Source organism: Osmerus mordax, chromosome 20 (assembly GCF_038355195.1).
Source record: "Osmerus mordax isolate fOsmMor3 chromosome 20, fOsmMor3.pri, whole genome shotgun sequence".
Lineage (NCBI taxonomy): Eukaryota > Metazoa > Chordata > Actinopteri > Osmeriformes > Osmeridae > Osmerus > Osmerus mordax.
In genome coordinates this window covers 6,767,196-6,911,374 of record NC_090069.1, presented here as the reverse complement: position 1 = coordinate 6,911,374, position 144,179 = coordinate 6,767,196, and the positions used below count along the sequence as shown (strand labels likewise).

The 144,179-nt window shown below is 40.7% G+C and overlaps 2 protein-coding genes across 4 annotated transcripts; both read left to right on the top strand.

Moving 5' to 3' along the window:
- Positions 1 to 38,293: 38,293 nt before the first annotated feature.
- On the top strand, positions 38,294 to 68,280 carry dcp2 (decapping mRNA 2). Of its 3 annotated transcripts, XM_067258524.1 has the most exons (12): positions 38,294 to 38,510; positions 38,933 to 39,084; positions 39,434 to 39,561; positions 39,668 to 39,766; positions 40,571 to 40,723; positions 40,860 to 40,972; positions 41,457 to 41,561; positions 41,849 to 41,975; positions 42,461 to 42,520; positions 42,884 to 42,973; positions 56,397 to 56,448; positions 65,313 to 68,280. In XM_067258524.1, the coding sequence occupies exons 1-12, from the start codon at positions 38,458 to 38,460 to the stop codon at positions 65,450 to 65,452; spliced, it is 1,272 nt and encodes a 423-aa protein (XP_067114625.1). In that variant the 5' UTR covers positions 38,294 to 38,457; the 3' UTR covers positions 65,453 to 68,280. The 3 variants fall into 3 exon arrangements, with proteins under 3 accessions (XP_067114625.1, XP_067114626.1, XP_067114627.1); XM_067258525.1 differs by lacking the exon at positions 42,461 to 42,520 and having other exon boundaries at positions 38,295 to 38,510; XM_067258526.1 differs by lacking the exons at positions 42,461 to 42,520; positions 42,884 to 42,973 and having other exon boundaries at positions 38,295 to 38,510.
- A 2,740-nt stretch (positions 68,281 to 71,020) lies between these two features.
- ca9 (carbonic anhydrase IX) lies at positions 71,021 to 91,538 on the top strand. The gene is made up of 8 exons (XM_067258717.1): positions 71,021 to 71,132; positions 87,920 to 87,949; positions 89,553 to 89,723; positions 90,048 to 90,190; positions 90,522 to 90,614; positions 90,756 to 90,822; positions 91,009 to 91,166; positions 91,359 to 91,538. The coding sequence occupies exons 1-8, from the start codon at positions 71,021 to 71,023 to the stop codon at positions 91,536 to 91,538; spliced, it is 954 nt and encodes a 317-aa protein (XP_067114818.1).
- Positions 91,539 to 144,179: the final 52,641 nt, after the last annotated feature.

Below are 144,179 nucleotides of genomic sequence, written 5' to 3'. Positions count from 1 at the left end.
CGCAGGAACAGCCTTTTCTAGTTATTGTTGGAATGCTGCTTCAGCATTCCAAGTATTGTTCTTTGAATCTTTATTCAAGTTATTGTTGGAATGCTGCTTCAGCATTCCAGGTATTGTTCTTTGAATCTTTATTCAACTTATTGGGTGTGCTTTGCCTTTGGCAAGGGCACAACCTTTGTTCTCTCACATATATATTATTATTATATATATATATATATTTTTTTTTTGCCCCCCTAAAACTCAGTCAATATTTGGCGTACATAGACAACCTAGGTGTCAAAAGTTTCGTCTTGGTAGCGAATGAGTTGCTTCTATTGGAATTTACGTTCCGTTGCATGGTTTAGGCTCAAGTTAAGTTTTTGTGGCGAAAAGTGAAGCTAACGGTGGCTAATTTGCTAGCCACAGTCACTGGCAGAACATTCGTTTCGCATCTGTTAACTTTGGGAATAGCTAGGCTAACTATAGCTTTACTGCAAGGCAGCTGCAGAAACGCCACAAGCAAAGAGGCCAGGGTGATAACTATTTACTCATTTTACTTTGTGATATGACACACAATTGTGATGTGTAACGTACAATATAAGCTGATATTATTAAGGAAGTACATCTACTTTCGGAAACAGTAGTCTACTATTTCACTGAAGTATTAGCATCATGGCATTAGCCTGTGTTGCCCGGGCAACACATACTACAGTGGTCTATGATGTATCTGTTTTCAATCGTTAAAATAAACATTCCTCACATATACATTTTCGTTGTAGGATTTATTCTGAAATTAGTAAACGATTTGTTGGTGAAATTACCATTACCTGTGGTTTCAAACCAGTGTAGCTCACTGCAACGCTGTAGCTTACGCGAGACACACTACAAAAACATCTACAGTACACAGCTGTTTAGGAATTCAAACGGCGACAGAACATGTTCGGCACTCCCCTTACTTAAATCAAAAGTCTATCTAACTACTAACCTGAACTTCATTGCCACAGCCTTAACTTTGTCAATCTGTTCATGAAAATAATTACTTTCAGCCTAAACCGTACAACGGAACGTTACATCGAATTCAACCAACGCAATCGCTACCAAGACGAACACAGCAGTAGTCTAGTACTGTACTCTAGTAGTACAATTTACCGGGGCAGCTTCTCCACACAGGGCTATATCGCATTTTGCGTTGTTACTGACAATGATCGCTACCAGTGAGCTTTTTATGAATGAGCGATTTTCCACTAAATAAATGTCATGCTCATTTAAGTTTTTGGGGGCATATTTTCAGTTAGCAGATGGTACTGTTTGAATCGCGATTCCATCTTCTACTGCCGGTAACGTCGTAGAATAATCTTCAAAGGGGGTTCTTTATTAATGAATGAATGCAATACGAGTAGGCTAAATGCCTGAAAATATCACAAGAAGGGAAAAACTTAAAAAAGGCAATGAGGTGGCCAAACTGGCCAAACTGGTAAAGCAGGTAAAATGAACAAAAAACATTTTAAACATCCTCAGAACAGGGTTCTGAGTAATTGCAGCTTTTAATCCATCAAAGATTTGCTGAGATACGACCCAACTTCCTGTTTGCCGGCTTTGCCGCAGATTTTGATTAGCTGTACCTATCAAACCGTTTCGAAACTCTAAAATAATTTTGATAATTTGTGAGAGGATTGCCATGACTATATACAGCTAGACTACAGGTAGCTAGCGACTGCGTTGTACAGGGATGAGTATTGATAAGATTTTAACAATTCTGATTCCTTACATTTACATTTACATTTAGTCATTTAGCAGACGCTCTTATCCAGAGCGACTTACAGTAAGTACAGGGACATTCCCCCGAGGCAAGTAGGGTGAAGTGCCTTGCCCAAGGACACAACGTCAGTTGGCATGACCGGGAATCGAACTGGCAACCTTTGGATTACTAGCCCGACTCCCTCACCGCTCAGCCAACTGACTCCCGCTTCCTTATCAATTCCTGCTTATCGATTCGATTCCTTATCGATTCTTATTGGGCAAGGGGGGGGGGGAAAGAGCACAAACGGGTTTATTAATTATTTTAAATATAATTTTCTAGAATGCTACACACCATATACAGTATGTATACATACACATTTATATTTTGTCGTTGCTCTTCTTCTACACTTCTATTTGACCTTGGCTGAAAATGGAAGATTCTATAGCTAAGCTATGTCAGTTATAGCTACGCTAGCTTAGCTATAGAATCTTCCATTTTCAGCCAAGGTCAAATCATATAATATGACAGTGTCGCTCAGTTTAATATTTGGTTAACACGACAACGAGAACGTTTGCTGATAACACACACCCTCCGATAATTAACGTGAATAAATAATGGGAGACGAATGTCGGAGCAAAAATGTATGCTTCAAACGACGGGACAGAAGATAACTTGATCGACTACACACAATAAAGGCAAATTGCTTCACACAGTGCAAGTGGTTGTGATCACTTTTGAGGAGTTTAGCTCTACCTTGGATAGTTAGAGATGAAGCGCGAACGTTAGCTGCGCTGCTGCGTGCATCGAACATATGACATTCCAGTAACTTGTTCTTGTTGTTGTGTAACTGTGTTCAAATGCTTCTTCATATTTGTGGCATTTCCTCCCTTCGACGAAATATACTTTTTACACGCGTTACAAGTGGCTTTAGAACGCTTCTGCCTAGTTGCCATGTTTGCTGCAGTCTGAATAAACTATAAAAGTTTGGCATGCGCAACGGCACAGAGAACCGTTAAATAATTTGGCTGATGATTCCAAGGAATCGGTTCACCGGTTCTCAATACCCATCCCTAGTTGTACCTGGCTTCCTTTGCAGTGGCTTACAGTCTAGCTAAACAGAAAACCAGTGACATGGCAGGCTCGTTGGCTTTGGCTGGATTTGAACTTCTTACGTTGCCCTTGCCAGGACACCAATTTATCCAAGTGAGCTATTCTCAGTGCTGGAAATTACTGTATTCAGTTACTGTGTAAAAATATAAGCAGTTTTTCAACTGGCAAGCGGTTGTCAGATTTGGCCCAAGTTTAAACAGCTGTAATTCAGTCCTATTTTGACATGTCAATGTGATTGTGGTCTGAAGATAATGTGTGCCAAATTTGGTGAATATTGGAACATTTTGTTGGAGGAATAGTTTTAAAATAGAATAAACTTTTTTTTATAAAACGTAAAATGGCGGCCGCATCAATTACATTTACATTTAGTAATTTAGTTAAGTCAATTCATCTGGTATCACAAGTTAACATGTGTCAGACAAGGGATCACCCCCTAGCGGTTAGATGACACAACCTTTTTTGGTCCTCTTTTGAACAGGGTCCCGAGCACCTGTACCAAGTTTGATGTCAATTCAGCAAACATTTCCTGAGATATGATCTCACTTCCTGTTTTGGCGGCTTCATCGCTGACTTTGATCAGCTTTACCGGAAAAACTGTTTTGAAAATCAAACACCATGTGAAAACGTTTGTGAGGCTTGATCTGAAGATAATTGGTGCAAAATTTTTGCTTATTGCAGCGCCACCTACAGGTGAAATGGCATGACCTATTGGACCTCTTTAGAACAGGGTCCCTAGTCCTTATACCAAATTTGGTGTCAATGCAGTAAAGAGGTGCTGAGATATGACCTCACTTCTTTTATGATGTCTTGGTTGACGACTTTGATTGGCTGTTCCAGTCAAAAGCTTTAGAAAATCAAAAAAACGTGATGTCTTTTGTGAGGCTTGGTCTGAAGAGGATCTGTGCCAAATTTGGTGAAGATTGGACAACTTTATAGGACGGGTAGCGAGAAAACGTTATATTCATTCGAAATGGCGGCCACATCAATTTGGCTCGTATCACAAGTTAACGTGTCAGACACAGGATCTACTAAGGTATCACGATGCATTGACTCCAAGTTTGGAGTCAATGCATCAAAGAATGACTAAGATAGGACGTCACTTCCCTTTTTCCGGATCAGTTGTTCAATTTGATTGGCTGTAACTAACAAACGATTTAGAAAATCAAAAATCCATATGATAACTTTTGTGGTGCTTGGTCTGAAGATGATCTGTGCCAAATTTGGTGAAGATTGGACAAACTTTTTAGGAGAGTTAGCAAAAAAACATATTCATTCAATAAAAATGGCGGCCACATCAATTCGGTCACATCAATTTGATCCACTTCAACCTTGACCCATTGGTGGCGCTAGAGGGTTTGCAATGGAGACATGAAACTTGGTGAAATTGATGAGGGGACTGGCCCCAAAGAGTGTGCCAAATTTCACAACTTCTGACAATACGGTTCTAGGGGCTGCCATATAGATAATAATAATAAATATAGCTGCAAGCAGCAATGGCGGATTCCCCCTAACATTGCGAACCATTGAAAAATGTATATTATTCACAAATTGTCACTGTACAGAAAAATCCATGTTGCAGACTTACCAATGGGATACCAAATCTGAAATGCAATACCATCAAGATCCACAAGGGCCTTTGCTTCAAGCCAAGGAATGAGTGGGGGCTTGGTCAGCCCACAATCTCTTGACATGTTGTGTGTTCCCTTGACACAAGCTTGCGCGTGTGTCAAGGGAAAGGCTGAGTTTGTGAGAATGTGGAGCGCGCGCACTGAGGAGCAAGGGGAGACATTACATTGGAAATATCCCTAGCAATTAGCCAAGCATGCATTTTTCAAATATTCACAATAAATCTATTTTTCATCTTACATTCAACTTTTTCTCAGATTTGTGTACTAAACATTCTCAAGTCTTCATATGAACTTGTGATTGAATCAGAGTATCAGTTTTTTAACGGCGGATGTGTAAAGCATTATTTTAGCGTAAGCGCTAAATTCAATTTGCTTTATATCAATAATTTTGGGAAATATGAAGTTGCCTCTATACATGGGAACATGTTGTAGTGTCTTCCACCGATATATCAAGTTTTGTGTTGATATCTCAAAGATTTGCTGAGATTTCATCCAACTTCCTTTTTGGTTGCTTTGTTGATGATTTTCATTGGCTGTACCGGACAAACGGTTTTGAAAATCGCTTTTGATAACTACAGTGAGGGTTGCTCTGACAATGATGTGTGCCAATTCTGGGGAAGATTAGACAACGTGTAGGAGGAGTAGAGAAAAAACTTTTTCAATTAATCAAAAATGGCGGCCGCATTCATTCGGCTATTATCACAAATAATCCCGAGTGACACACGGGATGTCCCAAGATATCATGAGACAAAGGAATCGCTTCTTAAAGGCAAACAAATCAATAGTTATTGGCCAAAACACATTTTTGCTTCCTGCAGCTACACCCAGTGATCACATGACACCAAATTGTGTGAACATCCTCAGAAGAGGGTTCCGAGTCATCATACTAAGTTTGGTGACAAAAATTGTATGAGGAGCAGGCTTTCAAAGGTTTTTGATAAAACCGGAAATGGCTGAAAATCTATATAACCGGAAATTTTGACAATCGGACATGCGGTTCAAAAGTTACTTGTGTAAACGCAACTCCAACTTTGACCCGTTGGTGGCGCTAGAGTGCCCAAGTATGAGACATGAAACTTTGTAAAATGGACCAGGGGACTGTCCCCAATGAGTGTGCCAAATTTCACAACCTTCAACCAAGCGCTTCTGGAGCCAAGTGCACCAGCTGGGCGTAAAAAAGTTGGTCTTAACTCCTACGTCGGTCTTAGTTACGTCCGACTTTGTGATTTGAATTTACACCGAGTGCACCAAGCTTGACAGGCCACGGTCGTAGCTACGCCTGGTTTTAAGATGCGCGTCCTTGTGAAAATGCGAAAGCGTCGATCGTTGCCAAGCAACACATTTAAGAGCCTATCCAAAGCGCACTTAGCTAGCCTATCACCCTTCAAGACAAGCCATGGATTTAAAAAAGAAAGAAAAGGAAAATAAATTTTACTGATAGAGAAATTAGAAAACTTCTAGAGTTGTTTACTCAGAATAGAAGCGTGCTCACGGGGAAATGTAATAATATCAACACAAACAAACAGAAACAATCAGCTTGGAAATCGATCACCAATAAAATTAACAGTGGATTTGTGCGATCACGGACAACTTTTTCTCGCCTTAATGTATTTTCCATATGTTGCCTATAAACAAGACGCGCTGCATGTGCGACCAAACTGTTTTACATTATAATTACCATGGATATTAGTCCGATTTTCCAACTTACGCCTGCTCCCCACTAGGCGTAAAATGTACACCCAGGTGCAGCACATAAAGGGCTTAAGTCTAACTGGTGCACTAGTCGTAACTTTAAGTTAGTCGTAACTTTCAGTTCTACGTCGGACGTAGCGTTACACCCAGGCGTACGCCCAGCTGGTGCGCTCGGCTCCTGGGGGCTACCATTGACACCCATGGCAGAAGAATAATAATAATAAATATAGCTGCAAGCAGCAATGAAGGGACAAAGCAGCATTCGATATGGAAGTTCAGTAGCTAAAGAAGCAAAGCAAAACTTTTAATAAAAAACATTAGCTTTTTAAAAATCGCATTATACTTTTCGGCAACGCGGTGGCGCTACCCCGAAACTTTCTATTACCTTCACGGTGTTGCGCAAAAGACGTACACCGAGTTTTGTAACGATAAGCGTTTGGTAAATTTGTCATTTTGAGACAAAATGCGCTGGCTAGATGAGCTATTCTCAATGCTGTGTTCGGTTACTTTATTAAAAAAAAGGAAGCCGTTTCTCCCGTGGCAAGCTTTGTCAGATTTGACCCAAGTATAAACAGCTGTAATTCAGTCATATTTTGACATATCAAAGTGATTGTGGTAGGAAGATGATTAAACTTTATCGTTACCATTCTGATTATACTGCTAGACAGCTACTGTGGTGTACCTGGCTTCGCTAAACAGATGATTCCGGTATCAAGACTTGCTTTATGACTGTGGCTGGATTCGATCCTACGACCATGCGTTTCAAAGGAGCCCATCTTATCCCAGTGAGATATTCTTGCTGCTGGGAAATGCTGTGTTCGGTTACTTTATAAAAAAAAGGAAGCCATTTCTCCCGTGGCGAGCTTTGTCGGATTTGACCCAAGTATAAACAGCTGTAATTCAGTCATATTTTGACATATCAAGGTGATTGTGGTAGGAAGATGATTAGATGACATGCTCGCAATGACATTTCCAAAGTTTCGTCTCCATACGGTAAACCGTCACAGAGACAAGGCCTCACATCCGCTATGGCGTGCTCTTTGTCAAAATCGTTTGCGCGTAACTCGTGAACGGTTTGACTTATCGATGCCATTTTGATAACCTTTTGTCTGCATGGTCTGAAGATGATCTCTTACAATTTTCATGAAAATCGGAGCAACGGCCTAGGAGGAGTTTGAAAAGGTTGGCATTTCTTAAAATGCAAATCATGGGAAAACCTTCGGGACGACAGTGACGCCATAGGGTTCAGTCGAATCGTCTGCGTCTAATGAATCCGATGAAATCTCAGGTAAGAAAAACGATCTCATGGTTCAAAAGTTATCGGCGTAAACGCACCTCCAACTTTGACACCTTGGTGGCGCTATAGTGCTTCATGGATCGACATGAAACTTTGTGATAAAGTCAGGAGACCGTTCCAAATTAGTGTGCCAAATTTCAAAACTTTGCACCAATCGCTATGCATAATAATAATAAATATAGCTGCAAGCAGCAATGAAGGGGCCAAGCAGAATTCGATATGGAAATGCAGTAGCTAAAAGCAAGTAAAAAAAGACTGTTTTTAAAAATTGCATTATAATTTGACAACCACTTGTCTCTAAACATTTAAAATACTTCCAAGGCTTTGTAATAATGCTGTTTTGTAAGTATATACAAATCTGTTGGTTTTTGTAGCTTAAATTTGGTGTAGGTGAAAAGTCTAAATGGTGGAAAATTGTGATTAGTTCAAAAATATATTGAACAGAAATTGTCTGTCAAGTTTTTCCAAATAACTCAATAACATTGACTAGTTGCTGGTAGTTATGTCATTCAATATCCACAACTGTCACTCACTGACGACTGGTAAATAAAGTAGCACTAAGTAAAACAGATCCAATTGTTACTGTCTCCATTCACAGTACATTTTTATTTGAAAGAAATGATGCATCTCCTTTACATCTCATAACAGCACTTTTGCATGTCATCACAACAAATTTGTACCCTTTTTTCTAATACTCACATTTTTAAAGATTTCTCTTCACACATTTTAATGAATATTTGTGACACCATTTAAAGTAGCAATATCTTTTGAACCATTTGTTCCAATGCTCAAAGAATTTGAGAGCATCTACAAAAAAAACAAAAAACATTGATTTCTCTTGACACATTTAAAGAACATTTGTCACATTTAAGATTTCTCTTCAAAGAATTTCTTTTCAAACATTTTAAAGAACATTCCCTGCCACATTTAATATTTCTCTTCACACATTTAAACAACATTTCTTGTCACATTTTTAAAGCTGTCTCTTCATCCATTTTAAAATATATACACATGAAAATATTTCTTGAACCATTTGTTCCAATACTCAAAGCATTCTCAAGAGCATTTACAAAAAAATAAAAAAACATCAATCATTTGCTATGTTCTCAGCAAATACAAGAAGTAAGTCACTGTCTGTGCATTCTGTCTCAGATATAGCTTTGTCTGTGAGAATTGAACTTGCAATGTTGTTTTCGGAAGTTGAAAGGCTGTCAGAATTGTTGTCTTTACCACCAGCATGTGGGGAAGTGCAAGAAGAGAGGTGTGCAATACTGGGTAGCTTTGAAGTGGTTTGCAAGGCAGATCCTACTGTTTGACAGTTGTCAATAACAGCAAACTGATTTGTGTGTATGACTTGAAATGGTCTATTTTGTAAGAAATGGTCTTCCAAAATGTCCGCATCTAAACTGAAATGTATGAGATTTTGTTTCTTCAGATATGTGGAAATTGTAGCATTGGAAACCGAAACTTTTGTGGTGTGATCCAGACACATCGTTGCCCTTGAAATTGTTTTGTAAAAGGATGATTTTTGTCGTAGTCTGCAGTTTCCACATCGATGTGTAGGATATTTACTGTGAAACTCGATTTGTGGTTTGCGACACATTGGACATTCCCATGTCTGTGAAATTTCAATGGCTGTTATTTGAGCATTGGTGGTCTGGTAGGTTTCCTCCTCATCAGATATTTCATTCAAGTCGTTAATGTCAACTTCTTCAATGTCAGCTATTTTTGTAATGACTGTGGTTTTGGTTGTATTCAGCCAAACTTTTCTGTTAGCATTTCTTGTGGTGAGATTTGTGAATTTGTATGTGGAGTTCACGTCGACAGCTGTGATGGTGTCATTCCACAGGTTGATCTTTACCATTCCTGTTGAATCACTGCCGTATGCTTTGCTCAACTCCATGTCCACTCCTCTTACATTGATAGTCTCTGTTGGCCTTACTGCAATGATTTTGACGTTGACAAACGGCACCTAAAATGAGAAAAGTAGTATAAGGAAATGCATCAGTATCAGCAAAGAACATGCATTACTTCAGCAAACAATGGACACTAAAATTAGAGATGCACAATATCAGAAAGGCATCTGAATTGGGGATAATATTAGCAATAAAGTTGGAGATAAAGTCATTGCAGAATATGGTGACAAGGTTTATTCATTCTCTTGCTTTAAAAACGTCAGCTTGTCAATTAGTTTAATTTGGCTTTATCCTTCAAGTTACAAATGTTGCAAACATGTACACACACACCTGTAGGCATGCCTAAATCTTAGACAGGTAGTTTCTTAATGTAGGTTAGTGAGGTGTCACTTTCTGTGGTTAATAGAAATTCTGAAAAAGCAAAGCAGGCACATGCTTAGATAAGATTTCTAGCTTGCTGTACACTCCAATCCAATCCTTTGAGGCTATGTCAATTTACAAGTATCATTCAAGAAATACTATACAATTTGAATTACGTAATCAAAATGTAAAGCATAATCACCACTTAGACATTGATTCTTGCAAAAATTACCAAAATTATTCAGATAACCCGTTAAGGAGTAGCTTCACAAATGTGATCGTTTGAATGTGGGTCCTACAGCCAACATCACATGTGATTTCAAACATTCCAATTGAATATTTGACAATAGACAAACTATGCGACAAACGCTTTAGTACGGCTTCAAAATGTACTAATGAGAAAGCTAACAAGTAACACTAGCATGGTAGTAGTATTGCTACGAGTATTATGTTAGGCATCTAAGCCCGGAAGCTAACTAAACCTAGCTAGCTACCAGTTCGGGAAAATGACTTGTGCTGTGGGGACCGTCGGAAATATTTAGAACCCACACATCTAAAAGGTTAAACATGGTACACGTGCATGTGTGCACATTAACGGGGTGTTACCACCTCTACCAAGTGTCAGCCACTTTGACGCTGGACCATTTACTATTATCCAGTTTGACGCTGGACACAATATGCAAATAGATAACACACAATTAGAAAAGTTATATGCACCATGTAAACAATTTGTCAAGTATCACCTGTTGTGCTGGTCCAAGATTTTTCAGTTCAGCAACAGAGCTCACTGTTGTTTCGTTGTTTGCATCGAAAGGGTAGTTCAGTCACCTGTAGAGTTGATCCTCTTGTTACCTTGATGTCAAAGCCATTTTTGTCCACAAAACCTATGAAGGAAACAATTTACTGTTAAATGTTTAGGCCACAGCTGCTTTACATATCAAGTTTGCATTCATAGAACTGCATAACACTGTCACGGAATCAGAATAAGATAGGAACATTAAATGAAATGAGTTTACAATGCAAACACAAAAGGATTTTGTAAATAGTTAGTGCATTAGGCTACTTACTTAAAACCTTTCTAACATGAGTCAGCTGAATCGGTGTTGCTTTCTCCGCGGCTTGAACAAAGGACACGTGCTTCTCTGCAGAAAACACAATAGGGGTTATGCAGAGCGCCCAGCGTTCGAACCGGAAAACAGATGTAATAGTTTCCGCTTCTAATTTCCGTACACATCTGCTGCGCTTGGTGATGCAAAGAACTTCAAGCATTTTATAAATTATATTACTCTCTACATTAGGCTAAGTGTGACAGGTAAGAATAAAGTGATGAGTTTATATAACGTTATAATAGCCTAACGTTAGACCGTTTCCCAGGAGGTACGCTAGCTCTACAGTACACATTACAACGTTAGCCTACAGTATACACAAATAAGTTATCAATGAAATATATGAATTCAGAAAATTAATTTAAGAAGCTCATTTTAATTTACTGTCATATCCATATAAATCATTATTCTGGTTTCTATGGCTAGGACCTGCAGGTCCTAGAAGGAATTAAGTTCACTAGCCTACTACTAGACAAAGTCAACGTTAAAGTTAGCAGGTGCATAAGATTACGCTACCGACAAAATTTACCTGTCAGGGTCTTTGGGAAAGCGATGAAAGGCATAAATACTGTCACATTGGTAGTTGTTGCATTTGATTACCGAACACTGCGTTCTTTGAGTCCACTAGGACTTTGTTGTCATATTGTGTCTCTTTCTGTGTAACTGTTATAACTAGCTAGTATGTAACTTTGTTACTATTAGTCCAGGCAAAGTAGCGTTTTACAACAGACTAATTGTAAAACATTTTTTTTGCAGCTTAGATCATTTCTATGAGGTGTTCAGAACAACATACTACATTTAGTCATTTAGTCATTTAGCAGACGCTCTTACTAAAAGTCCTAAGAAATCCTAGTTGAGGAAATATGTTAAATTCTCATCAATACGAGATGTGTGCCAATAAGGCCAGGCAACATTACACCCCAATGGGGCTATTTTTTTACTTTTTTACCTATTTTTTACCTTTACTCCTATCAAAATGAAACTTTACACAATGAAACTACCCATGACAAGTACAACATTTTGCATTACAAGTTTCTTTAAAAATGAATGTTAATATGCAAATGAGCTATACACTAATCGAATATGCCCAAAATACACCCAAATAGGCTTAATTTTTTCCTTTACTCCTACCACAATAAAACTTAACATAGTAAAAGTATAAATGAAAAGTAACTTTTTATTACAAGTTTATTTTGAAAGTAATTTGAATATGCACAGGAGCTCCACACTTATTGAATATGCTCTAATTTGAATAGGCAGAAACACCATTCATATGACAAATACATCGGCCCAATCTTCATCCAATCATCCTTCTGCCAATGACCTGATGGTCATTATTGGCATAAATCTCCCATCCAAAACATGCCACCCCCAGTCTTTTGGTCCATACGTTCACTTCCCCCTTTCCACTCCACCATTTGGTAAAAGACCCGAAGACTATGGAACTTTGCAGCTGTTGACGTTGGAGGGATAGTTACATTTATGCATTTAGCAGACGCTTTTATCCAAAGCGACTTCCAAGATAGAGCTTTACAAAAGTGCATAGGTCACTGATCATAACAACGAGATAGCCCCAAACATTGCGGGTAGCCAAAACATGAAGCATACATTGTGAAAAACCAAATAAGTCCCAAAGGGAAGAACCATAAGAGCATGTTTAGACAAGTTACAATTAAACAACATGAACTTCAGAAGTGTGTACCTGTAGAAAAAGCAAGCAACAATAATATAATTCACAGCGAGTACAATAACTTTAACCCTCGTGCTGCCTTCGGGTCACATGACCCAAAGGTTCATAACGAACCATCGTTGTGTTTACCCAATTTTACCCAATACAAAAACAAATAAAAATAATTTTCTTTTAACCTTCGCAATGTGGGGGGTCTGAGACAGCCCAACGGTTAAAAGAAAATGCTTCACTTTGTTTTTGTATGCGGTAAAGTTGTCGCAATACGACGGTGGGTCACAATGACTGATGGGTCAGAACGACCCGAAGATAACACAAGGGTTAAGTCAGTTACAACTAACCAACAAGAGCAACAAGTCTCTCAATAAGAGTCATTGTGATCCTGGAGGAAACTAACATCAGGTCCAGCCAATCATTCCTAAGTACCGGAACAAGTGCGTCTTGAGCCTTTTCTTGAACGTGGGGAGACAGTCAGTGTCTCTGATGGAGGTGGGGAATTGATTCCACCATTGGGGAGCCAGACAGGAGAAGAGCTTGTGTTGGGACCGGGCACTCTTGAGCGGTGGGACCACCAGACGGTTGTCAGAAGAAGACCGTAGTTGGCGGGTGGGGGTGTAAGGCTGGAGGAGAGACTTCGGGTGCAGTCCCATTTAGTCTCCACTATATTACGCTGCACCTCAAAATGCTTCTGACCTTAGATCACAATACTTTCTTTTAGCAATTTACCATTTTATTGCTGCATACATAGCCTAACTCTTACATACATATACAGTACATGTGCCTCAACCCTTACTGTAGTTTTGGGCTTGTGCTATTGTTGTTCAGTTTCTGTGCAGGCATGAACAGGGGGGACAACCTGGATATTGAGCTCTGAGTAATGAGCTGTCTGAAAGAGCAGTGCAGCAGTGTCATTACACACTGCTGTGCCAGCTTTGCACGAACACTGACTGGAGGTCATGACGACAGGTTCTGAATCACGTAGCACTATCTGTGTAAAATACACAAAGAGTCAATTAGACAAACATTGATACTGATGTATCCTTTGAAGTGTTTTTGAAGTGAATTTTGCTACTATTCAGATACCGCTGAATTAAGAATTGGCCTGGTAAAGTTGCTGGGGTACGTTTGTTGACAAGGGGTTTCCTACAAGTCTATTACAATACGAGGTGAGGTATACCATACCAAATATGTTGCAATAGAAAGATTTACTGTCAATCAACTTCGCCCCAATTACCTTACTTCTCCACTAACAGGTAGACTATAGCCATTTATCAAGTGTCTCAGAAGAATGTTTACATAGTCGAGAACATGCTCATGGTCAAATGAAAGCAGTTGTAATGTAAATATTTTCGTTCTGAGAGGCTTGATGAACGCATGCTATGCTGCAGTCATTGAACTGGAACAGACTGCAAAATTGAACAGAATACCCAAACCCATCCCTAAACATTAGCCTACTCTCAAGCTGTGTGGTTTTTCATTCTTCTGCATGGACCTGTGACAAGCTGCTCTGTCACTGATAGTACCGGTCAACCTGTCTTTGTTTGAAACTGGTGGAGAAGAAGATACAGCATTCATCCACTCCCCAGTACTTTTATCATTATTCTAACAATATTTTAGAAATCTGAAACACCTGCCAGAACAGCAGTCTACATTAGACCTACAGTCGACACATTAGACCTACAGTCAGATGGATTACATAACGGTTGACCAGCATAAACACACAGGACATCGTAGTAATTATACTGTTGGTACTATAACCCCATCGCTAAAATGCAGTCTTCGTTTGACTGTTTTAATCGTCTGCGAGCAAAAATAAAAGACTAAACTACTGATAGCATACAAGTATAAACTAACTACTGATAGTTAGCTAACACTATGGCTATATCCGATGCCATTAGCAAAAGCTACACATATTACATACCTTCATAATTATGAATAAATGAGGAGGCGTAAAACTTAAATACCTTGTCTAACAGAGTACTCGGGGCTCTGGACGTCCGTTTGGCAATACGGTGTACATCGGAAATTGTAATTAAGGGTAACGTTAGCTCCTGTAAACACCGAAGGTGGCCATTACTACGCTGTGTTTACATCAGTAGCGGACGGCCGGAAGTAGTTACATCTGTTTTGTAGAACCCGGAAGAATGTTGCGCATAACCCCTATTGTTCGGAGGTACTCGTCTTTGTCAGTTTGAAATGTAGCGTCGAATTATTTGCTGTTGTTTGTTGCTATTTTAATAGGTGAAACATTATGCACATATCCAGAAATATTTGTAAGCGTTTCTTCCTCCTGCTGCTGTTGTTTACACTTTTTATACGGCGGTCGAGAGCTCATCTTTGCGTTCTTTTTCGTCTTCTTGTTCTTGTTCGTCTATTCTTGTTTGTTTATTCTTGTTCGTCTTCTTCTTGTTCGTCTCCTTCTTGTTCGTCTCCTTCTTCTTCTTCTTCTAGTTCCGTAGTAAGTAAGACTTTATTTATATAGCACTTTTCATACAAGAATTGCAGCTCAAAGTGCTTTACATAAAATCAACAAAAACAATAATACAAGTGTTGATCTAAAACGTTTAACAAACTAGCCGCACTCTATCTGCGGTCTCTCGAATCCATCTTAGATCCGAGCTGCCACTTGCAGTTTCTAATACACAAACATGACAAGGGGGTAGACAGGACGAGACTAGAAAGTTACAGCATAACATGAGGAGAGAGTTGGAGAGAAAAAGGCAACACCCAGACAATGCTCCTAGAGGAGTACAGTGTGGGAACAGACAAAAAACCTCAGCACATAAGCACAACAACATTTACAAAAACACGTGACTTGCAACGGGGAGTGGGGGGGGGGGGGGGGGGGGGTAGACAAGCAGCATCTGGACCTGCAGCCATGGTAGGCGCTGGACACAGACCCGCCACCCACCCTGGGGAAACAAGCAGGCGAAGGCGTTGGATGGGGGTGGGGGGGTGGTGATATCTGTAGTAGGTGAAAGTTAATGTGTGAATAGGTCTGGGTTGGCGCCCTCGACCTAGGCCACAATCAGTCCGATTCTCCCTATGCAGATTGTGTTGGCCAGGAGACATCCTTGGTCATGACCCGGGCAGAGACCAAACCACAGATGTCGGGGGGGGGGGGGGGTCTCGCTTCAGCGCTCTCCAGGGGAGTTGTTTTCCAGCGACGGCCTTGGCCAAGGCCTGTGCTGGTTACGGGGCCGAAAGTGGATAAGATTGGGGTAGTTGTTTTGACGAGTAGCCGCAACTCAATTTTCACGTCCACCCTTCAGGAAGGTCTCCATGTCCTCCATCTTCCTTTGCAGAGCCGCAAACTTATCCCTGTTGTAATCAATGCTGCGTTGTAAGTTCACAGTCTGAGCTCCAACAACTCTGCCCACCGCATCAATCATATTGGGCAGCCTAACGGGGCTTTTGATGGATGCAGCCATTTCTTTAATTTTCTGATATACAAAGCCAGCGCCTATTCCAAACAGCAGAAAGCCTGTAATCATGGTTCCGAATATGAAGATGTCTTCAACGTCCTCCACGGAAAGCGCCGCTAGACACACGACACGCCAATTCTCCCACGCGTCCATCGTGTAGCCAGCTGCGAACGTCCCGTCCGGACAGTTGGGTTCCCCCGAACCCGAGCTTCTCTTCGAGAAGATGGTGTCAATAGCATTGAGAGACCAGCTAATTAATTCCATGCTTCTAGTTTCGGAGAGTGATGATGAGAGAGTATCTTGAGACAAGACACAGCCAAGCAGGGAAGGTCGGGAGGGGAGGATAAAATGCGACCGTCTACGTCGAGAGCCAAGAAAAATAAAAATAAAAACTGAGCCTTTATATAGCCTACAGGTGCATGTCCGGCGCCACCTGGACAGGAGGGTGACATGAAGTAGGCCTATAGGCTACTTTCCATCATAAGAATATGTTAGTTTTTTAATCGTTAATATTCTGTTCAATTTGTAGGCTACAACGTGCAATTTATATTAAATACATTTATCTACTAACGTGCATGGAGGATACCAGATTACAAATATGAGACGGATGCTGAGTTTCAACAATCTGTGCGCGAGTATTCAAAGAGCAAATATGAGACCGATACTGAGTTTCAACAATCTGTGCGCGAGTATTCAAAGAGCAAATATGAGACAGATGCTGAGTTTCAACAATCTGTGCGCGAGTATTCAAAGAGCAAATATGAGACCGATACTGAGTTTCAACAATCTGTGCGCGAGTATTCAAAAAGGAAATACCATGAAGACGAAATATTTCAAGCACATGTAAAACGCATAGCATGTCAAACGTATGTAGAAAGGAAAAAACAAAAGCATCAGATTGATTGTGCAATTAATGTTTTCCATCATCAAACCAATGTTGGCCCTGAGTATGTTTGTGCTGTGTGTCATCGGCTTCTGTTCAGAAAGCAAGTCATAAAATGTAAAAAAGATTGTTATCCGAAGAAAGGTGATGGTCCTTTTCATTTGGCTGAACAGTGCATTACATTATCCTATTTGCACACTTGTGTCAACCAGTGTAGAACTAATTGTCCAAAATCAACACTGTGGGTTTGTTAAACATGTCATCGGAAAATGCTTGCAGGCAAAATGCCAGAAGAAGCTGTCCTAAACAACCTACACTTAGATCCTATACCTCATGAGCTAAAATGTCTGAACTCTCTAGAGAATCATCTTATTGCTCGACACATTCCTTTCATGAAACTGCTCTGCCTGCCTCGCGGGAAACAAAATGGTTGCCATGGACCTGTTGTATGTACATACCAATAATGTTACAAACCTTCTTCCAAGAAATGAGTGAACAAGATGATGAAAATCAAACTGAAAAGAAAACTCACATACAAGAGTCATTATGAGTACCAATATGTTAAAACAGACCATGTTAGAAATGCTCTTACGTACCTGCTTAAGTTTAATAAGTGGTACAATGATGTGGAATTTAATGAAAAATGGGAAAACCCTCTGAATCAAACAGATGACACAGGAGATGATTCAGATGCCGTGCATGAGCATGATTCGACAAAGCAGAATGAAACAGATGAGGATGAAGTGCAAGAAACAGAGGGTGATTTGACGTACATCAAAGACCAAGGTGGCCTCTTTTCAGACACATCATTACAGCCTGTTGACATTGCCTCTGAAGTGCTGGATCAGCATTTTGATAGCATAATGTCTTTTGCTCCTGCTGAAGGTAACAGTCCTGTGAGATTGTTAAAGATCCTGTAAAGTAAATTCCATGTTTTGCTTCTAAGTACATTATATACGTGTGAAATGAGTTCCTGAAAGCATGTGCAAAGCGCTAAAACTTTGTCACACTGAAATGTGGAGTTAAACCGAAGAACAGTTTGTCTTCCGTTTTCAGATCAGGTTTTAATGGGCGGAGCCAAAAAATGCCTTATCTACGTCATTTCGCCCTATCTATGTCGGATCACTGAATGGCTCCTCCTGCTGTACTGTTATTGTAGCCTACATCAGCTAGCTAGCTAGCTTCTGGATGTCTCCCACCACCCGCAACTGCATCTTCCCTGGATGCAAGAACTCCAGCTGCGCTGCAACGCCATTTAAGTTCCCTGTTGATAATGAAAGGAAAAATAGGGGGATAGATTTTGTGAAGAGCCACACTCATGGAAAGCTTCGGATAAACTCAACAGCCGTCTCTGCACTGACCAGGAGACATCCTTGGTCATGACCCGGGCAGAGACCAAACCACAGATGTCGGGGGGGGGGGGTCTCGCTTCAGCGCTCTCCAGGGGAGTTGTTTTCCAGCGACGGCCTTGGCCAAGGCCTGTGCTGGTTACGGGGCCGAAAGTGGATAAGATTGGGGTAGTTGTTTTGACGAGTAGCCGCAACTCAATTTTCACGTCCACCCTTCAGGAAGGTCTCCATGTCCTCCATCTTCCTTTGCAGAGCCGCAAACTTATCCCTGTTGTAATCAATGCTGCGTTGTAAGTTCACAGTCTGAGCTCCAACAACTCTGCCCACCGCATCAATCATATTGGGCAGCCTAACGGGGCTTTTGATGGATGCAGCCGTTTCTTTAATTTTCTGATATACAAAGCCAGCGCCTATTCCAAACAGCAGAAAGCCTGTAATCATGGTTCCGAATATGAAGATGTCTTCAACATCCTCCACGGAAAGCGCCGCTAGACACACGACACGCCAATTCTCCCACGCGTCCATCGTGTAGCCAGCTGCGAACGTCCCGTCCGGACAGTTGGGTTCCCCCGAACCCGAGCTTCTCTTCGAGAAGATGGTGTCAATAGCATTGAGAGACCAGCTAATTAATTCCATGCTTCTAGTTTCGGAGAGTGATGATGAGAGAGTATCTTGAGACAAGACACAAGACAGTTTTAACAGCGGACAGTTTTAACATGGACCAGAGACAGACGGGGTTCACCAACACACGGCTTCTCTTGCAGCGCGGAGCCGTACCGAGCATCACCCCTCCGGCCGTTCATCCTCCGGTCGCACCTGGACCATCCACCGCCGCCAGCAGTTCATCACTCAGTTCTGTGTGCTTGTTATACTTGTTATACATGTACTAGATAACTTTTCCAGAGGTATCTCTGCTATGAGTTAGTGCAAACCGCTAAATTCATATTAGGCTACTCGGTGTAGAATGATGGTATTTTGGTGAAATGGTAGCTAATGTGTGAGAAGTAGCCTAGTTGGAGAGCTCACTGTCTGCTGTCTCTGGTGTCCATTTTTACTGTTACAGCTCACGGGAACATTTCATTTATATGCATCTGTATGTTTCACTCATTGAACAAATAAATTCTAATTCTATACGGTTTTGTTCGGCTTGACATAGCGTCCATTATCTGAGTCGGAGGTAGGCACTAGGCAGCGAGGGGCGGAGCTTCAGCTCCATCAGGCGACACGCCCCCCAGTCTCAAGCAGACTGGGGGGGCGTGAAGACTGCTGATTTTTTCACGATTTCAAAGCCTAAATTAACATACGTGTCGGTGTTATTTTTTCATTCGAATTTGGATGGGTAGTTAATAACACATTATTCTGTGGTGTGGCGAACTTAAAACTCGTTTCCAGGTCCACTTTACAGGATCTTTAATGGACAAAACAAATGAAGCAAAGTGTTTCCCAGTTTTGTATCCAACCGGAGGTCCGACTTTTCATGATGATCGAAAGGAAAAAATAACACTGTCTCGATATTTAAATACTAGGATACTTAATGCCAATGGACGATTTGCCAAAGGTACAGATTTTATATTTTATGCTCAGTATTTATCAGAACTTGATCAAATTGTGTCTAATGTTTCAATAGCACTGAGAAAAGGATCAGATAACAAGAGTACCCGCAACATGACACATAATATGTTAACAGACCTAGCATCTTTAAGAAACTTGCTGAACTTTGATGAGGGTTATAAGTTCTTAAAACCTATTCGTGGCACACCACCATTTTGGCAATGTGCTCAGAAAGATCTTTTTGCCATGATACGACAGTTATCTATACCAACATTTTTCTGTAGCTTTTCATCTGCTGACTTAAGATGGCCAGAAATGCTTAATTCAATTATCAGACATGAAGAGAAGAAAATCAATGTTGAAGACCTTGACTGGTCAGACAAATGTAGACTTTTGCAGCAAAACCCTGTTACAGCAGCAAGAATGTTCGACCACAGATGGCATTGCTTTCTGAAAGGTGTAATCATGTCTCCAGCAGCACCTACTGGTAAAATAAAAGATTACTTCTATCGTGTTGAATTTCAACAGAGAGGCTCTCCCCATGTTCATTGTCTCTTTTGGGTAGAGGATGCTCCTCAGATTGATAAAGACACAGATGAAGAAGTTACTGAATTCATTGATCGTTACATCACATGTGGAAAACCGTCTCAAGATGATGAAGAACTTAATGACATTGTTGATAGTGTACAAAAGCACAGTACAAGACATTCAAAGACATGCAGAAAGAAGAAAACTGTATGCAGATTCAATTTCCCACGTCCGGTTTCTTCTCAAACATTTATAACCAGATCAGTAGATAAAGAAGAATCGAAAGATGAAGGCGCCAATGAATTTGCAAAGCAAATTTTGGAAAAGGTCAAACAAACCATTTTAAATGGTGACATCAGTTTCAATTCAACGGATGAACTATTTTCTGCTATTGGAATAACTCAGAGTTTATTTGAATTTGCATACAAGGCATGTTGCAAAAAAACTACCATTGTTCTTAAATGGAATCCAAATGATGTTTGGCTCAACCAATATAATCCACACTTGTTGCGCGCATGGAATGCAAACATGGATATTCAGTTTGTGATTGATGCCTTCAGCTGTGTTGTTTACATTCTAAGTTATGTTACAAAAGCAGAGAGAAATGGGACTGTTGCTTGAACGAGCTCAGAAGGAGAGCTATAATGGTAACATGGATGCTAAAAAGGCAATGAAACAGCTCGGTAGTGTTTATCTACACAACAGAGAAATCTGTGCCCAAGAGGCTGTGTATCGGTTAACAAATATGCACTTGAAGGAATGCTCTCGAAAGGTACAGTTTATTCCTGTTGGACTAAATCCTATTAAAATGAGTTTGCCTTTGAATGTTCTCAAAAAGAAAGCTCAATATGAATCTGATGAAGACACACATTTGTGGATGATAAGTCTCGTGGACAGATATAAGAACAGGCCATGTACAGATGCATTTGAAAAGGTATGTCTGGCAAGCTTTTGTTCAGAATACATATTATTGTGCAAGTCAGAGATCCCTGCAACAAAAGGAGCAAAAGAAAGTGAAATAATTCAACTGAGAAACAATTTTGGATTTGTAAAACAGAGGACACGAACAAAACCTGCTGTGGTCAGATATCCACGGTTTTCACCCCAAAAAGATCCTGAGAAATACTTTCACTCCCTCTTACAACTTTTCTTGCCATACTTTCAGGACTGTCAGTTGAAACCACATCCCTTTCAGTCATTTGAGGATTTCTACAAGCACGGAGCTGTAACATGTGGTGGAGAGTTACAAACTGTAGACTCAATTGTTAAGGCCAATAACGCCATTTTTGAAAAGGAAATAACGCCATTTTTGAAAAGGAAAATAGATGAAGCTCAACAACTGATGACAGAAATTGGTGAACTGGATGATGCATGGGCTCTGATATGTCCTGAGACAGAAAAAGAACGTCTTGAGTGTCTTGAACTAAGAGATGAGATGATAATGGATGAACATGATGCTGATGAAAACATCCCTGATCTCACAGGAAAACCTCAAACTGCTTGCACTATTGAAAGTAATAATGCAACAATGTCAAGAGAAGATGCATTGCACTTACTGCAATCTTTAAATGAAGAGCAATCTAACATTTTCTATAAGATCCGTGAGTGGTGTCTGAAAAAAACTGGTGGAGCAGGTACAGGGAAAAGTCACTTAATTAAAGCAATACAATATGAATCAATCAGACTTTTGTCTCAAATGTCAGAAAACCCTGATGACATCACAGTGGCTTTAACAGCTCCAGTTGGTGTGGCTGCATATAACATTAGTGCTGCAACCATTCACAACACTTTTTCAATCGGTGCAAATACAAGATTGCCATACCAACCTCTTGGTGATGAGAAAATCAACTCTTTGCGGGCTAAATTCTCTAATTTACAGATCTTAATCATTGATGAAATGTCCATGGTGCACCATCACCTTTTAGCCTACATTCATGGGAGATTGCGTCAAATTAAACAGACTACTCCCTGTTTGGCAAAGTGAGCATTATTGCAGTCGGTGATTTTTATCAGTTGCCACCTGTGAAAGGAACTGCTCTGTATAGTGATGGAAAAACAGTTAACTTGTGGGGAAATCATTTTGAAATGGCCCTGTTAACAAAAATTGTCAGACAACAGAATGATGCAATCTTTGCAGAGATGTTGAATCGCCTTAGGGTACATAAAAAGAATGATAAACTAAGTGCCTGCTATGTCCTAATGCTGAGACGATGTGAAACTGGAGAGCCATCCACAGCACTTCACATATTTGCCACCAACAATGAGGTTGATCTATACAACATTGCGAGACTACATGAGTGTTGCCATGAGGTCATCACTATAGATGCTCAAGATTATAACAGAAATCCCAAAACTGGAAGGATGGAAAGGAAAGTTGGACATCATAAAAAGGTTTTCAATTCCTGTTTGTCAAAATCTCTTTCACTGGGTATTGGTGCTCAAGTTATGCTTCAGAAAAATATTGATGTCTCTGATTGTCTTGTTAATGGAGCATTTGGAACAGTTACACAGATATCAACTAAATCAAATTGTGATGTTGGCTACCCCTCTGCTATTCATGTGGTGTTTGATGATGCAGGGGTTGGAAAACTTCAACGGTCAAAAACACACCAAATGTCATCCCAAAATGCTACAGTAATAGAACTACAGGAAGATCAGGTGGAAAATGATGGTGGCATTAGACGTCAATTTCCACTTAAATTAGCATGGGCTTGCACAGTTCACAAAGTACAAGGGCTGACAGTAGACAAAGCTGTTGTTTCACTTGCAAAAATCTTTGCTGCAGGCCAAGCATATGTTGCATTGAGTAGGGTAAAAAGCCTCAGTGGACTAATAATTGAGGATTTCAAAGAGTCTGCCATATTTTCCAATGAAAAAATTGAAGAGGCTATTAACACCATGCCTGCAGTCATTTTGGAAGACACCATATTCACTAAGCCATCTAAATTCACTATTGTGCTTCACAATGTCCAGAGTCTAAATGCTCACTTTCTGGATCTTAAAGCACATAAACGGTTGATAAGTGCAGATTTCATTTGTTTAACAGAAACATGGTTAAGTTCTGACAGTGCAGACAATGCACCACAGTTGGCAGGTTTTTTGTTTAAGAACAACCCAAGCCATAATTGTTATGATAACAGTCAACCCATATTTGCCAAATTACAAGAACAGACGAAGAGGTGAAGAAAAGGTGGAGTTGGAATATATTATTCTGAAAAAAGTAAGGCTAATGTTTTGGTTCCAGGGACATGTAATGTAGAGTGTTTATTTCTTGCTGTACCACATGTTGGTTGTACTGCTGCTGTTTTGTACAGACCTAATTCTTACACAATTAATATTTTTCAACAACAGCTACTGAATATAATTTCAGAACTAAAGAAATATCCTGGTACACAAGTTATTATGGGAGACTTCAATGAGGATATCTTCACATCATCTACCATCGTAAATTTCATGGAACAAAATGGATACAGCCAGTGTGTACAGAAAGCCACAACTGAGAAAGGTACGTTAATTGATCATGTGTATGTGAAAGATGGAGATGATTTCACTGTTGAAGTGGTGCAGACATACTACAGCTTTCATGATGCAATCATTATTTCAATCAACTAAATTTGCACATTGTGTTATGATATTGACACTGTCCGTCCGCTAATGTGGGGGGTGGGGGGAAGCGGGGAGGTAGCATATAACTGGACGGCTCTATGCAGGGTAGCCGACAATCTCAACACAGGGTGAATTCGGGTAATCTGGGAAATTTTTTGCATGCATTTTCTCACCGGAGCTTCCTGATTAATAAGACTTTATTTATTTATATAGCACATTTCATACAAGAATTGCAGCTCAAGGTGCTTTACATAAAATCAATAAAAACAATAATACAAGTAATAAAAGTAATAATAAAAAAAATGTAATTTAACAAAATACAAGCCGCAGTCTTTGCGGGAATCCAAAACACACAAGCCGCAGTCTTTGCGGTATCTCAAGCCACAGTCTTTGTGGTTTCCCAATATAAATCTAAAACATATAACAAACCAGACTAGCCGCATTCTATCTGTGGTCTCTCGAATCCGTCTTAGACCCGAGCTGCCTCTGCAGTTTCCTAAACATATTAAGATGTGTGCCCTGACCCTTTCTGTGACACCACACCAATCAAGCTTTGTGATTTTGGTCACATAACATCCATGCTAAACCTAGAGTCAAAGTTCTGTGGACTAGACATTGTCATAGCAGAGAATAAAACGCTCTGGAGTTTAGGTGTCCCACATTACCCAATGTCCCAGATTACCCGAATTCACCCTAGGTAACAATACACATTAATTAAATATGTATATTTAAAGAGCATATGTAATTTACCTTGATCAATTAATTAATCATTTAGAATACTGATATTATATTATTCATTTATGTTGCCAGGTAAAATCTGTTTATTTGTTGGGGTTAACCACTTTGCCACCATGTTGTTTTTATTTATTTTAGAGCAGTTCACAAAATCTTGTAAATATCCACAATGCCTTTAAAACCAGCAATCTGTCTCTTTATGCCACAATTTCAAATCTGTTGTGAAATCATTTTTACATTTGCTAGCAGCAGGAATTACTATGGTTGCTGGTGCAAGGCTGTCTTCTTGTTTAATCTATTTATTAGGTAATCATTTAAATAAGCATTATTTTAATAGCTCACCCAAGATTGCTGACGAGGGGTATTTATGTTCATCTTCATGTATATGTATTTGTGTGTACTTGTCCAATTGTATTTATGTCTAGTGTATTTATTGATTAGACATTTATATGTTTGAGTGTATAGCCAGGTAGAGTCAGTTTATCTGTTTATTTGTTGTCATTAACATGAGACCAAACTTTTTGATATTTCTAAGCACAATCTGGAGAGAAGTGCACCAATCCTCAAAATTAAAACCAGTTACCTTCACACGTATATTATAGAGCAAATGCACAACAACATGTAAAATATAAAACAGCAGCTATGAAGCCTGCACCTACTTGTCAGCAGAAACAGAAGCTGAACTGCAGTCAGAATAAGATAATACATGGTTAGAATGCCACCAACCAAACTTGCTCTCAGCACAAAGTCAAATAAACCATTTACTGTAAGGATGGTTAAAGACACAGTAAGTAATTTCAAACTTAAACATGATATGTATCACCAAAAAATATACTAAATACATATTTGATGGATAAATGTTTTTTGCATTATTTCACAACAGGAGACCACATCATAGCCCCAGCTTTACATTTACATTTAGTAGACGCTCTTATCCAGAGCGACTTACAGTAAGTACAGGAACATTCCCCCGAGGCAAGTAGGGTGAAGTGACTTGCCCAAGGACACAACTTCATTTGGCACGGCTGGGAATCAAACTGGCAACCTTCAGATTACTAGCCCGACTCCCTCACCGCTCAGCCATCTGACTCCCTTTAGACAAGCTTTAGACAAGAGATTACTACAGAGTGCAGCAGAGTGGGTTATGTTAACCAAATCCAAGTTAACACCAGCAAGACCAAAGACTTGATCTTGGACTTCAGAAGGAATAAGTCTCTGCTGAACCCTGTTTCCATCCATGGTGAGGACAGAGGGGGTACAGTACTACCAGTACTTTACGAGATTATATTTATGCATTTAGCAGACACTTTTATCCAAAGCGACTTCCAAGAGAGAGCTTTACAAAAGTGCATAGATCACTGATCATAACAATGATGCGCTTATTTGCAATGATCCAAATATGTGCAGTAAATTAATTAAGAAGGCTGGCTCTGTGTTACAGCTGAGCCTTGACCCCCTGGAGGTGATGACTGAGAGAAGAATGCTGACCAGCCACGCCTCATCCACTTCATGGGACTGTTACTGGGCAGTGGAGCACTTCTAGCAAAAGACTGCTCCAGCTACAGTGTTCAAGGGAAAATTTCCGCAGGTCTTTTTTCCCGGCAGCTGTCAGGGTGTGTAATGCTGCCATAGACTAGGACTGGTAGCCCTTCATTTGCTCGTGTATGGACAGCATGTTGCTCCGTTGCTACTTTTTGGATCAATCTGTATAAACCTATTCACATTTTACACATATTTTTCACACCTATTTATTAATTTGTATCTATTAATTTTATATAACTTTTTGTCTATTCTGATGTGTGTTTTTGTCTGACTCCTTCATCCTCTGCCAGGAACCTCGGGGTTACCATGGATGACAAGCACACTCTCACGGCCCACATTACTGCAGTCTCCCGGTCATGTAGATTCACCCTCTACAACATCCGGAAGATCAGGAGATACCTGTCTGAGCATTCCACCCAGCTGCTAGTCCAAGCACTTGTCCTCTCCAAGTTGGACTACTGCAACACGCTTCTCGCCGGTCTCCCAGCATGTGCAACCCACCTTCTCCAGGGGATTCAGAACGCAACAGCCCGCCTGATCTTCAACCTGATCTTCAACTACATCCAGTCTCTCGTCCGGCCTTACACCCCCCACCCGGCACCTACTGTCTTCTTCTGATAACCGTCTGGAGGTCTCACCTCTCAAGAACGCCCGCTCCCAACCCAAGCTCTTCTCCTGTCTGGCCCCTCAATGGTGGAATCATCTCCCCACCTCCATCAGAGATACTGACTGTCTCTCCACCTTCAAGAAAAGGCTAAAGACACACTTGTTCCGGGAGTACAACAGTCTTTAGGAAAGATTTGTAGGTTTTTAGGGGTTTCAGGAGGGCTTGGATTGTTAACTCTGATTGGTCGTTATTTTTTTAAGCCCACTAGGATTGGCTGGTTACTCATCATGGAGGAAATCAGTGGTGAATACTGTAAATCTATTGATATGGAAAATATCTGTGATGGAAATACTTTGTGTCTGTGAAATTCTGTCTTGTGTGATTTAAAGGGATGCCATAGGCAGAAGAAGCTGGTTGTAATATAAAATTAGTTTATTTTCTCCAGAAACACAAGGACCCTTATTGAGGGACTTGTTGCACTTGTTGATTAGTTGTAACTGATTTAACTACTTGTACCCGCTGTGAATTATATTATTGTTACTTGCTTTCCTCCAGGTACACTCTGGGCACACACACACAGTCACACACCCACAGTCATAACATAATACATAACATGACATTGTGCACGTTATTATGTTATGTGTTATGTTATGACTGTGGGTGTGTGTTTGTTTATGGTACTGTTTTAGGTATATTTATTCTTATTTATTTTAGTAATTTTAGCATTTTAGTAATTTTATCCTTTTTATTGATTTTTAAGCCCTGACCGGAAGCACTTTAATTTTGTTGTACCTGTGTGACAATGACAAATAAAGATAATCTGAATCTGGGCACTTTCAAGGATCATGTTGTTTCATTGTAACTTGTTAACTACATGCTCTTATGTTCTACCCATTGGCTCTTATTTTATTTTCACAATATATGCTTCATGTTTTGGCTACCCACATTTTTGGGGGGCTATCTCGTTGTTTATGATCATTGACCTATGCACCTTTTGCTCTTTCTTGTAAGTCGCTTTGGATAAAAGTATCTGCTAAATGTAAATGTAATGTTTTTGCTTGTCTTGGGCCGGACTGCTGTAACATGTAAATTTCCCTATGGGATCAATGCCTTCCTGCCAGTCAGCCAAACAAAATGATCCACTATGTAACTTTGCATTAACAACTTGTATATTGTCAAACACTGTTGCTATTCAAGAACGTGTACCACTCACCACTTGAGTTGAAATAATATATTTTTCACGTCTGTAATGTAAAGTAAGATGATGATGATAATTGCTATTTAAGACTGTCAGGACCATTATGTTGTTGTAATATTGTGTTGTTTTTGTTGTATATCCATCCATCCATCATCTTCCGCTTGTCCAGGGGTCGGGTTGAGGGGGCAGCAACCTAAGCAGGGAGGCCCAGACTTTCCTCTCCCCGGCCACTTCCACCAGCTCTTCCTGGGGGACCCCGAGGCGTTCCCAGGCCAGCCGAGAGACATAGTCCCTCCAGCGTGTCCTGGGTCTTCCCCGGGGCCTCTTCCCAGTGGGACGTGCCCAGAACACCTCACCAGGGAGGCGTCCAGGAGGCATCCTTATCAGAGGCCCGAGCCACCTCAACTGGCCCCTCTCGACGCGGAGGAGCAGCGGTTCTACTCTGAGCCCCTCCCGGATGACCGAGCTGCCGTGTCTAGCACAGAAGTCCAACAACAAAACACCGCTCTGGTTCAGATTGGGTGGGCCGTTCCTCCCAATCACGCCCCTCCAGGTCTCACTGTCATTGCCCACATGAGCATTGAAGTCCCCCAGGAGGACGAGGGAATCTCCGGGAGGAGCGCTTTCCAGCACCCCTCCCAGAGACTCCAAAAAGCGTGGGTACTCTGCACTGCCAGTTGGTGCATAAGCACAAACAACAGTGAGGACCCGTCCCCCCACCCGAAGGCAGAGGGAGGCTACCCTCTCGTCCCCCGGGGTGAACCCCAACGTACAGGCGCCGAACCGAGGGGAAACAAGTATTCCAACCCCAGCTCGACGCCTCTCACCGAGGGCAACTCCAGAGTGGAAGAGAGTCCAGCCCCTCTCAAGGAGACTGGTTCCGGAGCCGATGCTGTGCGTCGAGGCGAGGCCGACTATATCTAGCCGGAACTTCTCTACCTCGCGCACCAGCTCCGGCTCCTTTCCCGCCAGCGAGGTGACGTTCCACGTCCCTAGAGCTAGCTTCTGCAGCCGAGGATCGGACCGCCAAGGCTCCCGCCTTCGGCCGCCGCCCGTCTCGCACTGCACCCGACCCCCATGACCCCTCCTGCGGATGGTGAGCCCACTGGAAGGGGGTCCCACGTTGTCTCTTCGGGCTGTGCCCGACCGGGCCCCATGGGAAAAGGCCCGGCCACCAGGCGCTCGCCATCGAGCCCCACCCCCGGGCCTGGCTCCAGGGGGGGGCCCCGGTGACCCGCTTCCGGGCAGGGGCAACTGAGAACCATTGTTAGTTTTTTTCATGGTAGTTTTTTGAGCCACGCTTTGTCTGATCCTTCGCCTGGAACCTGTTTGCCTTGGGTGACCCTACCAGGGGCATAAAGCCCCCAACAACATTAGGACACTTCCAGGATCATTAGGACACGCAAACCCCTCCACCGCGGTAAGGTGGTGACTCAAGGAGGGTCAAAAAAACTTGAACTTTGTTGTATAAATAAATGTTATATTTTGTATTAATACTATTATTATCATTAATGTAGTTTTAATCAAAATTTGTAAATACTTTTAACACTGTTAAATGTATCAAATAAATATATCAAATTGTAAAATGATTTTACAGATTATACAGTGGTGTATGTTTCACATCATGAACATTTTGTGTAATTGCAATATCATGTTCAATCACAATAAAGATAAACAGCTCATAGTCCATCCAGTAGCCTAGTCATCAAACAATTGATATGACTATAAATACAATTAATATTTGGTGGTCTCTCATGAGTGGATATTCAAAGTAGTTATAGAAATACTTTTAGATCTCTAAACCTTGTCTTATTTCTATCTTGTAGGCCTTATAATTTTTTTTGTCTCACAATTCAACAAGTTGCATTGGGTGATAGGATCCTATACACCCTTATACTGATCATGTTTGATAGGTGTCAAGCATTTCTAAGGCTTTTGATTTAACAAAACACTTACACACTTACCCTTTATTTGCTCTGCTTCCGTTTGGGCTAGGCTAATTCTAAGGCCTTTGATTCACAGCTTGAACATCACAAACGGTTAGCAAAATACAGTTATTTCTAATCGCTTTTGTGAGGCTTCAGGCCGTTTGCAGACCAAGTCCAACAAGCAAAAATGCCAAATATTGTGTAACAATATTATCATAATGAAACATTTCACACCGTTAATAAGAATTTAGATACAAAACATTCTCTCAGTTACTTGATCAGACCTTGATATCTCATTGAGTTAATACTTAATACAGGGAAACCAACGATAACTCATAAAAAAAAAAATGGTCATACAGTTTAAAAGTTACGTATGTAAACATTTACATTTAGTCATTTAGCAGACGCTCTTATCCAGAGCGACTTACAGTAAGTACAGGGACATTCCCCCTGAGGCAAGTAGGGTGAAGTGCCTTGCCCAAGGACACAACGTCATTTGACATGGCCTGGAATCAAACTGGCAACCTTCAGATTATTAGCCCGAGTCCCTAACCGCTCAGCCACCTGACTCCCATAAACACATTTCTAACTTTGACCCATTGGCACAACCAGTGGTCAATAAACTGGCATGAAACTTGGTGAGAAAAGCCACTGGACTGTTCCCAACCACTGTGCCATTTTTCACCATTGTTCTAAGCCTGCTTTAGACTCACATTGTAGAAGAATACAAACAAAAACACTAGGTAATTTGGCAACTTCACTGCTTGGCCCCTAGAAAGAGCTATTTGTTTCTGACAATAGGCAAAATGGTAAAAACAACTCATGAATACAATCAACTGTTATATGATTTCCATGCTGATCACTTTTCACCAATAGCTAGTGCTGTTACCAAATGTATGTGGTGTGGTCAGAAGCCTATGGGGTCACAATAAGAGACAAAAGGTTTGGTGTTTTAATGCCAAAACACAGCCTCAGAATCACTTACCTGGCTTCCTGTTTCACTAAACAGAAAACCCAGTATCACATGTTTGATGACTGGCTGGTTTCGATCCTACGACCTTGCATTTCAAAAGAGCCTATGTCATCCCTGTGATCTATCCTCACTGCTTGGAATTGCTGTGTTCAGTTACTGTATAAATAAAGTAAGCCGTTTCACCTGTGGCGAGCGTTGTCAGATTTGACCCAAGTACAATATTTTGACATATCAAGGTGATTGTGGTCTGAAGGTAATTTGATTACATGTTCATGAAGATAGGAGCAATGGCAAACGTGGAATTCGAAAAAGTAGGTTTTTATGAAAATTCGAAATGGCCGACGTGGGAAAGCGTAATATGTTATGACTCGGTGTGCCACAAAGAATCGGAAGAGTCTGATCTTGTGATTTGGGGCCAAACCGTGTAGAATTTATGATGCAAGAAATCCGATGTGCTGGCTATATGTAGCAGCGTTATATCTACAAAGCACAATGAATCCGCTTCTTCTTGACTATAAATCCCCTGACAATGAAACATTATCGTTACCATTGTGATTATACTGCTAGACAGCTACTGTGGTGTACCTTGCTTCGCTAAACAGATGATCCGGTATCAAGACTTGCTTGAAGACTGTAGCTGGATTCGATCCTACTACCTTGCATTTCAAAGGAGCCGCCTTATCCCAGTGAGCTATTCTCACTGCTGGGAAAAGTTGTGTTCGGTTACTTTATAAAAAAAAGGAAGCCGTTTCTCCCGTGGCGAGTTTTGTCAAATTTGACCCAAGTATAAACAGATGTAATTCAGCCATATTTTGACATATCAAGGTGATTGTGGTAGGAAGATGATTAGATGACATGCTCGCGATGACATTTCCAAAGATTCGTCTCCATACGGTAAACCGTCGCAGAGACAAGGCCTCACGTCCGCTATGGCGTGCTCTTTGTCAAAATCGTTTGCGCGTAACTCGTGAACGGTTTGACTTATCGATGCCATTTTGATAACTTTTTGTCTGCATCTCTTACAATTTTCATGAAAATCGGAGCAATGGCCTAGGAGGAGTTTGAAAAAGTTGGCATTTCTTAAAATGCAAATCACGGAAAAACCTTCGGGACGACAATGACGCCATAGGGTTCAGTCGAATCGTCTGCGTCTAAGGAATCCGATGAAACCTCACTTAAGAAAAACGGTCTCATGGTTCAAATGTTATGGCCGTAAACGCACCTCCAACTTTGACACCTTGGTGGCGCTATAGTGCTTCATGGATCGACATGAAACTTGGTGATCCTGATACATAGTCAGGAGACCGTTCCAAATCAGTGTACCAAATTTCAAAACTTTTCACCAATCGCTATGCATAATAATAATAATAATAAAACTAAAAAAAATAATTGGTGCCACTGCAGCTTCGCTGCTGCTTGGCCCCTAACTAGAGAGGGTACAATTTCTGGGGAAATTGTAGGGTGTGCTTGCTTTCGTCGGTTGCACAGGGGTCCGTTTTTTAATTACATTTTTACAACTGATATTTCTGTATATTTTATATAACAATGCCTAGGGCCTACTTATTATTTATAAAGATTACATAGATTTAAAAGCATATTTTTTTTGCTGCTCATTTACAACTCAAAATACAAGTGAAGTGTACAATGAAATATGATGTCTTCTCATTTCCCCTGCAAGAGGCAGCCTCATAGCTGAATCAAAACTAATACATTTGGAAGACCGGTGTAAAAATTGACGGAATCTCTATGACTTTTAAAAACGTCCTTTTAAGTTTTCCCTTCTCGTGATATTTTCAGGCATTTAGCCTACTCATATTGCATTCATTCATTAATAAAGAACCCCCTTTGAAGATTATTCTACGACGTTACCGGCAGTAGAAGATGGAATCGCGATTCAAACAGTACCATCTGCTAACTGAAAATTTGCCCCCAAAAACGTAAATAAGCTTGACATTTATTTAGTGGAAAATCGCTCATTCATAAAAACCTCACTGGTAGCGATCATTGTCAGTAACAACGCAAAATGCAATATAGCCCTGTGTGGAGAAGCTGCCCCGGTAAATTGTACTGCTACAGCACAGTACTAGACTACTGCTGTGTTCGTCTTGGTAGCAATTGCGTTGGTTGAATTCGATTTAACGTTCCGTTTTACGGTTTAGGCTGAAATTAATTATTAATTATTTTCATGAACAGATTGACAAAGTTTAGGCTGTGGTTTAGACTTTTGATTAAGTAAGGGGAGTGCCGAACGTGTTCTGTCGCCGTTTGACTTCCTAAACAGCTGTGTAGATGTTTTTGTAGTGTGTCTCGCGTAGGCTACAGCTACAGTGGTTTGAAACCACAATAGCTAATGATAATTTCACCAACAAATCGTTTACTTGTAATGTAATGTCATAATAAATCCTACAACGAAAATGTATTTGTGAGGAATGTTTATTTTAACGATTGAAAACACATGCATCATAGACCACTGTAGTATGTGTTGCCCGGGCAACAGAGGCTAATGTCATGATGCTTATGCTTCAGTGAAATAGTAGACTACCGTTTCCGAAAATAGATGTGGGCCTACTTCCTTAATAATATCAGCTAATATTGTACATTACATTTCACAATTGTGTTTCACTTCAAAAAGTAAAATGAGTAAATAGTTATCACCCTGGCCTCTTTGCTTGTGCCGTTTCTGCAGCTGCCTTACAGTAAAGCTATAGTTAGCCTAGCTATCCCCTTCTCAAAACTGTAAACACAACCTCATCTTCATCTTCGTTTTACCTATGCTCAAAATCTAACTTTAGCCTCAAAACAGATTTACCTGGGCTCAAAATCAAACACTACTCTCAAATCATAAACAAAGTGATCAAAATGATATACACTATCAAGCAGTCAGTAAACAATACACCAAAAAATAGAAAACACATTGTTCAAAACATATAATTCTCAGGGAAAAGTAATTTTTTTATCAAAAGTCAAAACAAATTTCATATTTATCCGTCATTGTCTTTTGATGAACGAAAACATGTTATATCATAGCAGCTCAAAATTGATCAGAAATTACTACTCTGCTTTGCTCTTTGCAATTATTTTTTTTCTTTCTCCTCCTTGTACCCCTATACAGTACTGTACCCTGCATCTCACTACTCACAACTCACTCTTGTTCTTTGTTGATATGAACCTGCAACCAGTCAAAATCTATTGAGCAGCACAATGTTCAGGGCCATACAATTTGTTCATTGTACAGTATACAGCCTACAATGCACTGTACTACATAAAGTACAGTACTATACAATAGGCCTACTAAAAGGGACAAAATTCAAAGGAGTAAACATGTGATCAATGTGCTTCTTCTTGTCTTTGGGCTGGGTCAGGCCAGAGCACTTTGTCGACATCACAAGCAACATTTTCCCACCTTCAACAACCTGTTTGCTCTCTGAACTGTCTTATATTGGTTGTGTCACATCATTTGAAACAAGTTAAATCAATTTTGAGTGGTTGTGTTTTGTCAATGACATGTTTTCTCTATTTGTATTTGATTTTTGCCATTTGTGTTTACCAGTATGGATGACATGTGCATTAGAATGCAATATGTGTATTGAGAATAAGAATGTGTTTAGAGTTTTGCTGAAAAGTCTAAGTCAGATCTGCAAATTGTGTTTTAAATGTATGTGTTTCATGTAAAATGGTTTAAGGTATTGACAACAGACTGCACAATTAGCTACATGAGTTCAGGCAACTGAGATTGTTCAGCCAATGGGTTTTAGTGTTTTAGCAATTGAGAAAAACTGTAAGTGTGGAATTCCTTTTTATCAAATCAAACCCAGAATACGTTGTTGGTTTGGGCTAAGCCCCTAATGTTTACAACGTATGGCTTCGCGCCTGATTAACACTCAGATCGATAAGCAGTCTCAAAAATGGTAGCAATATAAAAAATAATACGATCCCTTTCCACTTCTATTCTATTTTTTTTTTTTATAACATAATTATTCATAAGTATGCAGTGGCATAACAACATCTCTGACGTTGATAACAAACCAAACCGTAAAAAAATTGGTTGAAAATTGAGCAAGTTATGGTCATTTAAAAAGTACATGTAGCATCAACACAATGTTATGGGTGAGCGAGTTGACGGTAGCAAGATGGCCGCCATGTGCGGATGTTCTAGAATCCGCCGTAAGACATCTAGTCTTTATATATATCTATGGTCACGCGTGTTTTCGTCAGAGCCATAGCCGTCAGAGCCATAGCCATTTTTCTATGGCTCTGGTTTTCTTGACGTTAGTGACGTAGTGATGTCAGTAACGTCAGTGACTGTGGATAGCAAATTAGCCACCGTAAGCTTCAATTTTCACCACAAAAACGCAATTTCTACTTAAACCATGCAACGGAACGAACCAACGCAATCGCTACCAAGACGAAACTATTGACATCGACGTTGTCTATGTAGTCCAAATATTGACGAAGGCTTAGGGTTGGGAAAATAAACAATAAATAAATATATATGATAGAGAACAAAGGTTGTGCCCTTGCCGAAGGCAAAGCACACCCAATAATATATATGTGAGAGAACAATCGTTGTGCTCGCCGAAGGCGTAAGCACACCCAATAATAAGAATAGTTAGAAACACTTAAGGTGGCTTCGCGGCTTGGCCACCAATAACAGATTAAGGACCCCTTACAAAAAAGAAGTATACTTCAAGTTTAATTTGTAAGTATACTTAAGTATAAAAAGCATACTATTATCATGGTACCTAAAGTATACTAAGAGTGTACTTATTTATATACTATTTTTGTACTAAGTAAACTGAATTGGCCCACTTTTTAGGTCATTTAGTACACTTTAAAGTACACTTATAGTGTATTTGAAGTTCACTTTTGAATACTGTAAAGTAGCCTGTGTAGTGCACTTTTAGTTTATGAAGTATACTTCGTAAAGTGGAATACTTGGAATACATGAAATACTTTCAAGTGCACTTTCAATTAAGGTAAGTATTTCTTACCTTAATACTTTCAATTAAGAAGTAAACTTAATAAATGTCCATTGTGATTTACTATAATATTTATATGTTTAGGGGCCCCTCCAACGCCACCGATCTTGCATCACATGACGAGAACGGGGGCTCTCGCCAAGTAACACTTATTATTAGCTGAACGAAGATAATTACTACATATGATCATGGTTACAATGGTAAACCAGCACAACAATGACAATTACCATGCAACAAAACACTACATTCTAAGCAGACACAATAAAAAAATGAAATTCATGAAGTTACATTTGTATTTCGAACAAACAGCAAATTTATCAGCAAATTTTAACACTATTTACCGCCTTGCATCATGGGAATTGACCAGCCAATGAGCCACGCTATCTTTTTCACGTTGTTATTTCGTTCTTCAGTCAGTTTGACAGTGTAACCTTCAAATGCATAATGCAACCCTTCTGTCTGCTTCTTTCTCAAGTAGTTTTTTTGTTTTTTCCATTAAGACTCCAATTGATAATTATTAGTATCGTATAAGAGTATAGGGCTTCAAAATGTTTTGGCCGTAATTAAGGTTACAGCTTCAGTAACAAATAAGATTCAATGTGCAATGCATAATATATTTTCCTAGACATGAATAATTAGAATATACAAGATGGATCTAAAAAATGTAACTTGTAATGTACTTTAAAAGTATTTTGACTGTTTTTGCTGTATAATAAAAGAAAACGTAGCCTACATCCTACTCCAGAAGAAATGTATACCATTTTTTGTTTCTAAGTATACTTCTTAAAAGTATATCAAAAGTGAACTATTTTCTAAGTATACTTAAACGTATATCAAAAGTGAACTAAAAGTGTACTATCCATTTTTTAGTACACTTATAGTATACTTTAATATACTTTTATTTTGTAAGGGACACTCAGTCCTAACTGTCAGTGTCAGGACAGTTATCTTCCAGTTCCTCAGTTTATTTTGTGTTGGCACAATTACAACAACGACATAAGTCTGTGCAACACAGTCCTGCAGAAAAACATGAACATCTGCCTGTCTCACAGGCACTTTTGCAGCCGCAGTGTATCACATGCACCATAAATTCCAATTTGTAGATTTTTGCTAAGCGGATTTCTTCCTTTTATCCAGAATTTGCCTATTGGTTTCAGTGTGTGACAAGTAACTTGATCAGTTTTTTCCATTTGAACATCTGGGTTTACTAGATTTAATGGGATAATGTTACATGTTGCCCCACAATCTAGCCGTCCAAATTGGGCTCTCTTAGTAATCTTTCTTTTAAATTCAGGTTAATTTGTGTTGCACACTATTCTGTTATCCATTTAGGATAGGCAAGTTTTGTGAATCTAGCAATTTTATCTAGAGTTTGAAAGGATTCAAACCAAAATATCCCACCCCTCCCTTCAAAGCCACCCCTCCAAAACACACAAACACATAAATCCCAGTCTGGAGTCAGGTGGCTCAGCGGTAAGGGAGTCGGACTAGTAATCCAAAGGTTGCCAGTTCGATTCCCGGTCATTCCAACTGACGTTGTGTCCTTGGGCAAGGCACTTCACCCTACTTGCCTCGGGGGAATGTCCCTGTACTTACTGTAAGTCGCTCTGGATAAGAGCGTCTGCTAAAATGACTAAATGTAAATGTAAACACGCTGCCTGACTAGACAGACAAGAAGCAGCCCGTCCAATCATTGCATCCAGTCCGAATGCCATCCTAACATTAGTCAGACCCTAATGGTCGTGTTTATTAAAGTCCTGCGACTCCCAGATATTGGATTGATTTCATTTTACTGTCAAACCTTTAGATTTATTGGTTGTCCTGCTATCAGGATGTGAAGTTTATTTAAGCAAATATAACAAAAGTGCTTTTCAAGAACATTGCCTACACTGCCTTTAACTGCTTTCCCAGTATACAAGTGTGTATGTGTGTTTCCCAGCTGTATAGCTCTTTTCCACCCCAGACTCGAAAAAGACTCACTGTTTTCTGTAAATAAATTGAAATAGCTCGAGTCATTAGGTGCATTCGACTTCATGCAGCGCCGGCGTCGCCTGCAGCCGCCTGCAGCCCGGCTGACTTGAAGCAGCCAATAGCATTCTCAACTTCAAGGCAGCCGGCTGCAGCCGGCTGTCGGCGCCGCCGGTGCTGCATGAAGTCGAACACACCTATTGACAAGCGTCTGACATCCCATCAGAAACATCCATGTATAGGCTAGTATTATTGCGGTACTAACCGTTTTCATGATCTCTCAACCGAACCTAATTAGTGGCGTACGACTAGTTGCGCAATTTGATAGGACAGTGGATTTAGACAGACAGTACAAGGATCGAATTGTATTTCAAGTTTTCTACTTGGTCCGCTTTTCTCGATGTATGATTGGACGAATAACTTTTCTTCGTGCAAGTCCAGCCCTTATTTGCTATTGTGCCATCGTTGTTTGTTTTTAGTTAGCTAACTTGCTAGCTACATGTATTTATCAGTTTTTCTTATGATATATTTTATGAACCTGGTACTTTTACAGGGCCGGATCGATATGCAGATGTTTTAGCAACTTGAAAGAATCGTAGCCTGCTCGCTCTTGCGCTGTTTGTTTCTGCCAAACGTACTTTGCGTGTTCGGCATGTGTTTACACTCAACATGGAAACAAAAAGAGTGGAGATTCCAACAGGCGTCTTAGACGATCTCTGCAGGTAAACTGTTGAGCTTTCGTTTGTCATTATACTTAAACGGACACACGTTTTGGGAAATAAATGTATGTTAATGCTAACAGCGTTTGTGGTCCGTATGCCTGTCAGCATAACAAAGGTGAGCTACGCGTCATGTGGATGTTGTCTTCCTCGGCGCTCGCCAGCTAGGCTTTGTTTTATGTAGAACATTTCTTTACCGAAATTGTTATTTTGTTGTTGTTCTGCCAACTATGTAATTGTCTTTTTTGGTGTGCGCTGTTGTTGGTGTTAAATATATGTTTACAATAGTACCTCACTTTTAAGTAGACTGTTGCATTACAATTTGGGCCTAAAATCCATTTGGGGAACACCACTTATGCTTCATTGTTGACCAGAAGCTCATCTCCCTCCTTAATATCCCTCTCTTCTTCACGTTTATCCTCCAGTCGATTCATCCTCCACATCCCTAGTGAAGAGAGGGACAATGCCATTCGTGTGTGCTTCCAGATCGAGCTTGCACACTGGTTCTACCTGGACTTCTGTATGGAGAATGCACCAGGACTACCTCAGTGTGGGATAAGGGACTTTGCTAAGGCTGATATCCTTTTCTGGCAATAATAATGCCTAGCAAATAGTAATTTTTATCATATGTCAGCATGAAATACCTTGAGAGGAAATTTGATTGGCACGTCAAATTTCCAAGGTATTTTCCAGGTATTCTCAAGGTTTTCTTTAGGTATTCTCAAGGTATTTTATTCTGATTCATAATGATGTAATGGTCAGATATGCAGTGTTCCTCATAATTACCCAGTACATTCACACCTACATGTACCAAGGAAATTGTCAATAATATAGCACTTCTAGCTTCATGATATTTTGATAAAACTGCCCTCGTCACTTTTTTGTTGACCAAAGCGTATACAATATGCTCCTTGACCACAATATACTTTTTAATCATTGTCCATTCTTGCTTCCCCAAGGGGGGGATGTACAGAGAGTTTTAGAGCAATGGAAAGAGTATAAAATGGGTGTCCCGACCTACGGTGCAATTATTCTAGATGAGACGCTGGACAATGTAAGTATACTGGAGTTATATGTACTTTGAGCTACGGAATATGTTATTCTTTATCATTAACATGCTAATTAAATATATGGGCCATGCTATATATTTTATTCTGCAGGCATTACTTGTTCAGGGCTATTTGGCCAAGTCGGGGTGGGGTTTTCCAAAAGGAAAAGTCAATGAGGATGAGGCTCCCCATGACTGTGCAGTTCGAGAAGTGAGTAAATTGCTGAGTGTGAATAATTCCATATCAATCACCACAGTCTGTCATGTAATCAGGGCTCCAGACAAACATTTTTTACTAGGAGAACTGTAGCCACTAACTGAACACTTTAGGGGCACAGGTAGAACATCTAGGGGTGCACACCTGACATATATATATATTTTTTTTAAAGAATGTCAAGCTTTCCCATTTTAACTGTATTACTGATAGATGCTTTGGTAATAAATAAACTACAATTTTGTACTATTTTGTTCACAGTAGGGCTGTGCTACATATATAGATCCTTTCATATCCCATATTACATTTTTTATTATATACTAGACAAATAAAAAGTACTTACTCATATTACATTTTTCATTTTTTAAGGCTCGCATATGCACCCGAAATGTAATCTATGCGACCTCAAAATATATTTGGAAGTGTAGCAGACTACATAAATCCCTGACAGATTCAAGTGGACACTGAGTTCTGGGCTACGTTGTGGGTAGTTAGCTAAGTTTTATGTTGAAAAAGTATTGTCTTTGTAGGCCTTATGGACGATTAGTGTGATGCCATGAAAGCGAGACACATGAGTGTAGATGACGTATCCCACGCAGTTGACTAATCACTCAGCGACCCTCCCCCCTCACACACATTGGCCAACTCTGGCAGACTTTCTCCCTCCTCGTTTTTCAAAAACAACAAAAAAAAAGTATAATTTGCAGGTCGCACATGTGCGAGTAGTTGTCAAAAATACTTGCACGGTCTAAAAAACCGTGGTCGCAGTCTGGAGACCTGAGGTTTGTCTTTCCTGCAAAGGTTTTGGAGGAGACTGGTTTTGATATCAGAGATCGCATCTGCAAAGACACGTACATTGAGCAGAAAATCATGGATCAGTTGGCCAGATTGTACATAATACCAGGGGTATCTAAGGAGACCAAGTTCAACCCCAAAACAAGGAAGGAAATAAGGGTACAGTTGCTTCTCTATTTTCCCATCTCTTATTCCTGTTTGTGGTAGAATTTGTCTGTGTAACTTAACATTTAACTCAAAGTTATCATCAGTGAGATGATGACCAAAACGTATTTTTCTAACATTTTTTCTTCAGAATATTGAGTGGTTTCCTATTGAAAAACTACCTTGTCACAGGAGTGACATGACGCCGAAGTCTAAACTAGGTCTTGCCCCCAACAAGTTTTTCATGGCCATTCCTTTTGTAAGGTAGGTGCGTCCTGAAGAGTGGGGTCATCAACTCATATACATATGGGTATGTGGAAAATTATGGCCTAACCCATATTACCTTTATTTAAATAATGTACTGTTTGTCACAATATAATGGTATTATAATAACTCATCATGGAGCTCTTCGTAAAGTGGGAACCAGATGAATCTGCAAGGTCATGTTTCATTTGCTCTGGCTTGTTGGTGAGGCCATCCTCCCATCCACACAGATTTCCCTCTGGCATGGAAAGTGCCTGGCCAATCACAATAATTTATCTCATATGGAGTGGGTTTATTACGATGACTGTACATCGTCTGCGCCCGTTGATAATGTCACTTGGAAATCGAAAATTAACTGAAGTTCCAGACTAATACGCATGTGCGAATTGGTCTGGCAAGGCCAGGCTAACAGATTTCAAATCTCAATGAGCCTTTCCTGGTCAAATACATTTTACTATTATTCATTTCTCTCTATTACGTACAGACCACTCAGAGAATGGATCAACAAGCTCAAGGGAGAGTCCACAGACAGCGATGAGGATTTTGCATCCAATGGCAGTACTCCATGCAAACCTCTGGACAAAACATGGTAAATGTCAAGCCTTGATTGAAAGGATCTCTTATGGCAGTGGCTCTCTTTAGTTTTCCTTTTAAAACAATATGGAATGCCCAGTTAAGCACTTAAACACATTATTGGTACCCTAAGTTTGGTATGAAAGCTGAAGATACAGTTAAACTTCATTATAGTTAAATGTAAGCACTCAATGAAATGTACAGAGTTGTTTTCCGAACCAATGCTATGGTGGCTCTCCACACAAAACTAGAAAAATATTACGTATTGTCTTTTAATATTGATCACGGCTTCTCCCACTTAAGGTCCAAGCACAGACGGGCCCAGCCACTAACTGAAGCGTCTCCAGGAGATTCTTGGGGCAAGCACAAGCAAGCCAAGCCTCTCGGACAGCTGAGCCAGTATGAGCTGTCAGAACTCTTAACAGTCAAGGTTTGTCCCTTAACTTGCATTTATTATGTTGTATAATTAGCTTTCAGGGGATCAGACATGGACAGATAAAACACAGAACCTTTAGACTTTTTTGTGCTTGGATACCGTCATTTTATTTAACTAAGAAGTGTTATACTTGTGGTGGTAGGCAGGGGCGGAGCCGGACTTTGTAAAAATGTGGGCCTCAGCCCAAACCTATGTCCTGTATGTATGTTAGATGTAAGTATAGATGGGGACTTCAACGAGAAATGCGAGTGCGCGTTGCTGGCGAGAATTTATTTTGCATTAATTTGAGCGCAAAATAGTTTTTGGAGCTTTACGTAATATAAAGTTGGACTTATTGTTATATTTGCCGAATGTATTTAACTATGTATATTATAATATTTAATTTGAATGTATCCGTTTTGGACACATTTGTGCAGAGAATTATGATACTAACCGTTTGTAAACTCTGTATTGATTCTCCTGCCGATGCTCGGAAAAAGCCGCTCGTCCTGCGCATTGATTCAGAGCATGCACGGAGAGAAGGGGCTATTTTCAGACGGGTACGTTGTAGTGAGTGAGAGAGAACGCGAGCGGGGAAAGAAAGGGCTGAGCGAATCAATGTGCTGTGCGCAGCTCTACAATTATCTTTTTTTTTTGCCATGTTAAACTGTAAAATAAATTTTGGTGGGCCACCACAATTAAATCAATGTGTGGGAAACACTGCTTAGTAAAACAGTTGTGCATTTGAGCATTGGTTCACTCGAGAGTAATATGTTTTAGTTTATCAGCTTGACATGCTTGTCTGTGACCATCAGAGGGGGATGTGTACACACTTTCAGTGTATTCCTCAATAGTTGCACAATATGCCTGTAATGTAACCAGAATACCTGTTCCAAACCTCTCAAATATGTGTTTCATGACAGAATCCCAGTGTGAAAGGCAATGGAAAGAAACATCAGGACTCTGTTAACCTAAAGAAAAGGGCCAATGACAATGGAGTCAGCAGCCAGCAGGTGAAACTAGCTTCAATCAGTATCAATATCACCCTGGGTCCAAATTGAAATAACCACTTTAAAATGTGGTTTGAGTATCATTTAGTCAAATCAAACATCTGTTGATGGATGTGGGCATTATCAGGGTTATTTAACTTCCTTGGAACATAAATGCTTATATTGTTGATTATGCTTAGTAATTTTACTTAAGTTGTGGACGATATGTCTTAATGTTTACATATATGATTATGATTAAAATTAGGCAAAGTCAAGAACAAGGGCCACAAAAAAAGATTACATAATCATCAAGACATTATTTAATTCAGAAACATTAGTCTCACAATTATTGGTCTACCCCCTTTGCCAAGACAACATTTCTCAACAGAGAAAATATAATATTTGAAAATATAGAGGAACTAATAAGTAATGCATTTTAGCCTGGGTGGTCATAGATGACCAAATACTCCAATGAACTTAGAGTTCATAAAGTGACTAATGACTAAATGTAAAAGTAAAATCGTTTTCAATTTGAAGCAGTAAATCTAACACAGTAGGAATTCTCCCACGACATCCGCTCGCTCCGCTTTGACAAATGTTTTCTCAGTCCACCATACATTAGACAAGCTAATTTTCGAGCACTTTCAATACAAGATACAGGCCATGTTAGAGTTGATATATATACATAATTGTGTGGGCAATGTAGAACAGCAGACAGATTTGAAATATGATATCGTGGCCATTATAGTGACGAGTGCTTACAACTCTAGGTACGACTGTCATCATACAGTACTGTAGCTGCCATAGAACGGCGAAACTAGCTACGTCTATCGTTCGTTACCTACAAACAAATGCTTCGTAACAGTATTTACTTTTTATCGGCGATATTGACAACAGAGGTTAAGGAACTTGTCTTTAATCAAAAGATCGTCTCCGTTTTCAATTTGAAGCAGTATCTAGCTTACTGTAGGAAATCTCCCATTGCATCCTCTCTAGCTTCTTCGGCTAAAGATGGACGACAATGACGATGCATGCATTATTCACGCCTACGGTGTTAATACAGTCTGTAAAAATACCACTTTGACACACTTGCAAGAAATGATCCACTGGCTAGATGTAGCATGATCTTATTTACCACCCACATTAGTTCAGCTTTTTTTGCAGCAGCATTCTGAGTTAGAGTAGCTAGCTTTTCCAGTTGCACAACAAAGTCACATACATAATGTGACGAGATTGAATTTAAAAAACTCACCAGGGACAACGACAACATCGGCAACCCTGCACTATGGATTATTATTTTGATGTCATATTTAAATTAAGTGTCTGAACAGGACTGGTTGTGCAGGCACACATAATTAGTTTCTCCTTCATCTTGAACCTAAAACCTAGATTCTAGGTTAGAAATGTTGACAATGACCAACAGTTGCTACGTTACAAGAAACAAGGAACCAATCAGATTGGCTAACGCTCTTCACTGTTCCACTGTTCAAACTTTTTTCTGTTTCTACATCTTTCAATTATTAATACTTTTCAGAATGGGTTTTATTCGCCAAGAAACATCACACAGACAAGGAATTTACTGTGGCAGGAAGGTGCACACATTAAACATATAAGAATCTTAAATAAGAAGTGTACAAGTCTAACTAATACTAAGGGTTTAAAAATGTAAAAGGTTTAGAATGAAATAAAATATAAAATGGCTCTAACATAACGCTTTAACATTTATGAAATTAAATAAGATACCCTTTTCATCACTATTTTCTCTCCTTTTTCAACCGTGAGAAAATATTGCAATGCATAACAATGACAGATATACTTTTAACACTGTCTCACCATTTTGGTTTCAAAGCTCTGGATAAGAGCATCTGCTAAATGACTAAATGTAAAGCAACACTTTTTTTCACCTTCATACTGCTGACATACTTTTGTCTGCTATGATATTGATAACTGTTATGCAATATACTCTTCATAACTATATTTGCTCATTTTTCTAACTTCAAACTTTTTTCTGTTTCTCAATCTTTCATTCTTTAATACTTTTAATGCTTAAAAATGTATGAAAGTCAATAAGATACTCTTTTCATCACTGTTTTTTCTCAATTTTCAACAGTAAGAAAATATCGCAATGCATAACAATGACAGATATACTTTAACACTTTTTCTCACCATTTTGTTTTTAAAGCACATAACTCTTTTAAAATGTTTGTAAAACCTTCTTCACTATTCAAGCCATCAAAAAAATCGTTTCAACTGCTTTCAGCAAACACACACATTTTCTTCAGGAAATGTACCTTTCTAGTTTTAATTAAAAGCCTCTTATACTCTATATCGAGCCTCTTATACTCTATATCGAGCTACAGGGTTATTTTATACAGGGCCCTCGCATTGTCTGCTCCATCCTGAAACAAATAAAGAACATTGTCCCTTTGCAAGGCACACTTGGAGAAAGTTGAAGGTGTCCATTTGACTACTGTGTTTCAAGGTTCATTGCTTATAATTTGTGTCTTTGTCTTGGCCTTGAAGTGGAGGCCCTAGGCTCAGGGGGAGGAAGACGTTCCTCTTCCTGCTGAGTTTAACACCATAGGAATTTAATCACTTGAGTCATATTTGAAATGAGCACTGTAAGGACTTGTGTCTCATGTTCAGACCACCACCATTAGCAAGTCATTACAGACACTTCAATCACAGCCACACGTTCACACACTCACCATCTGTGTTGCAAGTGGTAAATAAAACTCAAAAGTGTACCCCCAAAATGCTCTCTGAGCAGGCAGACACAGTTTCCTGATCATCTAGGACCTCCACTTGAGAAAGTAAATGGCATATTTGATCAATATTCAGCAACCACATATGGCATACATACTGGCGTATGACTATTAGTTTCACTGTTACCTCTGTATGGCACAGTGGGACGACAGTGGGTGGTGGCAGCAACACCACCGTATTTCCTGTCACTGCAGAGAACAGTAATACATTTCACTCCTACAATATTCATAAATAATTGTTGAATGAACATGGTCACATAGATTACTTGAAACATACATACAGTTAGGTCCATAAGTATTTGGACATTGACACAATTTTCATCATTTTGGCTCTGTATACCACCACATTGGATTTGAAATGAAACAATCCAGATGTGCTTTAAGTGCAGACTTTCAGCTTTAATTTCAGGGTATTTACATCCAAATCAGGTGAACGGTGTAGGAATTACAACACATTTTATATGTGCCCCCCCCCTTTTTAAGGGACCAAAAATAATTGGACAAACTAACATAATCATAAATCTAATTGTCACTTTTAATACTTGGTTGCAAATCCTTTGCAGTCAATGACAGCCTGAAGTCTGGAACCCATAGACATCACCGGACGCTGGGTTTCGTTCCTGGTGATGCTCTGCCAGGCCTCTACTGCAACTGTCTTCAGTTCCTGCTTGTTCTTGGGGCATTTCCCTTCAGTTTTGTCTTTAGCAAGTGAAATGCATGCTCAATTGGATTTAGGTCAGGTGATTGACTTGGCCATTGCAGAACATTCCACTTCTTTGCCTTAAAAAACTCTTTGGTTGCTTTCGCAGTATGCTTCGGGTCATTGTCCATCTGCACTGTGAAGCGCCGTCCTATGAGTTCTGAAGCATTTGGCTGAATCTGAGCAGATAATATTGCCCGAAACACTTCAGAATTCATCCTACTTCTTTTGTCAGCAGTCACATCATCGATAAATACAAGGGAACCAGTTCCATTGGCAGCCGTACATGCCCACGCCATAACACTACCTCCACCATGCTTCACTGATGAGGTGGTATGCTTTGGATCATGAGCAGTTCCTTCCCTTCTCCATACTCTTCTCTTCCCATCATTCTGGTACAAGTTGATCTTGGTCTCATCTGTCCATAGGATGTTGTTCCAGAACTGTACAGGCTCTTTTAGATGTTTTTTGGCAAACTCTAATCTGGTCTTCCTGTTTTTGAGACTCACCAATGGTTTACATCTTGTGGTGAACCCTCTGTATTTACTCTGGTGAAGTCTTCTCTTAATTGTTGACTTTGACACAGATACGCCTACCTCCTGGAGAGTGTTCTTGATCTGGCCAACTGTTGTGAAGGGGTTTTTCTTCACCAGGGAAAGAATTCTTCTGTCATCCACCACAGTTGTTTTCCGTGGTCTTCCGGGTCTTTTGGTGTTGCTGAGCTCACCAGTGCGTTCTTTCTTTTTAAGAATGTACCAAACAGTTGATTTGGCCACACCTAATGTTTTTGCTATCTCTCTGATAGGTTTGTTTTGATTTTTCAGCCTAACGATGGCTTGCTTCACTGATGGTGACAGCTCTTTGGACTTCATATTGAGAGTTGACAGCAACAGATTCCAAACACAAATTCCATACTTGAAATGAACTCTAGACCTTTTATCTGCTCCTTGTCAATGAAATAACGTACTCCCTTTATGAGGGAATAACATACAATCCAATCAGTCCAATTACTTTTGGTCCCTTAAAAAGGGGGGGGGCCACATATAAAACGTATTGTAATTCCTACACCGTTCACCTGATTTGGATTCCCGCAAAGACTGCGGCTTGTATTTTATTGAGTTAAATTTTTATTTATATTGGGAAACCGCAAAGACTGTGTCTCGAGATATCGCAAAGACTGTGTCTCGAGTTACCGCAAAGACTGCGGCTTGTTTTGGGAGACCACAAAGACTGTGGCTCGAGATATCGCAAAGACTGTGTCTCGAGATACCGCAAAGACCGCGGCTTATGTGTATTGGATTCCCGCAAAGACTGCGGCTTGTATTTTGTTGAGTTACATTTATTTATTTTTATTATTACTTTTATCACTTGTATTATTGTTTTATTGATTTTATGTAAAGAACCTTGAGCTGAAATTATTGTATGAAAGGTGCTTTATAAACAGTGGCGGAGTTAGTGATTTGGGGGCCCCAGGCGAAGACAGGCATAGGGCCCCCTTAACTCCTATTCTCACTCATTGGGTGTGCTTTGCCTTCGGCAACGGCACAACCTTTGTTCTCTCACATATATATTATTATTATTATTATTTTTCTTCTTTTTGCCCCCCTAATGCTCAGTCAATATTTGGCCTACATAGACAACCTAGGTGTCAACGTTTTTGTGGCAAAAAGTGTCTTCTGTCAACGAAGGGTACCAGTGCTAGCCTACGTCACTACGTCAGCACACGTTAGCAACGACGCATGGATACAACGTGATAGAGACGTTCTAGCACGCAAATTGGAGCTTGGATTATGAGGGAAAAATGCCAACCCCCAAAATTACAAACAATTGGGTTTTGTTGAGAAAGCAATTTCGAGTGGAATTGCAATCTCAGATTTTTTATTTAGGTTGTGAGAGTCTTTGTAATTTGAGTGAGTGCGGGTCGCCCGTGAGACTGCCTAGGCGGCAGCCATGCAAGCGTCATAGTAGTTTAGTATTTTCGTAATTTTATAGTTCGGTCAATTCTACACCAAAAAAAACAGAAGGAGGGCAATGTTATGACAATATGACTATTGTGAAGACAGCCAGATAGTGAGATTTAATGTAGGTTGCTGTAAAAACTTTGATTGGTTTGCTACGTGAGAGCCCTGTCAGCCTCCGTTGACGATTGCTTCAGCTGTTGTCGATCTCTGATGAGTATTTTCTTAATTTCGTACCAGGGTCAATTCTACATCAAAAATCAGAAAGAGGGCAGTGTTTTAAAGATATGGCGATTGCGAAGACAGGGTCAGCATATTTTTGTCATTTGTGTAAAACTTGGAATTTGAGTGACACCGCGGCTTATTTTGACATTAGCCTCAGTCAGACTCGGCTCGCACTCACACTGGCAGTGTGTAGTACTGTCTTCAATGCCACAGCTAAACTTTATGTCAAAACAAACGTTCTCATTTCAGGTGTTGGACCGAATTCTCACTCCCCCGCAGAATCCCACTCCCCTACGCGTGAACGCGCACTGCCTTCATAGCGTATTGCAAGTTGTAGTTTGACGAACCGAGGCGATTTTTACAAGCCTAGGTTGGCGATTTTTACAAGCCTGGGTTCCCTCGTCTTAGGCTTTGAGGAAGCTGTCATTAGGCAATTTAATTCATGTTTCATTAAAATATAAGGTATGTTGTGCTGCACTTTAGAGCCTATACGATTAGTATGTCGTGCTACTCGTAAAATCCGAATGATTGTCTCAAGAAAATAGACGTACTTTGGAGCTGCACTTGAAAAACGATGTTGATGTCATGTTGTGCTACACTGTCCTATTATCGGAATGAGGGTAATATGTGAATTATGTTGTAGTTGCGACTGCTGTTGTCACTGTCTGGTAAAAGCGAGCATCGTTCTTTGTATTCATTTGTACGAATCACTTTTAGTAGAACCATTCACTTCTGATTCTTGATTACGTTGTACTTGCTGTTATAGGTATACTTACTAAATGCACTATATGCCAATTCATATGCCAATTCATTGGCATATAATCGTCTGGTAAATGAGTACATTATTTTACAAATGTAGGCTATATAAAAAGGCCCCTGCTCACAGGTCCCTCCTACCAGAATTCTACTTCTATTTCCCTCTCAGTAAACTACTTGCCACACAACTGTTGTGTTTACAATCATATCCATTTTATAGATCCTGCTTCCCACTGCCTAGTTTGTGTCTTCTAACTTGCAATGTACAGTGCTTGGTTTTAGTACATTTACATTTAGTCATTTAGCAGACGCTCTTATCCAGAGCGACTTACAGTAAGTACAGGGACATTCCCCCCGAAGCAAGTGGGGTGAAGGGCCTTGCCCAAGGACACAACGTCATTTTGCACGGCCGGGAATCTAACTGGCAACCTTCAGATTACTAGCCAGACTCCCTCACCGCTCAGCCATCTGACTCCCCTTTGTGAATGGCTAGTGAAAAACATCTAATAAATGATGACATTTTGATTGGTTCCATCACAATTATTTTAAACAAAAGAGGATTTCGGCAGGTATAAACAACAGTGTTGCCAAAATCCTACTCCCCTTCTAACTTTTACATTTATGCAACTAGTATCAAAAACCTTTTATGGCACACTCTACAGGGCATGAGGAGCCACCAAAATAATTTTTTGGGGGGGGTCAGATCTTGTAGTCCCAAGATATGGGGGGGGGGGGGGGGGGGGAGGACTTCGGCAGGTATGATGAACAGTGTTGTCAAAATCCTACTCCCCTTCTAACTTTTACATTTATGCAACTAGTATCAAAAACCTTTTATGGCACACTCTACAGGGCATGAGGAGCCACCAAAATAATTTTTTTTGGGGGGGTCAGATCTTGTAGTCCCAAGATATGGGGGGGGGGGGGGGAGGACTTCGGCAGGTATGATGAACAGTGTTGTCAAAATCCTACTCCCCTTCTAACTTTTACATTTATGCAACTAGTATCAAAAACCTTTTATGGCACACTCTACAGGGCATGAGGAGCCACCAAAATAATTTGGGGGGGGGGGGGGGTCAGATCTTGTAGTCCCAAGATATGGGGGGGGGGAGGATTTCGGCAGGTATGATGAACAGTGTTGTCAAAATCCTACTCCCCCAGTAAGTTAAAAAGAAATACTGAATTGCTGCCTCATTAAATATTTGATTCAAATAGCAGTTGGTTTTTAGGATTGTTAAATTGGTGAGGTAGCGTGCGAGATAAAGAGAACTCATACACATTAGCCTACTGCAATGCATACAAGGTGAAAATAATGGGGCATTTAGTTGTATTAAACATGGATAAACACAGCTGTATTTGAACATTTCAGGGAATTCAGTTTTATTATACTGTTTCTAAAATGCATTGTAGTGCAAATGAGACGTTTCACAACTGATTACGTAGGATAATGTCTGCGGATTGAAAAATATCTGATTGCTGTTCTGCTACAGGGCAAACTGTTAACTCCTTAATGGAGAAAGTGTTTGTCATTTCACTAACAGAGTTATAAAATTAATCTGAGTTGTGGGTTTTATAAGAAGCCTATTATCAATCTGCAGATTAGAGAGAATGTTTGAATAACACAACGACTTAAAATGAAGTCTCTGAGGATAGGACGGTGTTGATAGTGAATAGAGAAAACAAATATTACATGATTTACAGCCAAATAGGGTTTGTCAGGAATCAGAGGGCAATCCTCTTTACAGAATCTCTCCAGATACGCCAGGGCCCTACTCTCTTGAGCACTCATCTTCAGCTCAGCCCACAGGTTTGCAATAGGTTTAAATAAATATTGCCTTTGTGTCACCGTATCTATATAGGCTACAATATTTTACTGCTCGTGAATTCCGAAATATTACTGTGTATTTGTATATTTTTTTTAACACATCGTTCACTTATATTTGCCAATGTGTTGCCAGTAATTCTGGAGTTGGCTGTATGAACAGGTGATAAGGAAATGGCTATTGTGATCAGCATAAGCACATAGGAAATGTATTTTCTTCCACCCCCTATATACCTGAAATGTTCAAATAGAGCTGTGTTCATGTATGTTTAATACAACTTAATGCCACATTATTTTCACCTTGTATGCATTGCAGTAGGCTACTGTGTATGAGTTCTCTTTATCTCACACGCTACCTCACCAATTTAACAATCCTAAAAACCAACTGCTACTCTAATCAACTATTTAATGATGCAGCAATTCAGTATTTCTTTTCAGCTTACTGGGGGAGTAGGATTTTGGAAACACTGTTTTTCATCAGAATCAGAAAGGGTTTTAATTGCCATGAAAGTTTGCACAGACAAGGAATTTACTTTGGCAGGAAGGTGCATACATTAAACATATAGGAACCTTAAAACTTAAATATGTGGTCTAACTATATAAAAGGTACAAAGTCTACCTAATACTAAGGGGATTTAGAATAAAATATAAAGTAGCCATAATTTCCAATATGAAAATACAAATAGTACAAAAGATACAAATAGTGTAATATAGTGCAAATTGCAATGTGGCAATGTGTCATTGTGCAGATTGTGATTGAAGTCATTTAAGTCAGTGTGAGCCCCTTGTTGAAGAGGCCAACAGCGGATGGGAAGAAACTGTTCTTGTGGCGTGTGGTATTGGTCCTGATGGACCGCAGCCTTCTGCCGGAGGGGAGTGGCTGAAACAGAGTGTTCACAATCTTCCTTGCTCGCCTCAGGGTCCTCTAGGTGTGCAGGTCTTTGAGGGTAGGCAGATTGCAGCCGATCACCTTCTCAGCAGTGCGGATGATACGCTGCAGTCTGCTCTTGTCCTTGGCAGCAGCGTACCAGTTGGTGATGGAGGAGGTGAGGATGGACTCAATGATGGCTGTGTAGAAGTGCACCATCATTGTCTTTGGCAGGTTGAATTTCTTTCACTGCTGTAGGAAGTACAGCAGTGCAGTTTCTTGGTGAGGGAGCTGATGTTCAGTTCCCACTTGAGGTCCTGGGAGAGGATAGTGCCCAGAAAGCGGAAGGACTCCACAGTGTTGACGGGGGAGTCGCACAGGGTGATGTGGGTGAATGGGGCTGTATTCTTCCTGAAGTCCACAACCATCTCCACTGTCTTAAGAGCATTGAGCTCTAAGTTGATCTGGCTGCACCAGGTCACCAGGTTGTCAGCTTCCCAGCTGTAATCAGACTCGTCCCCGTCAGAGATGAGCCCAATGAGGGTGGTGTCGTCCACCAACTTCGAGTTTGACAGATGGATGACTGGAAGTGCAGCTGTTGGTGTACATTTAGTCATTTAGCAGACGCTCTTATCCAGAGCGACTTACAGTAAGTACAGGGACATTCTCCCCGAAGCAAGTAGGGTGAAGTGCCTTGCCCAAGGACACAATGTCATTTGGCACGGCTGGGAATCGAACTGGCAACCTTCAGATTACTAGCCCGACTCCCTCACCGCTCAGCCACCTGACTAGGGAGAGTACAGGGAGAAGAGCAGATGGGAAAGGATGCAGCCCTGAGGAGATCTGGTGCTGATGGACCGGGAGTCAGAGACGTGTGTTCCCAGCTTAACACACTGCTTCCTGTCAGACAGGAAGTCTGTGATCCACCTGCAGGTGGAATCAGGCACGTTCAGCTGGGAGAGCTTGTCCTGAAGCAGGGCGGGGATGATGGTGTTGAAGGTCGAGCTGAAGTCCACAAACAGGATCCTGGCGTAGGATGCTGGGGAGTCCAGGTGCTGTAGGGTGAAGTGGAGGGCCATGTTAACTGCGTCGTCCACAGACCTGTTGGCTCTGTAGGCAAACTGCAGGGGGTCCAGGAGGGGGTCTGTGATGGATTTGAGGTGTGCCAGCACCAGGCGCTCAAAATACTTCATTACCACAAAGGTCAGGGCGATGGGTCTGTAGTCATTATGTCCTGTTGGTCTTGGCTTTTTGGGCACAGGGATGATGGTGGATAACATCCTACCTGCCGAAATCCCCCCCCTCATATCTTGGGACTATAAGATCTGACACCCCCCCCCAAATTGTTTTGGTGGCTCCTCATGACCTGTAGAGTGTGCCATAAAAAGCTTTTGATACTAGTTGCATAAATGTAAAAGTTAGAAGGGAGTAGGATTTTGGCAACACTTTTTCATACCTGCTTACGGAGAGGGAAATAGAAGTAGAATAGCAACAGCAGTCGCAACTACAACATAATTCACATATTACCCTCATTCCGATAATAGGACAGTGTAGCACAACATCGACATCAACATCGTTTTTCAAGTACGTCTATTTTCTTGAGACAATCATTCGGATTTTACGAGTAGCACGACATACTAATCGTATAGGCTCTAAAGTGCAGCACAACATACCTTATATTTTAATGAAACATGAATTAAATCGCCTAATGACAGCTTCCTCAAAGCCTAAGACGAGGGAACCCAGGCTTGTAAAAATCGCCAACCTAGGCTTGTAAAAATCGCCTCGGTTCGTCAAACTACAACTTGCAATACGCTATGAAGGCAGTGCGCGTTCACCCGTAGGGGAGTGGGATTCTGCGGGGGAGTGAGAATTCGGTCCAACACCGGTGCTTTCAAACAATCAGTGAAATGTGGAGCAACAGCAGCTAGCTTGCCTCTAGCAAACTTATTTTGAATTAGCCATTTCCCCCTACATTAATGTCAAACTTATTTACGTTTTGGGGGGCATATTTTCAGTTAGCAGACGGTACTGTTTGAATCGCGATTCCATACTGCCAGTGACAACGTTGTTACAGTAGCTTGTTTCAAAGGGGTTCGCAGCTGTTTCAAAAGGTGTTCTTAATGAAATTTACATTTAGTCATTTAGCAGACGCTCTTATCCAGAGCGACTTACAGTAAGTACAGGGACATTCCCCCTGAGGCAAGTAGGGTAAAGTGTCTTGCCCAAGGACACAACGTCATTTGGGACTCCCCATGAAATATGCAATATGAGTTGGCTAAATGCTTGAAAATATCACTAGAACGGAAAAACTTAGAGGACGGACCCACCTGCAACCGACGCAAGCAAGCACACCCTACAATTTCTCCAGAAATGGTACCCTCTCTAGTTTCAATCCATTTAATAATTATTAATATAATAATAATAATAACTAGAGAGGGTACCATTTCTGGGGAAATTGTAGGGTGTGTTTGCTGGCGTCGGTTGCAGATGTGTCCGTTTATTAACTGTAATTTTTACAACTGACATTTCTGTATATTTTATATAAAAATGCGTATGCCTATACTTTTTATGAAGATTTTATTGATTTAAAAGCATACATTTGTTGCTGCTCATGTACAATTCAAAATACAAATAGTGAAGTGTAGAATTAAACGGTTGTCTTCTCATTTCCCCTGCAAGAAGGAATATTGATAAGCTATAGCAGCCTCAGTTGAAAAGATATTGGGCAATCCGGTGCAAAACGGTCCTAACCTCTATGACACCTTAAGTTTTTCCCTTCTATCGATATTTCCAAGCATTTAGCCTACTCTTATCGCATTAATTCATTAATAACCCCCTTTGAATCAAGTTATTGTAACACCATTGTCACCGGAAGTATTTCAGATGGAATCGCGATTCAAAGAGTACCATCTGCTGACTGAAAATATGCCCCCCAAAACGTAAAAAAGGTTGACATTTAGTTAGGGGGACATGGCTAATTCAAAAAGGGGTTGTTGGAAGCGATCATTGTCAGTAACAATGCAAAATTTGGTCTCAGTCTAGAGCCCTGCGTGGAGAAGCTGACCCCGGTAAATTGTGCTACGAACAAGCTAGCCTAGCTGCTGTTGCTAGCCAAACTTCACTGAGCAGCACTTGTGCTAGCTGCCGCATCATTGGATACCAGTGGAGAGGAAAATTACGTTTCCTTCAGTAGTTTCAGTTTGGCAACTACTTGTTTACTCTCCTCTTGTCTTTCTCTTTTGTGCTCCGCTCGGGGATTTTGCATTCACTTAACTCTTGTACTGTCTCATATTAACCAACTGAAATTACGTGCTTTGCTGCGCAGTTGCTGCAATCGATGGAATAGTCCACAGTAGTATCGGGTGGGAGGGGAAGCCTGCGTTGACACAAATAGAATAAACGCTCTGTTGTTATCTTTGTTGATACTTTTGGTGAAGGTTATGACTTTTAATGGATTTGTATTATTATTATAGTTATTATTGATCATATAGTATTTTTATGGAGTCTTTCAAGGGGCCCCCTGGCAGCTGGGGGCCCCCTGGCAGCTGGGGGCCCCAGGTGGTTGCCTACTTTGCCTAATGGGTAAGTCTGCCCCTGTATATAAATAAAGTCTTATAATAATAATAATAATAATAATAGTAATAATAATAAGGACATAATATAAAATAACCTGGGGGGTGTTCCATCAACGTCAATTAAGGAAAAGCAAGACTTATTTCGCCAAGTCTCACTTACTTTAGCGAGAGTTCCGTTCCATTAAGGTGGCTTATTCTAGTTCTAGCTACGTAACCAAGGTAACTTATACTTCGTAACTAGCCTGATCCGTGTCAGGCTAAAAGTCAATCTAAACTAAAATGTGTTGCAAATAATTTCAAACAGGCGGAAACAGATTCTCAAAACACCGTTCCGTCGTGTAAATTCCTGCGCGGTATCTCGAGCCACAGTCTTTGTGGTTTCCCAATATAAATAACAATGTAACTCAACAAAATACAAGCCGCAGTCTTTGCTGGAATCCAAAACACACAAGCCGCAGTCTTTGCGGGAATCCAAAAAATCTACCAAAACAATAATATAAATAATAAAGGTAGTAAAACCCTTCTGATACGTAGAACCATAGAATTCAAGGAGGGTGTACTTTATTTTCACATGACTGTACATCAATTAGATTTTATTCATCCATTACTGGCAAGACCAAATGCAACATGCATATTTTTTATAAGATTTGTATTTAAGGGATTTTTACTTTAAATGTGAGATTGGTATGCTATTTTGAGTGTTAGATAAAGCTCATACTATGTATGATGTGTTAACTTTGTGTGTGTGTGTGTATATGTATTATTTTCATCTTTACAGAAAGAGGAGAAGAAACTTCAACCAAGAAGACTACAGGACAATTTCGACACAGGTATTTAAGGATTACGCTTACAGTTTTAAGCCCCAGGAAGCCCAAATCCATAATATTGTTAAATGTAATTTATGTACATATTAGTAAGTATTAGACATTAGTTTAAATTTAAATATTGTCATTTAAGTTTGTGTAACGCTCCTGACAGTGGGTTTTAATTGGGCGGGGTTATGCTAGGGTATTTATGACAAAATAAATTCCGCAAACCAATCGTCACGGCAGTTGTCCCACCCCCAACAGACGCAACTGCAACAAAACCTCAACTCAAACTTAAAGATATTTGGAATAAAATGACAATATGGCACTAGTTATCACTACAGAGCCATCATTTAGCATTGTATTAATAGTTCTAGCTTGAGAGTGGCATCTAACGTTCGTTCGTTTGTTATCCGGGGGTCGGGTCGTGGGGGCAGCAACCTAAGCAGAGTGGCCCAGACTTCCCTCTCCCCGGCCACTTCCACCAGCTCTTCCTGGGGGACCCCGAGGCGTTCCCAGGCCAGCCGAGAGACACAGTCCCTCCAGCTTGTCCTGGGTCTTCCCCGGGGCCTCTTCCCAGTGGGACGTGCCCAGAACACCTCACCAGGGAGGCGTCCAGGAGGCATCCTGATCAGATGCCCGAGCCACCTCAGCTGGCTCCTCTCGACGCGGAGGAGCAGCGGTTCTACTCTGAGCCCCTCCCGGATGACCGAGCTTCTCACCCTATCTCTAAGGGAGAGCCCGGACACCCTGCGGAGAAAACTCATTTCAGCCGCTTGTATTCACAATCTCGTTCTTTCGGTCACTACCCACAGTTCGTGACCATAGGTGAGGGTAGGAACGTAGATCGACTGGTAAATACAGAGATTCGCCTTTCGACTCAGCTCCTTCTTCACCACGAAGGACCGATGCGGAGCCCGCATCACTGCGGACGCCGCACCGATCCGCCTGGCGATCTTGCGCTTCATTCTTCCCTCACTTGTGAACAAGACCCCGAGATACTTGAACTCCTCCGCTTGGGTCAAGATCTCCTCCCCGACCCGTAGATTGCAATCCACCCTTTTCCGGTCAACAACCATGGCCTCAGATTTGGAGGTGCTGATTCGCATCCCAGCCGCTTCGCATTCGGTTGCGAACCGCTCCAGTGAGAGCTGAAGGTCGCGGCCCGATGAAGCCAACAGGTACACATCATCTGCAAAAAGCAGCGACCCAATCCTGAGGTCACCAAACCAGACCCCTTCAACGCCCTGGCTGCGCCTAGAAATTCTGTCCATAAAAGTTATGAACAGAATCGGTGACAAAGGGCAGCCCTGGCGGAGTCCAACCCTCATCGGGAACAAGTTCGACTTACTACCGGCAATGCGGACCAAACTCTGGCACCGGTAATACAGGGACCGAACAGCCCCGATCAGGGAATCCGGTACCCCGTACTCTCGGAGCACCCCCCACATGAGTGTCCGAGGGACATGGTCGAACGCCTTTTCCAAATCCACAAAACATGTGCATACTGGTTGGGCGAACTCCCATGTACCCTCCAGGACTCTGCCGAGGGTATAGAGCTGGTCCACTGTTCCACGGCCGTATTTTTCGCATCTAACGTTGCATTTGTAATTTGTGCTAACTAGATTTTACTCAGGAGTAATATACCATACTTTTCGGAAAATAAGACGCACCCCACCAGAATGGGAGCTTGTGTTTGTAAATCTGAGTATAAACTGCACTGGAATATTTGCCGCACTTGATACGGGAACAATGATACCAAGCAATGCACGAGTATAGGCGGTACAGCATGCCGTGTAACATACTTCGAAAACGAAAGTGCCTAATGTGTGTTTTCTATTGCCTGGGAATTAACTAATATTTATGTGAGTTCTAAATATTTCCAACGGCCCCCAAAGCGTAAGTTATTTTTCCGAAACGGTAGCTAGCTAGCTTTAGTTAGCTTCCGGGCTAAGTTAGCTAGCATAATACTTGTAGCAATGCTACTACCATGCTAGCAGACATCCCATCCTGCAAAAACTAATTTCAGGTGGCTTACCCGGCCACGCACATATGCGACATTACGCTGTGAGACCCACAATCAAACGATGTGTGACGCTACTCCTTCAAGGGTTAAAAAGCATTCACGAAAAAGTGTTTCTACTGTTGTTTTGTTATAAAAAAGTTATAAGCCGCTTCAAAATATAAACTGCACCACCACCAGAAAAATGTAAAATGGGGTTATAAACCGCAGTTTTATTTCTGAAAAATACGGCAGACAGCAAAGCATTTTGTACCTCACCATTCAGTGATGATGCCTACACAGTGTTGAGAAATTGTCTAAACCGAAAAATTTACTGGTTTTAAAATACGTTTTCTAATAGTTCTGAATCTTATTTTCACTCAGATTTTTGTGGATGCTTAATGACACGCTAAACGTTTATATCATATATATAAACTCCTCAATAAAAGTTTGGAAACTTTATTTTGGTCGATTGTTCCTCCCCTTCAATAATACTGATCGTGCATTCATGGAATGAGCAACACAGCTAACCGTGTGGGTAGCGGCCCAAAATAAATTGCCAAAATCGGCCCAAAAACCTAACCGTGTGGGTAGCGGCCCAAAATAAATTGCCAAAAGCGGCCCAAAACAATTTGCCAAAATCTCCTGCAATATTCTTCTGTTGGTATTCACTCTCGTTTTGAGTTGCTTGGTGGATTGGATGATTGTACTCTCCCACTGTAATAATAAGGAATAATAAGGCACAGTAATAAGGACAAAACAACACATATTGGCATATTTTTACACTTTATTCATTTTACACTGTCAGGGACCTCAGTAGCGTGTGGAAGATCCATACGCAGCCACAACAGCTTGGCACCTCCTCCTCATGCTGGTCACCAGCCTGGTCACACACTGTTGTGGGATGGCATCCCATTCCTCAACCAGGATTTGTCGCAAGTCAGCCAACATTTTTGCGTTGGTCACGCTGCCATGTACAGCACGCCCAAGCTGATCCCATGAGGAGGTGCCAAGCTGTTGTGTCTACGTATGGATCTTCCACACGCTACTGAAGTCCCTGACAGTGTAAAATGAATAAAGGGTAAAAATGGCCAATATGTGTTGTTTTTTCCTTATTACTGTGGGAGAGTGCAATCATCCAATCCACCAAGCAACTCAAAACGAGAGTGAATACCAACAGAAGAATATTGCAGGGGATTTTGGCAAAAGAAATTGGGCCGCTACCCACATGGTTAGCTGTGTTGCTCATTCCACAAATGCACGATCCTTACAAGTTGTAACTCTTGTAAAGGTGACTAATCAGGCTTTCCAACGGTATAAAATACAATACCAATTGGTTATATAGCTGCAAGCAGCAATGGCGGATTCCTCCTTCAACATGACAAAATGTTGTAAAATTGACATAATAGATAGTTACACTGGGATTAACCAGAAGACTTGAAACTGTAATTTCTGTCATAAAAAAAATAAAAATAATAGCCTTTGACTGGTTTTAAACCTACAGCCCTACGTTTACCAGCACAACATCTCATCCAATTGAGCCATTCCCAGATCTGGACTTTGCCATGTTCAGTAACTGGCTAATAAAATCAGGCAAGCATTGTCAGATTTGGTCCAAGCTCAAACAGCTGTAATTCAGTCATATTTTCACATATCAAGGTGAAACTTTGCAGGGTACTTCAGGGGGTTGTCACCTTAAAGTCTATTAGGTTTGAAAAACCATCATTCAAAATGACATTTGATTTAGTGACACAAACATATTGAGGCAATGTGGACATTTACATAAATACACCCCTTTCAGTCATTTTGTATTTGATTCAACTGTCTTAAGTAACGTTTTTAGATACATCCATGATACATATATGTACAAAATTCCAAGTCAATTAGATCTTTGGTTCAAGAGAAGAGGAATTTTGAAGGTTTTCCCAAATTATCACTGTACAGGAAAATCCATCATGGTGGACCTTATGGGTCCTTGAGGCTTTTTTGTTCCTCATGAAAAATGAGGCATGCACACCAAGTGTCAGAAGAATTGGAGCAATTGGGTGGAAATGCCATCACTCTGAAAAGTGGACATTTGGGTGTGGCCTGTGGCGCCCCCTATGTTCTGATGTGGGCCAGTCTATGTTTGGGCGGTATTTGTGGCATGTTGTATCAATATGCCAAATTTCTAAACTTTTTACCAATGTGTTCATGAGATAAATTACAAGAATAATAATAAATATAACTGCAAGCAGCAATGGCGGATTCCTCCAAACATTGCAAACCACTGAAAAATGTATATTCTTTACAAATAGTCACTGTAAAATTCCATGCCGCAGACTTACCAATGGGATACCAAATATGAAATGCAATACCATCAAGATCCACAAGGGCTTTTATTTAAAGCCAAGGAGTGAAGGGAGGGGGCTTGGTTGAGCCTACCCATTCCAGAAAGCCTTGTATCTTTGTGTATCAGGGCGTGGCCTGTAGCGTCACTTATGGGTGATATTGGGCCATTTGTGGTGTGGTAGTTACTCTTGGCCTATACTATAAATGTTTCAGGATTTTGAGAACTTTTACCATTGCATACAAAATCGGAAATGCAATACCATCAAGATCCACATGGGCCTTTGCTAAAGACCAAGCAATGAGTGGGGGCTTGGTCAGCCCACAATTGCCTGAAATGTTGTGTATGCGTCTCGTCAAGCTTGCGCGTGTGTCAAGGGAAAGGCTGAGTGTGTGAGAATGTGTAGCGCGCGCGCTGAGGAGCAGAGGGAGACGTTTCATTGGAAATTTCCTTAACAATTAGCCAAGCATGCATTTTTCAAATATTCACCAAAATTCAACTTTTCATCTTACAGTCAACTTTTTCTGAGATTTGTGTACTAAACATTCTCAAGAGTTTTCATGAACTAAAGGCAAACAAATCAACAGTTATTGGCCAAAAAACATTTTTGGTTCCTGCGGCCACGCCGATCACATGACACGATCACATGACACCAAATTGATTGGACATCCTCAGAAGACGGTTCCGAGTCATCTTACCAAGTTTGGTGTTGATATTTCAAAGATTTGCTGAGATTTGATCCAACTTCCTGTTTGGTTGCTTTGTTGACGATTTTGATTGGCTGTACCGGACAAACGGTTTTGAAATTCAAAAATCTGTTAAAGAATTCAGTGAGGGTTGCTCTGACGATGATACCTGCCAATTCTGGGGAAGATTGGACAAGAATTGTAGGAGAAGTAGCAAAAAAACGTGTTTCCTAAATCTTTATTGTACAAAAACATCCAATATGGCGGCCGTTATAGGTTATTGAGGCTTTTTTGTTCCTCATGAGAAATAAGGCATATCTAATGAATTTCAGAATTTTGGGACAAATGGGATGCGAATGGCATCACTTTGTAAATGGAAAATTGGGGCTTGGCCGTAGCGCCACCTATGGATAATGGTGCGTCATTTGTGGTGTGGTAGTTACTCCTGGCCTATACTATCAATGTTTCAGGATTTTGAGAACTTTTTCTAAAATGCATTACCATCAAGATCCACAAGGGCCTTCACTTCAAGCCAAGGAATGAGTGGGGGCTTGGTCAGCCCACAATTGCCTGAAATGTTGTGTATGCGTCTCGCCAAGCCCGCGCGTGTGTCAAGGGAAAGGCTGAGTGTGTGAGAATGTGGAGCACGCGCGCGCTGAAGAGCAGGGGAGACATTTCATTGAAAATTTCGTTAGCAATTAGCCAAGCATGCATGTTTCAAATATTCACATAAAATCGACTTTTCATGTTACAGTCAACTTTTCCTCAGATTTGTGTACTAAACATTCTCAAGAGTCTTCATATGAACTTGTGATTGAATCAAAGTATCAGTTTTTGACCGGCGGATGTGTAAAGCATTATTTTAGCGTTAGCGATAAATTCGATTTGCTTTATATCAATCATCTTTTGAGATATGAAGTTGCCTTTGCACATGGTAACATGTTGTAGTGTCGTCCACCGATATACCAAGTTTAGTGTTGATATCTCAAAGATTTGCTGAGATTTGACCCAAGTTCCTGTTTGGTTACTTTTTTGCTGATTTTGATTGGTTGTGCCGGACAAACGGTTTAGAAAATCAAAACGCCATGGGATAACTTTTGTGAGGCTTGGTCTGAAGATCATCTATGGTCATTTTGAAGAAGATATGACAATAATTGTAGGAGGAGTAGGCTTTCAAAGGTGTTTGATACAACCGGAAATAGCGGAAAATCTATACAACCGGAAATTGACGTCATAGGGTGCGTTGAACTCGTCTTCATCCAGGGAATCCAATGGTACCTCATTTTTGTAAATCAGTCATACGGTTCAAAAGTTGCGTGTGTAAACACAAGTCCAACTTTGACCCATTGGTGGCGCTAGAGTGGTCTGATGGGATACATGAAACTTGGTGTAGGTATAGAAGGAACTGTCCTTAATGAGTGTGCCAAATTTTACAAAAAGTTATCCAAGGGTTCTAGGGGCTGCCATTGACTCCCATGGAACTAGAATAATAATAATAATAATAATAATAATAATAATAAAACTAACAATAACAATAGGTTTCCTCCTTACGGAGGAATCCTAATAATAATAATAATAATAATAATAAAACTAACAATAACAATAGGTTTCCTCCTTACGGAGGAATCCTAATAATAAATATAGCTGCAAGCAGCGATGCGGGTTTCTCCGCAAAATGGCAAAATATTATAAACATGTAATGTATAATTAATCTATGGCATTGCATACCATATCATTGTTGTTGAAACGTTTTCCATGTGCATATATAATTATCATATTTTGAAGACTGATCAAATTAATTCAAAGATTATAAATGTGACCATTCATTAAATCTAAGGTGGAATGAAACCACCGCGCTAGTGGTTGTTTTGATTTCATTCTGCAAGTTTAGAAGTACAACAAGTGAGAAAATGACTGTGGTAATTGTTAAACAATGTCAATGCTGTTGCTGTATTTGGCTGTTCATTGAGATTGGGGAACAAAAAGTTGTCCACAATCAAGATATGTAAATTTCCTATAAAAACAAGACATGGGGATGACCTGGTTTAGCCTGGCTGCCAGCCCAACTTCTCCCCGCCCACAAAAGAATTTGGTCGGGAAGTTTGGTCTGGAGGGTCTCGTATTGGGAACAACTACATAAAACCAGGATCTGGACGGACCAATGAAATTGCCAGGGCGGGCTTTATACGATGATGGACAGATGATCAACAGTAACGTAATCAACAACGTCACGAAAGAGCCCTTGGGTTGAATTCGTTTTCAACAAACAACATATTACGTTGCTCTGATTGGTTGTAGGTCTATCCAATTGAGCGAAGAGGCATTTGTTTTACGAGTTCGGTTGAAACAGGCCCCGTAGTCACAGCCTAACGGAGAGTTTTCAGACTCATATTCTGACTAGAATTATGAGTATGACAACGTCAGGCTAGACCTGTTTGCTGCTGTAAAGAATATATTACTCATAGTGCTTAGATTAGGTTGTTTGGGGTGCCATAACTCAACATAAGTCATGGAAGACAATTTCAAATCATGCCTAGCATCAGTGGCCGTGTGTCCTAGCTTAGGTCACTGAAATAATTTGCGCAACAGGCAAGGGGTCCACCTCAATAATCAATATACTTCATTAGAGCTAACTCAGTTGTGAATCTAACACTACCATGTGTAGCTAGCTACTGTGGTGAACCTGGCTTGTGTTGCAGTGGTTTACACAGTCTCGCTAAACAGATGTGTTGTGATGGGCTCAAATAAACACGCATTGCTATGTTTTACAACCGGAGGATTTATCGGGAGACTAGAAACCGTTTGGTCAGAATAAAAAATTAAAAACTATGCCTCTGACTGGTATTGAACCTTGATTACCAGCACAACATCTCAGCCAATTGAGCCATTCCCAGGCATGGAATACACAAAGTTCAATAACTGGATAATTAAAAAAAGCTGTTTCTCCAATGGCGAGCATTGTCAGATTTGGTCCAAGTTCAAACAGCTGTAATTCATATTTTGTCATATCAAAATGCATGGTACTTCAGAGGCATGTCACCTTAAAGCTTATTAGGTTTGAACCATCCTTCAAAAATACATTTGATTTAGTGACACAAACATATTGAGGCAATGTGGACATTTACATAAATACACCCATTTCAGCCATTTTGTACTTGATTCAATTGCCTTAAGTAACGTTTTTAAATACGTCAATGATACATATCTTTACCAAATTTCAAGTCAATTTCACCTTTGGTTCAAGAGAAGAGGAATTTTGAAGGTTTTCCCAAATTATCACAGTACAGGAAAATCCATCATGGCAGACCTTATGGGTCCTTGAGGCTTTTTTGTTCCTCATGAAAAATGAGGCATGCACACCAAGTTTCAGAAGAGTTGGAGCAATGGGGTGGAAATGCCATCACTTTGAAAATCGGTCTTTTGGGCGTGGCCTGTGGCGCCCCCTATGGTCCGATGTGGCCCATATTTGGTGTGGGGGTACCCACTTGGATGTAGTATCAATGTGCCAAATTAGAAATTATTTATATTTATAATTATAGATATTGAGATATTGGGGCGCAAGGAGAAGAAAAATAAGAATAAGAATACCAACAATAACAATAGGTTCCCTCCTACCGGAGGAACCTAATAATACCAACAATTACAATAGGGTTCCTCCTGACGGAGGAATCCTAATTATTAAAGGGGAGGAATAATCAACCGAAATAATGTTTCCAAACTTTTTTTTAGGAGTTTTTATATGTGTATGTATATATATATGTACATTTTCACTATTTGAAACCAGGTTTCTTGTGGCTTTAGTTAAGTTTTCATGTTTGTGACGCCTTCCACCAGCCTTTTACTTAACCTGTTTTTGTTCTCTCCAATGCAGTCCCACCACTACATCCAGGTAGCTCCATCAACGGCCACCAGTTGCTGTCAAATGGAGACTGTGATCATTTGCTTTCCTCCAGATCCTTCCTCAACTTCAAGTTCAACAGGGAGGCCATCATGAAATGCTTTGACTCCTGAAAATGAGTGAAATGGCAGAACGATGCTTTGGTTTTGTGACATCCCGCTGGCCTCTCAATATAAAGGGGCCTCTGAAAAATTGAGCCATAAGAGTTTTGACCATTTGCAAGAACCTCTCAAAGGTTTTTGAACTTTTATATCCAGTTAAAAACAAGTGAAGTAGCTCACATTGTTTTGTTTCATTATTCAGGGCTTCATCGTAACTTGAGTTATGCATTAGTTAGGGGTCACGCAGTGAATCATGCATTTATTTCAATGGGGTAATGTAGGTGAAAATGTAGGCCTTCACAGTTTTCACTAGTTAGGATTCAGCTCCTAGGTCATGATTTGATAAACCAGCTGCAAACAGTTATCTGTTAAATGACTCAATAATACATAATTTTTTTTTATTGAAAGCTACATTATAACACTGGGATTCAGCCCTTGTAGAAAAACAGGTGTAAACACTGTCTTGGTCCTATTTCAGCACCAGACCTTGTCCTGTTCAATGTTCTAGTGTGTCTTCAAATCAAAATATTTTATTCCTTAGTCCAGATGTTTCAGTTTTGCCACTTTACCAACTGAGCTCCCAGTTTAAATTTTTCCAGGGATGCTTGTGTGAACTGAAGAGGGGATTAGTACAAGTGATGGTACTATGCTATGCTTTACACCAAACATGGTAGAGCTCAGTCTAGCTTGGAAGGATGGAATATTTCAAGAGTGTTCAGATGATCATTTCCCTGTCTGTTGGAAATGCATAATATATTTCTCATGTAATAACGGCAACTGTGTTAGTTGTATACATTACGTTTTTACCTGCGAAGCTCTGAATGTTTGACTCTTCTGAACACCCTTTGTGTGTTTTGTTTTTTTGCGAGCAATGGCTTTGAATGCATTGATCATTATCAGCTCTGATGTAGCCTCAACCTTCTGTATCTAACTGATTTCTAATGGCCTTGTCTGGCTTCCTGTCAGGGGGTCTGTAGCAGAGCTGGGTGCAGCTAGCCTAATTTGAGAGGCAAATGGCAGAGTTGCAGGACTCTGAACAGCTCCTGTTAAGATTTCTCAGACTACTCTATGAACTAGACGGCTTTCACAGCTGCACTGATTTCCTAAGCATATGCACCAGCATGGTGTTGTTTCCTTGCAACAACATGACAACAATTTTATGAAAAGCAGAAAGTAAAAAAGGACCAAAAACTTGATATTTGTGTGTTTGGTCAGTAAGTTTTTGTTCTAGAAATCCAGCTAGGTGTGTGGGTCTCATGTATTTCTCCCATAGAGAACAAGGTGATTGTTTACAGTATAGATATGGTTGTTGCCCTGGCCTAGTGTTCAGCCTGTCATACCCCTCTGTAAAACATGGTGTGGAACTGCGTATTAAATCTAGGCCCATTTTGTGTGTTGCTGTGCATAGAACAATGAATAAGTCACAGGGGCCCAAAAGTGATTTTATTTTATGACAATAAATAAAATAACAAAAATAAACGCACCATACTTTTGAACAAAAGTTTTTCAGAGACAGAATCTCAGTATTTTGTGGGGTGAACAAAAAAGAAAAATACAGAGATTCTGATAAATAAAGGGGAATTGTGCAGTGCAACATATGATTTTGCTAGAAACGTGTAGCATAGAATAGTCAAGTGATGATAATGAATCTTGTCAGGATGCGTTTCATTCTCTATCTGTGACTTGTTTGTTTGTTGGACCCCTGCTGAATAGGGCAAGTGATACAATCTTACTGTCAGCAGGAACCTCTTAAGAGATTGTCAAAATTCACCTCCCCACTTTGGGAGAGTAGATTATTTTATCTTGAGCTGATGTCTCATCCTTGCATGACAGTAATTTCCCCATCTCACTGTGGTAGACCTTCATTATTTGTTTTTTGTGTGTGTGTGTGTATTAGGGACATATGTCAATGTTTGTGTTGGTAACTGTCCATAAATATTGGTGAGATCAGATACAGCTTATATCAGTGGTTACATGGTAAATAAATAGGTTAAAAGGAACATTTACCTATTTTACAGAGTTTCTGTGGTACTAAATTGTACCAACATGTTAGTAACACTGTTAAGTTGAGTTGATACCACAAGCTACTGTCTGTCTGCTCCAAATTTTGGTTGAACAATATTTAATCGTTTTTACAATCCACACAATGGTAAATATATCATGGAATGTAAGACTTAAGCTAGCAAGTTTCCAATGGGGACACATTGAATAACATCCCAGAAAGTCGATTTTATCATCTAATGCGCACATGTTCCATAAAATAAAGTGCAGCCAAAAGAGTCATAACTTGTTAACCAAATTGTTAGCTATTACTGTGGCCTTATGATGAATGGAAGGTATGGGTTGTGTGATGTGCTTACAGGCAGTATGAAATATCAAGGCTTTCCTTTGGTTAACAGTTCTATTTTTGAATGGATAGTTGTGTCACTTAGGTGCATATAAGCATGTTTTCTGAGAGACAGGTAATGCTTGACTTTTACACTATTTGATTTATGTTAATGTTATTAATGTAGATGATTTAAGGCACATTGTCAGAGATGGTCCAGTTTTTAAGAAAGTTAAAACATTCTTATGATTATTATATATTTTTTTACTTTCTTTATTGCTGCTCTACTGTTTTCTCTTTATTCTGCTAAGATTATGTTGTAAGTCATTCGCATTTTCATTTTTTTTTTTCTTTTTTAAACAGGTTCTGTTCCATGACACTGACATTGTAAAACATATGCAGTTAAATAGTTTGGTAAAGGAGTTTAGCATACATGTTGCTTCTTTCTTATCCATTGTCCCATGAAGCTATTTCCTGAGTTTTGTTTTTTATAAAGATACTTTCCTTGTCAGTCCTAATGGCCTCTTTCTTCCTCATGTCATTACGATCATCTGATTAACCTGTCTTCATCAGTGGAAAAACATGTTTTTTTAGAGACTCTGGGGATTGGACCAGTCTAATAGGAGTAACTTTCCAATGGTTTATACAGTTTCATATGAAAAAGGTCTCAAATATACTGGTGTCATTTTATTGGTCCGAAAAGATAATCGTTTTCATGTTTGCGCAGAATTTGTTAAATTTAGGCCGAGTGTACAGACAGCTAAAATTATTTTTTGACAGATGCAAGTACACATGATGGTGGTATGTTTATGTAGTAATCGCAGGAAATGTCTCAGAACACAGACCCCCAGGACCTCCTGTCTCTCCCAGCATCCAAGCACATGTTTACCCCCCTTTGTCTCTGTATACATACGCCTGTATGTCTACGTATACATATGCCTCATATCCTCGATATGGACCATATACTGTAAAGATAACAGAAACTTATAGATCAGCATCAGACATGAACTCAGTGTACAATTTGAATAACACTGGCATTTCTAACGGGGAGATGCATGCCTTTTTATGTTTTTTATTCCCCACTGAAGAGGAAAGAAAGATATCTAGTGCAGTCTCACTGCAGGCAGAAAAAAATTCTGAACCTTTTTTGAGCACAACCTATCCACAGGTATCAATTAAATGTACTGAATAACTGGCATCTTCCCAATAGTAAATTAAAACATTGATTCCATACATATGGATTATACACTCCAATGTTGAAAACTACATCCAGCTGTGTAGGCTACATACTTTCGCTATACTTTTGATTTCATATATTTTAACCGAAAATAAATCAATCACTCTTAATCTAAAAAAGTGTGCTTGATGCTTGTGCTATTTATGCAATTATTTCATGCCATTAACTAGCTAAACAATAGTACCTTTTTAAACCACCTTAGTAAGTTCAGTCAGCTGGAAGTTTTACACTGGCCCATGTGTAATTGAACAGACAGGAGTCATTCCTTAAAAAAAAAGCGTGAATTTAATGAGGTATTACCATTGCGAATGCAGCTTTTAATCCTATTTATATCAGCAAAAGGCATCTTTTCCCAACAATCCACTCTCGGCTAGGCAGAAGTATTAAGTGTTGCTCAGAACTAAAGCATTGTATTGGCCTTTTATGAAAGGTTCAAAATGCATAGAGAATTATGGGAATCTTTAAATCAAAATAACAAAGCAGGAAAAAACCTGTCTCGGCTGTTACATGGCTTTCTTAGGACCTAGGCATTGAGATTAGATTGAGAGGTAGATTTATTGGACTGATGCTCATTGGGATTTGTAGAACTCATGGCTCGTGGTCTGGTTGTGGTGCTACTTTGACCTCTGAAATATCAGGGGAGGGAAGGACACATGGAGATACGATGACTGATACGATGACTGAGTAAGAAAGAACACTTGAGTCATTCCTCTAGGTGGAGGTGTATGGTTAAGTTACTGCCTGTTTTAGCCTGCCTAAACTTCCTATTTTGTAACCGCCCTTTTCTGAAAAACATGTTATTGTTAACTCATACTAGACCCTATGGTATATAGAAAACTAGTACTGACATTAAACATCCAGTTTTAGCAATTAACAGAATTTAAGTATTACGTAACATTCACTTAGGGTCATGGAGAGTGCCAGTGAATGTATTGTGTCAAACATGATTGATTGATTGTGGTCTCTCTTGACATTCTGTACCTTGTTATCAGTTTTTCAGGCATTTCAGGCATTTAAAAAAAAACATCCCAGTTCCACTCCTGGAACAAATTGTAATGTATTTCCCAAATGAAAGAATGAGAACTAGGGTGCTTTATACTCATGTTTTGTCATTACATATGTACACATAATAATAATTGGCTATTTGTCCATATTAAATCTGATAATCACCACTAACTATTAACTAGATCAATGATAATATGGTATGGTAAAAGTTGAGCATGGAAATTTGCAAATTTACAATCCACTGAATGCTCAATATATATTTAATAAACTTATATGTTTTACATTTTGTGTTTCTTGGTAGGAATTCTAACAACATGGTCACATCTCACTGGACCTGGACTTTGCTCTTGCCTATAGGTACAGGTAGAGAGAGAGTGAGAGAAAGAAGGAAGGAAGGACACGTAGTGACGTTCTAGTTTGGGCTAGACTGAAGATTAGATAAAACTGCTTTGGATAAGAGCGTCTACAAAATAGATAAAAACGTAAATGAAAAGGTAACAGGGTTTGATCCCAGAGAAGAGGAGGGGGGTTGAGACTTGGATAGAGGAGGAGGGAGGGAGTTAGTGAAAGAGAGATGGATGGAGGTAAGAAGATGGGGGAGGGATAAACTGGTATTTTGAGTCCCTCTTAGAGCCCCTATTGGTGGCTGGGCTGTCCTTAGAGATGCCTTTATAAAGCCAAGCCCAGGTGTCTGGCCCCTACAGTCTGAGACGCAGGTCATTTATATTTGAGAGAGAGAGTTTGACAACTTGAGAGTGGACAATTAAAGATCGCCATATTAATTCATGACCTGTCCTTTTGAAACATTTTCTATTGTGGAGCTGCACTAGACTGAGAAGCATATTGCTTCAGACTGACTGGCAGTTGATAAGATACCTGGATTTAGATTACTTTACATATCCTAGAGAAAAGATTATCCAAGGACTCCCACACTGATTGTGGAAAACTCAACCACTTGATTAATCCAGGAGAAGCTCACTGGAAAGAGTTTTAAGTAGACCATTATCTTCAGATGCTGCTGAAAATATTCCTCAACTTCCTCTTCATCCACAGCCTGGTTCTGAGCTCATCCTCGGAGGACACAGGGAGCAGTGAGAATGAGAGTGAGGAACATCACCCCAAGGGTGAGTGTTAACATGGTTGATTAAACATCATTGTACAAGAATATAGGTAAAATAATATTGTGTGTATCAAGTGCAGCATGTTGTCTTTTCTTAAAGGGGTGATTGACTGCGTTTTTGGGGTTTTTCACACTGTTCTTTAAGGTCTCTGAATAGGGTATGTAACATTGGTTGGGCTGAAAATTGCCCGGGTGCTGTTCTATGCCCCCTGATACATCCTCTGAAATTTTCCCGGGAAAAAACGCTAGGTTTTCTCCTTTTATGGTATGCTCATGAATATATAGATGAGCTGCGCGCTGATTGGTTGGTTTACAACGAGTGAAGCTGTGGAGCAAAGACGCAACACGGCCAACAGCACTCTCTGAAACAAGAAGGTGGAGACTTGAAATAAAAACGTACAAATAAATCTATTGTGTCTACACAACACTGTTTTCAACAGATTGACTAGATATCATTTGAAATGATAACGTTAGTTGTTTCCACGTCTGTTGTCGAAGCAAACTGGATCGACTTAGGTGGGTAGAACGTTACAGCTTAGCAACCAAACTACTATATCGTGATTCAACTCAGCTTCAGTTAGCTTGATAAAAAATAACCTGACAAGATGTGGACAAACATGCATCGTGAATTGTAGATTTACATGTAGCCTACGGGTTATTTATTCGAATGAAACACAGTCAGTGTTGGAGCCAGAATGGGTTATGTTTATTGTTTATTATTTATAGTTATTGAATATTAGGATAAAATGAAATTAAGCGTTTTGCATTTATCATAAGTTAATTGAATAATATTTTGTTGGTATTTGGACTTACTTGTGTACTGTTAAGCAATGTGGAGGTGCGAAATTGGGTTGGCCACGGCCCACTTGGACAGGTGACTGCAGCACCTGACCTAGTAGAGCTAATTAAAGCAGTCTAGATGCGTCAATCATCAGACCAGTTGGCCAAGCATGCAGCCAAAAGGTTTTTTGACCGCAGCAAGCGCTACGTTTGGAACAATGGAAATCGTTTGATCCACTACTGTTTCGCACCTCCAGGTTGATCGAACCATCTCAATTCAAGGTACAAATTCTATGTTCATCTTTGCTGCAATAAATAAATCAGTTTTCCTCATGATTTATCTTTCTCAGCTGCCTAGCTGTCTTGGTTGCTCTCAGTTTTCCTTTCGATGCCATGTTCAAAAGCTCTCATAAAGAACAGATAGTCCAGAGGATCTCCCTTAAAGACAGGAATGCTGACTGATGGTAAAGTAAATTGGCCTTGTTGCTTAATGAAAGTTTATGTTATTTGGTTTTGATTCACCATTATGTTCATCAGACTGTCAAGTTCATGTTTTCTAATTTTATCATGGATAGTTGTAGATCTTTTTCTTTGTGGGTGTGTTGTTGAGCCCACACCTCCACGTGTTCCTGTACCACGAGACATGAAGTCATGGCTACCTGGGTAGGCAAAAAGATCAGATGACTTGATGGTCGAAGTTTGGGGTGGTCTACAATCTTTAGCGACATCTACTGGAACTTTAGGTTTATGGGTGACAAACGTTGGGACCAAAGGGGCATAATGAGTCTGATGAGGATGTATTGTCCTTCTCCTGACAGATGCGTCCACAGTTCGGCTTCCATGTGTAATTGTCTTTACAGGTTCCTCTTGAGTTCTCATTGCTGTTTCCTGATCCGCAGTGGTACTGTCCAAAGTAGCTGCAGGTTGTTCGTATGCCTGGGTCAGCTTAGTGTCCTCAAATTCATCCTGTTCATCATGTTGTGCCAATCCTTCTTACAAATACTCATTCATTCCATCCATTCTTTCTGTTCTTTCAGGCACATTCCGTGACATTTCAAATCCTTTTAAGATGCCTAACTTTGCTGTATTTGCAGCCATTTGAGTCTCCAATTCAAGCTTCTCCTTCTCAGCTCTGTGCTCAGTTTCTTTTTTCTCAAGATGCTCCTTCTTTTGAAGCCTCTCAGCCTTGGCTGCCAACTCAGCATGTTCACTTTCCAGATGCATTTTAATAGATATCATTGATGTTTTTGATGAATGTCGGGATGGTGCATTGGAAACACTGTCATTAGGCGTAATATCATCCATAGTAATTGAGATACCCAGTGTAGCATCATTACCAGTCAAGTTTTCAGTTTGATCAACCCATTTTGATACATTGTTTTGGAAAATCAACAAAGGTGCAATTTTAGGGGCAAACCACTCACTTTGATCCCTTTTAACATCATCTTCATGCAATAAAGATTTGACAGAGTTATTTACTTCATTGAGGTCTTGGTATGCTTTGAGAAACTCCTTTTGCATTTTTGATTTAACCTTTTCAAGATTGCATGCATCCTTCATTAACTCAGTGATTTCATTTTTATTTTTGGTTAAGACACCCGATTTGGCACTTCTAGATCCTTTGAGCTGTGTAAGTTGCTCTGTATGGGCGGTGTCAATATCCTCCTCCAAACTTCTGATCCTGAGCAAACTTTTGATTCTTTCATTTTCTCACGTTTTGCTTTGTTTGCAATTCCAACAGATAACAATGCACACGTTTTCACATGGCTTTCCTTGTTAAATCAAATAATCCTTAATATCAACTGAGACTTCGTAGTTGTTTTGCACCGTCAACATTGTAATTAAAGTAATCGTTTCGTTCATTTGTTTTCCGAAAACGAGGAACACAAAACGTTGTCAATGAGATGACGTCAACTCACTTCACGGACGCGCATCCTATGAGCGGTGCGGATTCACCTCTTTACGGAAGGCCAAGATAGTAGTTTCCACAGCTTGATAAACAGTTGTCAAAGCAAATAATCGTAGCGTTACTGCCAGCGATCAGCTTTTTAGCGTTCCTTAACACATACGCAAGCATTGCGAGCAAGATTTTTTGACATTTTGTAAAGCCAATTTCCTAGTCCAGCCTTGGGTTGACGCACAATACAGTGCGCTTCAAGCACTGTATCGAAGAAAAAGAGTTCTTAAGAAAAAAGGGAGTGTGTTTTGGATGCTTGGAAGTCGGTCACATGAGCAAAAGTTGTCAAAAGAGACTTACCTGTCAAGTGTGTTCTCTTAAGCATCCAACGGTCCTACATATCAACAAAAAAGAGACTAATAATCAGAAAGGTGACAGCTCAAAATATATGGCTGTGACAAACGTATACGCAAATCAAACTAATATGTGGATTGATACTGGGGCCGGTAACTCAGAAAGCAAACTTGCTATTGTCCCTGTGAAAGTCAAAATGAAAAAAGTTGATAAGATGAATAATACCTATGCTTTTATGGACCCAGGAAGCTCTGCGACATTCTGCACAGAGTCCTTACTCAAGCAGTTGCAGACCACAGGAAGCAGAACAAGTATTCTGCTTAGAACCATGAACAAGGAACAGGTCGTAAAGACATCCCTGGTGACAGGTATGGAAATCAGTGGTCTTGAAAGCAATGAGTATCTGGAACTCCCAGAGGTGTACTCCCACACTGTGATTCCTGTGAAACCTGAAAATATTCCCAATCAGGAGGATGTAAAGCAATGGCCGTATCTCCATGAAGTGAAAATTCCACACATTGAGGCGGAAGTCACTATGTTGATTGGGAACAATGTTCCTAAGGCTTTGGCTTTGGATGATAATTAACAGCCAGGGAAATGGTCCTTACGCAGTAAAAACCCCTCTTGGATGGACAGTCAATGGGCCGCTCACAAAGGGCACTGGCAAGGTCATCACAGCAAACAGGATCTCTCTGGTGAAGATTGAGGAGTTACTACAACAACAGTTGTAACATGATTTCCCAGAGCGTCAGCATGAGGAGCGGTTGGAGATGTCTCAAGAAGACCATGCATTCTTGAAAATGGTTTCTAACTCAGTAAAGCTGAATGAAGAGCACTACAGCATTGGTTTGCCTTTGAGAAATGACAACGCTGAGTTCCCAAACAACCACTGTCTGGCTGAGCAAAGAGCCATAAACTTGAAAAGATTGTCACTCAATTATCAGCTTCTACCAGATCTCACCAACAGTCTTACTGGTGTCCTCACAAGGTTTCGGCAAGGGACCGCCGCCTTTATAGCTGATGTGGAGGCCATGTTTCACCAAGTCCGAGTACCTGACGAGGACTCAGATCTTTTAAGATTCTTGTGGTGACCTGATGGAGAATTGTGCAAAGATCTTGATGATTACAAGATGGTGGTACACATCTTTGGAGCCACATCATCTCCCAGCTGCACAACTTTGCTTTACAGCAATGTGCGAGAGACAACATTGCCAACTTTGACCCAGGAGTCAAACAGTTTTCAGAAACTTTTACGTGGACTAAAGTCTATAAACTCTGAGAAAGAGGCCATTCTACTCGCCAAAAATCTCACCAGGCTGTGCGCTACTGGTGGTTTTAATCTGAATAAATGGATCAGTAACAGCAGGTTGTTGCTTCTCTCCATCCCAGAACCCCGTACTCCCGGAGCACCCCCCACATGAGCCCCCGAGGGACACGGTCGAACGCCTTTTCCAAATCCACAAAACATGTGTAGACTGGTTGGGCGAACTCCCATGCACCCTCCAGAACCCTGCCGAGGGTATAGAGCTGGTCCACAGTTCCACGGCCAGGACGAAAACCACATTGAGCCTCCTGAATTCGAGGTTCGACAATCCGACGGACCCTCATCTCCAGAACCCCTGAATAGACTTTCCCAGGGAGGTGTCATGGGCCGAATCACACAAACCCTGCCTGACAAAAGAGGATTTGTGAGACAAGTGAAAGTTCAGACCTAGACCAGCACCTTGACCAGGCCCATCACAAAGCTTGCTCTGCTCCTTGAAGCCTCTGACTGAAGATCTCTCCCTCATCTTTATCTTTATTTTATCTCTATCTCTCTCTCTCCCTCACCTACACTGATTTGCGTACATTACATACATCATGGACTGCGTGAAGAAGTTTTTTTTGGAAGAACATTTTTGATCATATTTTTGAAAGGACATGGAACTTGAACTATGAAATGAAATATCAACAACAACAAAAATAGTTGAATGTTGTAAGTATGTAATATATGAAGTATATGATGATCTCTATAAGGATATGGTTAGAATATTTGCTGACTCCTATAACTGTTTGTTTTGTAATTGCACTGTTTGTTTACAGAACAATTATGGGCCGGAATGTTGGAGCCAGAATGGGTTATGTTTATTGTTTATTATTTATAGTTATGGAATATTAGGATAAAATGAAATTAAGTGTTTTGCATTTGATCCACTGCTGTTTCGCACCTCCAGGTTGATCGAACCATCTCAATTCAAGGTACAAATTCTATGTTCATCTTTGCTGCAATAAATCCCCTGTTATCAACCACGAACCATCCGACTATCGATACAGTGCTTGAAGCGCGTCAACCCTAGCCTGGTCCTAACCGGACTCTCGTACATTGCATTTGTACAGAGAGTCTGGCCTCGCTCCATTGACAAGCGTTGACTTCCTTGTAGGCGGGTACTCTGTTGAAGTTTAAAACTATTGGATCTGCCCAGAGCCACTCTGATCTGCCATAACCAATCGCTAGCGTTCGCCTTAGCCAATTCCTTCACCACTACTGTAACAGAGCTAGCTGTCGTAGCTGGAAAATCAAACTGTTCCCGAACCCCGTGGGGAGGAGGGCCACAACATCATGGCCACCAACAAAACTCAGCAAAACTAGTTCTTGCTCCGGCTTTAGCTGTTGGATATTCGGCAGCGTTGCCACAACGGACCGAATGCTCGCATCTTTCTCCGCCTCCATTACGGAACTACAACACAAACTAGCGCGACATCAACGTCATCGTTCTCAGCCACTCCCTCTGTTTCGCTGATTCGCCGGTAGAAAATCAACCAGTAAAATCTGACTTACGTACCTCATGGCCAGACTTATGTACAGAAGCAAAAATTAAATTGACCGGAAGTACGTAGGAGGGCAGAGCCAGGCTACGTCAACCCAAGGCTGAACTAGGAAATTGGCTTTACAGTCAGGAACATGAAATAACGCGTTAGCCCCATTGCCAATAATCTAAATCATCACACATTCTACCTATGCTCTTGCGTTAGCAAGCTAAACTAGTTTACATGCCTAGGTGTTTTCGCTATCTATCTGATCTTGCATTCCTTGCAAATCAGCGTTAATAAAAATCAGTTGAGCTAGCTAACATTGACTCGACGGGCATGGCTGATGTTTGTTGTTACGTGCTTGCACGTTGTTTGCCCTGCCTGTCTTGTGTTCTGTTTTGTGTTGTTGTTTTGTGTTCTGTCTCCTCCTACTGCCTCATTCTCCAACGTCATCGGTCATCAGATGTGCACACCTGGGTCCAATTGGTCATCAGTTCGTCGCCACACCTGTTCCAGATCTTCCATCAACCGGTTCCCTTTAAAAGCTTTTTGTTTCTGTGTGTTTAGGGGGAAGAGAGGACTGGTTTTGTGTTGAGCTGTGGCAGAGCTCTGGTATGTTTGGTATTGGTTTTCCTGGCTTCCTGGGGGGTGTTCCATCAACGTCGCTAACGCAAGTCGCGCTAACACGAATAAGTCTCACTTGGGTAAACGTCAACTTAGACTTAAGCCTCAAGCCGTTCCATTAACGTTCAGTTCCACTAACAGGCAACGCTAATTCAAGCTAGACCTCAATAAGCTTAGACTGTGCAGCCCAGATCAGGCGATCGTCGAAAAGAGGAGTTATGTCGCAAAAAGTATAGCGTAAAGCAGCAGAGGTGTGTTGTTTCAGCAGCGTAAATTGATTTTTTGAGTTTTTTTGTTCCCTAAAAGGGCAATTTTGCCGCAATTAACATGGCAAGGGAGACAACTTGTCAAACCATTACGACCGTTAAAATGCGTAAATTGTAGACCTACCAAATCTACTTAACATATATATATATATATATATATATATATATATATGCATTTAGGCCTACTGATAATTAGCGTAATTTGATGAGCTGTCTGAAACCGTTCTGGCAGGCTAGCCTATGGTCGATATTCTCAACAGGAGATTGAGAATAATTGCCCAAAAAAGAATGTGGCAGCAATTGAGAATTGTAGGATAAAATTCAAAACACTGAAGAAGGCCATGGTTAATTGCACTTGATGTGGGCTAATAATGTTTTTGTCTTCACATCTTGAACAAAATCAAAAATTACTTCAAAATAACTTTGCCACACACATTTATTAACTGATAGGCTAAATGCTGAGCTTTAAGATAAAAGGGAAAGATAACCATGACTTAAATGGGGATTCACTGAAATGACTAGTATTGCACAGATCCAGCACTGACTTTTTAGATCAGAAGGTGACCCAAACTGCACACTTTGTTTGGCAGAACAGTCATTTAAAATTGCTCAGCATGACTATCATTATTATATTACGAGTATTTCCAATTAACATAGTCTGCCTCCACAGATCCAGAGGGGGCTTGGACAGTGACAGACTGTGGCTGTGCCAAGTGTTGTCACAGCCTCACTTTGGGAAAGCATGCCCTACTGGGAACATTAGGGGAGACTGTTGGGCACAGCATCTAATTTTCTTCTTTGGAAAGGGCAACATTTGGGACACTGTCATGTAGGGGCAGCATAAAGGGCACTTCATAACAGCACCTTTTTCCATTGGAAGTAAGGGCATGGGAACAGTCCAATTTAGGCCATTGTAAGGGCACCTTATAGGGTACTGCATCACATTTTCTATACTATAAAGGAACTCTTTTTACATTTATAGAGGGCACACTGTCATTTATTGCATGGGGCATCCTGTGCACTCAAGCATATTTCACAATGTGAATGGCAGACAGTAGGGCACTTGGTCTAATTTTTGCCACTCTGGGCATTTTAGAAACGCTTTCAACCATGGGGGCACCAGGCAGTCACCCCCTGAGTCTTCCAATGGGCCTGGATACACCCATGGGGACAGTATATTGCACCTATAATATTGGGGAAGCCAGAGGAGAGGTAATATACAGGCTTGTCAACATATAGGCTACTTTAAACAATGAAAATACTTTATACAATTGAATAAAAAGTCCTCCTTGATTCTTTGTGTTTCAAGATTACCTGAAAAACTGATGATAATATTCAGGTACTGCTTTGGAGCAAGGTATACCCTTCATATTTCCTGGCATAGTTGCCCGTTCAAGAATGTCCCACATACAAATACATAGACAGATGCAGACAGACTGAACAGTGTCAAGGCTTGGCTACAGTGGGTTTGCTTCCTTGTGTGTGATTCCAGCAGACTACATAGTCTAGGCCTACCTACATAGACTGCAGTCTACTACCCTCCTTTCTACTATTATAGTCTACTCTCCTTTCTATTACTTTTTACAAAGGATGGTAGGCTGTTCTTATGTGTTGATTGCCATCCTTAAGAGTTGCTAAAGTGTTATTTCATATATATATATTTATGTTTTATTTTTAAGAATGACAATTACATTTATCTAGATAAACTATTCTGGGCCTGCTGAACCTATACTTCTTCCACAGATACTGGTCAGGGAACCATTACTTCTGTCTCTGAAGACCCTTGGGGCTGGTGGGATAAACGCTCTTTGTATAATCTGAGCACCTTCATCCACCACAGGGTTGTCAAAGAACGGATACGCCATAATTGATTGTAACTTGTCTAGACGCTCTGCTTAGTTTCTAAGTCCTTATTTTATGTAAATTAACCAATGGCTTTTGAAAACAAAAGTGACATTATTTCTTAACTTGTTTATTTAAATTAATATATTTTTTGGAGATTAAGTAAACATGTAGCTAAATCATTAATGTCTGCACTTCAAAAAGTCTGAATTTACGTTTCCGAACACGGACTAAAGTGGTTTGCGCGCAGGAATTTACTCGACGGAACTGTCTTTTGAGATTCTGTTTCCGCCTGTTTGAAATTATTTGCAACACATTTTAGTTTAGCTTGACTTTTAGCCTGACACGGATCAGGCTAGTTCCGAAGTATAAGTTACCTTGGTTACGTAGCTAGAACTAAAATAAGCCACCTTAATGGAACGGAACTCTCGCTAAAGTAAGTGAGACTTGGCGAGATAAGTCTAGCTTTTCCTTAATCGACGTTCATGGAACACCCCCCTGGTTTACTGGTTTATCTCTGTTTATGCGTTTGTCTTTACCGTTTACTTTGGTTTAGAGGCCTGCTTGTTTCTTGTCTTCAGTTTTCTTTTGTTTCTGTTTGTTTTGTTGCGCGCACCGGGACAAACGGGGATAAGTAAGATACCCCGGGGTCTACATTTCACACCCACGTAGTAGTACCTTTTGTTACTTCCCCAGGTTAGCAGTGAGCACCACCCACTGTCTTTTTTAGGTGCTTAGCACCGGTCTAAGGGGCGGGCTGGTTTGTTTATGTTTTTTTCTTTGGTGCCACTGATTGTCCTCTTTGATCCCGGTGTTGCTGTGTATAACGAATAAACGTTACATTATTCATATCGAGTATCTGGTTTGTGTGACTGCACCCTCACTGGCTTTGCCTGTAGCCCTATGTTGCGTACTTCCACTCCGAGCCATCGGGAGGCGTAACATTTGTCTATACCGTAGCTCTAGCGTAGAAGATCCCTGTACAAGCAAACAGGATCGACTTATAGGTGGGTAACGTTAGCACTACAGCTTAGCAAACAAACTATCGTGATTCAACTCAGCTTCAGTTAGCTCTAGCTATCTTGCTGAAAAATACATCTGGACAAACATCTTGAATTGTAGATTTACATGACAACACAGATTATTTATTTGAATGAAACAGTCAGGAACATGAAATAACGTTAGCCCCATTGCCAACAAACTAAATCATCACACATTCTACCGACGCTAGATACAGGCAGGATACGTTATACTGTCTACTATACTAACATCATACTACAGCTTGCGGTTGTGATGAACATAAGGTCGGAACAGCACCTCTTTTCAGCAACAGCTTCATAGCAAATCCTGCTTAACATCGTCCCAGTTATTCAAAACTGTCCTCGGTGAAATGGTTCGAGCAAATTGAGGGTCGAACTTGAAGGACTGAAATTCTTTGTGTCTATTCCAATATGTAATGATGGTATTCAATGACACAAATCTGTGTTCTAGAAAGAGTGGTCTGGAGTCGCAGAGGTCCGATAATATCAGCTTTAATGCAGCAGTTAGAAAATAACACGTCCAGAGCTCTGGGGTTGTCTACGTTTCCCTACCCGCAACAGAGTTTGGGCTGGTTCACGAAGTCCAACTCGCTATCTGTTCCTCCCCAGCATATATTTATACAGTGCAATTAAAACAGAATGATGAAAAGAGGGTTGAGCTTGTTCTCTCGTGCATCAGGGAGTTATTCTTGCCTACGCGTCCCACCTGCTCGGGTGCCGTCTCCACCCGGTTTCAAGTTGGTGGGGAAAATAAAGAGATAGAGAAACACAGAACAGCCTGCTTCCCACACCCAGTGTGAGACCCAATGTTTAAGCCTGAGCACACTTCTAAGTTCATAACTTTAATAAGAACAATGCCTAACTTTAATAAGCACAATATATTATTTAAACTGCACAGGGATCTTCTCATAGACAAACATCACAGCCCGTCGAGTGTTTGGTTCCTTGGGAAGACTCAGAAAAGTGTCAGCATTCCCTGTACAGCCTGGAACACTGCATTTACCACCGTAGTCCATTTTCAATATGCTAGAAAAACGTTCTTTGTAATTCTGTGGAAGTACACAGAGCAGTGTGTTGGGGCCTGACAAAGGTACAGACTAGAGCCCAAAAAGGTGGAGCCACCGAACTTTTCAAAACCTACCGTTTTACAGCTAAAAATTTTTATTGTGAGATCTGCATAGGAAAGAGGTGTCAATGGACTTTGGGGTTCACTGTATGTCCATTTTACCCACTGAACTGTCGTTATTCAACTGTGATAAGGTAAATTCGGTTCTGCAATCAATGACCCCTTTAATAATATCGGGAATCAGGGTTAAAGCGATGCAAAACTAAAAACTAAAGAAAATACTTAATTCAAATCAGGCTTTTGAAAATTCCTGAGTACTTAAATTATGTTTGAAAGCCGGTAAGAGTTATTAGGAAAAGCTGCTGTTGAGCACACGTGTGGGATGTTTGAACAGTAAGAAAACAGAGGTTGTGTTTATCTAGCCTGGCTCTGCCCTCCTACGTACTTCCGCTCAATTTTATTTTTGCTTCTGTACATAGGTCTGGCCATGAGGTACGTAAGTCAGATTTTTCAGGTTGATTTTCAACCGGCGAATCAGCGAACAGTGACAGCCACTGTTCGCTGATTCAGATCAGATAATTGCCAGTGAACAAAGAACACTCAACAGACATGGACTGAAATTAACATTTTAAATTGCATTGTTATTCTTACACATGTAGATGGATAATATATAATGGTAGATGGATGAACATCATATTGTTCTTTTATTATTACATTGTTAAATAGTACCTAGTTCAATCCTGTCAAGAAAATACTTTTTTCTTGGCTTAGGTTGAGAACACTTGTCCTTATTGGACATGCTGTTGATTGATTCATCACAATATGTGGGACTACTGATAACAATGGTCCCTGGTTATGGTCCAGGAGGGAATCCAACATTTCTTAACATGACTCAACTGGAATGTACTGTATTTTGTGGCGCGAATACCTTGTCAAAATATATTTTCTGAATCAGCAAGCACATTTTTGCACAGAGTTTTGAAATCCTGGCAGACAGATTAATGAGTCCTGTTGCTTTCGTCAACAATGATGACTAAATATCGTTGTCAACGAACTTTTATCATCTGACGAAAACTAGACGAGACGCAACGTAAATGCTCATCTCGTATTGTTTTCAATATTGCATTATACATTTAATTCTAGTCATCATCACATGACCATGTGATGATGACTAGAATTAAATGTATAATGACCATGTGATGATGACTAGAATTAAATGTATAATGCAATATTGTTGACAAATAAAAACGAGACGAAATGTTAGAACGTTATTTCGTCGTGTTTAGTCGCATAATTATTATTAGCCAACTCATGAGGCTGTGGTTAATGTGTCTCATTTTAATGTTAGCTTTAGGCGTTAGCTTTAAACGTTAGCCACTGGAGCTGAAAACGACTGAGACAAACGTGTGTGACTAGCGTGTGTGTGTTTGTTTGTAAGAGAGTGTAAAGTGTGTTAACATGTGTGACTAGTGTGTGTGTGTGTGTTTGTTTGTAAGAGAGTGTAAAGTGTGTTAACATGTGTGACTAGTGTGTGTACTCTGTGTGTGTGTATATTTGTTTGTATGACAGAGTATAAAGTGGGTTCTTAGTTCCTACCTGACTGACTGCATGTGTTAAGCATCCCTTGTTGGCCAAATACTGTAGCTAGTTTTGTCATTCACATAGCAATATGTGATATCACACTGAACTGAATTTGTCATCAACAACATGACTTTGAATACATTCTAGACCAATACATATATTTAAACAAATGGTTTTGCCATTAACATGCCTCCCGAGACTACTGCTTAGACTACTTCTGGTTTGATTAAAACAGACTAAAATAGTTTATCTTCCGTTCTACAGACTAAAACAGTTTCTCTTCCGTTTTCAGCTCAGGATGTATAGGCGGAGTCAAAAATGACCGATCTACGTCACTTTGACTGATCTACGTCAGATCACTGCATGGCTCCTCCTTTCACCTGGTGAAACGGAATAATCTCCTGTAGCTCAGTGTGCAAATTATACAATGACAATCGGGGGGGTCTACTCAGTTCCCTCCCCCCCCCCACCCCGGGACGAAGTTCACCCCTGCCGCCGCCCCAACCAAGTAAACGGCACGACAATGGCACACACGGACGACCACTACTAAAACTACAAACACTATTGTTTGTAGTTATTTCTTTCTGAAATAAAAAAGTTGATATTTACAAAATTACCAGAGGAACATATCTGACTGTTCATCACAAAATACGGTTGCTAGCTAGCTTCAGGATGTCTCCCTCCACCCGCAACTGCATCTTACCTGGATGCAAGAACTTCAGCTGCGCTGCAACGCTATTTAATTTCCATAGTGATGAGGAAAGGAAAAATAGGTGGATTGATTTTATGAAGAGCCACGCTGATGGAAAGCCTCGCATCAACTCCAACAGCCGCCTCTGCAGTGACCATTTCACGGCGGATAGTTTTAACATGGACCAGAGACGGACGGGGTTCACGAACAGTCGGACACACGGCTGTGTCCGACTGTTCTTGCAGCGCGGAGCAGTACCGAGCATCGCCCTCCCAGCCGTTCCTCCTCAGGTCGCACCTGTACCGCCGCCAGCAGTTCATCACTCAGTTCTGTGTGCTTGTTATACTAGATAGATTTTCCAGGGGTATCTCTGCTATGAGTTAGTGCAAACCGCTAACTTGATATTACTCGGTGTAGAATGATGGTATTTTGGTGAAATGGTAGCCTAGCTAATGTGCTATAAGTAGTTTTTACCATTTTTACTCCTGTGTTACAGCTCAGGGGAACAAGCTTTATTCATATGCATCTGTATGTTTCACTCATTGAACAAATAAATGATCTGGGTCGTAGGTACTTGAGACAGGTGGCGTTTCCAGCGAGGGGGCGGAGCTTCAGCTCCTTCCGGCGACACGCCCCCCCAGTCTCAAGCAGAGAAGATTGCTGATTTTCTCACGATTTTAAAGCCTAATTTAACATACTTATCTGTGTTTTTTTGTCATTCGAATTTGGATGGGTAGTTAACAACACATTCTTCTGTGGTGTGATGAACTTAAAACTCGTTTTCAATTCCACTTTACAGGATCTTTAAACTAGACTAAATGTTAAACTGTGTTAAAGTTTCCGTTGACTAAAACTAGACGAAAATAGTCATGGATAAGTCTGACTAAAATAAGACTAAAATGCTCAGACTTTTAGTCAACTGAAACTTGACTAGACTAAAAAGAGTATGAACGTGACTAAAACGAATAAAAAAATATAGCTGCAAGCAGCGATGCGGGTTCCTCCGCAAAATGGCTAAATATTATAAACATGTACACTGTAGAAGATCGAGACTTGGACAACAAGAGAGCAAAACTACTTCATGTTTGGCCAACAACAATAGGCTGAACGGGATATGAACTCATGAGCCTAAGGGTACTAGTCAGTCTCTCTAGCCTCTCTGCCACACACCAACTGCTGAGATTTTATGATTAGTAAGGGCTGAGTATTAACTTTTTATAGGATACTGTAACTCTTCTTGAGTTGATCTCTTTCCAGACTCTGAGTCAATGCACAACTAACAATATTCATGTGGGCAACTGGGCTAGGGCAGCGCTCATATTCAGCTCCTTGCGAGAATAGCCTGTGACAGTACAGCAGCCGACTCTCTGGTCCCATTAAACTACACAACATGCACAATCAGGGTGAACAACAAGATTATATTAACGCACAAACAATAACATTACAAACATCTAACTGAACGAACACAACAACTGAAATCCCTCGCACGGCTGTTGTAACCAAACTATTTTCCACAAGTCTTTGCGTTTTTTGACATGCTGCACTGCATGCTGGGTACCCAAGGGTGCTGACGCTGATTATCTAGCTGTGCTCCAACTGCGTGATATGAGTATTAGTTTTTGGTCAGTTTTGGGACAAAGGTTAAGAAACGGTTGACATTTCAAGGTGAAATTGCGCATGGTATTTCAGAATGATGTCTGCCTGTTTAACTAAACAAGTAATCAAAATTATGACAGGCCAAAAGATTGTGCCTGGATTCAAACCTGTGACTTGCACTTTGTAGGTTACCGTTTCAACCCATTGAGCTAACCTCAAGCATGAGAATATGTGGTCAGTTGCTGTACAAAAAGCTCCTGTAGCACGGATTGTTCGATTCGGCCAAAGTTTAAACAGCTGTAATTCAATGATCTTTTGACATATCAAGGTGAAATTGCGCATGGTACTTCAGAACAATGTCATCCTGTTTAACTAAACAGATATTCAAATTTAAGACAGGCTCAACCACTGTGGCCGGACTCGAACCTACAACCTTATACTTAGCAGGTCACCGTCCCAGCCCATTGAACTATTCTCAGTGTTGAAAATTGTCATGTTCAGTTACTGTATGAAAAAGTAAGATGTTTCTCCTGTGGTAAGCGTTGTTAGATTCAGCCAAGGTTGAAACAGCTCTAATTCAATGATCTTTTGACATATCAAGGTGAAATTCCGCATGGTACTTCAGAACGATGTCATCCTGTTTAACTAAACAGATATTCAAATGTAAGACAGGCTCAACCACTGTGGCTGGATTCAAACCTGCAACCTTATACTTAGCGGGTCACCGTCCCAGCCCATTGAGCTATTCTCAGCGTTGAATATTGACATGTTCAGTTACTGTATGAAAAAGTAAGCTGTTTCTCCTGTGGTAAGCGTTGTTAGATTCAGCCAAGGTTAAAACTGCTCTAATTCAATCATATTTTGACATACCAAGGTGAAATTGCGCATGGTACTTCAGAGTGATGTCATCTTGAACCCTATTAGGTTTGAAAAACCATCATTCAAAATGACATTTGATTTAGTGACACAAACGTATTGAGGCAATGTGGACATTTACATAAGTACACCCCTTTCAGAAGAAGATTAATAATAATAATAAAACTAACTAATACAATAGGTTCCCTCCTACCGGAGGAACCCTAACGAAAATGACAGATTGACACAAAGACTAAAACTAAAATTAAAACAGGACGCCAAAAACAACACTATTTACCAGTGAGTCTCCACTCCCTGGTAACATGCTAACACTCACTCACATGTAGGGAAACTATTCATGTCACTGTCAAGTTTGGAAAATGTCGGGTACCCCGGCTCACCATCTAGAGTGTACCACTAAGGCTAAAACCATAACACAAGGGCCCAGATTAGATTCCGACCCAGGGACACTGTATGCCCCCCTCTCTATCTCTCTCTCCCTGTTTTCCGTGTCTCTATATAAATCCCCAAAAATAATAAACTCCCAATAGTTCAGTAAAATATTCATTGCCCCAGCAAACAATTAGTGATAACTTTTCTCATTTGCCTTTTGGTTTACATCAGTGACACGAAGCTCATAATTTATTAAGACATTTTTTTGAATATCTGGGACACAAACTAGAAATATGCTTGCTGCAGCAACTGATTTGGATATGCCTCTCTCTCATTGTGTTCCTTTTGCTGTTTTTTCCTTTGACCACAATCTAAGCATGACCTAAACTAACTACTGTGAAGTCCCTTTTCTTTGCTGCAGACAGTGAAAGGTGCAGACACCCCCCACCTCCTGCTGCACAAAGGGAACCGGACCCAGCACCATTTCTCCAAGACAGGCTTTTGAGTCCAGCTTAATAATGGACACATTCACAGAAGGGCAAACAGTGAGGATTGTGTGTGGGCTTAGTAAACCCATGGAACTCAGGAAAGTTGGCAGATATCTTGAGTCATCTGGACAGCTAGAATGTCTTGATACCTTGTACTGTCAACTATGGTCACAGAACAATTCAACCTTTAGATATCTAGTTTAGTTGGTAGCTAGTTGTTACCCATGGTGTGAAATATTATTTGGAAAGTCTTGGAAAATCAGCTGACAGTACATTTTTAGGTGGCCTGTTACTCCCCCCCCACCCATGTCAGCCTTTGAACCAACTCAATAGTCCAACATGTTTGAAGAGCATATTGGTTTGCTTGTTTCAAGGTTATATCTGAGCCTTTGTAGTAAGTAATTTTTTCATGACTGTGCCAGTGTTGCATTAGTTCCTTCCTTCGTCTGCAAAATGTCTTCTAAATGCGCTCATTAATAATGACATTATTAATGATAACTGATTTTTGTTTTCCTTGTCCATTCTCAGGTGCAGCTCATGGACACTGGGGATATGAAGGTAAATATAGATTGGTACAGGTCTTTTAACTGCTTTGTTTCTAATGGATAGGTTAGTAATATTATTTTTTTAAACGATTCAAATAGGAAAGGCACCAGCACACTATCTTGGCTTTCATAGTAAAACTTTTAAAATTTCTGCAACATTTTGGTACTCAGACTTTTGTCAGGCATACAGACTTTTTGTCTTGAAGGCAATTTAGACTTTCCTTCCTTATTAACATTGAGGCTCTTACATGGACAGTCTTATCATCACAAAAGGTTGAGTTAAACGCTTGCAATTAGAGATAAGATAGTAATATTAAAAACGTTGGTCAAATAATATAATATCGGCCATATGTTCAAACTACAGACACCAGGGTTCTAGTGGGGGCCACCTTATCCACCTCTAAATTGCAGAAATTGCGTTTATCCACCTCTAAATAGCGTTTATGCGCGTTTACGCACATATAAATTCCCTGCACCTCGTATTCTGCCGTTGGAATAATCCGAAATAAATTTGGTGTAATTTTAAAACACCAAAGACTAAATTTCATATTGTTTAATATATAAACGCTGTAGTCTGAATCATTTCATCTGCGCTGTATGGTCTGTGACCCTCCAATCAATGCGTTGCAGCTGAGGCGGCGACACCAATCAGGATCCACAAAGTACACACATACACGTTGTGGATTAGTCTACCTGTTCGGAATGGATTAATTAGCCTTCAGGTGATTTTTTAAGAGACCATCGAGTGCTCCCACTCCCACAGATGCCCGCAAAAGGCCTCAAGTACAAAGTAAGATCAATTCTCGTTTGTAAACGTTGTTTTGGTCTGCACAACATCGCATTAAGACAGGGACAAACGGCTAGCTTACTATTATTAACCTTCTTTTAAACACGATGATGCAGGTACAAGCCAACCTTACCGGTCCCATCCAAATAGGTCTAATGGAACGTAAAAATTAATAAATAAACAGGGTTCTCAAGCCTATGTGAAGGGGCTGAAATGCGTGTGTCTCACGGTCAATGCGTGAGGGGGGGGGGGGGGGGTGAAACAGACGTGAAAGCTCGTCTGGGGGGGGGGGTGCTTGACGACCCTGTAAATAAATAAATAATAAAATTCATAGTTTACCCACCTCGATTTTTACCACTACACCACTGACAGACACCTTATCAGCATATAGTCTACACTGATATCAGGGCAACATCCACAAAACTAAGACTTTGGTCACATCCTGCCAATATTAAAGTTAAACGTTTTGTTCAGCTTTATAGAACAAGGCATCAGACAATTCATTATCGAATTAACCTTTGCTGACACACACAGACATATAGACAGACACGCACACACACCACACATATCTTATCATTACCCCAATGTCTGAAGTGCTTCAAATGGTATGTACAGTAATACGTCACTTTTTCCAAGTATTAACCCCTTACTTGATTGTTGACTATTTGACTAATTTAGAATAAGTTTTATCATTATCAAAGATAAACGTCTGAAAGTCATGTCACATTAATAATTCCCGTTCACATTCATACTTGTCCTTGTCAACCTCCTCATTTGGTTCCTTATCCTCCTCCTTTTCCTCCTGCTCCTTTTTCTTTCTCTTGTGCAGATCAGGACGAATGGCCGGCTGCCTTTCTGTATTGCAGTGGAAAGTCCCAGTCCCCCATTAACATTGACACAAAGGCAGCCATCTATGACCCGAGACTGCCATCTATAGCTTTGGAGGGCTATGATCTGACAGATGGGTCCTCACTGATGCTGCTAAATAATGGACATACCTGTAAGTGGAATAAGGTGTCATGATTTTATCAGTGGGGTAGCTGGTGTGTCTTCAATAGGCCATGATATAAAGAACATATGGTCTAAATATGTATTTTTATGTGATTGCACATTATACACTATATTATGTAGTACATTTCTGTTCATGACCATTGTTTACATCTAGCATTCACAAAACATAGAAGTGTCTGGTGTACTCTGGTAAATTGTTTAGTTGAATATGACAATGATTAAATAAAATGACTATATATAATCTAACCAAATAATGAACAACGTATTGTAATGTTGGACTTGAAGTTCCATGTCATCTTGCATGTGTCTCCAGTGCAACTGAGTCTACCAAGTACCATGCACATTGTCAGCGGCTTCGACCATGTTTACCTAGCAGCCCAGTTGCACTTCCACTGGGGGACTGTTGAGGTGCCCGGGTCCGAACACACTGTTGATAACATCCACTTCCCCGCTGAGGTGAGGGGGACAGTTAGGGTGAGGGGGTGGATATATGGATATATGTCCCATATACAGTACCATTCAATTGAATTGGAAAATGTGTCCAAACTTTTGACTGATACTATATATTACACACAATGTCTGGAGATATATCAATGAATTATATGTAATAGAGAATAAACTGCAATCTTTGTTTGTTTTTCTTTGATTACTTAGTATTTATTCATCCATTAATTTGACCATATACTTCTTTTGTTTTTCTTTTTTTTTTTCTTCTTTTTTTAAAAACTATTTTAACCTTTTTTTCTTCTTTTTTTAAAAACTATTTTAACCTTTTTTTTCTTTTCAGATCCACATAGTTCATTACAACTCTAAATATGCCAATCTGTCGGAGGCAGCCAACAAACCTGATGGCTTGGCAGTACTAGGGGGCTACATTGGTGTCAGTAAAGATTGTTTAATATTAGCAAAATAATTTTTGAATTGCTGACATTTTGACCAAACTGAGCAGAATATTGATGGTTGTAGTGTTATTGAAAATCAATTGTCATTATTCATAGCTTCAGATGTTCTTTCTTTATAGGTCGGTCTCCATGAAAATGCAAACTATGAGAAAATCCTATCAGCGCTCACTGATATCAGCATTGAAGGTAGACTCCTGAATAAAACTCTGTGCAGTACAGTACATGTTTAACCATTTAACTTGGAATATGCTCCCTCTGTAGACTCCCTGTACCATTCTTATCTAAGTCACATGCTTGGGATTCTGAAAGCTCAGTGGAACATTACAGTGCTTCTGGGTTTGTAGTATTTTTACTTTCACAACTCTATTTCAGAGTCAAACACTCAGATCCCAGGCTTCAACATGCGTCACCTGCTGCCCAAAAACCTCAAACGTTTCTATAGGTACAATGGCTCCCTGACAACTCCACCTTGTTTCCAGACGGTCAACTGGACCATTTTCAACGACACCATCACTGTGTCCAGGAAACAGGTCTGGTTCAAAAACAATCCAGAAAAAACACGAACAAACCTAAACCTAATTAGTCGCATGGTCAAGCACACTAAGCGATGCGCTGATGTCAGCTTTTGAAAGTTGAATTAAAGCTCAAATATGACAAGGCAACAAGGAGTTCACAGATTTTACATTCCTTCGTTTATGTTGAAATTGTTGTGTTTTATCCAGCTGGCAGCTTTAGAGGACACTCTGAAGGTGGGATTTAGTCAGCACCTAAACAAGAACTTCCGAGCTCCACAGTCTCTTCATGGGAGACAAGTTCTGGCTTCTTTCACAGATGCCTCGGTTCCCGAAGGTAAATTACTTGTTTCTTTATGTTCACCTGAGACAAATCTAATCGTCTATTGATTTTCTCAAAGATATTTAATCATGAGTCTAGGTTAAAGGTTTGCCCCTTGGTTACGAAATAACCAAAATGAGACGTTTATGGGCCCTGTACCCAAACACACAGACACACACACAATGTGATCTATGCAAGTGTTTATGGGCAATGGTCCTACAGCGCACACAGGTAATGTACAGTTAGGTCCATAAGTATTTGGACATTGACACAATTTTCAGCATTTTGGCACTGTATACCACCACAATGGATTTGAAATGAAACAATCAAGATGTGCTTTAAGTGCAGACTTTCAGCTTTAATTTCAGGGTATTTACATCCAAATCAGATGAACGGTGTAGGAATTACAATACATTTTATATGTGGCCCCCCCCTTTTTAAGGGACCAAAAGTAATTGGACAATTGGCTGCTCAGCTGTTCCATGGCCAGGTGTATGTTATTCTCTCATAAAGGGAGTTCGTTATTTCATTGACAAGGAGCAGATAAAAGGTCTAGAGTTCATTTCAAGTATGGAATTTGTGTTTGGAATCTGTTGCTGTCAACTCTCAATATGAAGTCCAAAGAGCTGTCACCATCAGTGAAGCAAGCCATCGTTAGGCTGAAAAATCAAAACAAACCTATCAGAGAGATAGCAAAAACATTAGGTGTGGCCAAATCAACTGTTTGGTACATTCTTAAAAAGAAAGAACGCACTGGTGAGCTCAGCAACACCAAAAGACCCGGAAGACCACGGAAAACAACTGTGGTGGATGACAGAAGAATTCTTTCCCTGGTGAAGAAAAACCCCTTCACAACAGTTGGCCAGATCAAGAACACTCTCCAGGAGGTAGGCGTATCTGTGTCAAAGTCAACAATTAAGAGAAGACTTCACCAGAGTAAATACAGAGGGTTCACCACAAGATGTAAACCATTGGTGAGTCTCAAAAACAGGAAGACCAGATTAGAGTTTGCCAAAAAACATCTAAAAGAGCCTGTACAGTTCTGGAACAACATCCTATGGACAGATGAGACCAAGATCAACTTGTACCAGAATGATGGGAAGAGAAGAGTATGGAGAAGGGAAGGAACTGCTCATGATCCAAAGCATACCACCTCATCAGTGAAGCATGGTGGAGGTAGTGTTATGGCGTGGGCATGTATTGCTGCCAATGGAACTGGTTCCCTTGTATTTATCGATGATGTGACTGCTGACAAAAGCAGTAGGATGAATTCTGAAGTGTTTCGGGCAATTTTATCTGCTCAGATTCAGCCAAATGCTTCAGAACTCATAGGACGGCGCTTCACAGTGCAGATGGACAATGACCCGAAGCATACTGAAGCAACCCGAAGCAACCAGACTTTTTTAAGGCAAAGAAGTGGAATGTTCTGCAATGGCCAGGTCAATCACCTGACCTAAATCAAATTGAGCATGCATTTCACTTGCTAAAGACAAAACTGAAGGGAAAATGCCCCAAGAACAAACAGGAACTGAAGACAGTTGCAGTAGAGGCCTGGCAGAGCATCACCAGGGACGAAAACCAGCGTCTGGTGATGTCTATGGGTTCCAGACTTCAGGCTGTCATTGACTGCAAAGGATTTGCAACCAAGTATTAAAAGTGACAATTAGATTTAAGGGGGGGGGCACATATAAAATGTGTTGTAATTCCTACACCGTTCACCTGATTTGGATGTAAATACCCTGAAATTAAAGCTGAAAGTCTGCACTTAAAGCACATCTTGATTGTTTCATTTCAAATCCATTGTGTTGGTATACAGAGCCAAAATGCTGAAAAATGTGTCAATGTCCAAATACTTATGGACCTAACTGTATATACTTCAAGTGTTACATGAGTTCATAATACTTTGTAGACAACGTGGTAGCACTTTCTGTACTTCAGAAGACAAACTTAATCAGGGGTACTTTACTGTACAACAACTTGTTTGTCAATTCCTTCTCAAGCTCAACAATTATAATTATATTATTAATTTATTAAAGTGAGGAGACACATTACTAAAGGAAATGTGTGTAGGTTATGAACTCTTACTGTTCGCTCTCCCCACACACTTTCCCCATCCGTGCTATTTTCCTCTCTCCCAAGGCAGAAATGCGGTGGCCGCATGATGTTTAGAAGTAGCCCAAAAACATGTCTCCCGCAACCAATACATTTTAAACATGACACTGTGTTTTCAAAGTTGCCCAAAGATGGCTTGATGACCACAGATATTGAAACTCTTTTTGAGTTTATCTCTTTCTAGAATCTCAGTCAAAGCACAATTGACAGGAGTCATGTAGGCAACTGGGCTAAGGCAGAACTTATTTTTGGTTGCTTTCTAGTGTACTTTGTGATAGTATAGCAGCCTGACAATACTTTTACATGGTCAGACTCTCTGGTCCCATTAAACTACATGTAGCCTGGCGAAATCGAACCAGCACAGGACACGGTAACACTTTATAATAAGTCAACGCTTTTTGGCATTTACAAAGTGTTAACTAATAGTTAATTAATCTTTTATAAAACATTTTGAAACATTAACAATACATTATTAAATAGTTAATAAGCTTATATTAAACACTGTGTTGATCATTAATAAACACTGTTAAATATTATGGATTTTATTCATAATACAATTCATAAGGTGTTTGATAATTGCATTATCATACTTTATAGACAGCTTGTTAATATAGTTGCAAACCAGTAGTTTAAAAGGTGTTAGTGGTACATGAGCTGGTATGGAAAGCATTAGCAAATGGTGAACAAACCATTTACATTACCTTTACAAAGCATGAGTAAATAACTAACAACATATTTACTTATGTCTTTACTTAATGTAAGCCAAGTCGAATAGATTATGTACATTAATACTTAGCAGATATCTTAACAACTATTTTATAAAGACTTACTAATGATGCAACTTCTGATTAGTAATGCAAGTTATGAAGCATTTACTAACTGTTAGTTAAGGCTTTTGCGTGACCTAATCTAAAGTGTGAACTATCTATGCCTTATTACACATTTATAAGTTATTTATTAAGGTATTGTTGTCCATTCTCGAACCTCACATTCACAAAGGCTGAACATACGTTTCTCAAAAGGAAACAGACACGACACAATGTGATACTACACAAAATTACTATTTTATTGAAGTAACGACAGGCATGTGTCTTACTAACTACTTAGCTCTACTACAGTAACCGAGAGTGACAGCGGTCGATACGTTAAAACCTCAGTTTGATATTTCCCGGCATGACCGAACGGTCGAGGTTAGTAAGTTGTTTATTATATGGCATTTTTATCTCTTTTCATTTAAAAAATGTTGTTTTGTTCAGCTCTACTCAAGTCTTCTCATGGTGTGTTTCAGGTGTTAGCACCTAGCAACCAATCTGAAATCTGAGCAACCAAACCTAGCAATCTGCCTAGCGCTTGTCGTTTATCTCCCTGTGTTCACACTTTTCTGCTCTTGTAGAAAGTTAAGAATTTCCTCGTCGCTGTTGATGTCTTCATTGTCATCTGGATAGTAAAACTCATCGATCTTCATTTTGAAGATGACATCAGCGGAGGGCAATAAGAATACTTATAAGACCGCAGATGAGGTCAATACGCCATAGATATATATAAAGACCACGAATACGCGGCTGGTATGACTACCCATTAGCCAATCAGAACGCTCGTACTGTTGTTGCAATTGAACCAATATGCTGTTCTTACTGGTCCAGAAGACGTTGTTGATATGTTGCCTTGGAGATGTAGTGACGTCACCAGCACAACTGCAGCTGATTGATCTGACAAGATGGCGTCTGCTCCAGATTCGCCGTGTTTGATTTGGAATCTTCCCAAATATTGTTGTAGTATATAAGAAACCAAATGTTTACTCTCCGACAGGTCAGCAAACGCGTTGTCGCCTCAATTTGTTAAACCTCGACCTACTGTCTCGGTTAACAAACGTTTTAACAAATCTCTGCTTTCAAAGGCGTTTGCAGACCTGTCGAGGAGTAGCTAAACATTTGCAGTTTATTACAGCCATTTTTGGAAAATAAAATACAGCCTTGGGTAACCAACTTTTATACCAATTCTACTGTATTGCTTCTTAATGGAAATAAAATACTATTTTATTACCCAGGTAAATAAATTAACAGCTATTTCTTCTAAAAAACAAAAACACAAGTCTTTCTATAAATGCTTAATAAGGCATAAATAGTTCACACTTTAGATTAGGTCACGCAAAAGCCTTAACTAACAGTTAGTAAATGCTTGCAAAAACTTGCATTACTAATCAGAAGTTGCATCATTAGTAAGTCTTTATAAAATAGTTGTTAAGATATCTGCAAAGCATAGCCTAGTGTACATCTTGTATTTGACTTGGCATACATTAATTAAAGACATAAGTAAATATGTTGTTAGTTATTTACTCATGCTTTATAAAGTTAATGTAAATGGTTTGTTCACCATTTGTTAATGCTTTCTATACCAGTTCATGTACCATTAACACCTTTTAAACTACTAGTTTGCAACTATATTAACAAGCTGTCTATAAAGTATGATAATACAGTTATTAAACACCTTATGAATTGTATTATGAATACAATCCATCATTGTTAACAGTGTTTATTAATGATCAACATATTGTTTAATAATAATCTTATTAACTATTTAATAATGTATTGTTAATGTTTCAAAATGTTTTATAAAGGATTAACTAACTATTAGTTAACACTTTGTAAATGCCAAAAAGCGTTGACTTATTATAAAGTGTTACCCAGGACACAAATATATTTTTGGGGTATTTATTCTGGACTATAAAAATGGTGTTCAGATAGATAATTAAAATAAAACAAAACCAGTAGACCAAGATACTGCAATAGCATTACGATAACGTGTACACCATGCGTTTCTTTTTACTTAAGACTTTAGCATGCAAAAATAACTACAGTGACTCCTGTATACACAAAAATAATTCACAATTAACATGTGTACATTGTTAAACAGGTAAATAAATGTATAGAGCTTAATACACATAACTTACTAACCTGTTCAGATCCGTATCATAGAAAATAATAGCTCTCAGCCATGTGGCTAAATCTGGACAATCTCTGCACACAGTATCTGTTAACATCCGATGAAACATTAACATCAGTTTACAACATTTTCGAGGTTTATAGGCATCCATTACAATAAATGTTTACAGCCCAACTCGTGCAGTAAACTTATCTGAACTACAACGTTTTTGGTGTTAGCATTAGCATATTAGCGCAATTCGGTGATGACGTCACGTTGGGGAGTCGTGGAGGAGAGTAGCCTCAGAGTAGTACTAGAACTATGGCAACTGACTGGGATGAGGAAGAGGTGGTAAGAACTACTAATATGTATGATGGCCCGCAGCCGTATAATTTCGAACCAAGTAGACGTGAGAGGGCAAATGAGGAATAGCCAAGACCAGATGGCTGTCAAAGCCATTTAAATGGATGGTCCGAGGAGAATGAGTGGAGGGTTGGTGAAGTGTCCTGGTGAGTTTCTATCATTTAGCAACGCAGCAACGAGCGCTGGAGCTAGTCTACGAACAGCACATACACATTTTTACTGTCAGTGAATAGCACCGAGTGAAAGTCATCGTTTTCTTTATATCTAGTGACAGTGATCATTCAGGGCCTGACATTTCCTTTGGACAAGTAGCCTACATTTACGTTTCACTTTTCCATGCACTGTCCGGGTAAAGATTGTGCCTTTGACCAACGAAGATGAGCATGATGACCAGGGATGTAGTGGGGGCTAAACGCACGTAAACGCCGTTTACGCACCTCCCGAAATTCGGAAATAGCGTTTATCCACCTCTAAATTGCAGAAATTGCGTTTATCCACCTCTAAATAGCGTTTATGCGCGTTTACGCACATATAAATTCCCTGCGCCTCGTATTATTTACAGGGGCTTGACGACCCTGTAAATAAATAAATAATAAAATTCATAGTTTACCCACCTCTATTTTTACCACTACACCACTGATGATGACCACAGGCCCGATTACGTGCCAGTGGTGGTAAATCACAACTTAAAACATGTTTTCATAAAAATATTAAAATTGATACATGGACATTATAAAACGAAAAAAGATATCTGCTATTGAAATCATTGTGAACAGATGCACTGTCTCTCTCTATTACAACTCAAGTGGTCATATCGTCATAGCTGAATACACAGCTATGATGATAATAAACATAGACCAGCAAAGTTTGACAATGAGACCACAAAAAATAGGCTTTTGGAGGAACTTGTGAGATGTGAACCATATTTATTATTATCTTATTAAATTAACAGACTTATTAACTTTAAATTAAACAAGTGCTTTGATACTCAAAAAGGTATCTTGGGAAAAAATATATTTAGTGCAGGAGACTTGCAAAGGATCTTCCATGAACATCATGAACATGATAACATCAGTGGACCAGAAGTAGTAGTGTGCAGTGTTGGAGCATGTCAAGCCTACTTCCTTTTATAAGTGTACTTCTTATTACGCGGGGGGGGGGGGTATCTGGAGCTGCCTCCACCATTCTTTCAAATCGACTCTCCGCCAAGAGACCCGCCCTCCTCTGACTCTGATTGGCCGTGACCCTGAAACAAACCGATCAAACCAACTATGGCAGCGAGTATTACCAGGGGTAGAATAGGACCAGTCTTCACAGAATGCAGGTGGGATGATTTGCATGGGATGCTGCGTTGAAGACAACTCTGAAAATACGTGACAAACCGCGTACCGTATTGATTCAAAACAGGATGCGCTATTTTATTCTCAAATACGGGACGATTCCGTATTTTAAGGGATGGGTGGAAACCCTACCCGGACAATCATGTCGTTAGCTGTAGTTCAGATAAGTAGACTAGTACTACCGGTAAACTTATCTAGATCTAGAAATAGAAGACATCATGCTAGCTATGGGCTAACAATGGTCTCAAAGCGGGCTTCGCCTGTCGTCTCCCAACGTGACGTCATGCAATGCATTGTGGGGGAAAGAAGAATCATTGCAAAAAGTAGCTACTTTTTCGTATTATATTCCGTTTTGTGACACCCAACAACATCAAATACAATGGATAAAAGTTTAAATGTTTATTACCAACAAGAAAATAGTGCAAATTCGTTGGAAAAATAAACCTGAATAGTACCCAGAGAAATCTAGATGCTGAGGAAGAGAATGCAGGGCCAGCAGAGCAGGTGTGTGACCAAGCCAGGTCCCAGGCTAGCCAAAGCAAAGAGGAAGAGTAGTGACAGCATGCTGCAGGATTACCTGAAGAAGACGGAAGCCAGACAATTTGAGAGAGAAAGAGAGAGAGCACTAGAGAGAGATGGGGTCACTCAGGTTCTTTTAAGCTTAGCCCCTGCATTGAGGTGTCTGTCCCCAATAAGGCAATCCTGGTTAGGTTCAAGATGCAGGAGGTGTGTCATGAGGCAGAGTTTGGAGCTGTTTATTCTCAGCCATACACACATTTTACTTCCTTGTAACGGTGCTGCTATATTTTTTATATTTATTTAAGTTATATTAATGTTATTGTTGAATTTGTTCAATCAAATATTATTGTAACAATAAATTGGTTTGCATTGGCTGAAAAACATGTGGTAAGGCAAGTTCAAGAAACATGGCTTGTACAAAAAGCAGTTAACATTTAAAAGTGTACATAGGCTATTTATCAGAGAAATGTTTAACATAAGGTTTTGATTTGTATGCTCTACTGGGATAAAAAATTAAAGGAACTGATCAGGACAGATATAATTTTCTTTACGCAGCAGAACCACGTTGTACATGGGCATATTGCCAAGGCACTTGTCCGTCTGGTGAGCTGAAGTAGTTGCGGAGGGTTTCACGCGCTCTCAGGGCTTCTGCCGATGCCCTGCTTCCCCGCAGGTTCCTGATTGGACCTAGGATGCTCTGTCCACCATCGTCTTCAGCTGGCTCCCCATTGTCTGGATTTTGACCGTCCTTGACGCAGATAGTTGGAGAGTATGTTGCCTTCACGATACTATCTACTGCATCAGGGCACACTTGCAGTCTTCGACAGTAAACCCTCCAGCGTTGCATGAGGATGCCAAAACAGTTCTCCACTATACGGCATGCTCTTGAGAGCCGGTAATTGAAGACTCTCATGTCCTCTTGAAGTGTCACCCTGGATAAGGCCGGAGGAGGTAGGGCTTCATTGGGAACGCCTCGTCAGCCACAACCACATATGGCACATGTCCCAACTCTGGTGCAGAAGGAAAGAGAGCTGGTGGGGGGACATCAAGGTCACCTGCCTGGAGGGCTTTGCCAAGTTGAGAGTTGGCAAAGATGCATCAAAACATCCAACATCAACAGCCAGAAATCGGTAGTCTGCATCTACCAGGGCAAGCAAGACTACTGAGAAGGTGCCCTTATAATTGGGTGTGTTTCGGCAAGGGCACAACCTTTGTTCTCTCACATATATATTATTATTATTTTTATTTCTTTTTGCCCCCCTAAAACTCAGTCAATATTTGGCCTACATAGACAACGTAGGTGTCAAAAGTTTCGTCTTGGTAGCGATTGAGTTGCTTCTATTGGAATTTACGTTCCGTTGCATGGTTTAGGCTTAAGTTAAGTTTTTGTGGCGAAAAGTGAAGCTAACGGTGGCTAATTTGCTAGCCACAGTCACTGAGTCATTCGTTTCGCATCTGTTAACTTGGGGGATAGCTAGGCTAACTATAGCTTTACTGCAAGGCAGCTAATTTGCTAGCCACAGTCTCTGACGTTACTAATGTCACTACGTCACTAACGTCACAAAAACACGCGTGACTACCTTTGGCAGAACATTCGTTTCGCATCTGTTAAGGGATAGCTAGGCTAACTATAGCTTTACTGCAAGGCAGCTGCAGAAACGCCACAAGCAAAGAGGCCAGGGTGATAACTATTTACTCATTTTACTTTGTGATATGACACACAATTGTGATGTGTAATGTACAATACAAGCTGATATTATTAAGGAAGTACATCTACTTTCGGAAACAGTAGTCTACTATTTCACTGAAGTATTAGCATCATGACATTAGCCTGTGTTGCCCGGGAAAGACATACTACAGTGGTCTATGATGTATCTGTTTTCAATCGTTAAAATAAACATTCCTCACATATACATTTTCGTTGTAGGATTTATTCTGACATTAGTAAACGATTTGTTGGTGAAATTACCATTACCTGTGGTTTCAAACCAGTGTAGCTTATTGCAACGCTGTAGCTTACGCGAGACACACTACAAAAACATCTACAGTACACAGCTGTTTAGGAAGTCAAACGGCGACAGAACATGTTCGGCACTCCCCTTACTTAAATCAAAAGTCTATCTAACTACTAACCTGAACTTCATTGCCACAGCCTAAACGTTGTCAATCTGTTCATGAAAATAATACATTTCAGTTTAAACCGTACAACGGAACGTTAAATCCAATTCAACCAACGCAATCACTACCAAGACGAACACAGCAGTAGTCTAGTACTGTACCGTAGTAGTACAATTTACCGGGGCAGCTTCTCCACACAGGGCTATATCGCATTTTGCGTTGTTTTTTTTTTTGTAAATATGTTTATTGGTTAAAAAAATTTTAGCACACAACCATACTTCAAACAAACACACACATCACAAACACAACACACAGATACAACAACATCGGCTCAGCTACACACATACAATACAATAAAAATGATGAATAAAGAAAGAAAACAGATACACAGCAAAGTATTCTCTCTTACGACTTTTCAAAAAATCCCTGTAACATAATGTCAGAAACGTTGGGGCCCAAATAATTCAGATAAGGTTCCCAAACTTTATAAAATTGTTTAGATTTGGAATGTATCACACATGTCAGGTACTCTAGAGGTACTAAATCAAACAAAACATTATGCCAGCCCTTAACAGTTGGCTGTCTATCGCTTATCCACTGTAATAATATATTCTTCCTAGCTGCATATGTAAGAATACAGAAGAGCCTCTGGTTTTTTAACACTACATATCTAGAAGGGAGACCTAGAATAAGAGACATTGGATCCATCTGTAAGTTTTGCCCAAGTATCTTTTCAATTTCTGTCAAAACATTAGCCCAGTATCTTTGCAGTTTATGGCATGACCAAAGGCAATGGGTTAGAGTACCAATCTCTGTTTTACATTTAAGACACATTGGCGACAAAGTTGGATTAAAATGATGTCTGCGGTTGGGGGATATATGCATTCTATGTAAAATTTTTAGCTGTATAGATTTGGCTCGATTACAGACTGAAATTGATTTAGCGTAGACCCAAATATCGTCCCACTCATTGTCATTGATTGTAACAGAAAGTTCGCTCTCCCACTTTTCTTTAAGCTCTTGCAAAGCCACAGTTGCCAGAGTACGCATAGCTCCGTAGAGTAGACTGATAGACAATCTCCAAGGTGTTGCAAACAGTACTTTCTCAAGATGAGATGCACCAGGGTTATCAATTAGGGTTGTACTGTGCAATATATAATGTCTTATCTGTAAATAACGAAAGAAGCTCTGTCTGGGGATATTATATTTCTCAACCACTTGGTTAAATGACATTAATGTATTATCAGAAATTAGGTCTTTCAACACATAAATGCCACAATCCTGCCACTGTCTGAAGCCAGCATCAAGAAGTCCTGGTTGGAAATCGGGGTTGTTCAAAATAGGAGTGAAAACTGATGTTAGTTTTGACCTCCCCTCAAGTCTACGTGTTAGTCGCCAAGCCTTAATTGTATTGAGAGTAACAATATTGTCACAGCATGACCTAACAGTTTTAAAACTCTTAACAAACAACAGGTTCTTCAGTGGGTATTTTGATAGGGAGGTTTCCACATCCAGCCAGACAGAGGCTGTCTCATTTACGATCCAATCATATATATATCGCAAATGAGCACAGAGCTGGTACTTTCTCAAATTTGGTAAATCTAATCCACCTTCAGAGCTTGGCAGTTGTAAGGTAGCCATCTTTAGCTTTGGTCTACGTTTGCTCCATATAAATGCACTAAGCCAACCATTTAGTTTTTTTAAGACTCCATTTGAAAATAAAACTGGGATCATTTGGATAGGGTAAAGCAATCTAGGCAATATGTTCATCTTAATAAGAGCTATACGACCTAGCCAGGAGACTGGCAAAGAGTTCCACCACTCCAAATCTAGCCTCACCTTCTCAAACAATGGAACAAAGTTAGCCTTATACATTTGCTCAAATGTAGGGGTTATGAATATACCTAAATAGATAAAGCCCCCTGGGGACCACTTAAAGGGGAAAAAAGGCAGTGTTGTAGGTATTGAGCTTAGGCTCCCTAGCGGCATGGCCTCTGATTTTGTCAAATTAATTTTATATCCAGAAAATTTGCTAAATAAACCAACAACATCAAGTAACACAGGTATTGATGTTTCTGGACTTGAAATATAAAATAAGACATCGTCGGCATAAAGGCTTATCTTATGATGTACATTGTCTATTTGTAAGCCCTGGATGGAGGGTATTGTCCTTATGGCCTCTGCCAATGGTTCAATAACCATGGCAAACAACAGGGGGGACAATGGGCAGCCCTGCCTTGTTCCTCTATGCACAGGGAAACCGTCAGACCTCAGTCCATTAGCAAGAATGGCTGCTTGAGGATTATCGTACAAGACCTTGACCCATCTAATAAAATTATCCCCTAAACCAAATTTCTCCAAGCAGTAAAATAAATATGACCATTCAACTCGGTCAAAGGCCTTCTCTGCATCCAGAGAAAGCACTAAACCATCAACTTGTCTACGTTGGAAGACCTGAATGATATTAAGAAGACGCCTAACATTGTTATAAGAGTTTCTCCCCTTTATGAAACCAGTTTGATCCTCTTTTATAATTTTAGGTAGGAGACCTTCAAGGCGTATAGCCAACATTTTTGCCAAAATCTTCCTGTCTACATTTAGAAGGGATATGGGCCTATAAGAGGCACAGGACTCAGGACATTTCCCCTTTTTCAGTATGAGTGAGATATTTGCTTCTTTCAAGGTCGGGGGTAACTCTTTATTTGAGAAAGCATCATTAAACATGCTGACTAAAGGGTCTACTAATATGCCTGAAAACTCTTTGTAAAATTCACTGCTGTACCCATCCGGTCCACCCGCTTTCCCATTCTGAAGAGTTCCTATGGCATTAAACACCTCTTCTCTGGAAATGGGTGAATTAAGAGCAAGTTTATGTTCTGATGGTATAGTGGGCAAGTTTAGCTGGTCAAAAAACTTATCCATCAGAACAGACGCATCCCTTGGCTGCTCAGAACTATAGAGATTATGATAAAATATCTTAAAGGTGTCATTTATAAGCTTATTATCATATATACGGCTGCCTTGAGCATCACAAAGGGCTGCAATGGTTTGTGACTCTGCTCTTTTTTTTGTGAGATATGCTAGGTATTTCCCAGGTTTATCCCCATGTTCATAAAACTTTTGTCTAATAAATCTGACTTTGACTTCCTCATCTTGTGTTAAAAGGTTGTCTACGGTTGTTCTAATTGCAGATATTTCTGTCAAAATAGTGGGAGATGGGCACTCAACATAAGCATTTTCTTTAGTTTTAAGTTCAGCCATTAACAGATTCTGCTTTTCTCTTTTTTGCCTTTTTTTACTTGCTGAAAAGGAAATAATCAACCCCCTAGCATATGCTTTAGCAGTTTCCCATAATAAGGCCGGGTTGTCTGTGGATCGAGTGTTAATGGAGATAAAATACTGAAATTCAGTGGTAAAATGAGTAACAAATGTGTGATCTTTCAAGATTGATGTGTTCAGTCTCCAGAACTTCACTCCACTATTTACACCCTTGATGGAGAGGTCCAAAATTACCTTGGCATGATCAGAAATCAAAATACTACCAATAGAGCAAGGCAAAACCCTGTGCATCGCGAGACCTGACATGAAAAAGTAGTCAATCCTACTGTGAGAGCCATGAGGTGCAGAAAAGAAAGTATACGCTTTATCAGAAGTGTGAATTGTTCTCCAAACATCAACAAATCCTAAATCCTCACAAATATAACAGAGTGCCTTAGCCTGTGGTGAAAGAGACATAGCTTTAGAAGGTAATTTATCAATAAGTGGGTTTAGTAAGCGGATAAAATCTCCACCTACAATGGCAATATCTGACTGAATCTCAGAAAAGTCCAAGAATACCTTAGTTATAAAGTCAGAGGGGTGAGCAGGAGGGTAGTACACGTTCAGTATAGATATAACTGTATCTTGCAAGATGCCCTTTACAATAACATATCTGCCACTTTTATCTTTAATACAGTCCAGCAATGAAAACTGAAAGTTCCTTCTCACTAATATAGCCACTCCTCTACTTCTTGAGGTGAATGAGGAAAAAAACACCTGATTAAAACCTTCCTTCTGCAATTTGAGATGCTCTTCATCATCCAAGTGCGTTTCTTGCAGAAGAGCAATATCAATATGCCCTTTTTTCAAAAAACGCAGTACTTTTCTTCTTTTAACAGGACTATGAACCCCTTTTATGTTCCATGTACATAGACGTAACGTATTACTCGCCATATAGGCCAACTTTATTCGTTATGTAGAGAAAGTATGCTGAGAACATGAATCCTAAAACATATAAAACGACATGTGCAGTCACTGAGCCAAGAGAAGAAAAACAAAAAAAGTAATGTGAACAAGAACTACTATACAAAAATAAACAAATTAAACTTAAATGTTCAAGGGGGTTGTCCCTGCTACCTAACCTGCAGGGAGTTCCAAACATCGCCCACGGCAAGACTAAAGAGCTTGCCACCCAATCTTCATTCCTCACCACCATCGTCACAAAAAAAAACAACAACACGTCAGCCTACTCACAGTGGCTATACTTGGCAAATAAAATATAAAGTCTATGTATAGATAAACTCAAACAGGAGGTAACATACCACATTAATCTTCAAAAATCAGTGTCTGAGTCCAGTCTTCAGTCTGGCATACCTTTGCGTCCTTCTTCTAATGACTGTGCGAGTAAAGCGGCATCTTTCGGAGAGTCGAATCTCTTCTGCTTACCATCGACTGTCACCCTTAAAGTAGCCGGATAGAGCAATGCATAGATCACGTTCATTTTCCTTAGTCGGGTCTTCGTGTCATCAAATGCCTTCCGCCGCCGAACCACTTCTGCCGAGTAGTCATTGAAGAAGGAAACTTTGGGCTTTCTGCACATTGCATCTACGACCTCGGTTGTCAAGATCATCGATGTGCTCAAACATGTCGCGCACTTGTTTTTCAAGGGATGCTATCCTAGCTTCTGAGGCTATAGTTGTGTCCTCGACATCAGAAATTCTTTTTTCAGCCTCCCCTACGCGTGCTGCAATTGCTTGCAACTGTGCTGTCTGATCTTTAATGGCCTCTAAGACTGTGGAAACTTTTGTGTCGATCACCATAGTGAGTTTGTCAGTGATGTTGTCCAAAGCTTGAATAATATTTGGCTCCATCCCTGGGCTAGCAACCGCTAGTTCACCGCTAACACCAGTTCCCTCAGGAGTAGTCTTCACCACTTTCTTCGATGTTTTTTTCATGCTTTCTGAATTTTGGCGAAAATAATGATCTAGACTCATGTTAGAGTACCTCCCCTACAAAATTCCGTACTTTTACTGTCCAGACATGATAGATTAATATATAAACTCTGATAAATGCCACTGGAGCTGGCTTACAATGCTGTTCACTCTACAGCGCCATCTTGTTCCCCCCGCATTTTGCGTTGTTACTGACAATGATCGCTACCAGTGAGCTTTTTATGAATGAGCGATTTTCCACTAAATAAATGTCAAGCTTATTTACGTTTTGGGGGGCATATTTTCAGTTAGCAGATGGTACTGTTTGAATCGCGATTCCATCTTCTACTACCGGGTAACGTCATAGAATAATCTTCAAAGGGGGTTCTTTATTATGAATGAATGCAATGAGTAGGCTAAATGCCTGAAAATATCATGAGAAGGGAAAAACTTTAAATGACGTTTAAGTCATAGAGATTAGGTCAATTGTTACACCGGTCTGCCAAATGTATTCGTTTTGATTCAACGATGAGGCTGCCTCTTGCAGGGGAAATGAGAAGACATCTATTTCATATGAAAATATGAGTGAAGTGTAGACACTTCACTCATATTTTCAGTTGTAAATGAGCAGCAAAAAAAAATGCTTTTAAATCTATGTAATCTTTATAAATAATAAGTATGCATTTTTATATAAAATATACAGAAATATCAGTTGTAAAAATGTCATTCAAAAACGGACCCCTGTGCAACCGACGCAAGCAAGCACACCCTACAATTTCCCCAGAAATTGTACCCTCTCTAGTTATGGAATTGTGATCCTGAGTTGGGAGGTGCCTGGATCACAATGTGCTTCCCATCCAGTGCACCTATGCAATGTGGAAAGTTCCATCGCTCTTCAAATCTCCTCACAGTATTCATCCACAGATCCTTATTTGGACATGGCATGTAGTCTTCTTTCAGGACTTCCCAGATGGCATTGCAGGTTCCCCTCACTATTTGTGCCACTGAACGAAAACGTGCTGCAATTGTGGTGTACCTATCACCAGTGCTTAGAAATGTGCAAAGACATTTAAAAAAGTATTTCATTTTCTGAATTGCTAAATACTTGACTTCAAACTAAATGAAAATCATGCTGCAGTTTGCTGCCTTCTTCAGAGCGCACAAAATGACTATACAACAGAAATGGGTGTTTATTGACCAAGCAAAGTGTCTGATGGGTGCATATGTTAACTCAAGACGAGAGATCAGACGTTTTGAATTATTTTTTACTGAGCTACAGGTTACCCAACTATTGGATGAATGGGATGGACCAGATGCGCATTACGCACAGCTACAACTGTTTATTCACAAACGGGACTTTCCTAAAATTAAATAGACAAAAAGATCATCTTACCTCAGACTTACGACTAGCCGCTGCTCTGGGTGAATTGGCTTTCGTCTGCTTCTTCAAGCTTGGTGCCAGCTGTTGCAGCAGTGTTTCACATTTTCCGTCGGACATCCTGAAGTATGCTGTGGTACAGTTTTAGCTCCTGAACCAGGCAGTGGAACTCCCCAAGTGCTCCTCTCCGTGTTAATAATGGGTGTACCTAGATATTTCGTTTTCTTTTTTTATTATTAATCAAAAGAAGCACCAGCTCATCATCGCTTGATGTTGAGTACATTTTTGTTCCATTATTATTTTAGAACTTTAATAATTCATTCGCAAAATCACGTCGCGCTTGATGTGCATGATAAGGCACGTCATACATTTGGTAACCCTTCCTTTTACAGTCCCTTAAGTAGGCCTACTAGGTATTTACATAGAAAGTAAAGGGTATGTTATGTGTTTTATTGGGTATTACCGATTGGTACCTAGATAATTCGAAGTATTTACCCATTAACTAAATACTAAAGTGCTGGTTATTACTGGGTAATTTTCACTGGTCCTAATTAGGTAAAGACAGAAGACAAAACTTAGTATTTACCTGGAAACTAAATATTACTATTTAAATACCGCTGGTAGTAAGTTGGTAACTACGGGAGATATATATGGTAAATTATAATGTGTTATTGGGTAAATACCACTGCTACTAAGTAGGTAAAGACGGCCAAGCTCCAGCAGAATTACGAACAAAATACTCTACTATTACCCTGCAGTTAGCTAAGGTTTATGTCGGTAACAGTCCACGTCTAATGAGAATATAAGATAGTACTTTACAATAAAATACCTTTATCGATGATGGCCTCATTTAATTGGCTGGTATAGGCTACCTACCTCCGCGGGAAGAGTTTTCCTCTACTGTCATGGTAAATCTTCTTGGATACTGGGTATGTTCTTGCGCATGTTTGGACTATTTACTCAGTAAGTAATCTGAAACTGGACTGTAAAAGGAAGCCGTGTTTGTTTCCATGGTGTTACCAGGCTCTTACCATACCCTTTGTAAGCGAATACCACTTTGTCAACGTTACCCTTGGTATGAACTTGTACTATACGTTCCCAGGCGATACCAGGTAAAACATGGCTATTTACTCAGTAAGTAATCTGAAACTGGACTGTAAAAGGAAGCCGTGTTTGTTTCCATGGTGTTATCAGGCTCTTACCATACCCTTTGTAAGCGAATACCACTTTGTCAATGTTACCCTTAGTATGAACTTCTACTAAACGTTCCAAGGCGATACCAGGTAAAACATTGCTATTTACTGAGTAAGTAATCTGAAACTGGACTGTAAAAGGAAGCCGTGTTTGTTTCCATGGTGTTACCAGCAGGGCCAGGTTAAGGTCATCTGGGGCCCGGGGCAGAAGCCTCCCCGAAATATATATATTATTATTACTATGATTTTTTGGCAATATATATTAGAGAGAGAGAGAGGGATTCGTAATTAAATTATGACAGACAAAAATATCAGTATGTGATACATTGTAATCAGTGGCGGCTGCTGGTCTTTCAAAGAGGGGAAGCTCATTTTCGGTCTACATCCTAATTCTTTTATTTTTTATTTGGCTAGTTCACTGGCTAGTTCACCCCTACGACACTAGCCTAGCCTACTGAATGAATGAACGAACGATCTAACAAAACAATATTAATCAAGGAGGAAATGTGGAAATTAGGTTACACTGAAACAAGGAACGTGGTGTATAATTGTATGAAATGTATGATGGAAATTGGTTAGCAATTTCGCCAAGCAAATACCAAGAAATAGGTTGCTGCAGTTTGTCTTTCAACTACAGTTGCAAAATCCGCGATGGGACTGAGCTTGAATAGCGTCGGTGACTTTTTGTAGTACAAAATTACTGTCAATCAAAAGGAGATGCAGTCTTTCGACAGACCCTCCAATCATCACCCGGAAGCCCAGCATCCAGGCCAGCCCACTCCTCCATTCACCCCCAGAGACGCTGAGCGTCCGAGGCGGGACATAATCTCAGCATTCATCCAATGACCGTATAGTTTAGAAGCACTGAAAAAAACTGTTAAAAGCAGCCCCATTGAAGTCCATGGAAACTGAGCTTCAACAGGGAAATGCACTGTGACGCTACGGCAGGGGTGGGGAACATCCGGCCCGCGGGCCGTATGCGGCCCGCAAAATAATTTGGTGCGGCCCGCCATGGCACTGCAAGAACCATATTATTAGGTGCTTTATTCGTTGGCAGCAGCACTATTTTAATATGTGGAAGAGGACCGTGGAGGCGTGCAGCGTTGCGTACCAATGTACCAAAACATTTTGTGTGGAATTAAGTGTGGAATTCCATTCCAGCAAATCAAACCCAGAATACATTGTTGGTTTGAGCTAAGCCTCCAATGTTTACTACATATGTCTCCGCGCCTGATTAACACTCAGATCGATAAGCAGACTCAAAAATGGTAGCAATATAAAAAATAATACGATCCCTTTCCGTAATCATGAGACCCCCCAAGAAATGTTCGATGCACCCCTAGTCAAAGCAGGCTGCATCCGTGCCAGCTAACATCACAAACCCCACCAAAGAGAAGCAGTTCCAGCCATCACATTAGGGGTGAGTTAATTAAATGTTTGACCAAATATGGCACATTTTTAAGTTGATAATTCTGTACGGCCCCCGAATGATTTTATAAATATCCAAATGGCCCTTTGCAGAAAAAAGGTTCCCCACCCCTGCGCTACGGGAATGTATGAGAAGGAAATCAGTCAGTCGACCTGCTAATATATGTAGCTGATTCTGAAAGAACTCGTCTTCGATATGAATGTTTTGGAGGAATCCACCATTGCTGCTTGCAGCTATATTTATTATTATTTTTTATTTTTTTATCTCCCGTGCCGGGGCCCCCTAGTGGTCAGGGCAGCAGCCCCTCCTGACCGTTGCACAAACGCGGCCCTGGTTACCAGGCTCTTACCATACCCTTTGTAAGCAAATACCGACATGTGCAAACGCACTGCAAATTAAGAAAACACATGCAAATAGACAAAACACAAGCAAATTAAGAAAACAATTTCATTAATTTAACAACACATGCGCAGCATTCAGCAAACGCGCTGCAAATACACACAACACAACCAAATACATAAACGCGTTGCAAAAACGAAAGCACGCAAACCAAAAACGCTGCAAATACATAAACGCGTTGCAAAAACAAAAGCACGCAAACCAAAAACGCTGCAAATACATAAACGCGTTGCAAAAACGAAAGCACGCAAACAAAAAACGCTGCAAATACATAAACGCGTTGCAAAAACGAAAGCACGCAAACAAAAAACGCTGCATCCAGTTTTCACAACGGAAGTTGACCAGGCCTCTAGGGGGAGCGCTAAGTGAAACATCTTGATTTTCGGCCCCACGGAGCAAAAGAGAGAGAGCATATGAGAAGTTTGGACCAATATCGAGGTAAAGAGGCGACATAAAAAGGTTATTTTCATTTTTACAGGCTTCCTTTTACAGTCCAGTTTCAGATTACTTACTGAGTAAATAGTCCAAACATGCGCAAGAACATACCTAGTATCCAAAAAGATTTACCATGACAGTAGAGGAAAACTCTTCCCGCGGAGGTAGGTAGCCTATACCAGCCAAGTAAATGAGGCCATCATCGATAAATGTATCTGAAAAGGTATTTTATTGTAAAGTACTATCTTATATTCTCATTAGACATGGACTGTTACCGACATAAACCTTAGGTAACTGCAGGGTAATAGTAGAGTGGGAGGGGAGTCAGGTGGCTGAGTGGTTAGGGAATTGGGATAGTAATCCGAAGGTTGCTGGTTCAATTCCCGGCTGTGCCAAATGACGTTGTGTCCTTGGGCAAGGCACTTCACCCTACTGGCCTCGGGGAGAATGTCCCTGTACTTACTGTAAGTCGCTCTGGATAAGAGTGTCTGCTAAATGACTAAATCTAAATGTAGAGTATTTTGTTTGTAATTCTGCTGGAGCTTGGCCATCTTTACCTACTTAGTAGCAGTGGGATTTACCCAATAACACATTATAATTTACCATATCTATCTCACGTAGTTACCAACTTACTACCAGCGGTATTTAAATAGTAATATTTATAAGTTTCCAGTTAAGTTTTGTCTTCTGTCTTTAGGACCAGTGAAAATTACCCAGTAATTACCAGCACGTTAGTATTTAGTTAATGGGTAAATACTTCGAATTATCTAGGTATTTACCACTTTGGTACCAATCGTTAATACCCAATAATACAGAAAACATACCCAGTAATGACCAGCACGTTAGTATTTAGTTAATGGGTAAATACTTCGAATTATCTAGGTATTTACCAACTTGGTACCAATCGGCAATACCCAATAAAACACATAACATACCCTTTACTTTTATGTAAATACCTAGTACTTAAGGGACTGTAAAAGGAAGGGTTACCATAAATTTTCGTGCCGTTTATTCGTGTCGCGTCCAGTGTGCAAACCCCTTTACCAAGCTTGCGTGTCTTCATATGAACTTGTGATTGAATCAGAGTATCACTTTTTGACCAGCAGATGCTCCAAACACAATTAATTTGTATCCACTAAGTCACACTAAGCAGGATGTTTTAGTTTATCACTGTCTGTAAGACATCTCCTTCTGCATTGGCATAATAAATATTCTTCAGCAAATGTGTTTATCATTTTAACCTTACAAGTACTCTGTGGTATACCTTTACACCATCCAGGTGAGACAGGCTAGAAAGTAGTTACTGTATGTATTTTATTATGATAAAGATAGTTGTGAAGGTATTTTATACTTGCACATGTAAATGTGTTATGAATGTTTGTTAAGAGATTATCAAGAAGTGCTTACATTAGGTTAGGTGAACCTCTGCCCTGTGTTGCTGATGTAAATACTTGTGATGTAAATAGTAAAATATATTCTCTTTCACTTTTGAGCACCAAATGTATACATTGGTAGAACCAGTGCAAACACGTCTTATCTTTTAACTTTATACATCTGATGGCGTGTGCTCTAAGAAACTCTGAGCTTTGAGGACTCTTTTGGTCCTCTAGAAATACAGGTTTTAATGTTTTGTGTCATTGGTGCTGGTCTCACTGAGTGTGTCCCAGTAGATCTCTACAAGCAGGAACTGACAGGTGTTGTTAAACAAGTGAAATGGGTGAATTAGAGCTTCAAATTTGACATTAGCATACAGTAATGAATAAACGTTACCAAAAACCGAGCACATGGTTTTACAAACCCCCCGTCAAGTTACTTATATAAACTCCTCAAAAAAGGTTCTTAAAGAAACACATGAGAAGCTCCTATGAAACTTCGATGAGCCACATAAAAACACATCCCTTTCGAAACACATTTGAAGGGATCAAAAGTATAACAGGCGGTTGTTTTTACAAGGGAAGGTGCCACATGGTAGTCCTATTCCCATATTATTATTATATAGTATTGCAATATAATGTGCCCCTTTGCCGTACAATTAATTGGGGTATGTGTGTGTTATTCATCTTGACTTTTCATTGGCCTATCAGAAAACTGTGTTCACATCAGTGCTTTTATTTGATATGTACACAATTACCACTAACCAACTGATGGTTTGTGCTTTGATGTAGATTGTCCAACATACTGTATCTAAAGTTAAACAATGACTTGCGGTCCATGCTTCATACATTTGTTTATAAAGCAAAGGGGATTTGGTTTTGTGTGTGTGGTTGTTTTGCTGTTGGGGTAAGGTCAATTATCTAACATTTGTGTTTGCTTTTCATGTTCCATAGAAGGGCTGTCAAAAGGTAAGCATTTTAACAGATCTCATTGTTTATAGTATGTGTGTTTTTCATATCTATTACCACCAGCTTAATCAATCTAACAATTTGTACCACAACACATAACGCCAAACCACATGTAAATGCAACTTTGAAAATACAAGCATTTAGACTCTCTCCTTTTTTAGGTGATATTCTTGCCATTGCTTTTGGAGCCCTTTTTGGAACAACCTTGCTGTCATTCACAGCCTATGCATACCAACAGCGTAAAAAATACTCAGAGTAAGTCACAGGAAGATTGTCAAAGACTGGCTGTCATACCATAAAACCACATGGGTACTTTGTATTCACTCTCTCACTAATAGAAACATTACAGTGAGAAGCAGCATTTTACTAAATTACCAAATGTCCTCTGTTTGTAGATTAAGTTGTTGGGTGACACTGTCCCCTAATATCTATTGCTGTGATGCAACATGATGTATGTGATAAATGTCAGCAAATGTTCTGTCACTTACTCATACAGAATGCATTTCATACTATAAGCTGCATATACACAAGTTAATTTTCCATATATTTTCTCTTTGCAGTGTTAAAAAGGATTCCAAACATAACGTTATTTATAAGCCAGCGACGAAAGAAGAGGTATAGGTAGAGGATTCAACAGTCACATTTGTTTTAGATTTTTTTTTTTACAGATACAGACGCAAAGTCTGTTATATAGTCCCATTTGTCACTGACATTAACCATTATATGTGAAATATGCAGATAAAATGCAGCAGTTCCAAATAAACATTTTATATATAGATTATCTAACAGTCTGTACAATTTATGGTGGTGAGACGGTGGCAAAATGTATTTGATTTGAATGAAACATTAGTATCTGCAGCCAATTGGATGTACAGGACATTTTGATGCAACCTTTTTTCCAAATTTTTGATCATTGAGTCCGAGTACTCAAGAAATCCATTTGTTCCATATAGTTGGATACTTGCAGGAGAAAGTGTTGAATTGCATTGGAATTTGGTTGCATGTGGTTTTTTATGAGTATTATATGTGTATGTTATGTTTTTGTTATCATTATCCTCAAAAATAAAATTTTGTAGTTTATAGTTACTTTCTATCTAGGCTTTACACAACTGTATTTTGAAGCAAAATATAACTTTGAAATGTTCAATAAATGTGTCACATTGCAGATCTTTCTGGGTGCAATCAGTCTCTATTTGGGTGTGCTCACGCCTTCGGCGAGCACAACCATTGTTCTCTCACGTATATATTATTGGTGGCCAAGCCGCGAAGGGGCGAAGCCACTTAAGTGTTTCTACCTTTTCTTATTGGGGGTGCTTTGCCTTTGGCAAGGGCACAACCTTTGTTCTCTCACATATATATTTATTATTATGATTGTTTTCCTGTTTCTCTTTATATTATTATTCCAACTTCTTAGTTCTTCTGTGTCCTTTAACTAGTCCTGCATACTTTCACCGATTCCTACAATTTTGCAATCAAAACGTTCAGCTCCTTCAGGAGATGTGTGCTATGACTTTTTTCATTTCTCACTTTTATACTTTTTAATATATTAAGGTTTTTGTGCAAATTATTCATCCATCATCTTCCGCTTATCTGGGAGTCGGGTCGCGGGGGCAGCAACCTAAGCAGGGAGGCCCAGACTTCCCTCTCCCCGGCCACTTCCACCAGCTCTTCCTGGGGGACCCCGAGGCATTCCCAGGCCAACCGAGAGACATAGTCCCTCCAGCGTGTCCTGGGTCTTCCCCGGGGCCTCTTCCCAGTGGGACGTGCCCAGAACACCTCACCAGGGAGGCGTCCAGGAGGCATCCTTATCAGATGCCCGAGCCACCTCAACTGGCCCCTGTCGACGCGGAGGAGCAGCGGTTCTACTCTGAGCCCCTACCGGATGACCGAGCTTCTCACCCTATCTCTAAGGGAGAGCCCGGACACCCTGCGGACAAAACTAATTTCGGCCGCTTGTATTCGCAATCTCGTTCTTTCGGTCACTACCCACAGTTCGTGACCATAGGTGAGGGTAGGAACGTAGATCGACTGGTAAATAGAGAGCTTCGCCTTTCGACTCAGCTCCTTCTTCACCACGACGAACTGATGCAGAGCATCACTGCGGACGTCGCACCGATCCGCCTATCGATCTCACGCTCCATCCTTCCTTCACTCGTGAACAAGACCCCGAGATACTTGAACTCCTCCGCTTGGGACAAGATCTTCTCCCCGACCCGGAGATTGCACTCCACCCTTTTCCGGTCGATAACCATGGCCTCAGATTTGGAGGTGCTGATTCCCATCCCAGCCGCTTCGCATTCGGTTGCGAACCGCTCCAGTGAGAGCTGAAGGTCACGGCCCGATGAAGCCAACAGGACCACATCATCTGCAAAAAGCAGCGACCCGATCCTGAGGTCACCAAACGGACCCCCTCAACGCCCTGGCTGCGCCTAGAAATTCTGTCCATATAAGTTATGAACAGAATCGGTGACAAAGGGCAGCCCTGGCGGAGTCCAACCCTCACCGGGAATAAGTTCGACTTACTACCGGCAATGCGGACCAAACTCTGGCACCGGTCGTACAGGGACCGAACAGCCCCGATCAGGGAGTCCGGTACCCCGTACTCCCGGAGCACCCCCCACATGAGCCCCCGAGAGACACGGTCAAACGCCTTTTCCAAATCCAGAGCTGGTAGAGCTGGTAGAGCTGGTCCACAGTTCCACGGCCAGGACGAAAACCACATTGAACCTCCTGAATCGGAGGTTCGACAATCCGACGGACCCTCCACTCCAGAACCCCTGAATAGACTTTTCCAGGGAGGCTGAAGAGTGTGATCCCCCTAAAGTTGGAGCACACCCTCTGGTCCCCCTTTTTAAAAAGGGGAACCACCAGCCCGGTCTGCCAGTCCAGAGGCACTGTCCCCGATGTCCACGCGATGTTGCAGAGTTGTGTAAACCAAGACAGCCCTACAACATCCAGAGCCTTAAGGAACTCCGGGCGGACCTCATCCACCCCGGGGGCCCTGCCACCACGGAGCTTTTCAACCACCTCGGCGACCTCAGCCCCAGAGATAGAAGGGCCCCCCCCAATGTCCCCAGACTCTGCCTCCACGTCGGAACGCATGTTGGTGGGATTAAGGAGGTCTTCAAAGTATTCCTTCCACCGATCCAGGTGGGCGGAATACTCCTCCGCCCCTCTCCTCAGCCGAGTGTCCAAGACATTCGGCCTCAGATCCGACAACACGACTACAAAGTCTATCATCGAACTGAGACCTCGGGTGTCCTGGTGCCAAGTGCACATATGGACACCGTTATGCTTGAACATGGTGTTCGTTATGGACAAGCCGTGTCTAGCACAGAAGTCCAACAACAAAACACCGCTCGGTTTCAGATCGGGGGGGGCGTTCCTCCCAATCACGCCCCTCCAGGTCTCACTGTCATTGCCCAAATGAGCATTGAAGTCCCCCAGGAGGACGAGGGCATCTCCGGGAGCAGCGCTTTCCAGCACCCCTCCCAGAGACTCCAAAAAGGGTGGGTACTCTGCGCTGCCGTTTGGTGCGTAAGCACAAACAACAGTGAGGACCCGTCCCCCCAATCCGAAGGCGGAGGGAGGCTACCCTCTCGTCCACCGATGTGAACACCAACGTACAGGCGCCGAACCGAGGGGAAACAAGTATTCCCACCCCAGCTCGACGCCTCTCACCGAGGGCAACTCCAGAGTGGAAGAGAGTCCAGCCCCTCTCAAGGAGACTGGTTCCGGAGCCGATGCTGTGCGTCGAGGCGAGGCCGACTATATCTAGCCGGAACTTCTCTACCTCGCGAACCAGCTCCGGCTCCTTTCCCGCCAGCGAGGTGACGTTCCACGTCCCTAGAGCTAGCTTCTGCAGCCGAGGATCGGACCGCCAGGTGAGCCCACTGGAAGGGGGTCCCACGTTGTCTCTTCGGGCTGTGCCTGACAGGGCCCCATGGGAGAAGGCCCGGCCACCAGGCGCTCGCCATCGAGCCCCACCCCCGGGCCTGGCTCCAGGGGGGGGCCCCGGTGACAGGGAGGGTGCAAATTATTCTCCCATTAAAAGTAATGGTAAATCCTTTCAAATCATTAGAAAGCTTCCTCCTCTTTCAAACGTAACTACTTCAGAATACTTTCAGCTAGAGACACCATTCAACCTTTAAAATGTTCACAAGACATTCAGCTATTCCCAAATGATTCAGCTTTTTCAAATATTCAGCCAGTTTTGAATTATGACAGTTTGATTTACATTAAAATGTTTGCTCCTTCTAGATTTTTATGAATGAGCAGCAAGCAGAGTGGCACACTGCTGCCTGCTCTTTTTCTTATATTCAACTAAATTGTCAAACAAATTCCTCTAACGTTCATATAGTTTAACTTACAGAAACAAGTTATACCTTAAAATGTCAATGTAACTACTAAAGAACTCACATTTACAGATTTTCAGCTATGAGCCTTGAAGCGAGAACACCCTTTCAAATTCTCTCACTAACTTCAATGGAGAGGTGGGTAAAATTCGTCAGAGAAAGCCGAAGGAACAAGATTTTGAAACTGCCAATAGAGTCGTATTTCTGACCACACAGACATATAAAGGACCTCTCTGGTTTTGGCAGAGATGGGTCTCGGAAAATATCCTTATTTTTGGATTGGACGTATAGTTTTGCGTCTAAGTTAATTTGTTTGAGGTGTGGATGCTAGGTAAATTTCTGTTATTCTCTCTGCCCAGCTCGTTAGCGATCACAGCTGCGCCATCACCGTGGCAACCAAACAGACACACCATGAAAGTAGAATTGGGTATACGTTTTTGAAACTGCCGGTAGAGTTGTATTTCTGACCGCACAGACATATAAAGGATATCTCTGGTTTCGGCAGAGTCTTGGGTCTCGGAAAATCTCCTTATTTTTTGGATTGGACGCACAGTTTTGCGTCTAGGTTAACTTGTTAGAGGTGTGGATTCTAGCTACTTTTCTGTTATTGGGTGTGCTTTGCCTTCGGCAAGGGCACAACCTTTGTTCTCACATATATATTATTATTTTTATTTATTTTTGCCCCCTAAAGAATATATTGTGCTTATTAAAGTTATGCATTGTGCTTATTAAAGTTATGAACTTAGAAGTGTGCTCAGGATTAAACATTGGGTCTCACACTGGGTGTGGGAAGCAGGCTGTTCTGTGTCTCTATCTCTTCATTTTCAGAAACAACCTTGAAACCGGGTGGAGATGGCACTCGTGCTGGTGGGACGCGTAGGCAAGAACAACTCCCTGATGCACGAGAGAACAAGCTCAACCCTTTTTTAATACTTGTGTTTCAATTGCACTGTATAAATATATGCTGGGGAGGGACAGATAGCCAGTTGGACTTCGTGAACCAGCCCAAAACTCTGTTGCGGGTAGGGAAACTTAGACAACCCCAGAGCTCTGTACTTGTTGATTTCCAACTGCTGCATTAAAGCTGATATTATCGGACCTCTGCGACTCCAGACCACTCTTTCTAGAACACAGATTTGTGTCATTGAATACAATCATTACATATTGGAATAGACACAAAGATTTAGAATCCTTCAACTGGTGACCCCGACGCTGAAAAGAGGGAGTCCAGAGGGTTCCGGCCCGACCGACGGATCGGGGGAGAGACCCATACACCGGTGCGAGGAGACAGACGTAATCGTCAGAGGCCTCAACATAAAAAAAGGTAAGCAGACACCTGTTAATTCAAAGTACTGCTATTCGGAACTGAGAACCAAATTTAGACGATTACTATGTTTCATCGTACCTAGTCAAACCAACAGTGGTGGGAAATCAACCGTTTTTGTGTTTTGTCCTTGTCCAAGGGGAGGTTAGAGTCCTCTCCAGGGGTTAGAGTCCCTAAACTTGTTGTCTTGTCCAAGGGGAGGTTAGAGTCCTCTCCAGGGGTTAGAGTCCCTAAACTCGTTGTCCTTGTCCAAGGGGAGGTTAGAGTCCTCTCCAGGGGTTAGAGTCCCTAAACTCGTTGTCCTTGTCCAAGGGGAGGTTAGAGTCCTCTCCAGGGGTTAGAGTCCCTAAATTCGTTGTCTTGTCCAAGGGGAGGTTAGAGTCCTCTCCAGGGGTTAGAGTCCCTAAACTCGTTGTCCTTGTCCAAGGGGAGGTTAGAGTCCTCTCCAGGGGTTAGAGTCCCTAAATTCGTTGTCTTGTCCAAGGGGAGGTTAGAGTCCTCTCCAGGGGTTAGAGTCCCTAAATTCGTTGTCTTGTCCAAGGGGAGGTTAGAGTCCTCTCCAGGGGTTAGAGTCCCTGAACTCGTTGTCCTTGTCCAAGGGGAGGTTAGAGTCCTCTCCAGGGGTTAGAGTCCCTAAATTCGTTGTCTTGTCCAAGGGGAGGTTAGAGTCCTCTCCAGGGGTTAGAGTCCCTAAACTCGTTGTCCTTGTCCAAGGGGAGGTTAGAGTCCTCTCCAGGGGTTAGAGTCCCTAAATTCGTTGTCTTGTCCAAGGGGAGGTTAGAGTCCTCTCCAGGGGTTAGAGTCCCTAAATTCGTTGTCCTTGTCCAAGGGGAGGTTAGAGTCCTCTCCAGGGGTTAGAGTCCCTGAACTCGTTGTCCTTGTCCAAGGGGAGGTTAGAGTCCTCTCCAGGGGTTAGAGTCCCTAAATTCGTTGTCTTGTCCAAGGGGAGGTTAGAGTCCTCTCCAGGGGTTAGAGTCCCTAAATTCGTTGTCTTGTCCAAGGGGAGGTTAGAGTCCTCTCCAGGGGTTAGAGTCCCTAAACTCGTTGTCCTTGTCCAAGGGGAGGTTAGAGTCCTCTCCAGGGGTTAGAGTCCCTAAATTCGTTGTCTTGTCCAAGGGGAGGTTAGAGTCCTCTCCAGGGGTTAGAGTCCCTAAATTCGTTGTCTTGTCCAAGGGGAGGTTAGAGTCCTCTCCAGGGGTTAGAGTCCCTAAACTCGTTGTCTTGTCCAAGGGGAGGTTAGAGTCCTCTCCAGGGGTTAGAGTCCCTAAACTCGTTGTCCTTGTCCAAGGGGAGGTTAGAGTCCTCTCCAGGGGTTAGAGTCCCTAAATTCGTTGTCTTGTCCAAGGGGAGGTTAGAGTCCTCTCCAGGGGTTAGAGTCCCTAAACTCGTTGTCTTGTCCAAGGGGAGGTTAGAGTCCTCTCCAGGGGTTAGAGTCCCTAAACTCGTTGTCTTTGTCCAGAGGGAGGTTAGAGTCCTCTCCAAGGGTTAGAATCCCTGAACACTGTCTATTTGTGTGGAGTCAGATTGAGTTTAATAAAAATAGAGAGGAGTGTGGTGTGTTTTTTCCTTTGACCAAGAAGTTAAAGAAATCCCGAGGAGAGTTGGAGAAAGGTGGGGGCTAAAAGAGTCAGTTACGTCGAGATCTTACAAAGGTTATCCCAGAGGGTATACCCCTGGTTTATAAATAGGTTCTAATACAATTGGAAGAGTTATACTAGAGCAAAATTAAGTGAATAAACGGTAAACGCTAAACAGCTGTGTTGGTCAAAGAATGGTTTGAGGAAATGTATGTGAAAAATTATGAGGAAGCAATTGGAAAGTTACATAAAGGATTGGTTTAGAGAGGATCATGGAAGGTTATGAAATAAAACAAGAACGTTTTGTGGATGTGAAGAGATGATTGGTTTAAACACTGATGTTTTGAAGAGGAAACTATGAATATACTTTGAAGGTATATGGGATAACATTTTAAGTCAAAATAGTAAAATCTAGGGTTTTTAAGAGTTTTGATAAAGGTATTAGATGTAATTTGGTTAAAAATGAGAAAGAGAAAATAAATAAATGTACTTTTATTTGGAGTTTAATTATAATTTGGTTTTAAGTTTTATTTGAGAGTTTTATCAGAGCCTGGCATACTGTTTGGGATAAACAGTTAGGCTGTGATAATGTTGTATTATGAAGAGGGTTATTATAACATTAAGTTCTGAAATAATTTGGGAAGACTCATCAAGTCTGATAAATTGTGGTTATGATGGTTTGAGCTAATTGGCTCGTTTTGAACTGCAGCAAAACGAGTTATGAAGTTCTACCTATCTGACCTTTATAGAAAATATAGTTGGGAAAAATGTTTGGTTAATAGCTACATTAAGAACATGATTTGGTTTATATTTCATTTAAGAAGCATACGGATTCTGGTTTGGCATAATGAAAATTGCTTTGATCATATCTTTGATAAAAAGAGCTGTGATTTGGTAAAATAGAGAATCTAAAACAATATTGGTCTTAAACTTAACTGTTTTAAAAGACAGAAAAGGTTTTTTGGAGTGAAAGAAATTAGACTAACAGTTGATTTTCTAAAGAAGGGAACAAAGAAACAGATTGTCATTTCTAGGCATGACTAATAGGAGTTGAATATCAAATGATGATGTATGGTCTTATTAGATGCTGTTACATGTGTTTGCTCAACAATAAGAAAACTGAAGGGTCAATACTGCCTGGTAATTATAGATACAGTATGTTTACTATGTGAATTGAAGTCTTTCCCAGTCCTATACCAGATGCATAACACCATTTGAATTGATTTATTGGAGATCATATGTAATACCACAACTTAAACCTTTCACATAGCATGATGAAGAGGCGAATCAAATGGTTAACCAATTTTATAAAAAATGCTAACTAGAAAAGAGATGTCTTCTGCTAAATTCTGTTCCAGGTGAAGCAGTAAACCAAAGAGTGGAGGAGTCAAACGAGGAGATTGGGTATTGATTAAAGTTATCAATGAAAGGAGGGATCTTATGAAATCTTTAAAATATCCTGTCTAAGTTCTGGTTTTTCTATTTGTTTCGAATTTATTTTATTTTATTACAATTCTAAAAGCTTGGCCAAAGTTGTATGTGGTAAAGGGGGCCTGTGAGCATGTCCAGGTCTGCCGTGGATACATGGATGTCGAATGTCCACTCTGTGGAGTGACGGTGGGTTTTCCCCTATAACATCATTAGGGTTTTCCCACTGTGTCCAGTGTGTCCTCACCACTTGGCCATAACGCTGCATAGTCTCATCATTATTGTTGATTTGTATGCCAACATTGTGTAATCAGTAATGGGATATTTTTAAATTTGTGTTTGTTGTCACACCCTAAAAGGGTGTGAAAGGAGGGATTTATTTGAACTTTAAAAATATCCACTTTAAATCCTTAAATGGGTTCTTGATTTCAATATCTGTGTTTAATCATTGGTGTTCGACTGTTCGCATCTCATTTGACTCAGTTACTGCTTGATCATGGGAGATAAGGTGATGCTGGGACTGTAACTCTTTTCTGCTGCAGGACGAGTCAGACCGGCGGGTCTGACTACCTAACCCCTGTTCTAAGGCCACATTCCCCTGGAGACCATGTCCCCCCCCCCTTTCTCACTGGATGATCTACCCCTTCCCCTTGAAGACCCTGTCCCACCTGCCCCAATACATCATCAGATGTTCGGGAAAGCCTGTTGTACATTTATGGACAGGACCATTCAAGGTCATCGAGAGAAACTTGCACGCCCTAAGGGTGCTGGGGAAAGGAAATACGTGGTACCACTGGAGCATGTGTTGTGCTGCTCCAGAATCCAGTTGTACGTTGCAGGAGTTGGTGGAGAAGGGCCAGTGAACCTTTTGCTATTGCTACGAATGTGAGAGTCCGGAAAAGAGGGTTACGACTAGGCCAAGAGTGATACTGCTTGACCACACTAGAATTGTACTGGACTAAGAAGGTTTCCGCTATTTTACTTAAGAGTGTGCTATATCAATATCAACATGACTGTTGCTGTATCCCATGTATCAGGTCCCTGTGTAACAGGATCATTGTCTCGGCTGAGGAGAACCCAACGAAGGGGTTCCAAATGCCGTTGTTGGGGCTGGCTGACCAGGACGAGAAGGCGGTGGTTGGTCCGGGCTATGTTGATTGATCTCTGGTGTTTTCAGAGATCAAAAGAGGGATTAAAGAATATATTGTGCTTATTAAAGTTATGCATTGTGCTTATTAAAGTTATGAACTTAGAAGTGTGCTCAGGATTAAACATTGGGTCTCACACTGGGTGTGGGAAGCAGGCTGTTCTGTGTCTCTATCTCTTCATTTTCAGAAACAACCTTGAAACCGGGTGGAGATGGCACCCGTGCTGGTGGGACGCGTAGGCAAGAACAACTCCCTGATGCACGAGAGAACAAGCTCAACCCTTTTTTAATACTTGTGTTTCAATTGCACTGTATAAATATATGCTGGGGAGGGACAGATAGCCAGTTGGACTTCGTGAACCAGCCCAAAACTCTGTTGCGGGTAGGGAAACTTAGACAACCCCAGAGCTCTGTACTTGTTGATTTCCAACTGCTGCATTAAAGCTGATATTATCGGACCTCTGCGACTCCAGACCACTCTTTCTAGAACACAGATTTGTGTCATTGAATACAATCATTACATATTGGAATAGACACACAGACTTTAAATCCTTCACCCCCTAAAACTCAGTCAATATTTGGCCTACATAGACAACGTAGGTGTCAAAAGTTTCGTCTTGGTAGCGATTGAGTTGCTTCTATTGGAATTTACGTTCCGTTGCATGGTTTAGGCTTAAGTTAAGTTTTTGTGGCGAAAAGTGAAGCTAACGGTGGCTAATTTGCTAGCCACAGTCACTGACGTTACTAACGACACTACGTCACAAAAACACGCGTGACTACCTTTGGCAGAACATTCGTTTCGCATCTGTTAACTTGGGGGATAGCTAGGCTAACTATAGCTTTACTGCAAGGCAGCTGCAGAAACGCCACAAGAAAAGAGGCCAGGGTGATAACTATTTACTCATTTTACTTTGTGATATGACACACAATTGTGATGTGTAATGTACAATATAAGCTGATATTATTAAGGAAGTACATCTACTTTCGGAAACAGTAGTCTACTATTTCACTGAAGTATTAGCATCATGACATTAGCCTGTGTTGCCCGGGCAACACATACTACAGTGGTCTATGATGTAGCGTTATCTGTTTTCAATCGTTGAAATAAACATTCCTCACATATACATTTTCGTTGTAGGATTTATTCTGACATTAGAAAACGATTTGTTGTTGAAATTACCATTACCTGTGGTTTCAAACCAGTGTAGCTCACTGCAACGCTGTAGCTTACGCCAGACACACTACAAAAACATCTACACTACACAGCTGTTTAGGAAGTCAAACGGCGACAGATGTTCGGCACTCCCCTTACTTAAATCAAAAGTCTAACTACTAACCTGAACTTCATTGCCACAGCCTAAACGTTGTCAATCTGTTCATGAAAATAATTAATTTCAGCTTAAACCGTACAACGGAACGTTAAATCCAATTCAACCAACGCAATCGCTACCAAGACGAACACAGCAGTAGTCTAGTACTGTACAGTAGTAGTACAATTTACCGGGCAGCTTCACCACACAGGGCTATATCGCATTTTGCGTTGTTACTGACAATGTTCGCTACCAGTGAGCTTTTTATGAATGAGCAATTTTCCACTAAATAAATGTCAAGCTTATTTACGTTTTGGGGGGCATATTTTCAGTTAGCAGATGTACTGTTTGAATCGCGATTCCATCTTCTACTACCGGGTAACGTCGTAGAATAATCTTCAAAGGGGGTTCTTTATTAATGAATGAATGCAATGAGTAGGCTAAATGCCTGAAAATATCATGAGAAGGGAAAAACTTAAAATGATGTTTAAGTCATAGAGATTAGGTCAATTTTTACACCGGTCTGCCAAATGTATTCGTTTTGATTCAACGTTAAGGCTGCCTCTTGCAGGGGAAATGAGAAGACATCTATTTCATTCTATACTTCACTCGTATTTTGAGTTGTAAATGAGCAGCAAAAAAAAATGCTTTTAAATCTATGTAATCTTTATAAATAATAAGTATGCATTTTTATATAAAATATACAGAAATATCAGTTGTAAAAATGTCATTCAAAAACGGACCCCTGTGCAACCGACGCAAGCAAGCACACCCTACAATTTCCCCAGAAATTGTACCCTCTCTAGTTATTATTTATTTTCGCCCCCCTAAAACTCAGTCAATATTTGGCATACATAGACAATCTAGGTGTCAAGAGTTTCGTCTTGGTAGCGATTGAGTTGCTTCTTTGGGATTTACGTTCCGTTGCATGGTTTAGGCTCAAGTTAAGTTTTTGTGGCGAAAAGTGAAGCTAACGGTGGCTAATTTGCTAGCCACAGTCACTGACGTTACTAACGACACTACGTCACGAAAACACGCGTGACTACCTGTAGCAGAACAGTCGTTTCGCATCTGTTAACTTGGGGGATAGCTAGGCTAACTTTAGCTTTCCTGCAAGGCAGCTGCAGAAACGCCACAGGTAAAGAGGCCAGGGTGATAACTATTTACTCATTTTACTTTGTGATGCGAAACACAATTGTGAAATGTAATGTACAATATTAGCTGATATTATTAAGGAAGTAGGCCCACATCTATTTTCGGAAACGGTAGTCTACTATTTCACTGAAGCATTAGCATCATGACATTAGCCTCTGTTGCCCGGGCAACACATACTACAGTGGTCTATGATGCATCTGTTTTCAATCGTTAAAATAAACACTCCTCACAAATACATTTTCGTTGTAGGATTTATTATGACATTACATTACAAGTAAACGATTTGTTGGTGACATTATCATTACCTGTGGTTTCAAACCAGTGTTGCTCACTGCAATGCTGTAGCCTACACACACTACAAAAATATCTACACAGCTGTTTAGGAAGTCAAACTGCGACAGAACATGTTCGGCACTCCCCTTACTTAAATCAAGTCTTTCAATAGGTGAAACTATCTGACTACTAACCTGAACTTCATTGCCACAGCCTAAACTTTGTCAATCTGTTCATGAAAATAAATTAATTTCAGCCTAAGCTGTATAATGGAACATTAAATCGAATTCAACCAACTCAATCGCTACCAAGACGAACACAGCAGTAGTGTAGTACTGTACTGTAGTAGAATTTACCGGGGCAGCTTCTCCACACAGGGCTATATCGCATTTTGCGTTGTTACTGACAATGATCGCTACCAGTGAGCTTTTTTATGAATGAGCGATTTTCCACTAAATAAATGTCAAGCTTATTTACGTTTTTGGGGACATATTTTCAGTTAGCAGATGGTACTGTTTGAATCGCGATTCCATCTTCTACTGCCGGTAACGTCTGAAGGATTCAAAATCTTTGCGTCTATTCCAATATGTAATGATGGTATTCAATGACACAAATCTGTGTTCTAGAAAGAGTGGTCTGGAGTCGCAGAGGTCCGATAATATCAGCTTTAATGCAGCAGTTGGAAATCAACAAGTACAGAGCTCTGGGGTTGTCTACGTTTCCCTACCCGCAACAGAGTTTGGGCTGGTTCACGAAGTCCAACTGGCTATCTTTCCCTGCCCCAGCATATCATATACAATGGAATTGAAAACACAAGTATAAAAAAAGGGTTGAGCTTGTTCTCTCGTGCATCAGGGAGTTGTTCTTGCCTCCGCGTCCCACCTGCTCGGGTGCCATCTCCACCCAGATTCAAGGTTGTTTCTGAAAATGAAAAGATAGAGACACAAAGAACAGCCTGCTTCCCACACTCAGTGTGAGACCCAATGTTTAAGCCTGAGCACACTTCTAAGTTTCATAACTTTAATAAGCACAATGCATAACTTTAATAAGCACAATACATAACTTTAAGACATGCCTCCTTCATAAATCCTGTTGTTATTCACTCGTGCACAGTGCCCGTGATGCATTCAGTGATTAAAATGCCACACATATTAATAACTGGGATCATAGTTAGTGCCGTGCCTGATATGCAGCTGGTGATTACAGTTCTAGAATATGTGTTGTAATGTATTATACATTCTTTACGTCGTAGAATAATCTTCAAAGGGGGTTCTTTTTTCATGAATGAATGCAATTTGAGTAGGCTACATGCCTGCAATATCACGAGAAGGGAAAACTTAAAAGGACGTTTAAGTCATAGAGATTAGGTCAATTTTTACAGCGGTCTGCCAAATATTGTATTCGTTGATTCAGCTATGAGAAGACATCATATTTCATTCAACACTTCACTCGTATTTTGAGTTGTAAATAATCAATCAGAAAACTAAATACGCTCACACGTCGAATTGATAGGCTCCCAATTTGATAGGAGCTCTGAAAAAGAGCAGTTCTGAGCATCAAGAAAAGATGCTTTTAAATCTATGTAATCTTTATAAATTATAAGTAGGCCCTATGCATTTTTATATAAAATATACCAAATATCAGTTGTAAAAATGTCATTAAAAAACGGACCCCTGTGCAACTGACGCAAGCAAGCAAGCACACCCTACAATTTCCCCAGAAATTGTACCCTCTCTAGTTCTCTCTTGTAATCGAGCTAGCGCGATGGCTCTCCATAACTAAAAACGGTTCGACTTTTTTTCCCACAATCGACCAAATTGGCCAAACAAGGTATGTACATTGAGCTTAAAGTGTACATAATCTAGCCTTCATTCTAGTGACGCTACGACTGTCATCATACGGCGAAACCAGGTCACATAGGTAGCTACGTTTTTCCAGACATAATATTCGTTACCTAACTACAAACAAATGCTTCGTAACTGAAGAGTATTTACTTTGTATTGGCGATATTGACAACAGAGGTTAAGGAACTTGTCTTTAATCAAAAGATGGTCTCCGTTTTCAATTTGAAGCAGTAGATATAGCTTACTGTAGAAAGTCTCCCATTGCATCCTCTCTGTAGCTTCGCTTCGGCTACAGATGGACAACAATGACGATGCAGGCATTATTCACGCCTACATTTACATTTATTCATTTAGCAGACGCTTTTATCCAAAGCGACTTCCAAGAGAGAGCTTTACAAAGTGCATAGGTCACTGATCATAACAACAAGATAGCCACAAAACATTGCGAGTAGCCAAAACATGAAGCACACATTGTGAACAACCAAAGTAAGTGCCAAAGGGAAGAACCATAAGAGCATGTAGTTAAACAAGTTACAATTAAACAACATGAACCGCTATACGTGCAAGTGTACCTGTGGAAAAAACAAGCAATAATAATAAAAACAATATATCACAGCGAGTACAAAAAAATTAAAACAGTTACAACTAACCACAAGAGCAACAAGTCTCTGAGCAAGAGTCATTGTGATCCTTGAGGAAACTAACATCGGGTCAAGCGAACCATTCCTAAGTACCGTTGTACTCCTGGAACAAGTGCGTCTTGAGCCTTTTCTTGAAGGTGGAGAGACAGTCAGTGTCTCTGATGGAGGTGGGGAGTTGATTCCACCACTGGGGGGCCAGACAGGAGAAGAGCTTGTGTTGGGACCGGGCGGTCTTGAGCGGTGGGACCACCAGGCGGTTGTCTGAAGAAGACCGTAGGTGACGGGTGGGGGTGTAAGGCTGCAGGAGAGACTTGATGTAGACGGGTGCAGTCCCGTTCACTGCTCGGAAGGTCAATACCAGGGTCTTGAATCTGATACGGGCCATGATAGGTAGCCAGTGGAGAGAGATGAGGAGTGGGGTAACATGAGAGCGTCTGGGTAGATTGTAGACCAGGCGGGCCGCTGCGTTCTGAATCCTCTGAAGAGGGCGGATTGCACATGCTGGGAGACCAGCGAGCAGCGAGTTGCAATAGTCCAACTTGGAGAGGACAAGTGCTTGGACTAGCAGCTGGGTGGAGTGCTCAGACAGGTATCTCCTGATCTTCCGGATGTTGTAGAGGGTGAATCTACACGACCGGGAGGCCTCAATCCTAGCTGAGATCCCCGGATCGGTCGGGGGGAACGACAGGTACAGCTGCGTGTTGTCAGCGTAGCAGTGGTAGGAGAAGCCATGTGAGGTGATGATTGGTCCAAGTGAGGTGGTGTACAGAGAGAAGAGGAGGGGTCCAAGGACGGAGCCCTGTGGGACACCAGTGGAGAGCTGGCGAGGGCCTGACAGTTTGCCTCCCCAGGAAACCTGGTAGGATCTTCCCGACAGGTAGGATGAGATCCACTGGAGTGCAGTGCCAGTGATGCCCATCTCAGAAAGTCTGGCGAGCAGGATCTGGTGGTTAACCGTATCAAACGCTGCAGAAAGGTCCAGCAGAATGATGACGGATGACCTGGAAGCCGCTCTGGCAGACTGGAGGGCAGTGGTGACTGAAAGGAGGGCAGTCTCTGTGGAGTGGCCAGTCTTGAAGCCCGATTGGTTGGGGTCAAGCAGGTTGTTCTGAGAGAGAAAGTTCAATTGTTTTTGAAAGGAAGGGTAACAGTGATACCGGTCTGTAGTTCTGGAGGACGGCAGGGTTAAGGGAGGGTTTTTTGAGTAGAGGGGTAACTCTAGCCTGTTTGAAGGCAGAGGGAAAGGTGCCAGAGGTAAGAGAGGAGAAGGACATGGAGAAGAAAAGTTATGATGGAGGGGGAGATGGTTTGAAAGAGAGGGGAGGGGATAGGATCAAGGGGACAGGAGGTGGGGCGATGAGAGAGAATGAGGTCAGAGGTATATACTAATAACGTGTCATCGGAACACATACTAAAATCAAAATAAGCATCGGCAAATGATTTCTTCTAATCTCTGTGCTCTATTTCAAACGTCGCAGATACGTCGGCTCATCGTCGGCTCATCACTGACTGTTTGAGCAAGAACGTTCCATAACGAGCAGCCAGAGACTCGCGAGTCAGAGGCGCTCAGTTTTTAAACCGTCATTTATCTTCACATTAGAAGGAGCAGTATTATTCGTTGTTAGGTAAGTAAATGGAAGTAGAAAAATATCAAAATGTTTTGCGATAACTATTGCTTGTAGCCTATGCCTACAACAATGTGAAAATGTACTGTAATGAGCTAGGTTTGAGTGAACTCTAGGCTATAGCTAGAGCTAGCGCAAGGGACCCCAACCGGCTACAGTACAGTACAGTAGGCTAGCTCTCGACACACTGGTCAGAAATGTTAAAGGGATGTAGCTAGCTAATAGAGAAAAATAAACATATACATGTTATGTCAAAGCGTTGTATTGTAATAAGTAACTAGGCATACATACACATAGGCTAACACATTCTGGTTTAACAGTGATGTCGGATGTTTTTTCTTCTAATTTCGGCAGTCGGGGGGCGGCGGAGACCAATGGAAGACGCGGAACTGTAGGCAAAACTTATGTTTCTCTGTTCCGTTGTTCTCTCTTTTCTGTGTTGGAGTTCTTTTAAGAGCTTGATGGCATCAACATCCAGTCTGATAATAAAAGATCATTAACTTGAATTGTATCTCTTCATTTTAATACCCACACACGAAAATCCAGGTTGAATCAAGTAGCTACAGTACTGATAATAGCCCATGGTGGTCTCCTTATATTTCTATCAAAGTTGATGTAGCCTATACGTGTTCATTTTCTATAAAGATGAAGCAATATTGTTCCAATAGTAGTTCAGGTAACGGGATAAGGACCGAAAACACATTATAGGTTGGTCCCCTGAAGGTTTGATATGTCACTAAAAGGTTCTGCAAAGGTTAGCATTGATACAGAGGAAAGGTCCTATAATGGTTCCCTAAACGTTCCCAGAAAGTCCTGAAAGGCCCCGAAATAACGTCCTCCTACCCTTTAAAGAACTCCACATTGAGACCAATATGGGACGTTCTGGGAAGGTTATAAGGCGACGTCCTTTACACCAACGGGAAGGTTCTGGGAACGTTCTTGGAACGTACAATTTCTAGCTGAGTTACAGTCAGATGGCAGTCACGAAGTACACTCAGTAAGACACTATTCGCTCTGAATCTGATTACAAAAGTCAGGGCTGATTTAACCAAATTCTACAATGGCCCTAATTATGTAAACAAAGCCAGGGTCTCACTCGGCGGCAAGTACCCTGAAACTCGATTTCTAGCTCACTACCTATTGACCAATTTAGCTGCTATACCCTTAACCTCTGTCCTAGAGGCAAAGTTTTAGCAAAACACAAATGAATGAAACAAACTCTGGTTACTTACAGTCAGATGGCAGTCACGAAGTACACTCAGTAAGACACTATTCGCTCTGAATCAGATTACAGAAGTCAGGGCTGATTTAACCAAATTCTACAATGGCCCTAATTATGTAAACAAAGCCAGGGTCTCACTCGGCGGCAAGTACCCTGAAACTCGATCTCTAGCTAGCTACCTATTGACCAATTTAGCTGCTATACCCTTACCCTCTGTCCTAGAGGAAATGTTTTAGCGAAACACAAATGAATGAAACAAACTCTGGTTACTTACAGTCAGATGGCAGTCACAAAGTACACTCAGTAAGACACTATTCGCTCTGAATCTGATTACAGAAGTCAGGGCTGATTTAACCAAATTCTACAATGGCCCTAATTATGTAAACAAAGCCAGGGTCTCACTCTGCGGCAAGTACCCTGAAACTCGATCTCTAGCTAGCTACCTATTGACCAATTTAGCTGCTATACCCTTACCCTCTGTCCTAGAGGCAAAGTTTTAGCAAAACACAAATGAATGAAACAACTCTGGTTACTTACAGTCAGATGGCAGTCACGAAGTACACTCAGTAAGACACTATTCGCTCAAAAAGATATTGAGATTAGCGAGGATTATTATAATAATGTCTGGCCTACTTCCACACCCTTTAATCTTTCAATACTTTTTTAAAAAAATGATAGAAAATCGCTAATCTCTGAAAATAGCATGAAATCCTTGCTAATCTCAATATCTTTTTCAAACTTGTTTCAAACAATCTCAAATACACACCAGATTATTCTAATAATGTCTGGCCTACTTCCACAACCTTTACTTTTCCAATAAAGTTTTGAATAACATTCCAATTAATCGCTAATCTATGAAAATAGCATGAAATCCTTGCTAATCTCAATATCTTTTTCAAACTTGTTTCAAAAAATCTCAAATACACACCAGATTATTCTAATAATGTCTGGCCTACTTCCACACCCTTTAATCTTTCAATACTTTTAAAAAAAAAATGATAGAAAATCGCTAATCTCTGAAAATAGCATGAAATCCTTGCTAATCTCAATATCTTTTTTAAACTTGTGTCTAAAAATCTCAAATACACACCAGATTATTCTAATAATGTCTGGCCTACTTCCACACCCTTTAATCTTTCAATACTTTTTAAAAAAAAATGATAGAAAATCGCTAATCTCTGAAAATAGCATGAAATCCTTGCTAATCTCAATATCTTTTTTAAACTTGTGTCTAAAAATCTCAAATACACACCAGATTATTCTAATAATGTCTGGCCTATATCCACAGCCTTTACTTTTTCAATAACGTTTTGAATAAAATTCCAATTAATCGCTAATCTCTGAAAATAGCATGAAATCGTTGCTAATCTCAATATCTTTTTCAAACTTGTGTCAAAAAATCTCAAATACACACCAGATTATTCTAATAATGTCTGGCCTACTTCCACACCCTTTAATCTTTCAATACTTTTTTTAAAAAATGATAGAAAATCGCTAATCTCTGAAAATAGCATAAAAACCTTGCTAATCTCAATATCTTTTTCAAACTTGTTTCAAACAATCTAAAATACACACCAGATTATTCTAATAATGTCTGGCCCACTTCCACAACCTTTACTTTTCCAATAAAGTTTTGAATAAAATTCCAATTTTATCCACATACTACTGACAAGATTTTGGCCTCAGAATCCGTTTTGGAGACTTTCAATTTTGTATTGCTTTAAATTGTTGGTCAGCTACTGAAAAGCGTTTTTAATGCATTTGCATGGTTTTGTATGAAACTTCTGGATAAATGGTTTCCATGAATATTCTACCACGTTAATATTGGTGGTTTATACATTAGAAAAGGGTTTTGGCATTGAAGTTGAGTGTTAGTAGTCAGTAATATAATGTTTACTACTTACAAGATTTCAGACAATATTTTGGCTTCAGAATCCGTTTAGGAGACTTTCAGTTTGGTATTGCTTTAAATTGCTTTTCAGCTTCTGAATAGCATTTTCAATGCATTTGCATGGTTTTGTATGAAACTTCTGGGTGAATGGTTTTCCATGACTATTCTACCATGTTAATTCAGTGCCACGCATGACATGACAGTGCTTACATTTCAGTCTAAAACTCGTCAAACTGACTCAAAGAACTGTATTTCATCCTATCCACATACTACTGACAAGATTTTGGCCTCAGAATCCGTTTCGGAGACTTTCAGTTTTGCATTATTTTAAATTGCTTGTCAGCTTCTGAATAGCGTTTTCAATGCGTTTGCATTGTTTTGTATGAAACTTCTGGGTGAATGGTTTTCCATTAATATTCTACCACGTTAATATTGGTGGTTTATACATTAGAAAAGGGTTTTGGCATTGAAGTTGAGTGTTAGTAGTCAGTAATATAATGTTTACTACTGACAAGATTTCAGACAATATTTTGGCTTCAGAATCCGTTTAGGAGACTTTCAGTCTTGTATTGCTTTAAAGTGCTTTTCAGCTCATGAGTAGCGTTTTCAATGCATTTGCATGGTTTTGTATGAAACTTCTGGGTGAATGGTTTCCATGAATATTCTACCACGTTAATATTGGTGGTTTATACATTACAAAAGGGTTTTGGCATTGAAATTGAGTGTTACTAGTCAGTAATATAATGTTTACTTCTGACAAGATTTCAGACAAGACTTTGGCTTCAGAATCCGTTTTGGAGACTTTCAGTTTTGTATTGCTTTAAAGTGCTTTTCAGCTCATGAGTAGCGTTTTCAATGCATTTGCATGGTTTTGTATGAAACTTCTGGGTGAATGGTTTCCATCAGAATCAGAATCAGAATCAGAAAGGGATTTATTCGCCATGAAAGTTTGCACAGACAAGGAATTTGCTTTGGCAGGAAGGTGCATACAATAAACATATACCTAAAATTTAAATATGTGGACTAACTATACTAAGGGTACATAAACTAGCAGTACTAAGTGGGATAAATATAAGTTGCCGTAAATTACAATATAAAAATACAAAAATACAAATATTACAAAAAATACAAATGTACAAGATACCATGTTGTGGTGCAGTGCAAAAGCAGAGTGTTTTAAGCAATAAGTCATTTGAATCAGCGTGGTCCCTTGGCCTTGTTGAAGAGGCCAACAGCGTAAGGGAAGAAACTGTTTTTGTGGCGTGAGGTATTGGTCCTGATAGACCGCAGTCTTCTGCCGGAGGGGAGTGACTGAAACAGGGAGTGTCCAGGGTGGGAGGAGTCGGCCACAATCTTCCTCGCTCGCCTCAGAGTCCTCGAGGTGTGCAGGTCCTCGAGGGTAGGCAGATTGCAGCCAATCACCTTCTCAGCAGTACGGATGATACGCTGCAGTCTGCTCTTGTCCTTGGCAGTGGCAGCAGCGTACCAGATGGTGATGGAGCAGGTGAGGATGGACTCAATGATGGCTGAGTAGAAGTGCACCATCATTGTCTTTGGCAGGTTGAACTTCTTCAGCTGCCGAAGGAAGTACATCCTCTGTTGTGCTTTCTTGATGAGGGAGCTGATGTTCAGTTCCCACTTGAGGTCCTGGGAGAGGATAGTGCCCAGGAAGCGGAAGGACTCCACAGTGTTGACTGGGGAGTCACACAGGGTGATGGGGGTGAGTGGGGCTGTGTTCCTCCTGAAGTCCACAACCATCTCCACTGTCTTAAGAGCATTGAGCTCTAAGTTGTTCTGGCTGCACCAGGTCACCAGGTTGGCCGCTTCCCACCTATAATCAGACTCGTCTCCACCAGAGATGAGCCCAATAAGGGTGGTGTCGTCCGCAAACTTCAGGAGTTTGACGGACGGATGACTGGAGGTGCAACTGTTGGTGTACAGGGAGAAGAGCAGTGGAGAAAGGACGCAGCCCTGAGGTGATCCGGTGCTGATGGACCGGGAGTCAGAGACTTGTGTTCCCAGCTTAACGCACTGCTTCCTGTCAGACAGGAAGTCTGTGATCCACCTGCAGGTGGAATCAGGCACGTTCAGCTGGGAGAGCTTGTCCTGAAGCAGGGCGGGGATGATGGTGTTGAAGGCAGAGCTGAAGTCCACAAACAGGATCCTGGCATAGGATGCTGGGGAGTCCAGGTGCTGTAGGGTGAAGTGGAGGGCCATGTTAACTGCATCGTCCACAGACCTGTTGGCTCTGTAGGCAAACTGCAGGGGGTCCAGTAGACGGTCAGTGATGGATTTAAGGTGTGCCAGCACCAGGCGCTCGAAAGACTTCATTACCACAGAGGTCAGGGCGACGGGTCTGTAGTCATTATGTCCTGTTGGCCTTGGCTTTTTGGGCACAGGGATGATGGTGGAGGACTTGAGACAGGCTGGCACATGGCATGTCTCAAGGGAGGTGTTAAAGATGTGGGTAAACACCGGAGACAGCTGGTCAGCGCAGTGCTTGAGGGTGGCTGGAGAGACAGAGTCCGGCCCAGCTGCTTTGCGGGGGTTCTGCCTCTTGAAAAGTCTGTTAACTTCACCCTCCTGAATGGAGAGAGTCGTCACTGTAGAGGGGGGGAGGTGGGAGGCCTCCTGGGTGGGAAGGGGTAGTTCAAGACTGTCCAATTGTCTTTCAAATCTGCAGTAGAACTCATTCAGGTCGTTGGCCAGGCGGGAGTCGTTAGTGGAGTGGGGGGCTCTGGGCTTGTAGTTGGTAATTTGCCTGAGCCCTCTCCAGACAGAAGCAGAGTCGTTTGCAGAGAATTGGTGTTTTAGCCTCTCTGAGTACAGTCGTTTAGCCTCCCTCACCGCCTTGCTAAACCTGTTCTTCGGACTCCTTGAAACTGTCTTTGTCCCCACTCCTAAACGCGGCCTCTTTCTCTGACCTCAACCTTCTGAGTTTAGCTGTTAACCAGGGTTTGTCGTTGTTGTAGCTTACCCTGGTGCGTGTTGGTATACAGCAGTCCTCACAGAAGCTGATGTATGATGTCACAGCCTCTGTGAGCTCATCCAGACTATTGGTAGCAGTTGTGAACATGTCCCAGTCAGTGCAGTCCAAGCACGCCCGCAGATCCTCCATAGCTTCACTCCATAGGTCCACTGTTTTGATGTCCTCACAGCAGGCTTACAGCGCTTTAGCTTCTGCCTGTATGCAGGAATCAGGTGGACCATGGCGTGGTCAGAGTGACCCAGTGCTGCTCGGGGGACCGCATGGTATGCTTTGCTGATTGTAGAGTAGCAGTGATCCAGGGTGTTTCCTTCTCTGGTAGGGCATTTGATGAATTGTCTATATTTTGGGAGTTCTTGAGTGAGATTGCCTTTGTTAAAGTCGCCTAGCACAATAACCAAGGAATCCGGATTTTCATGCTCCACACTCAGTATCTGGCTGGCGAGCACACGTTGAGCCTCGTTAACGCTAGCCTGCGGAGGCATGTAGACGCCAACCAGAATGAATGATGCAAACTCTCGTGGCGAGTAAAAAGATCTACAGTTAATAAAAAATGATTCCAGATCAGGAGAACAGTGCTGCAGAATCACTGTCACATCTTCACACCAGCCACTGTTAATGTAAAAACAAATACCACCGCCTTTCGTTTTGCCAGAGAGCACAGGGTTACGATCCGCTCTCAGCAGTTTGAAACCTGCTAGCTGTAGCGCAGAGTCTGGGATCAGTTCACTCAGCCATGTCTCCGTAAAGCACAAAACGGAAGATGAATGAAAGTCTCTGTTTTTCCACACCAGTAGCTGAAGTTCATCCAGTTTGTTGCTCAGTGAACGCACGTTGGAGAGAAATATCCCCGGTAACGCTGTGCGTGCCCCACGCCGACGGAGTCGCACCAGAGCACCGGCTCGTTTGCCTCTCCTACGGCACTTCGCTGCTAGGACAAAGCCGAGGGTGGCTTTGACTATAATTCCCACTAATTCCGCCGCTGGAAGCAGAAAAGTGGACTCCACAGGAGTTGTAGTCCTGATGTTTAGAAGTACTTTTCTAGTTAGAGAACCCCGGAAATCTTGGCAGAACACTGAATTAACAGACAAAACAAGACAAAAAAGAGTATTGAATATTGTACCACGTTAATATTGGTGGTTTATACATTAGAAAAGGGTTTTGGCATTGAAGTTGAGTGTTAGTAGTCAGTAATATAATGTTTACTACTGACAAGATTTCAGACAATATTTTGGCTTCAGAATCCGTTTAGGAGACTTTCAGTCTTGTATTGCTTTAAAGTGCTTTTCAGCTCCTGAGTAGCGTTTTCAATGCATTTGCATGGTTTTGTATGAAACTTCTGGGTGAATGGTTTTCCATGACTATTCTACCATGTTAATTCAGTGCCACGCATGACATGACAGTGCTTACATTTCAGTCTAAAACTCGTCAAACTGACTCAAAGAACTGTATTTCATCCTATCCACATACTACTGACAAGATTTTGGCCTCAGAATCCGTTTTGGAGACTTTCAGTTTTGAATTGCTTTAAATTGCTTGTCAGCTCCTGAATTGCGTTTTCAATGCATTTGCATGGTTTTGTATGAAACTTCTGGGTGAATGGTTTTCCATGAATATTCTACCACGTTAATATTGGTGGTTTATACATTAGAAAAGGGTTTTGGCATTGAAGTTGAGTGTTAGTAGTCAGTAATATAATGTTTACTACTGACAAGATTTCAGACAATATTTTGGCTTCAGAATCCGTTTAGGAGACTTTCAGTTTGGTATTGCTTTAAAGTGCTTTTCAGCTCCTGAGTAGCGTTTTCAATGCATTTGCATGGTTTTGTATGAAACTTCTGGGTGAATGGTTTTCCATGACTATTCTACCATGTTAATTCAGTGCCACGCATGACATGACAGTGCTTACATTTCAGTCTAAAACTCGTCAAACTGACTCAAAGAACATGGAGAAGAAAAGTTATGATGGAGGGGGAGATGGTTTGAAAGAGAGGGGAGGGGATAGGATCAAGGGGACAGGAGGTGGGGCGATGAGAGAGAATGAGGTCAGAGGTATATACTAATAACGTGTCATCGGAACACATACTAAAATCAAAATAAGCATCGGCAAATGATTTCTTCTAATCTCTGTGCTCTATTTCAAACGTCGCAGATACGTCGGCTCATCGTCGGCTCATCACTGACTGTTTGAGCAAGAACGTTCCATAACGAGCAGCCAGAGACTCGCGAGTCAGAGGCGCTCAGTTTTTAAACCGTCATTTATCTTCACATTAGAAGGAGCAGTATTATTCGTTGTTAGGTAAGTAAATGGAAGTAGAAAAATATCAAAATGTTTTGCGATAACTATTGCTTGTAGCCTATGCCTACAACAATGTGTAAATGTACTGTAATGAGCTAGGTTTGAGTGAACTCTAGGCTATAGCTAGAGCTAGCGCAAGGGACCCCAACCGGCTACAGTACAGTACAGTAGGCTAGCTCTCGACACACTGGTCAGAAATGTTAAAGGGATGTAGCTAGCTAATAGAGAAAAATAAACATATACATGTTATGTCAAAGCGTTGTATTGTAATAAGTAACTAGGCATACATACACATAGGCTAACACATTCTGGTTTAACAGTGATGTCGGATGTTTTTTCTTCTAATTTCGGCAGTCGGGGGGCGGCGGAGACCAATGGAAGACGCGGAACTGTAGGCAAAACTTATGTTTCTCTGTTCCGTTGTTCTCTCTTTTCTGTGTTGGAGTTCTTTTAAGAGCTTGATGGCATCAACATCCAGTCTGATAATAAAAGATCATTAACTTGAATTGTATCTCTTCATTTTAATACCCAGACACGAAAATCCAGGTTGAATCAAGTAGCTACAGTACTGATAATAGCCCATGGTGGTCTCCTTATATTTCTATCAAAGTTGATGTAGCCTATACGTGTTCATTTTCTATAAAGATGAAGCAATATTGTTCCAATAGTAGTTCAGGTAACGGGATAAGGACCGAAAACACATTATAGGTTGGTCCCCTGAAGGTTTGATATGTCACTAAAAGGTTCTGCAAAGGTTAGCATTGATACAGAGGAAAGGTCCTATAATGGTTCCCTAAACGTTCCCAGAAAGTCCTGAAAGGCCCCGAAATAACGTCCTCCTACCCTTTAAAGAACTCCACATTGAGACCAATATGGGACGTTCTGGGAAGGTTATAAGGCGACGTCCTTTACACCAACGGGAAGGTTCTGGGAACGTTCTTGGAACGTACAATTTCTAGCTGAGTTACAGTCAGATGGCAGTCACGAAGTACACTCAGTAAGACACTATTCGCTCTGAATCTGATTACAAAAGTCAGGGCTGATTTAACCAAATTCTACAATGGCCCTAATTATGTAAACAAAGCCAGGGTCTCACTCGGCGGCAAGTACCCTGAAACTCGATTTCTAGCTAACTACCTATTGACCAATTTAGCTGCTATACCCTTAACCTCTGTCCTAGAGGCAAAGTTTTAGCAAAACACAAATGAATGAAACAAACTCTGGTTACTTACAGTCAGATGGCAGTCACGAAGTACACTCAGTAAGACACTATTCGCTCTGAATCAGATTACAGAAGTCAGGGCTGATTTAACCAAATTCTACAATGGCCCTAATTATGTAAACAAAGCCAGGGTCTCACTCGGCGGCAAGTACCCTGAAACTCGATCTCTAGCTAGCTACCTATTGACCAATTTAGCTGCTATACCCTTACCCTCTGTCCTAGAGGAAATGTTTTAGCGAAACACAAATGAATGAAACAAACTCTGGTTACTTACAGTCAGATGGCAGTCACAAAGTACACTCAGTAAGACACTATTCGCTCTGAATCTGATTACAGAAGTCAGGGCTGATTTAACCAAATTCTACAATGGCCCTAATTATGTAAACAAAGCCAGGGTCTCACTCTGCGGCAAGTACCCTGAAACTCGATCTCTAGCTAGCTACCTATTGACCAATTTAGCTGCTATACCCTTACCCTCTGTCCTAGAGGCAATGTTTTAGCGAAACACAAATGAATGAAACAAACTCTGGTTACTTACAGTCAGATGGCAGTCACAAAGTACACTCAGTAAGACACTATTCGCTCTGAATCTGATTACAGAAGTCAGGGCTGATTTAACCAAATTCTACAATGGCCCTAATTATACTTTTCTAGTTAGAGAACCCCGGAAATCTTGGCAGAACACTGAATTAACAGACAAAACAAGACAAAAAAGAGTATTGAATATTGTACCACGTTAATATTGGTGGTTTATACATTAGAAAAGGGTTTTGGCATTGAAGTTGAGTGTTAGTAGTCAGTAATATAATGTTTACTACTGACAAGATTTCAGACAATATTTTGGCTTCAGAATCCGTTTAGGAGACTTTCAGTCTTGTATTGCTTTAAAGTGCTTTTCAGCTCCTGAGTAGCGTTTTCAATGCATTTGCATGGTTTTGTATGAAACTTCTGGGTGAATGGTTTTCCATGACTATTCTACCATGTTAATTCAGTGCCACGCATGACATGACAGTGCTTACATTTCAGTCTAAAACTCGTCAAACTGACTCAAAGAACTGTATTTCATCCTATCCACATACTACTGACAAGATTTTGGCCTCAGAATCCGTTTTGGAGACTTTCAGTTTTGAATTGCTTTAAATTGCTTGTCAGCTCCTGAATTGCGTTTTCAATGCATTTGCATGGTTTTGTATGAAACTTCTGGGTGAATGGTTTTCCATGAATATTCTACCACGTTAATATTGGTGGTTTATACATTAGAAAAGGGTTTTGGCATTGAAGTTGAGTGTTAGTAGTCAGTAATATAATGTTTACTACTGACAAGATTTCAGACAATATTTTGGCTTCAGAATCCGTTTAGGAGACTTTCAGTTTGGTATTGCTTTAAAGTGCTTTTCAGCTCCTGAGTAGCGTTTTCAATGCATTTGCATGGTTTTGTATGAAACTTCTGGGTGAATGGTTTTCCATGACTATTCTACCATGTTAATTCAGTGCCACGCATGACATGACAGTGCTTACATTTCAGTCTAAAACTCGTCAAACTGACTCAAAGAACATGGAGAAGAAAAGTTATGATGGAGGGGGAGATGGTTTGAAAGAGAGGGGAGGGGATAGGATCAAGGGGACAGGAGGTGGGGCGATGAGAGAGAATGAGGTCAGAGGTATATACTAATAACGTGTCATCGGAACACATACTAAAATCAAAATAAGCATCGGCAAATGATTTCTTCTAATCTCTGTGCTCTATTTCAAACGTCGCAGATACGTCGGCTCATCGTCGGCTCATCACTGACTGTTTGAGCAAGAACGTTCCATAACGAGCAGCCAGAGACTCGCGAGTCAGAGGCGCTCAGTTTTTAAACCGTCATTTATCTTCACATTAGAAGGAGCAGTATTATTCGTTGTTAGGTAAGTAAATGGAAGTAGAAAAATATCAAAATGTTTTGCGATAACTATTGCTTGTAGCCTATGCCTACAACAATGTGTAAATGTACTGTAATGAGCTAGGTTTGAGTGAACTCTAGGCTATAGCTAGAGCTAGCGCAAGGGACCCCAACCGGCTACAGTACAGTACAGTAGGCTAGCTCTCGACACACTGGTCAGAAATGTTAAAGGGATGTAGCTAGCTAATAGAGAAAAATAAACATATACATGTTATGTCAAAGCGTTGTATTGTAATAAGTAACTAGGCATACATACACATAGGCTAACACATTCTGGTTTAACAGTGATGTCGGATGTTTTTTCTTCTAATTTCGGCAGTCGGGGGGCGGCGGAGACCAATGGAAGACGCGGAACTGTAGGCAAAACTTATGTTTCTCTGTTCCGTTGTTCTCTCTTTTCTGTGTTGGAGTTCTTTTAAGAGCTTGATGGCATCAACATCCAGTCTGATAATAAAAGATCATTAACTTGAATTGTATCTCTTCATTTTAATACCCAGACACGAAAATCCAGGTTGAATCAAGTAGCTACAGTACTGATAATAGCCCATGGTGGTCTCCTTATATTTCTATCAAAGTTGATGTAGCCTATACGTGTTCATTTTCTATAAAGATGAAGCAATATTGTTCCAATAGTAGTTCAGGTAACGGGATAAGGACCGAAAACACATTATAGGTTGGTCCCCTGAAGGTTTGATATGTCACTAAAAGGTTCTGCAAAGGTTAGCATTGATACAGAGGAAAGGTCCTATAATGGTTCCCTAAACGTTCCCAGAAAGTCCTGAAAGGCCCCGAAATAACGTCCTCCTACCCTTTAAAGAACTCCACATTGAGACCAATATGGGACGTTCTGGGAAGGTTATAAGGCGACGTCCTTTACACCAACGGGAAGGTTCTGGGAACGTTCTTGGAACGTACAATTTCTAGCTGAGTTACAGTCAGATGGCAGTCACGAAGTACACTCAGTAAGACACTATTCGCTCTGAATCTGATTACAAAAGTCAGGGCTGATTTAACCAAATTCTACAATGGCCCTAATTATGTAAACAAAGCCAGGGTCTCACTCGGCGGCAAGTACCCTGAAACTCGATTTCTAGCTAACTACCTATTGACCAATTTAGCTGCTATACCCTTAACCTCTGTCCTAGAGGCAAAGTTTTAGCAAAACACAAATGAATGAAACAAACTCTGGTTACTTACAGTCAGATGGCAGTCACGAAGTACACTCAGTAAGACACTATTCGCTCTGAATCAGATTACAGAAGTCAGGGCTGATTTAACCAAATTCTACAATGGCCCTAATTATGTAAACAAAGCCAGGGTCTCACTCGGCGGCAAGTACCCTGAAACTCGATCTCTAGCTAGCTACCTATTGACCAATTTAGCTGCTATACCCTTACCCTCTGTCCTAGAGGAAATGTTTTAGCGAAACACAAATGAATGAAACAAACTCTGGTTACTTACAGTCAGATGGCAGTCACAAAGTACACTCAGTAAGACACTATTCGCTCTGAATCTGATTACAGAAGTCAGGGCTGATTTAACCAAATTCTACAATGGCCCTAATTATGTAAACAAAGCCAGGGTCTCACTCTGCGGCAAGTACCCTGAAACTCGATCTCTAGCTAGCTACCTATTGACCAATTTAGCTGCTATACCCTTACCCTCTGTCCTAGAGGCAATGTTTTAGCGAAACACAAATGAATGAAACAAACTCTGGTTACTTACAGTCAGATGGCAGTCACAAAGTACACTCAGTAAGACACTATTCGCTCTGAATCTGATTACAGAAGTCAGGGCTGATTTAACCAAATTCTACAATGGCCCTAATTATGTAAACAAAGCCAGGGTCTCACTCTGCGGCAAGTACCCTGAAACTCGATCTCTAGCTAGCTACCTATTGACCAATTTAGCTGCTATACCCTTACCCTCTGTCCTAGAGGCAAAGTTTTAGCAAAACACAAATGAATGAAACAACTCTGGTTACTTACAGTCAGATGGCAGTCACGAAGTACACTCAGTAAGACACTATTCGCTCAAAAAGATATTGAGATTAGCGAGGATTATTATAATAATGTCTGGCCTACTTCCACACCCTTTAATCTTTCAATACTTTTTTTAAAAAATGATAGAAAATCGCTAATCTCTGAAAATAGCATGAAATCCTTGCTAATCTCAATATCTTTTTCAAACTTGTTTCAAACAATCTCAAATACACACCAGATTATTCTAATAATGTCTGGCCTACTTCCACAACCTTTACTTTTCCAATAAAGTTTTGAATAACATTCCAATTAATCGCTAATCTATGAAAATAGCATGAAATCCTTGCTAATCTCAATATCTTTTTCAAACTTGTTTCAAAAAATCTCAAATACACACCAGATTATTCTAATAATGTCTGGCCTACTTCCACACCCTTTAATCTTTCAATACTTTAAAAAAAAAAATGATAGAAAATCGCTAATCTCTGAAAATAGCATGAAATCCTTGCTAATCTCAATATCTTTTTTAAACTTGTGTCTAAAAATCTCAAATACACACCAGATTATTCTAATAATGTCTGGCCTACTTCCACACCCTTTAATCTTTCAATACTTTTAAAAAAAAAATGATAGAAAATCGCTAATCTCTGAAAATAGCATGAAATCCTTGCTAATCTCAATATCTTTTTTAAACTTGTGTCTAAAAATCTCAAATACACACCAGATTATTCTAATAATGTCTGGCC

Coding starts and splice junctions, on each gene's coding strand:
- ca9 (XM_067258717.1), top strand. CDS start 71,021: ATGCTGCTGAAAATATTCCTCAACTTCCTCTTCATCCACAGCCTGGTT. Junction 90,615..90,755: donor TACTAGGGGGCTACATTGGT/GTCAGTAAAGAT, acceptor CTTTCTTTATAG/GTCGGTCTCCATGAAAATGC. Junction 91,167..91,358: donor TCACTGTGTCCAGGAAACAG/GTCTGGTTCAAA, acceptor TGTTTTATCCAG/CTGGCAGCTTTAGAGGACAC.
- dcp2 (XM_067258524.1), top strand. CDS start 38,458: ATGGAAACAAAAAGAGTGGAGATTCCAACAGGCGTCTTAGACGATCTC. Junction 40,724..40,859: donor AAACAAGGAAGGAAATAAGG/GTACAGTTGCTT, acceptor TTTTTTCTTCAG/AATATTGAGTGGTTTCCTAT. Junction 42,974..56,396: donor ATGGAGTCAGCAGCCAGCAG/GTGAAACTAGCT, acceptor TCATCTTTACAG/AAAGAGGAGAAGAAACTTCA.